The sequence below is a fragment of the Stomoxys calcitrans genome, chromosome 2, assembly GCF_963082655.1.
Source record: "Stomoxys calcitrans chromosome 2, idStoCalc2.1, whole genome shotgun sequence".
Classification (NCBI taxonomy): Eukaryota; Metazoa; Arthropoda; class Insecta; order Diptera; family Muscidae; genus Stomoxys; species Stomoxys calcitrans.
Window position 1 is genome coordinate 174,631,173 of NC_081553.1, and position 104,809 is coordinate 174,735,981.

General features: G+C 39.8%; 3 protein-coding genes across 3 annotated transcripts; all 3 read right to left on the reverse strand.

Moving 5' to 3' along the window:
* Positions 1-11,554: 11,554 nt before the first annotated feature.
* Positions 11,555-13,779, reverse strand: LOC106093696 (gamma-tubulin complex component 4 homolog). Its single transcript, XM_013260816.2, has one exon. It carries the CDS (start codon positions 13,654-13,656, stop codon positions 11,659-11,661), a length of 1,998 nt encoding a protein of 665 aa, XP_013116270.2. The 5' UTR covers positions 13,657-13,779; the 3' UTR covers positions 11,555-11,658.
* An 11,257-nt stretch (positions 13,780-25,036) lies between these two features.
* LOC106093695 (nuclear pore complex protein Nup93-1) lies at positions 25,037-31,860 on the reverse strand. The gene is made up of 10 exons (XM_013260815.2): positions 31,572-31,860; positions 31,322-31,502; positions 29,247-29,426; positions 28,669-29,150; positions 28,465-28,606; positions 28,045-28,405; positions 27,731-27,977; positions 25,801-25,924; positions 25,307-25,738; positions 25,037-25,239 (listed from the first exon to the last, which is right to left on the reverse strand). The coding sequence occupies exons 1-10, from the start codon at positions 31,730-31,732 to the stop codon at positions 25,120-25,122; spliced, it is 2,430 nt and encodes an 809-aa protein (XP_013116269.1). The 5' UTR covers positions 31,733-31,860; the 3' UTR covers positions 25,037-25,119.
* Positions 31,861-50,959: 19,099 nt separating this feature from the next.
* Positions 50,960-73,553, reverse strand: LOC106093697 (polycomb protein Scm). Its single transcript, XM_059362616.1, has 5 exons — positions 72,302-73,553; positions 66,819-67,736; positions 60,254-60,916; positions 59,575-60,162; positions 50,960-52,578 (listed from the first exon to the last, which is right to left on the reverse strand). Exons 1-5 carry the CDS (start codon positions 72,818-72,820, stop codon positions 52,444-52,446), a joined length of 2,823 nt encoding a protein of 940 aa, XP_059218599.1. The 5' UTR covers positions 72,821-73,553; the 3' UTR covers positions 50,960-52,443.
* Between the last annotated feature and the right edge of the window lie 31,256 nt (positions 73,554-104,809).

Consider the following 104,809-nt stretch of genomic DNA (forward strand, 5'->3'; position numbering starts at 1 on the left):
ACCGTTCAGCCATCTCCTTAAGAGATCTGCGACAGTCGAGGACGGATTTTGAATTCCGAAAAACGTTCTCCAGGGATTTAATTGCTGCCTGGCTATCTGAGAAAATATTTATGCCAATCATCGTAATGGAATTACATCTTTGCGATTCCACCACTTCCTAAATTGCAAGGATCTCCGCTTTATACACACTGCAGTGATCGGTTAAAATTTTCGATATGACCAATTCTAGATCGTTAGAGTACACCCCAAAGCCCACCTGGTGGTTTAGTTTGGAACCATCCGTATGTAACTTCTGTCGCCAGGGATCAGAATCAGTTCTATCAGCAATAGTGGTATAGTACTCTTTATCAAAAAGCGACTCAGGCAATGCATAAACCATCGGGCATTGTATCAAGGATAACACAGTGTCCGCAACAGCAACATTACCAAAGAGAAAGCTCCCTCACAGCAGTGGCCGCACCAATTTATCTAACTACAGAGGTATAAGGTGTAGCATTAAATTCAGTGTATTAGATGGAGTCGTCCTCAGTGCAGCTGTGATGCACAAAAAATTTGGATTCAGCTAAGTATTAATTAGTAGGCGGACTTTTGAAAAGTCTTTCATCACCATAAAGCATTATAGGTCTGACAACTGCTGTACATACGCAGTTTACCCAGACCTTTTACAATGGTTCTCTTGCAGGTGTATAGGGCAAGAGCGGCCTTTCTTGCCCTTTCCATAATGTTGGATTTGATGTTCAAATTCATGTCCAGCAAAACTCCCAGGTGTTTTGAGTTATCAGCAAATGGAACATTCTCTCCTCCCAAGGAGGCAGGTGCCACTATGGGTAACTTATATCTGCGGCTGAAAAGCATAACATCCACTTATATAGATTTATGCCTAGACCCCTTTTGGTAGCCCACTTCGCTGTCGGATGTAGAGCTTCTTTAAGTATATCTCCAAGAGTGCTAGGAAACTTTCTCCAGCAATTGCCACATCATCAGCAAACACGTCCACTTTTGCACTTTATTCTTACATAGACAATAATATATTGTTAAAAGCTATATTCCAAAGTAGAGGAGACAGTACACCTCCTCCAGGTGTACTGCTGACGCAACTTTTTAGATCAACAGAACTCAAGCCTGCCGTAATGAATATTTTTGTAAGTATGCTATTAATAAACTTTCTTTCGGTAGCCTAGAAACTCCGACTCCTTCACTCCTTCGGTTTTACATTATTTGAAGCACTTTCAATATCATGAAATTGAAGGGGAGAGAACCCTCTATGTAGCCGACTAGGTCGGGAAGGGCTGTTTCAGTAAGTTTGTCTTTACTATATGAATGTTGCTGCCGCGACAGGCGATATCCAGGGATCTTTGCCCTAAAAAATGTTTCCATCAACCTCTCAAGAGTCTTCAGCATAAAGGATGACAGACTAATAGGACGAAAATATTTCGCCTTCGTGTGGTAGGGTTTTCCCGCTTTCGGAATGAAAATGACCTTCGTGTCCCTCCATACCACAATGTATATATGACATTCTGATACAAGCAGAGTATATCTCCCTAAGCCAGAGAACCAGTCTATCAGACACAGCTTGTAATTCAACCGGTGATACATCATCAGGGCCTAGCGACTTAAAGGAGTCGAGACTTCTTATCGCCCAAAGGATTTTCAGTTCAGACACAATTTCCCTAATAACCCCCGACGAATGCATACCAGTGACAACCTGTTCTGGCGCCACGTTGTCCGTTGGAGAATTTTCCGGGAAATGTGTATCAACGAGTAGTTCTAGTGTTTTCTCACTAGACATTGTCCATACATTCTCTGACTTCTGAATAATCTTCCTTAGAATTCTACCCAGGATTTGTTCTGAGCATTTCTCAGCTCGCGCATATATTTTCTTAGCTCACCCTTATTGAAAATTGCAAATTTTGCCCATGAACATTCCACTAAGGAACAGGGTCTAACTTCTCACATATCAATGAGTGCATTTCGATTCAAGTTTAAGCTCAAAGATAAGGGGCCTCCTTTTTATAGCCGAGTCCGAACGGCGTGCCGCAGTGCGACACCTCTTTGGAGAGAAGTTTTACATGGCATAGTACCTCATAAATGTTGCCAGCATTAGGAGGGGAAAACCACAGCTGAAAATTTTTTCTGATGGTCTCGCCAGGATTCGAACCCAGGCGGACTTGCTAACCTCTGCGCTACGATGGCCTCCTTATAAATGTCCCAAATGTGTGGTGCTCATGTGGCTTTCGCTCTGTTGAAGAGTTTTCTGCAGTCCTTCCTTAGACCAACCTGCTCTGGAGTCCACCATGGCGGTCACTGTTTGCCCCTTGGCTTGGCATTATGACATGCTGACACAAGCGAGTCATTCAGGGCTTTCGTGATCCGCTTGCCCATTATGTCTATATCCTCGCAGTTGTCACTTCCTTTTCTGGTATAGAAGGAATAGAAGTGCAGAATTTGTGACGAAATGAGGCTAATATTACAATGATCAGAGCAGATGTGGTCGTTCAAGCCAGCCAAATTTTTTAACTCATTTTTTTCCAATTTTTATACCCTACACCACTACTGTGGTACAGGGTATTATAACTTAGTGAATTAGTTTGTAACACCTAAAACAAAAAGAGAGATAGACCCATTGATAAGTATACCGATCGACACAGAATCACTTTCTGATTCGATTTAGCTATGACCGTCTGTCTGTCTGTCCGTCCGTCTGTCTGTCCGTCTGTCCATTTTAATTTGTGTACAAACTACAGGTCGTAATTTTCATCCGATCGTCTTTAAATTTGGTATGGGCATGTTTTCGGACTAGAGACGAAGCCTATTGAAACTGGAAAAAATCGGTTCAGATTTGGATATAGCTTCCATATATATGTTCTTCCGATTTGCAGTAGTAATGCAATAAAATAGTCATGTATTAACCGATTCTCTCGAAATTTGACAGGAGAGATTTTCTTATGACTCTCGATATTACTGGTGAATTTCATAGAAATCGGTTCAGATTTGGATATAGCTCCCATATATATGTTCGTCCGATTTCCAGTAATACAGCAGTAAAATGGCCATTTGTTGACCGATTCTCTTGAAATTTGTTGGGAAGGATTTTCTTCTGACTCTCAATATTACTGGTGAATTTGATAAAAAATCGGTTCAGATTTGGACATAGCTCCCATATATATTTTCGTCCGATTTGCAGTAATACAGCAATAAAATGGTAATTTGTCAACCGATTCTCTCGAAATTCGACAGGAAAGATTTTCTTATGACTCTCGATATTACTGGTGAATTTCATAGATATCTGTTCAGATATATATGTATATATATATATATATATATATATATATATATATATATATATATATATATATATATATATATATATATATATATATATATATATATATATATATATATATATACAGGGTGGCTGATGAAAGCCGCTACCAAAAAAAAATGTAATAACTTTTTTTCTATTTAATAATAATAATTTAATAATAAATTTAATTAATTAATTAATTAATTTAATTAATAATAATTTAATAATTAATTTAATAATTTAATTTAACATGAATAAAAGAAAAATGTATTCCATACACCGAAAAAAAAATGTAGCAATATTCATCATTGTAGCAATATTCATCAGCCACCCTGTATATATATATATATATATATATATATATATATATATATATATATATATATATATATATATATATATATATATATATATATATATATATATATATATATATATATATATATATATATATATATATATATATATATATATATACATACATATATATATATATATATATATACATATCGCCCGATTTCAGATATATATATATATATATTTATATATATATATATCCCGAATTTGATAATCTATCTGGATACATCAAATTTGTTTCAGAATTAGATGTAGCCCCCCTTTTGCGTTTTTAGGGTAGGTGTAGGGTATTATAAAGTCGCCACCGCCCGACTTTTGCTTTTCCTTACTGGTAAAATCGCATTTATAGTCCAATAGTACTGTACTAGAGCTAAATTTCATTCTCGTCTCCCCAAGAAGATTAGATTTCTTGATACGTATCATTAACACTTGTTTTCTTAAAGAAAAATATTTTGAATGAATTTCTATATAAAAACATATTTAATGGAACGATTCAGCTGCCGCATAAATGGAACAAATAAATTTGTAAGGCACCTTAATATATCCATACATACTTCTTATGCAGCATGTGCATTGATAAAAAGTCCACATAGAACAGCGGTTTCGTTGCACAGAGTCCACCAAACATCAGAGTATATGATAAATGTTTTTGTGCCAAGAATGCACGTATGCTCTGTTTGAAGCAAAAGCCACGATTCATTTCATGAAAACCAAAGACAAATTTTTTCACATTAAATAGCCTGAACATAAGCTGGAAACAACATTGAAAGCATGTTATCATTCCCAAATTCAAAACCTGCACATCATTTCTAGGAAAAAAGAACTCTCGAAGAAATCACCTGCTGTCTGCTTAAAGATTTCCAATTTGGCACATTTGGAAATGCACATTTGCAAAAGGTAATTAAAACCATTGAGGGAATGGTTTTAATAAGACTTTCATCTTTAAATGGACTGAAATTTGATGTTGGTTTTAGCAGACTGACTGTTACTTAAATACTGAGTGCCAATGGTACTCGAAATGACAAGGCGAGAGCTATCGATCAGAACCCATGAGGTTGGGACGCTGGGCCAGTAACCCGCAACCGGAAAATTGTAAGATTTGCTCTGGCAATCAAAAGAATAGTAAAAACGGACTCCCCTAACGTTGACGACCCACACAAACGAAACAAGTAAAAAGGCGTTAAGTTCGGCCGGGCCGAACCTTTCGTCAAAATCCGGCGACAAAGGCATACCTTAAGTCCCATAGCAGCTATATCGAAATATGTTCCGATTTGGACCAAATACTAAAATAAATACAAAATATTGGCCTTTTTAATAGCTATATCTAAAAATAAACCGATCTGAACCATATACGACACGGATGTCGAAAAGCCTAACACAAGTCACTGTGTCAAATTTCAATGAAATCGGATTATAAATGCGCCTTTTATGGGGCCAAGACTTTAAATTGAGATATCGGTCTACATGGCAGCTATATCCAAATCTGGACCGATTTGGGCCAAGTTGCAGAAAAATTTCGAATAGGCTAACACAACCCACTGTCCCAAATTTCGGCGACATTGGACAATAAATGCGCCTTGTACGGCCCCAAAACCTTAAATCGAGAGATCGGTCTATATGGCAGCTATATCCAAATCTGGACCGATCTGATCCGAATTGAAGAAGAATGTCGGAGGGCCTAACAAAACTCACTGTCCTAAATTTCGGCGACATCGGACAATAAATGCACCTTTTATGGGCCCAAAACCTTAAATCGAGAAATCGGTCTATATGGCAGCTATATCTAAATCTTGATCGATCTGGGCCAAATTGAGGAGGGATATCGAAGAGCTTAACACAACTCACTGTCCCAAATGTCAGCAAAATCGGACAATAAATGCGCCTTTTATTGGCCCAAGAATTTAAATGGAGAGATCGGTCTATATGGCAGCTTTATCCAATTCTGAACCGATCTGGGCCATATTGCTGAAAGATGTCGACGGGCCTAACTTATCTTACTGTCCCAAATTTCGACGACATCAGACAATAAATGCGCCTTTCATGGGCCCAAGACCTTAAATCGAGAGATCGGTCTATATACAACCTATATTCAAATCTGGACCGATCTGAGCTAAATTGAAGAAGGATGTCAAAGGGACTTACACAACCCACTGTCCCAAAATTTCAGCAAAATCGGTCAATAAATGAGCCTTTTATGGGCCCAAAACTTTAAATCGAGAGAACGGTCTACATGGCAGCTATATCTAAATCTTGATCGATCTGGGCCAAATTGAAGAAGAATGTCGACTGGCCTTACACAACTTACTGTGCCAAATTTCAGCAAAATCGGATAATAAATGTGGCTTTTATAAGCCTAATACCCTAAATCGGCGGATCGGTCTATATGGCAGCTATATCCAAATCTGGACCGATCTAAGCTAAATTTAAGAAGGATGTCGACGGGCCTAACTTATCTCACTGTCCCAAATTTCGGCTACATCGGACAGTAAATGCGACATTTATGGGTCCAAAACCTTTAATCGAGAGAACGGTCTATATGGCAGCTATATCCAAATCTGAACCTATCTGGACCAAATTTCAGCAAAATCGGATAATAGATGCGCCTTTTATGGGCCTAAGTCCCTAAATCGACGGATCGGTCTATAAGGCAGCTATATCCAAATCTGAACCGATCTGGGCCAAACTGACGAAGGATGTCGGTGGACCTAACACTCACTGTCTCAAATTTCAGCAAAATCGGATAATAAATGTGGCTTTTATGGGCCTATGACCGTAAATGTAAGGATCGGTTTATATGGGGGCTATATCAAGATATAGTCCGATATGTGCCATCTTCGAAATTAACCTGCTTATGGACAAAAAAAGAATCTGTGCAAAGTTTCAGCTCAATATCTCTATTTTTAAAGACTGTAGCGTGATTTCAACAGACAGACGGACGGAAAAACAGACGGACAAACGGACGGACATGGCTAGACCTTCATAGATTTTTACGCTGATCAAGAATGTATATACTTTATAGGGTCGGAAATGAATATTTCGATGTGTTGCAAACGGAATGACACAATGAATATACCCCCATCCTTCGGTGGTGGGTACAAATTAGTAAGGCAACAGGAGGCGATGGGTTGCCTGGAAGATGATGCCCAAGTGAAAATCATTTGAAAAATTTAGGATTGGAGTAAGAAAGAAAAATTTCGTTGGCATTTTGTTTCAAATTTTTGGATGTTATAGCTAGTGGGGAAAACATTGGCAGAAAGTCGATTCTCATTCAAACAGTTTAAGCGAATTATAAATTGTTCCGGTACTGCATATTTCGCTCCAACAATTTCAAAACCGAGTTTCTGTTAAATCTAGTACTTCTAACAAATACTCTCAAGTCAAGATTAAAGAGACGAGCCATTCACTTGAATTGTCACAAGCCCAATCACTCGAGGGAATACTTTTCTGGCAGTGGAAAAGAAGACATGCAAAAAATTGTTTTTATTATATACGTCAGTATACTACTGCAGTTTAAATTATTTTTTTGTATATCCAACGTGCCGATTGGCCAAACGCAGAATTTTGTGATGTGATGACCGACATTATGTGGAGTTATGCATCAGCATATGTGTCAATTGCTTTACCATTATCATGCATATTTTCTCACTACTTTTTCACAAAATGGTCGACCAGAATGCTCAATGATAGCAGCCATTGATAAACACCACATGTGTTGAATGCAGTAGCAAATTTTGCTGTTATCGCAATTTGTATGGAAAATACAATGAAAACCACATTGGACATTGGCTCACAAAATACACATCAGCATAATAAGAGGAATAATGTGCTACTCGTAACATAGATAAGCAGTTACATTGGTATACATTGTCATGGGACATGTACAATTTTTCACCAAGTTAAAGGGAAATTTAAATTATCATTCAACACATTGATGAGAATGAGAAATAATGTCATCGCTTTTAGAACTATACAGCCCTATGGATATATTTTGGGGAGATTTTGTCCATGCCATTAAGAAAGAGCAATGAGAGATCTTTGATTCAATCGAGTGCCGACTATATGAAAAGAGTCCTCAATCTGTCTTTTAGCACACTCATAGTTACCGATGCTTGAAAAATGGGCAGTGCACTCCCGCTACAGGAGAGGATTCGAGCTAAAGAGAATCAAAAGTACGAGCCAAGGAGAATCAAATCTCACCAGTAGCTAAGACACTAAAGGCAATACTCCTCCCTAGCTTTGACGCTGAGCACAAAAAGGTCTCCGTGGCGCAGTGGTTATCATGTTCACCTATGATTCTGAACGCTTGGGTTCAAATCCCGGTGAAAATATTAGAAAAAAACTTTTAGATGTATTTATAAGGGAGAGTCAATTTTTTAATCGACAAAAGGCTTATCAAAATTGGTAACTACGACGAATTCTAAGAAATTTTGCCTCGGAATTATGGGTCTAAACTCAACAAGTAAAAGCGTGCTATGTTCGGCCGGGCCGAATCTTATATACCCTCCACCATGGAGCGCATTTGTCGAGTTCTTTTCCCGGCATCTCTTCTTAGGCAAAAAAGGATATAAGAAAAGATTTGCTCTGCTATTAGAGCCATATCAAGATATGATCCTGTTTGAACCACAATTAAATTATATGTTGGAGACCTGTGTAAAATGTCAGCCAATTCGAATACGAATTGCGCCCTTTGGGGGCCCAAGAAGTAAAATAGAGAGATAGATTTTTATGGGAGCTGTATCGGGCTATAGACCGATTCAGACCATAATAAACACGTAGGTTGATGGTCATGAGAGGATCCATCGTACAAAATTTCAGGGAAATCGGATAATAATTGCGACCTCTAGAGGCACAAGAAGTCAAGATCCCAGATCTGTTTATATGACAGCTATATCAGGTTATGAACCGATTTGAACCATACTTGGCACAGTTGTTGGATATCATAACAAAATACTACGTGCAAAATTTCATTCCAATCGGATAAGAATTGCCGACTCTAGAGACTCAAGAAGTCAAGACCCAAGATCGGTTTATATGACAGCTATATCAGGTTATGAACCGTATTAAACCATACTCGACGCAATTATTGGATATCATAACAAAACACGTCGTGCAAAATTTCATTCCAATCGGATAAGAATTGCGCTCTCTAGATGCTCAAGAAGTCAAGACCCAAGATCGGTTTATATGGCAGCTACATCAGTTTATGAACCGATTTGAACCATACTTGGCACAGTTGTTGGATATCAAAACAAAACACGTCGTGCGAAATTTCATTCCAATCGGATAAGAATTGCGACCTCTAGAGGCTCAAGAAGTCAAGACCCCAGATCGGTTTATATGACAGCTATACCAGGTTATGGACCGAATTGAACCATACTTGGCACAGTTGTTGGATATGATAACAATACACGTGGTGCAAAATTTCATTCCAATCGGATAAGAATTGCGCTCTCTAGATGCTCAAGAAGTCAAGACCCAAGATCGGTTTATATGGCAGCTACATCAGTTTATGAACCGATTTAAACCATACTTGGCACAGTTGTTGGACATCATAACAAAACACGTCGTGCAAAATTTCATTCCAATCGGATAAGAATTGCGTACTCTAGAGGCTCGAGAACTCAAGACCCAAGATCGGTTTATATGACAGCTATACCAGGTTACAGACCGATTTCAACCATACTTAGCACAGTTGTTAGAAGTGATACTAAAACACTATGTGCAAAATTTCATTCAAATCGGATGAGAATTGCGCTCTCTAGAGGCTCAAGAAGTCAAGACCCAAGATCGGTTTATAAGGCAGCTACATCAGGTTATGGACCGATTTAAACCATACTTGGCACAGTTGTTGGACATCATAACAAAACACGTCGTGCAAAATTTCATTCCAATCGGATAAGAATTGCGTACTCTAGAGGCTCGAGAACTCAAGACCCAAGATCGGTTTATATGACAGCTATACCAGGTTACAGACCGATTTCAACCATACTTAGCACAGTTGTTAGAAGTGATACTAAAACACTATGTGCAAAATTTCAGTCAAATCGGATGAGAATTGCGCCCTCTAGAGGTTTAAGAAGTCAAGACCCAAGATCGGTTTATATGGCGGCTATATCATAATATGGACCGACATGGCCCATTTACAATACCAACCGACCTACACTAATAAGATGTATTTGTGCAAAATTTCAAGCGGCTAGCCTTACTACTTCGGAAGTTAGCGTGCTTTCGACAGACAGACGGACGGACAGACGGACGGACGGACAGACGGACGGACGGACATGGCTAGATCGACATAAAATGTCACGACGATCAAGAATATTAATACGTTATGGGGTCTCAGACGAATGTTTCGAGTAGTTACAAACCGATTGACGAAATTAGTATACTCCCCATCCTATGGTGGAGGATATAAAAACTGTCAGATGTTTATAAGGGCGGTTAAATTTTTAAATCGACAAAAGGCTTATGGAAATCGGAAAGTACGACGAATTTTAAGAAACTTTGCTCGGGAGTTATGGGTCTTAAATCAAATTGACTTTCCGGTTTTCAATGACAAAGCCCGCCCATGGGGTAGTAGCTCTATATGGGAGCTATATCCAAATATATTCAGCACAGCAGATGGATAATAACATATTCCATACCAAAATCAGTTGCAAATTGTGGTCACTATGTCCTCATATGTGTAAATCGGGCGATATATATGTATAGGAGCTATATCTAAATCTGAACAATTTTAACAAAGTTCATAGCGTTTACTTTAGTCTTAAAAGCTGATATGTTGGTGATGATTGAATTTTTGTGATGATTAGATAACAAATGCGACGTCCACCTTGATAACAAAACAAGTAAAAACATGCTAATTCGGCCGGACTGAATCTTGGGTACCCACCAACATGGATTCCGCTAAAATTTGCCTATATTAAAAGTTCGTATTTGAATTGATTTACAACAATCAATTCGGAAATTGGTTGCCGCTTGCATGATCTCCAGTAGCCATATCGGAGAATCGGTATTTAAGGGGCCTATATCATTATATAGACCGATTCCGATTCATACTTGTCACAAACGCTAGAAGTTATAGCAAAAATCTTTGTGTCGTAATTCAGCCAACTTAGGGGAAAATTGAATCCTCTAGGAGATCAATGAGTCATACCAGAAGTCTTTGTTTTCAGCCATATCTGACGGCTTATAGGAGCTTAAGAAGTCAAATCCAGATATCGGTTTGTCTGGGGGCTATATCAATTTATAGACCGATTCGGTCCATCTTCGGTATACACTGCACACAGAAAACAGATTCGTTGCCTCAACCAATTTTATTGCCAACCGAATGCTGATTGTTCCACATACTACGAAGTTTCATAAACAGTTCGGTAGCGACAATCAATGTTAAAATTGAAGTTATTGCCCCATATTTGTTATTGGTACCAAATAGTACTGTATGGAAAAATTAAAAGAGCAGACTTTTGGCATATTTTTTGGCATGGACCACGCCAAAGCGGCTTTACAAAGGTGGTCTCACGCGAACAGCTGTTAACAGCCGGCCAGATATGACGGTATTATGGCAGCTATATTGAAACATGGACCGATATGGCACATTTACAATCCCAACCGACCTACACAATCAAGAAGTATTTGTGCAAAACTTGAAGCGGCTAGCTTTACTCGAAATTTCGAAAGTTACTGTGCGGCAGACGAACGGACAGACAGACGGACGAACAAGCAGACGGACGGACGATCAAGAATATATAGACATTATGGGGTCTTACACGAATATTTCGGGGAGTTACAAACGGAATGACGAAATTAGTATACCCCCATCCTATGGTTGAGGGTATAAAAACTAGTATTCGTCTGAAACGAGGACCGTAATGTTTTAAACAAATCATACAATTCATGAACAATTCTTTTGTTTATTTTTTAAGTATAAAAACGGCGATTTTAAATCAAACGAACAAAGTGATAGAAAAAGAATGGCATTTGAAAAAAGGGTTAAATTAAGAGATTCTGGGTGTGTCCATTTTTTTGTTGCTAAACCAATGATTATAATCCAAGCGCAGTAGTAGTTGAGACAATGGTGCCGTGCTGGGTGCAGACTTAAGGCCTACCAAGAGATTAATTAACTGCTGAACTAGACTGCCAAAACGTTCACCCAATCGATCGGCGATCTGATCAATCGCAGTCGTCTCTGCCCCCCTCTCATTATCAATGGCTGCGCAGAAATCATTGCAAATGTGAAAAACTTCGTTGATAATCAAATAGACGGGATTGTTGGAATTTAAAGTTGCCGATGTCTGCAAAACATTTGTCCTGCTTATGTCCTCGGCATCTGTTTGCAGAAAGCAAAGCGACAATATATTGGCTTGAAATACGCTGTGGGCCCGTTGAATTTGCTCAAAGTCGGCTTCATTCAGAACGGTGTTTAGCAGAATACTGAATTGGCTGTCTAGAACATCGGCTTGTATGTAATACTGAAGATTATCCACGAAGAACATGAGCTCATTGCGCAACAGCATGACCTTGACCGAATGGTCGAATTTCAGCTTGGACTTTCTAGAAGACTTGGTCCATATCATATGCAGATCGTATTGCATTTTTTTAATCAAAATAAGGAAACGAAATAGCACATTATAGCGTTCCAGGACTTTGGGTGAAAAGAGCAAATGCAGGGGCCAGTTAATTTTGTACTGTAGTTGAATGAGTTGCAAGTAGCCAAACTCGAGTGACTCTTCGGAATCCGCATGGGCCTTGGGCATGCTAACCGAAAACTGATCCAGCTCCTCTCCCACGCCTATGCTATGGGCAGCTGACTCAAAGGCTTTAACAAAATCTCTCATTTTATTTGCATTCTCTTTTTCCTTGTCGATAATGTATATCTGACGTATATACTCCAAAAACAATTCACCCCGTCCCAGTAGAAAGAAGTCCTTCAACAGCTTTAGTTGTTTGACCAAATCTGCCTGATTGACGGCTATTTCGGACAAACGGGTTGTCACATAGCACTTGAGCTCATCTATGACACTTTCATAGTGGGACACAATCAACTCTTCATCCTGGTGCAAAGCCTGAATCTTGGCAAAATAAACATGTTCCTTATCATTCCAAAACGTCTGCTTGTGGTCAAGAAAATCATTTTCAGTTGTATTCCAAATATGGCATTTCTTTGTCAGCTTGTCTGTGTCGACTTTGAATATCAAAACGGTCTGGCCAATGAACAGAACCTTCTCGGCCCACACAAAGGACAGGTATGAAGGCAAAAGTTCATAGCAAACTTCATAGCGCCATATATCAGCATAGCAAGCAGCTTCCGAATTCCAAGTCCTACCGGTTGTGGTAGCTTTATCGCTTTCCAAAGTGCTGTTGCCATCACCCTCAGAGCATTGTATAAAAAATTCCCCATAGGAGTCTTGCAGCTTGGCATACAAAATCCAATGGGTCAATTGCTTGAGAAAAATTACATTAACCTTCGCCTGTATCAAGCGCACAGCTTTAATGGCCCGGGCATCTCCGTGCAGAGAATGCTGTTGCAAATATTGAATAATGGCACATCCATGCAGCCTTTGGGAGCAAACTCCTCGAATCAATGAGGACAAGTACAAAGCCAGAGGCTCGTATTCCTGCAGCTTCTGATAGACAAACATCAACGACTGATTGGGTTGTATTAAATATTTGCGTTCCAAGTCGGCAACATCATGCAAATAACCATCCAAAACTTCTGACATTCCATTACAGAATGCCTTAAGATAAAGACCATTCTGCAGCGGCTCATCTGTATCAAAGACACTAGTATTCAAAGTTGCATTCCGATTCCCACTGTAGATTTGGACAAATCTGGCTATGTCTCTCAAAAGATTTATTATCTTTATAATATCCTCCAGGATATTTCTTTCGCATGGATGAAAATATTTGCTTACAGCTTCGGATACAAGAAATTCTTCAATGGGCAATTGGTCACTGTGCAAGTTAATGCATGACAATATAATGTCATGTATCATTTCCGAAGTACTGTATTCGCAGCCGTTCCAAACTATTTACAATACGTTGTATTTGTTTGTAAAATTAGCAAATTTGTCAACGTTTGTTTGCAAGACAAAAACAAATCAAACTAAAAACCGCAACAAAACATATGTTTAGTGCAAATCACGATGCCGACGTACTGAAAACTTAACGGCTTCAATGTATGTAACATTGGCTGTGTAATAGATTATTGTGAATGAGCATTATTGCCATATTTAACAGCTTCTAGCATATGGCGGTCTGTAAAAAATAATAACAGTTATTCAAAAATAAAGGAAAACCCCTGATTATTGAGCATAGATGAGAAATGGATGTGTAATTAAAACCTTGAAACTAAGTTTAAGTCAAAAACTATCGCTTTGCAATACATAAGGGTAAGTAGGTTCCTATGTTTATTATTATCATGTATATTAAAACTTGCAGTGTATATGGCTCATGAAATATTGCAAGTTTTTACAAGTACATACGCTAGTTGTTATGGTTGGCAATTTTTCTGATTGTGACTTTGGTTGATTTTAATTTTTGGCTGGCAACAATGGTGCTGCATGCTTTTCCATGATTAGGTCTTTGTGGCAATCTGCAAGTTGTCACTTACAACCGATCTGTGTCCTCTCATGACGAACACAATGACTGAGGACTCTATAATAGCCAACTACAGAATCACTGCTCTAACCTGGAATGTATAAGATAGTTCCTTGTCTCACAAGCTTGTTTGCTCTACAATTCCCAATTGTCAACGGTTGTCTGCAAGACCAAAAACAAATCAAACCAAAAACCGCAACAAAACATATGTGTAGTGCACATCACGTTGCCGACGTACATAAAACTTAACGGCTTCAATGTAAGTAACATTGGCTGTGTTATAGATTATTGTGAATGATCATTGTTGCCATATTTAAAAGCGTCTAGGATATGGCGGTCTGTACGAAATAAGAACAGTTATTCAAAAATAAAAGAACAAAGCCCTATTATGGAGCATAGCTGAGAAATGGATGTGTAATTAAAACCTTGAAACTGAGTTTAAGCCAAAAACTATCGCTTTGCAATACATAAGGGTAAGTAGGTTTCTATGTTTATTATTGTCATGTATTTTAAAACTTGCAGTGTATATGGCTCATGGAATATTACAAGTTTTTACAAATACATACACTAGTTGTTATGGTGGACAACTTTTCTGATTATGACTCCGGCAGATTTTAATTTTTGGCTGACAGCAATGGCTCTGCATGCTTTTCCATGATTAAGTCTATGTGGCAATCTGCATGTTGTTACTTGCCGATCAGACAGTGTTCTGTCATGACGAACACAATGACTGAGGACTCGATTATAGCCAACTACAGAAACGCTGCTCTAGCCAGGAATGTATAAGATAGTTCCTTGTCTCGCAAGCTTGTCTGCTCTACAATTCCCAATTGTCAACGTTTGTCTATAAGACAAAAACAAATCAAAACAAAAACCGCAACAAGTGATTAAGTGATTAAGTGTGTTTATTTGAGTCTTCTTCTTTTTCGATTACATTTGAAATGACTTATCGATTACGTTTAAAATAACATTTAGAACTATTATTGTCTCGTTCTAATACACGATGAATGAATAATGGCTACGTGCTTGACAGTGAAATGTATACATATGGATACGAATATCAAAATAAAATGGAATATGAAAAAGGCTTGCTCTCGGCCTTTACTGTTACGTACAGAGCAAAGAGAGTCTGTTAAAATAATAATTTACTTTACTTATAACTAGATAACAAATACAACGAAATAACAATTTCTGTTAAAACCGTAACTAACAGAATGAAATGGACTAGCCCTTTAATTAATGGAAATGTAAATATCACAGTTGCGTATGTATATATACATGTGTGTAAATAGCGTATTCATTAGCACGTTTTATATATGGGTTGTAGTGTTAAGACGGTGGTTAAACGAATTGAGCAAGCTCATTGTAAGTATTTAAAATACATTTAGATATAAATATACACGTATAACTAAAATAATTTAATATTCCTAGATATTTTTCTTCTCTTCTCTCATCCACGGTGTGATCCTATTATTGTTTTCTTGAAAAATTCAGGAGTGTCGAGGCGGGCTGAAGCGTTGTCATTGTTTTCATTTATTATTGCAACAGGAGAAAGGTAAGCTGAATCAGCCCATGTTGAATTCTCCTCCAATTCATAAATTTCTCTCATTAGGTCATTCTCATGTTCGGCTAACCCTTGAATAAACTTTTCTTGAAGCTTGAAACCATACGCACATAGTGGTTCAATGCCAGATTTATCATAAATGTAAGTGTTAGCATATCTTTTAGTGCGATTTACATAAAATTTATTTACACATTTCCTCAGGATTTTCCTCTCAAATATTTCCAACTCCTTTGCCACAGTAGGGGAAATTGTGAACCAGATTTGGAAACCATAGGCGAGTACCGGTCTTATAGCCACCTTATACAACAGTAACTTTGTAGACTGAGGTAAGTATTTACTGTTTAGGATATAAGAAAAAGAACCTAAAATTCTCTTCGCCTTTTGTAGAACTTCTCTGGCATGCAAGTTGAACTTCAACATCTTGTCAAATGTCACTCCGAGGTATTTTATTCTGGACTCAACAGGAATCGTGACACTATTAAGGGTAAGGTTAAGTGTTTTACTCTGGGGTACCACATATCTTGGACATTTACCAGAGGCGTTCCTAATGCATATTGCTCGGGATTTGGTTGCGTTTATTTTAATGCCCCAAGTATTATAATACTCATTAATGAGTCCGAGGTGTACCGATGCTTTTCCAAGAGCAATTTCAGGGGATTTGTCATGGGCATAAATAAGACAATCATCCGCGTATAAAATTGCCTGTGAGTCCTGTGATGTGTGTGGGAAGTCATGTAAAAATATATTAAAAAGATATGGTGCCAATACACTTCCTTGTGGGACGCCACTACCAACGGCCCCAAAGGCGGACGTTGTACCCTGTATGTCTACACAAAATCTTCTGTTTGTGAAGTAACTAGCCAATATTTTCACAATGTATGGATCAGTGTCCAACTGGACAAGCTTATAGATGATACCTGGGTGATAAACTGAGTCAAAAGCCTTTTCTATGTCGAGTGATATAGCAACAGTGCAGCATTGGTTACGCAGATTGACGATGATATCGTTGTGGAATTTCAATAGTGCATGCTGGGTGGAATGGGTTTTCCTGAAGCCAAACTGGTATTGTGGTATAGGTTCAATAAGATAACCATTTTCAACTTTTTCCCTTAGGACGTTTTCAAACACTTTCCCAATGTTGGACAGAAGGGAAATCGGACGATAATCGGATGGGGTCTTGCAGTCAGGCTTCTTCTTGATAGGGAGTATCTTTGCAACTTTCCAATCTGAAGGAAAGTATCCGTTATTGATGCAATGATTAAAAATAAATGTGAACAGATTTATAGTTGAGTCGGGAAGTTTTTTCAATAGAAAGTTAGAAACTCCATCTAAGCCACTTGATTTCTTATTATTTGTACGTTGGATAATGTCCCTGATCTTTCCAGGGTTCGTGAAATGGAAATTATCATGATTATGCAACGCATTGAACTCATCACTAAATGTATAAATATGGAGAGGAGTAACATTTATACAATTATCTATTCTCAGCTGCAAATCAGCAACTGGATTATGAGGTAGTCTTTGGCGAAATGTCTCTGAGTAGAATTCTTGGAAGTGGCGTGTGATATCGGAACTATTGGTGAGTATGTTGTCGTTCTGGATGATTTGTTGGCAGAACGGTGATTTAACTTTACCAGTTATTTGATAGATTTGTTTAAAAGCGGATGGACCAGGTTTAATATTCTGCAACCTTTTATTGAAATGATTCGCTTGCTCAATGTTGACTGATTCTTTGATAATAATTTTTATCAGTTGTATCTGCTTAGACAATACAGTATATTCACTACTTATTCGGTTTCCCGTGCGGTGGAATATTTTTTTAAGCTCTTTCTGCCAACGCTGTTTAATTTTATATAATTTCCTTGTTTTATCCGAAAGGGGGAATTTATTTTCTTGAAAAGTACTTTGCTTTGAGTGGGCATTATGAATAGAGTGAAAAGATGTTTTGAAATCATTTATCAAAATATCGATTTCGTCATTCCTAAGGTTGGAGTTGGAGAGTGGCATAATGCGGCAAGATGCAGAGTCCAATTCTTGGATAAAGCTGGGCCAGTTCGTGTCCTTATAAGAAGTATATGTTCTTGGAGACCTCAAAAGGAGTTCTGGTTGATCAACCCGGAGAGAAAATTTAATCGGAAAGTGATCCGAGAAAGAAGGCAATGTTTCGATGTGGAAATTTGGTGCAGTTCTATTAATCAGGTGTGGGCTGACCAAAAAGTGGTCCAGGTATGAGGCGCCATTTGGGTAAGAAGGCACTGAGTCACATAATCGATAAACATCAAGGCTATTATCTTCGAGCCACTTTCGTAACAACTTTCCATTTAAATTTTCGAGTAAATCACCCCATATAGGACTTTTCGAGTTCATATCACCTCCCAATATGAAACCATCAAAATTTCCACAAAGTTGTAGCAGTTTGTTCAGATCAGCCTCAAATCTTTGAGGTGGATAATTGCAGGGCACGTAAATTGAACCAATCAAAATCTTTCTACGGGTGTCATCGTTGGCAAATTCAATCTGTACTAACGCAGTACTTATTCCAACATCATTTAAAAATATACGATTAAATTGTATATTATTCTTAATAGCAACTGCAACACCAACCGAGGAGTTATTATAGACATAATTGTATCCATCTAATTTTGCTTTTCTATTTCCTTTCAGGTGACATTCTTGAATGAAACCAAAATCAATTCTATTACGATGCAGGCAGTTTTTGAGATCTATCTGGCGACTAGCATCCACCAGAGATCTTACGTTGTAAGTCAAAAATTTTATGAACCTATGGTCCATAATTAATTCGAATTTTATTCAACAGGCGCAAAAATTCATTCTTGGCCTCAGTCTTTGGCATTGTTGGATATCCAGATAAAAAAATGTTGATCTCCTGCTCCAGAGTCAACTCTTCAGATTCCAGAAATATGGAAGCTAATTTCAGAAATTGATCAATGACAGGAGGTTTTTGTGGCTGAGCATTGAGCTGCGCAGGACGCGTATGAAATAGATTGGAGAATGTATGGCCTGGTGTCACCATAGATAAGCCTACAGCTCTATTAACGTTATTCTTAGCAAGAGACCTCTCCTCAATTGCCTTAGCTACTCTTTGCCGACGAGCAGCAACATATTTCCTATATGTTGGGCACCCCCGCCAGTTAGCGGGATGGCCCACCTCACCACAGTTGGTGCAATAAGGGTCTGAGGAGTCCTCTCTAGTGCGCTGACATTCCCCGGGCTCGTGCTTCTGATCACACTTGACGCATTTGTACATTGAATTGCAATTCTTTGCAATGTGGCCCCAGCGTTGACACCGCCGGCATTGTATTTCCGAATCTGTTCTCCTCGGCTTTTCCCAGGAGACTATCTGACTCAGCAAGCCTCTGATACCAGAAATATCTGAGAGGTTCTTACCAGGAAATAGAGATACTAAAAACAGGCCAGTATTACTGTTCCTTTGTGTCTTGTACATTGCAACATTTGCCACAGTGTCTGGAATAATTTCATCTAACTCCTCTTTTATATCCTTTATTTCAGTGTCAGCCGTAAGACCTCTTAGAATAAAGGAAGGCTGTTTCAACTCCTTTGGTGTAAATGAATAAGAATGGATGCCCTTTTCTCTCAAAAGGGCCATCATTGAAGAGTGAACGGACGGATCAGAAAAAAATATTTTACTTTTATTCTTATTCATATTTTTTACCTTGAATGAAAACTTAGGTATAGTTTGCCTTAAGGTATCGACAAGCGCCTTAATGTTGACGTTGAAAATAAAAATTGGTGGGCACCATCTTGATGTTGTTTCACCGCTATCGTTGTTGTTGTTTTTAATGCCACTGCCACCCTGGGTGACTTGAGTTGATGAACTAGATGTCGAAGTAAAATCTACTTGAGAAAGGACACTTAAAATGCCGAATGGGTTGTCGTCCGTCTGTTTATGTTTCTTTAATCTTTCTCGAAGTTCATTGGCTTCCAAATCATTTGGACTCACTCCAATTTCTCCATGCTGCCTCTTGTTAGCGCTTGTTTGCGCGCTCATGTTGTTGGTATTTCCAGCTTTCGAATGATTTTGAGATGTTGAAATCTCCACCTCAGCGACACCACAATCCATGTCGTGGGGTATCGAGCCAGGCATCATATATGCAAAAACTGCAATTTAGATGCCTGTTAGTTATGTGTCTTCGTAAAATTTATGATTTATTAAATTTTTTCTGAGATAAACAAAAAATATACGTCTGTCTGATTTCCAAAAACCGCAACAAACATATATTAAGTGAATATTACGATGCCGACGTACATAAAACTTAACGGCTTTAGTGTAAGTAACGTTGGCTGTGTAATAGATTATTGTGAATGAGCATTATTGCCATATATAAAAGCGTCTAGGATATGGCGGTCTGTATAAAATAAGAACAGTTATTTAAAAATAAAAGAACAAAGCCCTATTATGGAGCATAGCTGAAAAATGGATGTGTAATTAAAACCATGAAACTGAGTTTAAGCCAAAAACTATCGCTTTGCAATACATAAGGGTAAGTAGGTTTCTATGTTTATTAGTGTCATGTATTTTAAAACTTGCAGTGTATATGGCTCATGGAATATTACAAGTACATACACTAGTTGTTATGGCGGACAATTTTTCTGCTTTGACTGTGCCTGTTTGGCAGATATTAATTTCGGGTGATAGCAATGGTGCTGCATGCTTTGGCATGGTTAGTTCATGTGGCAGTCTGCAAGTTGGTACTTTCAACCTTCTGTCTATCAGCATATTTTCCGATCAGACAGTATCCTGTCATGACGAACACTATAACTGAGGACTTTATTATAACTAACTGCAGCTACGCTGTTCTAGCCTGGAATGTATAAAATAGTTCCATGTCTCAGCAAGCTTGTCTGCTCTGCAATTGCCTGGGATATTTCTGTGGCCCGGTGAGTTTGAACTGTTCAGGTGAGATTTAATCTGTTCAGTCATCTCGTTAAGATATCTGCGCCGGTCGAGGCGATTCAATTCATGAATACGTTCAACATAGATTTAATGGCTGCATAATATGTCTGCCTTTAAGTTTATGTGAGAATTACAGAAAGTTAATGTTGGGTGTGTCATTTCTTGTACATCCACAATAACATAAGCCAATGGGATTGCACAAAACTGCTGAAATTTGTTAGTGTGCCAATCATTGTACATGATATTGTGTTTCTTAGCACTGAACCTCTCTGGATGGTGGTTTCCGACAGCTCTTTGGGTAACAAAACGATAACAAACAGTAAATGCTGCTTTAATAGGACTGGCGACAATAAAAATAATTGGCGATCCAACGTGTTAGGCCTGAAGTCTAGCATGACAAACCCTATCGAAAGCCTTGGATAGGTGAAGTGTAATGAGAACCGTCCTGAGGCAGTCCCATGGCTGGCGTTTCTATGCCCCAGAGATCGATCCAATAATCTGCATCTGCTGCCGCGTCAGATTGTCAAGTCTGTACCACTTTTTTAATGATAATAACATGCGACTGTAGCACGGAGGTTAGCATGTCCACCCATGACGTTGAGCACTTGCGTTCGAATCCTGGCGAAGAGTATTTCACAAAGAGATGTCAATCTGAGGCACACCTTTCGAACTTGGCCTTTTATCATTGATCTTAAACTGTTCATGGGCAAATTTGCATTTGCCTATGGCAAAATTGAGACCTTTAAAAATGATCAAATGTTTCGGCCTGCATGATTCTCCCTCAAATCCTTTTCTGACATAAGAAGCGGGATCACTCTGCCTATTTTCCAATCATAAGGAACAGTAAGAGCTATTAAAAATTGCAGATCCCATTATATCCAAACTCTTTAGGATCTTTAGTGTAAACATTTCGGCTGGTCCCAGCGCTTTTGACTCCTTAGCGCTGCTTTTGCCATCTGTAACTTCTACCACTTGTAGTCCGCTCATACAAAGAATTAAACTCCTTCTAGTCCCATCAATAACGGTACTCCGACATGGTATAACTATGAGCAGCACACGGGTTGGAACTCTGAGCTCCGACATTTGTGGTGTTCATCGCCATCACGAAGAGAGAGCTACAGTGCACAGGTTGTGGGAGCTGTGGAATGATTCGTATACGGAGTAGCATCAAATTCAGTGATTTTGCGTGGCCGGATGGACCACCTCTTACTTAAATACTGAGTGCCTGTGTACTCGATATGAAAAGGCGAGTTATTCGCGCCTTCAAATAACCAATTTCCATAACGTTCCCGCGGCGATTGGTCCTATGGACCGGAATAAGTATGCTCATTGAGGTCCGATCTGTGTGGTATTCATTGCTGTCACGAGAAACTTAACTGCGAGCTATCGGGCACGTCCACAGGTTGCGAATAGTGGAATGTTCCAAAGGGAGTTGCTGCAACGGCAGTCGCGGACAATCAGCGTTATCGAGCGGAGAGTCCAGTGAGAGGCCGGGCGTCACGGGCTCTTGCACAAATACTGATTGCCTATGATGTTCGATATGGCAAGGCGAGTTATTAGCGTCTTTAAATAACCAATGACAACCTTGTTCGCGCGCCGATCGGTCCTTTGAACGGGAATGAGCTTGCTCACCTACAGGAGCTTGACGAGGATCGAAATGTCGCCAGCAATCGGGCGATAACTCACCGCTTAGAAAATTTTTTGATGTTTTCGCCTGGATTCGAAACCAGGTGTTCACCGTCATAAGCAGACATGTCTGAACAGTCTACGTATAACGTGACATTCCGCTCTTGTACGACAAGGCCGCGCCGCATAGATTCCCGACTTCCTCAGTTGCACCATGCAGGTACAAAGGCATAAAATGGAGACTGGAATTCAGCGCATCCCTGGGTGCACTCCTCCTTCGTTCGTTCTCCAAATTTTTTTCTGGTCAAGACGTCCAAAAATGCCCAAATGCTGGGCCTGCGGAAAAATCCAGTTTCTCCTCCGTTAAAAAGTACCAGTCCGTTGGGCGTTCCCAATCCAGACAGCTTACTCAATACCCCCTGAACGAGGTTAATAATAGTAGAAAGGAAACAGCTACCCACCATGTTGTTGTTGTAGCCACATTTGCATGTGGTGGTGGTGGCGATCCTCCAAAGGACCGATCGCCGCGGGAACATGATGGCCATTAAGGCGCCAATAACTCGCCTTGTCATATCGAGGATCATAGGCACTCCGTATTATGCAAGAGTCGGTGGGTGCCGCCCAGTCACTCACTGAAACTATCCACTCGATGCCGCTGTTTGTCCGCGACTGCCTTTGCAGCTAGTTCGTATGAAGCATTCTACTATCTGCAACCTGTGGACGTGCCCGGTAGCTCGCAGCTAAGCTTCTCGTAACAGCTATGGGCACCACACAGATCAGACCTCAAAATAACAGCCCGTGTGGTATTCACACCTCAAAGTAACAGCCTGTGTGGTATTCACACCTCAAAGTAACAGTCAGTGTGGTGGATATCCTGGCACGGGGTCAATCCGGTATGTACAACCGGCTGTCATGGGATTGGACACATAGGCAAGACAACGACCTTCGCCATCTTTTTCTGGAAAGTCTTTAAAATTAACAAAAGTCACAAAGCGGTTATCTCCTGGTCACAATTGTCGTATTAATTCAAATCATCAGGATTGCATGTGCACCAAAGTCATGTATAGACTGTTATTAAAAGCCCTTCTATGTCCAAGAAGGCGCCCAAAGCGATGTCGGCTATCCAAAAATTCACTATCAATCGACCGACCCTTAGTGAAAGCATGCTTATAGTTTAATACCAGTGAACGGTAGGGAATTCTAATTTATGCGTCAATTAGTCTCTCCAGGAAGACGAAGGATGAGAGACAAATTGACTTGTAGTCCTTGGGCAGCATGTTTATCTACTTCTGCGATAAAAATCACCCTGGAATACTAGTGGTGCTCCAACGAATACCATTGAAGAGTAGGGAATTCTAATTTACGCGTCAATTAGTCTCTCAAGAAAAATGAAGAATGAGAGTCAAATTGACCTGTAGTCCTTGGGCAGGATGCGGTTTGGTTTCTCCACTTCCGCGATAAAAATCACCCTAGAAGACTTGTAGGGTTCAAACGAATTCACGGTTCAAATTATCTTCCCCTCCGTCTTCATCTCCTCAGCCATGGACAGTGCCTTGGCACTTTGTTATGTCAGATCCAATACTTCTAAACATCCAGGTATATGAGTTGCAGAAGTAGCTTGAGGCTTAAAGCTTAACTTAGTCGAAGACCCGTCATCTTTTAGAATGCTACCAAGGATTTTCTGGCGCTTAGAGAGCGCCTTGTGGAAACTTGGGAACTCGCCCACCCCCCAAGACCGATACGTAGGCACTCTAGGCCGATTTGGACTCGCTCAGGTCCCAGTCCCCTCGCAGTTTAGTTATATTCGCCCTGCTTTAGTACTACCTTGTTGTCAGTCTAAGCCTCCTCATGTCTCCGTTTCACTAGACTACGCAAGTTTGTTCCTGCCAGAAGGTTTGCAATCAATTTAAGCTCGTTCTTACCATCAATCTCATGGCAGCCGATTGTACGTACCGGATTGACCCGATAGAGTTCTTCATCGGCAAGGGCTGCCGCCTCAGTGTATAACAGACTGCTACAACAACAACAACCAAATGTGGATCTTTTATAGTCCTAAGCTATGCGCCTACGCTCTCAGCGTTGCAGTTCCAGTTTCTCTTTCTGGGGTTCCCGTAAACTCTGCCGGCACTTAATATACAATTCTTTGAGTAATCGAATAATTTTTATTAAGCACCCCATTGATTTTTAGATCAATTTTCCTAATTTTGGGGCATTTGTCGTCCTCACTTCAGGTATTTGACCAACCGCTGCCGTTAATATAAAAATTTGTATAGGTTTATCTCGAAAGTTTCAGACTAGTCTGCTACCGCTCTTCATTCCTAATATGGGTCACTAACATGGCACACAAGTACATGTCTATACTTCAGGTCGTATCTCTCTCAGGACGATAAGATTGACAACACGTAACAATGGTGCGTCAGAAGCTGGCCAATGAAGCCAACATCGGAATAATGCAAAACCAGCCGGCATGAAATATTGTTGTTGTTGCTGTTTGTTGTGCTCTGAGGCGACAGCCCTTGCCGATGAAGGAATCCATCGGGTCAATTCGGTACGTACAACCGGCTGCCATGGGATTAAAGTCGTCATATATACCGATTTTTCAATTAGAATTCAGGCTTGCTTTTTAAATACTTTAACCAGCATGAACAGCTATGGCTTTGATTCCATACTTTAGGTTGTTTCTTTGTAACACAAATTTATTGGAAAACTTTCTTATAAAACACAATCTTAAAACTAATGCATTAAAATTTCTGTTTGCACCAGTCTTTTGTTTGTATCGCCTGGCATGCGATAGGGAACAGTTGCCGCCATGTTCGTAAGGGCTTTGGCCTTCTGTCGCAAGTGTTGCAATTGCTATAAAAGAAAGAAATAATTAATTAATGTTTATTAAACTGCAACTTTTAAATTTCCAAACACTTACACTATCCCGCCCAGTGTCTAACATCACTGTATCCTTTCCCTTTATGGCCTTATACTGAGAAAATAATATATCCATTGCCGCCAAAAGTATGTCGGGATAAACTTTACAAATTTCGCCACCCAAACGTTTGAAATTACTAATGCATTCTTCCAAATCGTTCATGGACATTGGCACCAGCTTGGTATTGGCCAAAACTTCGAGGGCAATTTGATATTTGCGTTCATGATAATAATCGAAGAAAGCCACCAGTTCTGTTAACAAATTGAAGGTGGCAATAACTTGAGGTTCGCACTCAATGCGACTACCACGTAATCGCTCACTAAAATCACTGGCCAATACGGAAAGACGTTCGCGCAATGAACCCTTTTTAGAGCTTTGATGAACCACTTGCGATAGCATAAGGGATAAATAGCGCAAGGATTGGGATTGCATCTGTAAATGGTGAGAGAGTGTTACAAAAATATTCATAAAATAAATAGAAAACCTTTCATTACATTGGCAATGTCAAACAATTTAATGGCATCCTCAAACATGCCCTTTCGCACCAACTCTTCTGCTACCATGCCAGCTGCAACACGAGTATCAAACTCTACACAATCGAATTGTTGGAATAGACCGCTGGAATGAGATAAAAAATAAATCAATAAAGAAAGGAGGTTAAAGTTAGATTAGGTTAATCCAAAAACCGCCACATAGGCTCAGCTCACGATTTTTCAAATTACTATACAGTTATGGCATTCTAGTTGGTTTAGCCAACCTGTAGCCAACTTTAAGATTTGCCTCGTAGGAAAATTTCCATTCGCCGAGCATCAACATGTATAGCACAAGAACTGCTTTGCATGTCATCACCGCACACATTTGCCGTGGCTTCAATCAGCCCAGGCCATGTGATAGGACGGTCCTCGTGACACTGGACCTATCGAAGGCATTCGACACGGTCAGCCATGACAAATTATTTGAGGACATCACCAACACTTCCCTCCATCCATGACTGAAACACCGGGTCGCAAATTATCTGTGTGATCGCCAGTCATTTGTGGAATTTAGGGATAAGAAGAAGCACCGTAGAGTGAAACAGGGAGTTCCCCAAGGCGGGGTAATATCTCCGACACTGTTTAACCTCTACCTATCCTCCAATCCATCCCCTCCAGACGATATAGAGATCGTATCATATACGGACGATTGTACGATCATGGCATCGGGCCCCCACCCATTGTTGACATCTGCGATAGGTTGAACGTCTACCTCAACGAACTTGCCTCATATTTTGCTGCAAGAAATCTGAAAATATCTGCCACCAAATCTTCAGCCACATTGTTCACTACAAATACGCGTGAGGCGAATGTCGAGCTGACTGTGATGGTCGATGGAGAAATGATTTCGACCATCAAGTGTCCCAAAATACTAGGCATCGCATTTGACTGTTCTTACACATTCCCCCCACATGCCACAGCAATCTGCGATAAAGTCAAAAGTAGAAACAAGGTCCTCAAGTCACTTACTGGCAGCACTTGGGGTGCAGACAAAGAAACCTTGTTGACCACGTACAAAGCAATTGGCAGGTCCGCTGTAAGTTGCGCCAGTGTAGTCTCCTCAGCTCTGAGACACGCAGTGGAATAATATTCATATCTGTCAGAATGCCGCCCTCCGAATTGAGACGGGCTGTCTCCTCAGTTGTCATGTGGACCACCTCCCTCAGGAGTCAAATATTCTACTAGAGCGAAAACATAACTAACCTTTTGGGCTGTTATCGCAGAGACCATCCAAATCATCATCTTGTGGATAGATATCCACCGCCCAGAAGCTTTAAGGTAGATCTATATGATCTCGAGCGTGAGGTTCAGCGCTAGAAAAGAAGCTCTAGATCAAGCGGCATATCATGCGGGTCTAGACAACATTCATGCAGACACGGCAGCAGATTCGGTAAATAACGGGTGAATGTAGTCCTTGGAGAACGACTGCCTCTCATTGCATCTGAAAATTGAAATTCACCTCCCCGGCAAACCAATTCTTGCTAAATTATAGAGCAAGGTTTGATGCGTACGTGCAAGATGTATGTACCGATTGTGACCAGGGAGCACACGACACACGTCACTGCCCTTCCAGACCAATCGACTCAGACCCAGATTCCTGTGGACGCACCCCATCTTAGTCGCAGAGTTCTTGGATCTGGAAACTCAACAGAATCAAGCAGACCAAAGATGGAACATAACAAACTGCTACAACAACATTAAGGTCTGCTTACAACAATGACAATTTTTCTGAAGGTCTCGCCAGTATTCGAACTCAGGCATTCAGCGTCATAGGCGGACATGCTAACCTCTGCGCTACCATAGACGGACAAGCTAACCTCTGCGCTACGATGGCTTCCAGAAACATTGTAGAGCCAGAAATATTGTTTGAAATAGTTTTTTTTTTACTCACCCTGCTGGTACACCTGTGGGCATCATTTTACCAAATATCAAATCATAATCCCTGCATTCTATAGCCAAATCACTGACACAAACCAAAAACAGATTGCGTCCTTCGGGGTCTTTGAGATTACGCAAGAAAAAGAAGTACTGTAAGGCTTCAGCCGGGTCGGTGATTTCAAACTTTTTCACATACAACATAACCAAGCGGGCAATATTCAATCTACGCATGGGTATGGGATCCTCTATATCCACGGATACTAAAAAAAAGCATGGCAAATGTTAGATTGTAAATGTATTTTGTGTTATCTTTCACAACAAACTTACATAGAGGTTCTTGTACATTACGCGGCCCTGCTATAAGGAACATTTCATTGAGAGCCAAAGCAATGTGAACAGAATGCACTCGGTATTTCTCAGTTCTTGAAAGAAATTCAATTGCTGCCTCAAATTGACCTGTCAAAGCTAAAACTTGGAAATACAAATGTTGTTGTTCCCCAGCATTGAAATGCTTCTCGCCATATTTCTCCAATATCATGGTTTGCAGACCGGAATATGTCAAAGCTTCCGAATTTTCGGTGACATCGGTGCGTAATATAGACAATTGAATCCATAGGAAATCATCAGTTGTTTTGGCCACTTCCAAATGTTGTTCATGGGGATCACAGCCGGCAATTATACAATACACCTAAGATATAAACACAAAGTCCTATATCGTTCAATCGTTATAGCCTAATTTTAGCTTACCGCTTTCTTGTAGGGATCTGTAGAGTTCTTGATTTTATTGCAGTAGTGCAATTTAAGTTGCCCCTCTAGTTTTGAATTGATTTTCTGTTCCGGTTTGTTCACTTTATCTTCCAGCACTTGCATGAAATCTTCATGGCCAGCACTAAAGTTTAAAGATGGGGAAAAAATTATTTCATATAAGTTAACAACTGTTTCCATTCTTACCCTCCCATTTGCATACACTTTAAGGCAGACTGCAAATCGCCACATCTCAGACAATAGTAAACCATAGGCCACAAAGGTTTGCCTTCTATGGTGGCATCTTGCAGACCAAAACAATTTCCCTGATTAAAGGTTAAGCCCACAAATGATGAGACCAAATTAAAGATACTGGGAACTCCTCCACGTTGTGCCTCTCTAAGATTGCCACTAATGATGGTGGACATATAGAGTTTATAGCGATTTTCCAAATACTTTTTGGCCTGATCCACAAATTGTGTAATATGTTGGCGACTTTGCATGGGATCACGATTGCGAGAAACTGGCGTAACATCAACCATATATTTCATTATTTCCCAAATCTCATTAACTTTCGGATCATCAAATGACTGCGCCACCTTGGCGAATCTTTGTACAAGGCTGGGACGAAAAGCACCTTTAATAACAATGGCATTGTAATCATACACTTCGCGAGCATATGCCATTTCCTATAAAGAATAAATTATGAGTTTAATGAACATGAGAAACAAAAGTTATTGTGCTAGTAAACCTAGCCAATTTTCGATGATTTCAATTATACTTACAATTCTGTTCAGACACGATCGAGTACCAAATGTTTCATTGATTATAGTTTGCTCCGGCAATTTCTGAATGTCGATCCAGTTTTGAGACGGACCTACCAAAGCGTTCATAAGTTTCATTTTCTCTTGTCGCCAATCAGATTTAATGTGTTCCCATTTTCGTTTTTGGGCATTCAGGAATGACTGAAAAGAAATTTTTAAATTAAAACAAATCAGAAAATGCGAAAATTTAAAACTAATAACGGCCAAATAGGCCTCATATAAACCAATTGCGAGATTTTACTGTTTTGAAGTCCTAATAGATTCATCTATTTATCGAGATTAAATTCTTTTCGATATAACACTGAATGTCTCGTTGATAACATGATAGCAGAATGGTGAATTCGTTTTAGTCCTACAAAGCAACGGGACCTTATCGCATACTGCCTGTTGCAAAGAGCAGGACCATACGACTACTTAAGTGATTTTTTGAAGCTGCGGGTTGGTGGACTACGTGCTGACAGGATGAAGGGGGGTTTGAATAGCATTCATCCCAAAAGCGCAGACACCGACCCAGTCCCTGTCCAAGTACTACACGCCAATAAGTCTCTCATATGTCGTCTTACAGACCCTGGAAAGACTGCTTTACGCGTATATATTAGAAACCTTCTTGTCATCCTTACAGTAAGTTTCGATCGGCTAAAAGTGCTTCCATGGTTGGCTACATGGAAGCCCTTCTTAAACATAATGAGTACATTTTTAAGAGCTATCGGAAAGTTTTTCAACAAAAACACATAAAATTCAGAAAAATGCATGAAATCGTTATTTGAATCAATAGTACGGTCCATATAATTTAATTTTTGAAGATTATTTCATGCAAATGTTGATCGTGACCGCTCCTCAAATCCAATTCCAATTTTGGCATACTCTTTCCAACATTTCGGCTGGTATCGGCACGAATAAATGCTTCAATGTTGTCTTCCAATGCGTCAATTGAAGCGGGCTTGTCTGTATAAACACGAGCTTTAACATTGCCCCACAAAAAATTGGCGTTAAATCGCAGGACCTAGGCGACCAATTGACCGGTTCCGAACGTGAACCAAACTCGCCGCTCTATAAGTCCATTGTTACACATGCTCTGTGGCACCGTCTTGTTGAAACCACATGTCATGCAAATCAAACTCTTGGAAAAAAAAAACTAAGCAAAAAAAGTTGGATATCATCTCATGGTAGCGCTCACCGTTCACAGTTACGTTAAGATTCGTATCATCTTTGAAGAAATACGGCCCTATGATGCCACCAGTCCATAAACCGCACCAAACTGTGACTTTTTTTGGATGCATTGGTAGCTTTCGCAATGCTTCTGGCTGATCTTCACTCCAAAATCGAGAATTTTGCTTATTTACGTACCCCTTGGGGCAAAAATGAGCCTGGTCGTAAAATGAAAGAAGCGCGCGATGAACCACCAAACTGAAGAGCTCAATTAGAAAGATGGGTCGTTATCACCTCTCATGTAGCTTTTGGAATTCACAGGTTATATGAGTGACAAAATCAGGTGTAGAAACAATGTCCAGTCACTTGTCGGTAGCACCTGGAATGCACACAAAGATACCTCCCTGCACGGGAAAGTGGTGTTCATTGCCGGGCGGGTCGGGCTTCACCGGCTCTTGCATAAATGCAAAGGCCTATGATGCTCGATATGACAAGGCGAGTTATTGGCGCCTTTAAATAACCAATGGCAACACTGTTCCGGCGGCGATCGGTCCTTTGCACCGGAACGAGCTTGATCACCTACAGGAGTTTGACGAGTATCGCAACCTTCACATGAAAATGTGGATACAACAACAACACAAAGATTCCTTGTTGTTTACAGATTAGACAACTGACCGGTCATTGGCAAGTGATGCAGCACTACCATCGGCAACCACTGCCCTGTATTGCAAGCCATGGCATCATACTGGAAAATTAATGGTATTGTAATAAAATAGTCCCCCAGTTTGAACTAGTGGACAACATTTTCTACACCATTTTTCTGTGAACCTCATGGCAATCTGCTTGAGTGCTTGGCACTTCCTCAATTCTTTAAACATACAACTTACATTTTTGTGAACTTCTTCAATAACCGACAATATAGCATTTTCTTTTTCATTCTTCAGGAAGCTTTGAATGTCTGTATCGGCTATCGGATCCAATGGCTCAAATGTTTTGCGAGCATTTAATGACTCTAGTTTCTGCGATATTTTTGGCAAATCTATTCCTTTCGAACCGAGTAAAATGTGCCTGTAAAATTCAAAAAGAAAAACATTTGTCAATTGTTGCCAAATACATTTCCCATGCATTGTTACTAACGCTTGTATATCTTGGGCTCCAGTTTGTGTGACTCGTGAGTGCAATTCTTTGGTGGCCTCCAACACTTGAGATATTGTGCGTTCCACACGAGGCAGCTCTTCGGAAGTTTGTGTTTCATTTGTAAGCCGTTGGGCTTGTTGAAGCAGTGAATTAAAATCCATGTTGATGAAAGCTCTCTTCTTACTTATTAAATCCAATAAATTGCTAATTTTATACTATTTTTGCAAACTAATGGACAAGTAAACACACCGGCAGTCCTCTTTTGGCGGCTGTTAAGTGTTGTCATAAGTACAAGTACTCAACACCGATTACAAATGAGATGTCAACTAACCGCTACTTGGACAGTATTGCCATATGTATCACTTAAAGTTGTCTCACCTTCAAGGTAGATTAAAAAGGGTAGTCACGACTGCCAATCTTTTTCACGAATCTAAGTTTTTATATATTTTCACTTTTAAAATGTGCATTGAACTGTTTTACTACTACTTACTAAATGTCCCATGAAGTATCTCGCCATCGCCTTCCACATCGTTTTTCCCCTGTCCACAGAGTGAACAAAACATCTTCTTGCAACGAATAATTGGCAAAGTTGGTGAGGTAGACGTTTAAGCCATTGCAGATGTCAGCAACTTGGGATCCTGAAGCCATAATTGCACAATCGTGCTGATTCTTAGCGAATAGAATCTCTCCACCGATGCATGAGAAGAGTAGTTAGTCAAGCATCTTAAGCTACTTAACGTAAACGTGTCGTTTGGCAGGTCTACGGGTGGATACATGCAAATATAGCGTTGGCAGATCCCCAGTTCAACAAGTCTGGCAGAGTTGATATTACTCGAAGTTGAGTTTTACTTCCAGCTGATGTGCACTGAAGAGATAAGAATAGCACTAGAACAGCATTCACAGCTATCACCACACATATCAGCCGCGGTCTGAATGCGAAACGGCCTCATGAACGTTCTGTCCTCATGGCTCTCTACTTGTCAAAAGCTTGTGGTTGACCAAGAAGGATTTAAAAAGATGGTCTCACGCGAACAGCTGTTAACAGCCGTCCAGGTTTGACGGTATTAAGATGACAGATTTTTGTTTGCATTCTTTTTGTTGTTATCTTCTTTCTCTCATATTCTCTGCTCATGTATGAACACGTATACACACACGCACACAAATTTCTTTGCCTGTGTTGGCAAAACGTCGATCAGCTTTATGGCAAGATGGCGGATTGCGGATTTGTGGTTGTTGTAGAAGTGAGACCACCTTTAATTGTTTCGCCATGATGCATAGTATGTACCTTCCATGTTACATTCCGCCTTCAACGGCGCTATGGTGGAGTCCAGCTAGCTATCGGGTCTCAAGGAGGTTCCAACCCTTCCACCATTAGCCCAGGAGGATGAACCAATAAATAAGAAAAATTGTAGGAAATCTAATAAACACATAACAAAACAAAAAAAAACGCTAACACACCGTACACTGATAACAAGGGAACTTGATGTACCTGCTCCCACACATTGCCCGCCCAACCTTGACCCTTTAGTCCAAAAGAATATAATTTAAAAAGGGCCCCTGTTTCCACACACACTTACCTTATGACAACATACACCCTACTTCCCTCTCTAACGAAACAAAATTAGCACATCATGATTAGATTTTCACATAGACATAAAATTTTTACATTTGGTTTTATTTATAAAAGTCCTTAAATAGCCTAACATTAACACATTACAATAAACCTTTTCCCTTTTTTTTTTTTTTTTTTTTTTTTTTTTTTTTTTTTTTTTTTTTACAAAATAACCACACAAAAAAAAAATATATATATAACCTAGAAGCTTCTAACACCAGCAGATCTTTACTCTATCTTTTGTGAGCCATTTGGCACGAATTCACATTAAATAAAAATCATATAGACACTTGGAGCCTTTTGATTTTCACTCCAAAGCACACCAAAAAAAACTAACAAATTCCTAATTGAGAGAGCTCTCTAAATCGGTATCATAAAAATCATATCACATCAAACTTTCAATTTTGGCCTATATGGTTTCCTTGTAAACCCTGCGCTCACCAACAATTTAACATTTCTGGCATTAAACACTTTTACACGCATAAATACTTAAAACTAGTAACTACAAACATAAGACATTATAAAACACCACCAAACATCACAAACATACACTTAACCCAAAGTCTAAGGTTTTTTTTTTTTTTTTTTTTTCAATTTAAGGCAATTTTTTTCTTTTTAGTGGATTTAAAGAATATACTTTTTTTTGTTTTTTTTTTCTTTTGGTTTATGACAATTATTCTTTTGCTGGCTTTAGTAAATATTTCATTGGTATTCTATCTCATTCCAGCGCTTTTCGCCCGGTGGGTTCTCTGCCTAGGCCGCTGGCGCATGTGTGCAGCAATTGCCCGAACACAATTTTTCCGCCACGGTAAGTTGATTACGTCTAATTTTACCTGAACTTCCACTCAACTGGGTTTTCGTCTATTCAACCTTTAGGATCCGAACTTGGACGTTTTGGTCATATATATAGCCTGCCTTAATGATTGCCAGATGATGGACCGAACCCTGGAGCAGTCGCAACCACGACAGGGGACAGATGATTCCAATTTTCCTCCCTATCAAACTACGCTGGCAATTTACTCCCGACAAGACTTTACGCTGAACCTCACAGATGTGGTTTCTTCCTGAGGGCGCTTTAATTGATAACAAAGGGACATAGATAACATTGCTGAGTTGTACCCAATTAACCTCTTAAATGTATAAGAACACTCACTTTATAAGTTTTCGCCCACAATTTAATAAAAAAAAAAACACACACACAGAGGCACAAAGTTCAGCTTCAATATATGTCATTCCAAACACCACAATTGATTGTAACCGTTTTTCTATGTTCCGGACAGCAAAAAAAAACACAATGCTACCACAGAGCTGCGAGGGCTGGATATGAAACAATGGCCGTCTTTTCTCCTACCGTTCCTTTTTATAGCCTCAGACGACTCTATTTTCCCGCGCATTTTCATAGCTTTCCATTATAGTCATTGTTATTAGGCATCTTCTTATTAGTTCCTAATTCTATTTTCCTAATGACATTCACTAATGCTCAGTGCTGCTCAATAACGTATAAACGCCTTTCATTTAGGCCAGCCCACCAATCTTCGCCTTGACAGGCGCCAATGCGCAAGCAGCCAATGCGCAAGCATTACATTTGAGATTACAACTCATCGTAGTATTTCCTGTCACATCATATCATTCTGACTCAAGCATCAACACATCCATCACCCTCCTTAACACAAGACACGCCACTTTACAGCTCGTGGTCGCAAAACAAAAAAAACTTCGCACCTTTTCTCTCCCCGGGACTAGGAAAGCTTCAAGGGCTGGAGTGCAATCCTCGTGTCGTAGACATACCCAGCACAAAGAGTTCCCACATTCATCTGTGACATACATTGGTCAGAGGATGACGCAAAAAAAAAACAAAAATAGTACAGCAATAATTGCCCCGTAATAGCATTACAAATATAGTGCGGATTGTTTTTGGGTAAGTCTTCAAACCTATGAATTAGTCATATGGTTATATTTTGTTCCCTTTCTCCAATGAATTTTGGATCATCATCAATATTATTCGAGCAAAACAACTCATAGAGAATCGAATAACTTCTACGCTAAAACCATATTCGGATACGTCACGTACTAATTGTACCTTAACTGATTCACTAGTAGTTTAAAAGTCACTATAAACAGCTGTCCCTCTTCTAGACCCCATCTCGTATTACACTTTGTTTACATTAATTTCTTCCTCTTCTCGTTAATAGCACCCGAGTTTGACTTGAGGTACATACATTATCATGACCTTTTTCCCTATTGTCCCTGGTCATAGCGACATAAACGATCTTCCAATCGAGAGGTAAGTACGAGGGCGTTATGAAAGCTATGACGTCGCTGTCTTAATGCATCATACTATTCCAGGTCACCCTATCAATATTGACGAGGCATTTCGGAATCTACTTTGTCCGCCGCAACAAAACTTCGAGCTTTTTCCCGGTAGGGAAGAAAAGAACGATGTGCGGTTCTTGAACGAATCCCAAGGCAGTACGTGGTAGCGTATCATCCTCTAAAATGTCTTCTCCTATGGATATGCAGACGGACAGCCCTTATTAGTATTGCACTTATACCCGGTAAGCGCGCATATATCAATCGTTAAGTGGTCTGCAAAAGCAATAAGTAGCGTGAAATGTAATCTATACAAAAAACTCAGTGCAACATCCATGCCACAAGCGTGTGTCGTTATTGTTTTATTGCCAATTAAACATGATAACAAAAAAAAAACAACATCCTACCTAGAGCGGAGCACTATTCACATTATAGAAAAGAAACCAAACGCAATATATTAACAATACGGTGAATGTTCTGTGGTTAATACAAAAAAAACGATGTGGAGACATTCGGTCAGCAAAAATGGTTATTCCGACCAGACGCAAGGTGTCGTTCAACAATTATTTCTAGTGTCTATGAATCCGGGCAAAATCGTGAGGGATATAGAATCATCATCAATCAACGTATGAACAGAAATAAATCATCGCCGTGAAAATAAGCTTAGGTGTCGTTAGGTTTCCCCTATGTGGTCGGTTCCACTCTTGAACCTCATATTCTTTTTACGTGGGGAACTCCCACACCCTGAGATGCTATCAGCCGGGCTTTAACCTTACTCATATATCCATGCCGACCTTATAATTCACGTCCAGCCGATATTAAATAAAAAAAAATATTCCCGTGGTATGTATGCAGGTACAGTGGTTCGCAGTGTTGTGGAACAGGTAAAAAAAATCTAAACTTTACAAAAAAAATTGGCCAACCCCTTGTGCTGAGAGTTACAATCTTGTAGTCTGTTGTTCCCATCTCGTCACGCGTAAAGATAATGTTTCATTCGAAATCAATCGGTTCATTTCGTGAGAGATTCTAAACCCAACCTCCATACTGCTTGGGCCTCGCCGCCAGAAACCTGCTGGCCTTATCAGGATCATCGGAAATACAAAGGAAATAATGTGAATACGTGTTGGTAAACAAAACGTGATAAAAACAACAAATTAATATCGATTATGCTGAGTCGTAAATACGGGTGACCTGCACCGCCGTATTTAATATCTCATTATAAATAATAGTCTTACTATTCGCATACACTATAACAAGTGGAAATAAATGGTCCAAGATCTATTCTTACATTTGCAAAAAAAAACAATAATTGTTTAGTCGCTCATGCTATTTCGTAAAGAAAGTTCCACCAAGTGTGTAGATTATTTCATATTCCCCAAACGTAAGAAAAATTATTTGTACAAAGGACAACCATACACAGAATAAAAGTTAACTGGTACAAAATCTTGGCATGACACCAATAACGAAGCACAATCACAGAATGTTTCACAGGACATGAACTTATTCTATATTGCACTTTATTTATCCGTATCACAGCTATATTGCACTTGTTCTAAAATTTAATATCCTTTGCGTGATAATGGCCTAAAGGCTTGCCCTGAAACGTCTCTAATTCATACATATTATTACCAACCGGTCTGACAACCCTACACTTCAAAAATTTCTTTGCGAATTTTGCATTTATATTATTTTTAAAATCTGATAATATGAAGTTCCGGCGATATACCTCTTGACCAGGCTGAAACTTAATTACTCGTGACCTAGCATTGTATTTACGCGAACTAGACTCATGTGCTCTATGCATGTTCTCCTTTATCTTCTCCCTCATCATTGACATTTTGTCGCTCTTATTCAATTGTAAAATCTGATGATCGGTTAGGGACTGTAATTTACGAGCTAGTCTGTAGTCAGCTCCGCTGGTATACATGTTGTAGCCGAACAAGGCAAAAAATGGGTTCACCCCTGTAGCGGAGTGAACTGCTGTTCGCAGGGAACATTCAACTTCGGACAGATATAGGTCCCAGTCACGATGATCATTCTCGACATACGTCCGTATAGCTGCCAGTACCGATTGATTAACTCTTTCTGCAGCATTCGACTGCGGTGAGTAAAAGGCCGTCTTCATGTGGTTGATACCATACGTCTCCACCATCTCACAAAAAGTTTTGGAAACAAATTGTTTCCCATTATCGCTGTGAATGGTTTCGGGCACTCCGAATTTGTGGAAGATCTCCTGTGTCAGGAATTCTATGACATTCTTAGCAGTGGCCTCTCTCATGGCACGAAGAAAAATGAATTTTGTGAAATGGTCAAGGACGATGAATATATATGCATTACCCTTTTTCGATCTGGGGTATTTTCCCAGAAAGTCTATGTATAATTTCTGAAACGGCCTCTCCGTCACCACTTCCTCCCCGATCGTAGGCCGCAAATTCTGGTTTGAAGGCTTTGATTCCTTGCAAGTTTGACACCTTTTCACGAACTGCCGTACTTGACTTGCCATCTTTGGCCAGTAATAAAATGTCCTTAAACGGTTCAGCGTCTTCGCAATGCCTCCATGGCCGCTTATCCGCTCATTGTGTGCCTTCTCCATTAAAATATGTGTTATGTCCTCCGGAATCCATAGTTTCCATTGGGAATCCACTAGGCGATCATCAACTAGTCTAGGGCGAATAAATATCTTCTCTCCGTCTATTTTGAGGTCAGGCAGGTTCTCTTGATTCTCCATAATAGTATTTCTCAACTCAGTGTATTCGGCGCTTTCAAACGCATTTGTATGGAAATCAAAGATATCGTCCTCCGCAATTTCTTCCACCTCGATTCTACCCTCCGCTGGCATTCTAGAAAGAGTATCTGCCACAATATTTTCAGAGCCTTTGCGATGTATTATTGAAAAATCATATGCCTGGAGCTGAAGGGACCATCTCGCCAGGCGTCCGCTTAAGTCCTTTAACGACATTAGCCACTTTAAGCTCGCGTGGTCTGTAATCACAGTAAACTTCATCAATTCTACATAAGGGCGGAATCTCTTTATCGCCAATACAGCAGATAAACACTCCTTCTCTGTAACAGAGTAGTTCCTTTGGCAAGCATTCAGCTTCTGGGAGTAGAATGCTATCGGATTCTCCTCTCCACTCTCCGTCTTCTGAAAAAGTACAGCCCCTACTCCATAATCAGAGGCGTCACACTGAATGAAAAATTCTCTGCTAAAATCAGGGTGGCGTAGTACAGGCGCTGTTGTCAGACAATACTTTAGTCTATCAAAGGCTTCTATGGCCCGGGGTGTTAATGAAAACTTTTGGCCTTTCCTGAGGGTATCGGTGAGAGGTGAGGAGATCGAGGCAAAATCCTTAATAAACCTGCGGTACCAGCCCGCTGTCCCCAGAAAACTTCTAACCTCTCTAGGGGATTTTGGCAATTTTATCCCTTGGATTGCCGACACCTTTTCAGGATCGGTCTTCAACATTCCTCCCCCTATGATAAAACCTAGATAACGCAGTTCTTTAAAGCAAAATAATGACTTTCTAATTCCTATTGTAAGGTTGGCTCTATTCAAACAATCGGCTACCTCTCCGAGAATCCTTAAATGTGTCTGGAAGTCATCAGCGATAATCAATAAATCATCTAGGTATATAAACACGTTGGACTTCAATCTCGACGGGATGACCTTGTCCATGAGCCTGCAAAGTCTTTGCGCAGCGTTGCATAAACCGAATGGCATGACTCTGAACTGGTAGAGGGGGCGTCCAGGAACCGTAAAAGCGGTATATGGCTTAGCTTCCTCTTCCAGTTCAATTTGCCAAAAGGCGTATTTTAAATCAACGCTGCTGATATAGTAAGTTTGATCAATCCTACTTAGTATGCCATCTATGTTTTGTAGTGGGTAAGCGTCCTTTATGGTCAGTGCATTTAATTTCCTTGCATCGAGGCAGAACCTGTTCTTACCTGGCTTTCTTACCACTGTTGTCCTGTTACTCCAAGGGCCATTACATTCTTCTATCACGTTAAGTGCTAGCATATTGTCAATTTCCTTGTATACTATCTCTTGAACAGCTGGGGACAGTGGGTAGTGTTTATCTTTAACTGGTACTGCGCCCTCGATAAGTCTTATTTCATGTTTCTCCAGAGGAGTGCAGCCTAAACCCTTTTCCTCAAATGATGGGAACTTCCGCACTACTTCAGCCAATTGCCTTTGCTGGTCCTTCGTGAGGTCATGCATTTCCGATCTATCATTGGTAGAAGTACCATGGATCTCCGCCTGCAACTCCGCATTTATTTCTGCTACGGGGAAGAGTTCCGGGGCTATCTTAAATCTTTCCCAAAAATCCGCCCCTAAATACAATTCCTGATCTAAATCAGGGCATAGAAAGAGTTTTAGCTGACTATTCTTCCTGTTATACTCCATATTCACAACAATGTGTCCTAGTATTCTATGGATTCCACCCGATGCGGTACTCACATTAGAGGCACAAGGTTTGATTTCCATGCCTAATTCTTCCACCACTTCACGGCAATTCTTTCCCAATAAACTGACCGTTGCACCGGAGTCTAAAAGACCCCGTATCTCTTTCCCCTCGACATTAACTACTGCATACGGTCTTGGATCTCTTTTAAATTGACTTCGCATGATGGCCTCGCAAACCGCCTTGTTAACCATTTTGTTCTCTCTTCGACGTTGTCTTAGTATCATTATCCTTTGTCTTTTCTTGCAGTGAATAACTATCTTATCGTTATTATTATCTTCGTTAATCTTCTCATTTAGTTCAGGCTTATCGTCATCAAAAATTCTAGATCGAACAATCTCATAGTTGCGTTGCCTATCCTCTAATGGCAAATAGTGCCGGACCGCAGGGTAGCTTGCCTCCTCACTCCCCTCGTCATTGGCTACTTGTTCGATTGGTTCGCAAGTGCGGGGTTTTCGGAGGAACGATGGTTCCCCGCTGCAACCATGTTCTTCCGCGAGTTTCCCGTGGAACAATTCGCACATTTCGGGGTTATGGTGTTTTGCCTTCCGCACTTGAAACAAAATAGATTCCTCTGTGAGGAACTACAATCCCTGAAACCATGACCAGCAATCTGGCAATTCCAGCATTTCAATTGGGTCGTAATAGCCGATACTTCAGCCAAATCATCGGGCTCCTCAAAATTCTCAAAAACGATCGGTTCATCCTGAATTTCGCTAACCCGAATCGGTCTATTATTTAAGGGGACAGGATGTGGTATGGGGTCCTTTTTGAAGAAGGTCCTTTCAATCTCTAGGCATTCTACCCTTAACTGTTCGAGTGATGACACAGGCATGGAGTAAACTATACTCGACAAGGATTTACGTAGATTCTTCTTAACTAGTGAAATCATTTCATACTCAGATACTGGCCTCTCTAATTTAGACCTCATAAGGTTCACATCATGAAAGAATGAATCTATTGTCTCCCCAGGCAACTGCTTACGTTCCAATAAATCTCTCATCTCCTCAAAGCAAGTCCGTCTCGTCTTGAATCTTTCTATCAACGCATGTTTCAATGACTCCCAATTGGAAACATTGTTGGTTTTCTGTTGGAGCCAAAACCACTCATAGGCCGGCCCAGACACCAAAATGTGAAATTCGTTCAAAATATCGTCCCATTCTAGCCTATAGTGTCGCTGGAAATACTCCAACCGATAAATAAAATCCTCCACAGATAGAGTATTCGGTTTCCCAGAAAAATTCAATCCAAAACGTTCAACCTTTATACCTTGCTGCCCGTTACTAATGGATGGCGTTACAGTATTCCTGCGGATGTTCAAGTTGCCGTCCCCATACGAAGGCGTCGGGCCAGATCCAGTGTGAGCTGGTGGAATGGTTTGGTTCATCTGATTCGACGAGCCACCGCGTCCCTCAATCGACAACCTAGCAACAGCCTCATTCAATTTGTTCACCACTGAATAAACTTTCTCCATTTCCCTTCCTATGCTCTCTTGTACCAGTGAGTTTAGCCCCAAACGAGCTTCATTCACGCTCTCATAAACCATATTCCTTATTACTTGATCCTCCTCTCTTGGAAGATCTCTTTCTAACTGGGCACTATGCTGTGCTGCTCTAGACGTAGCACTAGTACTAGCATTAGGATTGTTGATAGTCCCGGATAAATCCCTCATAGACGCGTCTCTATTCGTGGCTGACTCCATTCTTCCGCCGGAGCCCTTTTTCTTAAATTTCGGTCTGGGTGATTGCCCTGAAATTCTACTAATATCAAACGCTAGTGATCTATTTCTCTTGCTGCGTCTTTTACCTGCAGCGTATTCACTCATCAGTCAGAATATTTAATTATAAGGTTGAGAATTTTCATAGATATTAAAAAAAAACATATATTGGGTTTGGTTAAAAAAATAAAAAAAATTAACTACTACAAATCTAAAAAATTAAAAAAATAAAAAAAAACACATTTGACAAAACAACAATCTGATGTATAATTAGTAAACAAATGAATTACAAATAAATTAATTGTTAGGAGAGGTAAAAAAAATAAAATAAAAAATAAGCAAACGACATACACAAATTATTAGACACGAAATTAGTATAAAATAGTGAATATATAGTAATAATTGTTAACAATGTTTCTAGAGAACCGATATTTACTTGCGAGAGTTTGTAGGGTATTTCTTTCAATTGCCAATGTAAAGTGTGTGGAATATTTCTCATGTATGAACAAAAAAAAATTTTTAATATCACAGTGTCCTAATAAGGTTGTCATAGTGTACTGTCACACAGCTATTACATTTAGGAACAAAACATATTTATGGGTAACATCACGGCATATTTCCCTTATTCACAAAGGAAGAAGATCTCGTGACAGGATATCGTACAACGCAGTCTGTGACACGTTTCGTCCTAGCAGCCATTGCACTCTGTCCCTATGCTAACCCTAAAGCTATTGACGTTAATTAAAAAAAATACACGAAACAGAAACAAACAGAAAAAAACAGGTCATTAAAACAATACATTCTTTGTTACATTTGACGAACAAGAGCTATTGCACTTGACCCTATCAGTCTGGAAACGAGTATCCAAATTTCCTTATAACCTATACTAAATATTGCACAATTGTCACATTTTATCATAAAAATGTGGTTGCAATATTTGCAAGCTTACTAGAAAACGCGATACCACGTTTTAAATCTATTTCACCCTATGGTCTATTGCACGGTGCTTTGCTGTTATTGCACTGATAAAGAAAAATTATTTTGTCGACGCCATCATGGCTTGCCTCGGTACTGTGTTTGGCGCAAACTTCTTTGCGCCCGAAAGTTGGCTTGGTATCATTTCGCCATAGTCTCAGCGATCCGACATTATCATTTGTTTGGGCGCCATATTGTTACATTCCGCCTTCAACGGCGCTATGGTGGAGTCCAGCTAGCTATCGGGTCTCAAGGAGGTTCCAACCCTTCCACCATTAGCCCAGGAGGATGAACCAATAAATAAGAAAAATTGTAGGAAATCTAATAAACACATAACAAAACAAAAAAAAACGCTAACACACCGTACACTGATAACAAGGGAACTTGATGTACCTGCTCCCACACATTGCCCGCCCAACCTTGACCCTTTAGTCCAAAAGAATATAATTTAAAAAGGGCCCCTGTTTCCACACACACTTACCTTATGACAACATACACCCTACTTCCCTCTCTAACGAAACAAAATTAGCACATCATGATTAGATTTTCACATAGACATAAAATTTTTACATTTGGTTTTATTTATAAAAGTCCTTAAATAGCCTAACATTAACACATTACAATAAACCTTTTCCCTTTTTTTTTTTTTTTTTTTTTTTTTTTTTTTTTTTTTTTTACAAAATAACCACACAAAAAAAAAATATATATATAACCTAGAAGCTTCTAACACCAGCAGATCTTTACTCTATCTTTTGTGAGCCATTTGGCACGAATTCACATTAAATAAAAATCATATAGACACTTGGAGCCTTTTGATTTTCACTCCAAAGCACACCAAAAAAAACTAACAAATTCCTAATTGAGAGAGCTCTCTAAATCGGTATCATAAAAATCATATCACATCAAACTTTCAATTTTGGCCTATATGGTTTCCTTGTAAACCCTGCGCTCACCAACAATTTAACATTTCTGGCATTAAACACTTTTACACGCATAAATACTTAAAACTAGTAACTACAAACATAAGACATTATAAAACACCACCAAACATCACAAACATACACTTAACCCAAAGTCTAAGGTTTTTTTTTTTTTTTTTTTTTTCAATTTAAGGCAATTTTTTTCTTTTTAGTGGATTTAAAGAATATACTTTTTTTTGTTTTTTTTTTTTCTTTTGGTTTATGACAATTATTCTTTTGCTGGCTTTAGTAAATATTTCATTGGTATTCTATCTCATTCCAGCGCTTTTCGCCCGGTGGGTTCTCTGCCTAGGCCGCTGGCGCATGTGTGCAGCAATTGCCCGAACACAATTTTTCCGCCACGGTAAGTTGATTACGTCTAATTTTACCTGAACTTCCACTCAACTGGGTTTTCGTCTATTCAACCTTTAGGATCCGAACTTGGACGTTTTGGTCATATATATAGCCTGCCTTAATGATTGCCAGATGATGGACCGAACCCTGGAGCAGTCGCAACCACGACAGGGGACAGATGATTCCAATTTTCCTCCCTATCAAACTACGCTGGCAATTTACTCCCGACAAGACTTTACGCTGAACCTCACAGATGTGGTTTCTTCCTGAGGGCGCTTTAATTGATAACAAAGGGACATAGATAACATTGCTGAGTTGTACCCAATTAACCTCTTAAATGTATAAGAACACTCACTTTATAAGTTTTCGCCCACAATTTAATAAAAAAAAAAAACACACACACAGAGGCACAAAGTTCAGCTTCAATATATGTCATTCCAAACACCACAATTGATTGTAACCGTTTTTCTATGTTCCGGACAGCAAAAAAAAACACAATGCTACCACAGAGCTGCGAGGGCTGGATATGAAACAATGGCCGTCTTTTCTCCTACCGTTCCTTTTTATAGCCTCAGACGACTCTATTTTCCCGCGCATTTTCATAGCTTTCCATTATAGTCATTGTTATTAGGCATCTTCTTATTAGTTCCTAATTCTATTTTCCTAATGACATTCACTAATGCTCAGTGCTGCTCAATAACGTATAAACGCCTTTCATTTAGGCCAGCCCACCAATCTTCGCCTTGACAGGCGCCAATGCGCAAGCAGCCAATGCGCAAGCATTACATTTGAGATTACAACTCATCGTAGTATTTCCTGTCACATCATATCATTCTGACTCAAGCATCAACACATCCATCACCCTCCTTAACACAAGACACGCCACTTTACAGCTCGTGGTCGCAAAACAAAAAAAACTTCGCACCTTTTCTCTCCCCGGGACTAGGAAAGCTTCAAGGGCTGGAGTGCAATCCTCGTGTCGTAGACATACCCAGCACAAAGAGTTCCCACATTCATCTGTGACATACATTGGTCAGAGGATGACGCAAAAAAAAAACAAAAATAGTACAGCAATAATTGCCCCGTAATAGCATTACAAATATAGTGCGGATTGTTTTTGGGTAAGTCTTCAAACCTATGAATTAGTCATATGGTTATATTTTGTTCCCTTTCTCCAATGAATTTTGGATCATCATCAATATTATTCGAGCAAAACAACTCATAGAGAATCGAATAACTTCTACGCTAAAACCATATTCGGATACGTCACGTACTAATTGTACCTTAACTGATTCACTAGTAGTTTAAAAGTCACTATAAACAGCTGTCCCTCTTCTAGACCCCATCTCGTATTACACTTTGTTTACATTAATTTCTTCCTCTTCTCGTTAATAGCACCCGAGTTTGACTTGAGGTACATACATTATCATGACCTTTTTCCCTATTGTCCCTGGTCATAGCGACATAAACGATCTTCCAATCGAGAGGTAAGTACGAGGGCGTTATGAAAGCTATGACGTCGCTGTCTTAATGCATCATACTATTCCAGGTCACCCTATCAATATTGACGAGGCATTTCGGAATCTACTTTGTCCGCCGCAACATCCAATAAAAATGTAACTCTGCAAACAAATCCCATAAAAGCAAAATTTTTTTTAAACATCATTATTGACAATTTGCATTGCAAGAAATTCGTATGCAACACAAAACGCATGGTATGTTCCTCAAATGAACGCATGTGAGCGCATTTGATTGCACGCATAAGTGCTGCGCGTGGTATGTAACTCCAGCTTAAAGCCTAGTACCATGATATAGCTACCAGACAGTGTGCCGTAAACAGCTGAGTACAATTTTTTCTCGCGAAGTGTATTATCCTTCAAAGAGTTTTGGATGTGTGTTTATTATAGTTAAGAACGAAAAATGGCGCGAACTTGTAACATACACAAAATCAGAGTTGCACTAATCACAGATTTTGGTACTCAATATTTTGTTGTTGGGCAAATGCCCCTGCCTGTAAATGAATATATCTTGCCTAGAACTGACTTCTTTCACAACGAAAATGCCTATTAAATTAATCCAGAAATTGTCAGAAAACAAACAAAAGTTAAACCACAACAAAGACAACATCACCGAAGCAGAGTTGATTGAGTCGAGTTGAGCATTTAATTACATTTGCAATTAAAATTGTGCAAAATTTATCCTGATGCAAAGACATGTCGCTACTATTTTGCTCATGGAACTCAGTACTTATACCGAACGTGTTCGCATTATCTTCGTCACCATTTTTTTATAGTACGTTTTGACAGTTGTTCGTGTGAAAAGTCGAAGACAATACTAGGCTTAGGGCATGACATAATTACCAGGTAGTGTATCGTAAAAAGCTGAGTACAATTTTTTATCGCGAAGTGCACTATCTGTCGACGAGTTTTGATTGTGTGTGTGTATTATAGTTAAGAACTATAACACACAAAAACAACGAAAAATGGGGCGAACTAGTGACATACACAAAATCGGAGCTGCACTATTCACTGATTTTGACAGGTAGCGAACTCAATACTTTGTTGTTGGGCAACTGCCACTACCTGTAAATGAAGATATCTTGGCTTAAGGGTTGGTATCATGACATAAGCTGTGTTCGGGAACTCAAAAATTTGTGCAAATTTGCACCAATTTTTATTGGAATTCGTTCGCGTACTTTATTTGCCAGCAGACGAGAGCGCGAGAGAGAGCAAATTTTGACAGTTAGAAGATAGAATTCGAATTTCTACTAGGACTTTTTTTGCCAGCAGAAGTTTGCAACTTTGAACAGATGTTTTGTAAAGGTCAGCTGTTTTATGAAAAAAAGCCGTTACATGAAAATACAAAAGCTAACGGCAAAATGGATTAAAAAGGCAGAGTTCAGTAAAAAATATAAATATTGTTTATTGGTAATTATTAAATTTGTTTCATTTCTATTTACTTTTAGTGAAGATTCATACTCATGGCAGCAGCTTGTGTTCAAGTACAGAAAACTCGACAAATGAGGTTGTAATTTTAACTCAAGTCGGTTGCTCTACATTAGAAGGATGAATGAATGAATGATGATGAAACCAACACCGTTCCTTTAAATTTGTTAAGGAGGGAACATGCTGCCATGGTATTGAATGGGTCTAGCTGGTCAGTTAAACAAGTGACGCACAATGGGATTAGAAAAAATTTGTGCAAATTAGTCTGCCAATTGTGAACGGATACAGATATTTTCAATGATAACAAAGTGTCCGTAGCCGCACATGACCAAATAGAAAGCCTCACATCAGTGGTCGTTGCAATTTATCTAGCCACAATATCCAAAAGCATTAGATGGTTAGTCCAAGGTTTTTTTGTCAGCACAACAAGTGTTCTTTTGTATACGGTGATGGCATGTAAAGCAGTTGTAGTCCTATTCAGCCTTCGAAATGCATGCTGATGCTCGGCGAATGGAAATTGTCCAACGAGAGGAGCGGGAGGAGTAACCTCTCATGCGTCTTGGCTACTGATGAGAGATGGGAGATCGGTATGTACGACTTCCCATTGTTCGTGTCATTTTCAGGTTTCAGTAGTAGGGTCAGACTGCCCATCTTCGGGTACTATGACAGCATTTAGATAGGCTGAAGACAGTTGTAAGGTAATCGACTCTAGGCAGATCCAGATTCGTCAGCATCAGTGTAGAGATTCTGTCTGGATCCAGCGCCTTGCGCGACGTGGCGCCACGAATGACATTCGTAGCTTCGTGCACGGTTGTTGTTGTAGCTGTGTTTTACACTGAAAGAAACTTCATCGGGCCAATGGGGAACGTAGAACCGGCTGCCATGGGATTGCCAGCGGCACGGAGATCGCGGATATACGAATTGCTCCCCTTCTAGCCTTTTCACTCTCGGGTCAATAAGTTGACGTTTATCTAAGGAAAATACCTCAAAAGTATCGCCAGCATTTTTTATTTAAAAAAAATTGTTTTCCAAACAAGCAAATAAAAAACCAACCAAAACAAAAATCAGCTGATTTTCTGCAAATAGCACTGTTATTTTTATACCCTCCACCAAATGATGGATTCGTCATTCTGTTTGTAGCTCCTCGAAATATTCGTCTAAGACCCCATTCTTGATCGTCATGACACTTTAAGTCGGACTAGTCATGTCCGTCCGTCTGTCTGTCGAAAACACGCTAACTTTCGAAGGAGTAAAACTAGCCGCTTGAAATTTTGCACGAATACTTCTTATTAGTGTAGTCCTAGTGGTGTTTAATGCAGGCACCTGCCGCGTTGGCCTCATCCTGCAGGGCTCTTAACCCCGGGTGAATAAAATGCGTCCACCAACGCCCCAACACATAGCATGGTTGTCTGGACGTGTTCTCCCCCTTGGTTAGGGGCGGAGCACTATCTAAAACTCCTTCCGATCTATGGGTCACGGCACCCGGTTGCAATGCAACTCCACATCGAGTTGCGCTCTACCCGCGATTTGGGTCCAAACCACAGCCATCACGTTACTCCCCACTGGGGCCTCACCATAGTCGGGCTGGAATCGAAATTCCAGGGGCCCCCCAACTCCCGTGGTACCAGATTAAGGACTCCGGTCAGACCTCGTAGCCGAAGCTACTACCAGTTGAACCCCAAACGGTTCCGGACTGGTGACCTGATTTTTATTAGTGTAGGTCGATTGGGATTGTAAATGGGCCATATCGGTCCATGTTTTGATATAGTTGCCATATAAACCGATCTGGGATCTTGACTTCTTGAGCCGCTAGAGGGCACAATTCTTATCCGATTTGGCTGATAATTTTGCATGAGGTGTTTTGTTATGACTTTCAACATCTGTGCTGAGTATGGTTGAAATCGGTCCATAACCTGATATAGCTGTCATATAAACCGATGTGGGATCTTGAATTCTTGAGCCTCTAAAAAGCGTAAGAATTATCCGATTTGGCTGAAATTTTGTACAACGGCTTTTGAATCGGTCTCCGATCTCCCTATTTTACTTCTTCAGCCCCTTAAGTGCGCAATTCTTACTAGATTTTGACTGAAATTTTACACAATGACTTCTACTATGGTCTCCAATATTCAATATTCGTTTATCCTTTGTTTGTCTAAAATGAGATAACGTGGAAAGAGCTCGACTAATGCGATCCATGCTGGAGGGTATATAAGATTCGGCCAGGCTGAACTTAGCACGCTTTTACTAGTTTCGATTAGAACGGTGATCTATTGCTGCTGACAAAAGCTAAAAATAAATCTGCTGTTTTTGTTGTAAGTTGAAAGCAACTCCAAATTAAAGTGTTTTCACAACTGTAACATTTTGTAGCCATAAAAATCAGCTTTTGCTCACATTTTTAAGGTTATGTCACACAAAAATAACATATTAGTGTGATAGCAAAAATTATGAATCGTATGTAAATTGGGAATTTTGTCACACATACAGCCCAATTCGGAAAACTTCCTGGGAATAATCTCCCAGGGAATTAATTTCTCCCTCGAATAAAATCCTTCTATTCTGATTGAATGGGGAGAAGAAAATTTTGGGAGAGGGAATTTCGAATTTTCGAAAACAGCTGTTTTATTTTGGCTAAACATTTGACTGTTAATTTTTGGAAAAAAAACATAAAATGGAAAAATAAACAAAAAATTGTTATAAAGGTTACTAAAAAAGTTTACAAACAAGTTTAGTAATGTTCGTTTTAATTTTTGTATTTCAATAGTGCACAATTATGGCATACAGCTTATCACCAGCTTGTCTATGTTGTGAAAACAACTTTCCGTCTTCATTCAACAATCGTTGGCTAAATTAGATGCTTCCAGAGTGGTCTGGTGGACAGATAAATAGATTAATTGTGTCGTGCTGTTGGCTGGTTGCATGCGGGTCACACATCCTGCATGTTGGCGTTTTCCCTTGCGAAAAGGAGTTAGGGTGGCTGAATCGTAGTATAGAGGTTTGCTTCTACTGTTTGTCTGCCTGATACGCCGTTTTATCTAAATGATGGTGGTGCTTGGTACGGCTGCTGGACATAGTGCTGCCAAAAAGCGAATTATGGATTTATTCTTACTCCTGTGGAGTAAATACTGCCTAATGTGGCGCCAAGTATATTTGAATAATTGCCAACCAACATTCCATTAAGGAACAGGCAGAAGATTTTTTTGCACATCATTGAGTGCCGCCCGATTCTCTTTAAGCTCAATGATAAGGGACATCCTTTTAGTATCCGATTCGGAACGGAGTGCTAATAAAATTGAAAAACTTAAGAAAATGTTCTATGGTGAGTACATGACATATTTAAACCGGGAGAACCCAACCAAAATTTTACTTGATTTTGATGAAAAATTGGAAAAATAATTTCCATACATTTTAAATAGTTCGTAAACACTAAGAAGTGGTACCATTTTTTTTTTTATAAAAACAACAAAAATTAAAAATTTTTTAACCTAACTCCCTTTCATTTGTTTTGGGGAATTTTTCCCAAGTTTATCGTCTCATTCTCCCTTTTATATCGATTCAGAATAGCTACTTTTTTCCCTGGGAGATATTTCCCTTTTTCGAAGTTTGTTTAGAATAAGGCAAAAGGGATTAGGGAAAAAACTCACAGTAAATTGTTATTCAGAATAGGGGAAAAGGGAATAGGGAATAAACTCACAGGGAATTGTTATTCACAATAGGGCTGATAATGAAATACCAGTGATGCATAAAAAGTAAATGATGCATGTATTGTGATAGAGACTTAAGTAGTACCGCTGTGCGATACTCCGTTTAGACTCTGATTTGAAGCTTTTGACCTTATAAACGGAATGCTGTGCTAGCTTACCTATTAAATATTGTATATAGTGTATATTTATACAGTAATTTACACCTGAGTTAAAAAAAAACTCAAAACTTCCAATCAAAGATGAAAAAAAGCAAAACTTTTTTTTAGACATGAATTTCGATTTAATAACTCATATCGTTTACAGGATCTTGAGATTAGGGATATTTGTTTTTATATTAGAATTTATATACATGTTTATTTGTTTTTGTTTCTATTATGGAATATGTTTTTTTGTTTTATTTATTTCGCTTCTTTCTTGTGTTCTTTTTTTTCTCTCGTTAACATTAAAACTAAACTAAATTACATTTGTTTTATATTTAGTACGTACTTAAAAATGATACAAACGTACGGAAAAGTGCGTTCCTAGATGAAAACTGAATGCCACTTGTTTGGAACAAATAATTTTAACATAAATTATTAAATAATATAATTTTGTTTTGTTTTTTTTTTTTTTTGAATAGAATACAGATTTGTTTTTTGTTTTTTAATACCAAAAGTATATTTAATGTACACATGTATAAGAGTAGAAGTAGTGGCAACAGTTTTCGGGGCTTGTTTTCGCTAAAATTGAACTTAAATTTAAGTAAAAATTTGAGGAAATTTTGCATTTGTGTGTATTTTTGTTTGTGTGAGAGTTTTGTTTTTCACATAAAATTTTTCTTTTTCACTGCATATGTTTGACATTTGCTGATTAAAAAAAAACCAAAAAAATGCATTAAAATTAATACAAATCAAAATAATACAATCAAATAAATGTAAATGTTTTCATTGAAAAACTAAGAATGGGGTAGATGGTTAGTTTAGGTAGGGGGGTTTCTAGGTACAACTAAAGATTCAGTTCTATTACAAAAAAAAAAAAAATAAAATATAACAACGATTATAAAATAAATGTTATTACACCGCACCGCCTCCTCTCTTTGAATCACTTCGTTTGCTACCTTTTTAAGGATATGATGCTAGTGTTGAGAGTCTGTGTGTATGTGATACACCAATAATAATAATAATAATTAAATAAAACATTTATGAATGCATGTATGAATGATTTTGTTTTAACATATTTAAAACCAAGCCAATTTGTTAAAAAAAAAATAAAATTATACACATTATTCTGTGTAACAAAAATTGTATATATATCTTGTATTGTGTGTAAGGGGGGGATTTTTGTATTATATGCAAATATTGTAAATCTGTTTTATTATTGTTTCGCAAGATTTTTTTTTCGAAAACTATGTGTTGTGCAAAAATCAAAAGCAATTTTATTTTGTGTTAATGTTTGATTTCTATCAAGAGCTTCGGTTTTGATCGGGGTTTTGTGTTATTGTTTCTATATAATTTATTGATTATATATATGCCTGTACTGTGGGGTGACACCTATACTGGTGGCCTTTAATTGTTGTCTTCTTCGTTTGTTTCAAGTTATACTTTAACTTTTGCATCTTCGGTTATTTGTGTTTTTTTTTTGTTTTTTTGCAAGTGTACGAGGAGTTTGATTGTTTGGGAATATTTGTTTTGGTGTTTTTGGTTAAGGTAGTTCTAAATATGTTCGTATGTAGTACGTTGTACGCGTTATATGATTTTATGAGGGTATATGATGGTGGAGGTTTTTGGTCAGGTGACAGTTGTTGTTGTTGTTGTTTTGGAAAAAGGGTCATATGGCTGCAGCATGATGTTATAGTATTTACAGGGACATGTTGCGACGCCCATTTACTTTATTAACTAAATTGCAAATTTTTAAGGCTGGTCCAAGCTTCAGACCCATGTACTTCATCATCATTTCTGAGGTTAACAATAACAAGGCTTTGCCATCAATTTCCTGCAAAGAAAAAGAGAGTAAAACGAATAAAATATTTAAGTTAAACAAGTAAAAGAGTGCTAAGTTCGGCCAGGCCGAATCTTATATACCCTCCCCATGGATCGAATTGGTGGAGTTCTTTGTCCGGTATCTCTCTTTAGGCAAACAAAGGAAAATGGATAAGAATTGCTATGCTTTTAATCTATATCAAATTATGGATCGATTCGGGGCATACTTGATTTTGAGACTTTGGGTAAATTTTGTGCCCTTTAGGCACTCAAGAAGAAGTAAAATCGCGAGATCGTTTTATATGAGAGCCGTATTAGGCTATAGACCGATTCAGACCATAATAAACACGTATGTTGATGGTCATGAGAGCATCCGTCGTCCAATTTTCAAGCAAATCGGATAATAATTGCGACCTCTAGAGGCTCAAGAAGTTAAGATCCCAGATCGGTTTATATGGCATCTATAGCAGGTTATGAACCGAGCTGAACATTATTTGACACAGTTGTTGAAAGTAAGAATAAAATATGTCTTGCAAAATTTCTGCAAAATCGGATAGGAATTGCGCCCTCTAGAAGCTCAAGAAGTCCCTAGATCGGTTTATATGACAGCTATATCAGGTTATGGACCGATTTAAACCATTGTTGTAAAATTTTTATGAAATTTCAGACAAATCGGAGAAGAATTGCGCCCTCTAGAGGATTAAGTAGTATAAACGGGAGATCGGTTTATATGGAAGCTATATCAGGTTATGAACCGATTTAGACCATAATTGGCAAGTTGTTGCGAGGTAAAACAAAACACTTAATGCAACATTTCAGCCAAATTGGTTAATAATTGCGCTATCTCGAGGCTCCAGAAGTCAAGATCCAGGTCGGTTTAAATCGCAGCTTGTCAGGTTACAGACTGATTAAACACATACTTAGCACAGTAGTTGGAAGTCAAAAAACAAAACACCACGCAAAATTTCAGCAAAATCGGATAATAGTTGCGTTCTCTAGAGGCTCCAGAAGTCAAGATCCCCAGATCGGTTTATATGGCAGCTGGTCAGGTTATAGACCGATTTGAAACATACGTTGTACAGTAGTTAAAAGTCATAACAAAACACTTCATGCAAAATTTCAACAAAATCGTATAAGAATTGCGCCCTCTGGAGGATTAAGTAGTATATTCGGGAGATCGGTTTATATGGAAGCTATATCAGGTTATGAACCGATTTAAACTAAATCGGATAATAATTGCGCTCTCTCGAGGCTCCAGACGTCAAGATCCAGGTCGGTTTAAATCGCAGCTTGTCAGATTACAATACTTAGCACAGTAGTTGAAAGTCAAAAAAACAAAACACTTCATGCGAAATTTCAGAGGATTAAGTAGTATATTTGGGAGATCGGTTTATATGGAAGCTTAATCAGGTTATGAACAGATTTTAGCCAAATCGGATAATATGGGTTGCCCAAAAAGTAATTGCGGATTTTTCATATAGTCGGCGTTGACAAATTTTTTCAACGGCTTGTGACTCTGTAATTGCATTCTTTCTTCTGTCAGTTATCAGCTGTTACTTTTAGCTTGCTTTAGAAAAAAGTGCGCGAAATTTTGTTTACATTTGTTTGTTTGGCGTCAATTTTAATATGGAGCCCACAAGGAGCATTTTCGTCATATTTTACTTTATTATTTCCGTAAAGGAAAAAACGCGGAGCAGGTTGCTAAAATGTTACGAGATGTGTATGGTGATAAAGCCTTAAAAGGAAGACAGTGTCAAAATTGGTTTCGCAAATTCCGTTCTGGAGATTTTTCATTTAAAGATGAGCCACGTTCAGGTCGGCCAAATGAAGTTGATGATGATCAAATCAAAGCATTAATCGAATGTGATCGTCATGTAGCTGAGCGTGAGATAGGAGAGAAGTTAAATATACCAAAATCAACCGTTCATTATCACATGAAAAGTCTTGGACTGGTGAAAAAGCTTGATATTTGGGTACCACATGTATTGAAAGAAATTCATTTCACAAACCGAATTAACGCTTGTGATATGCACCTTAAACGCAATGAATTCGATCCGTTTTTAAAACGAATCATAACTGGAGATGAAATATGGATTGTTTACAACAACGTTAGTCGAAAACGATCATGGTCCAAGCATGGTGAACCAGCTCAAACCACTTCAAAGGCTGATATCCACCAAAAGAAGGTTATGCTGTCTGTTTGGTGGGATTGGAAGGGTGTGGTTTTGAGCTGCTTCCAAGGAACCAAACGATTAATTCGGATGTTTACTGTCAACAATTGGACAAATTGAATACAGCCATCAAGGAGAAGCGACCAGAATTGGTCAATCGTAAAGGTGTCATATTCCACCAGGACAACGCTAGACCGCACAAATCTTTGGTCACTCGCCAAAAACTGAGTGAGCTTGACTGGGAACTTTTGATGCATCCACCATATAGCCCTGACCTTGCACCATCAGACTACCATTTATTTCGATCTTTGCAGAACTCCTTAAATGGTAAAACTTTCGGCAATGATGAGGCTATAAAATCGCACTTGGTTCAGTTTTTTGCAGATAAAGGCCAGAAGTTCTATGAGCGTGGAATACTAAATTTGCCAGGAAGATGGCAAAAGGTTATCGAACAAAATGGCAAATTATATATTTGATTAAAGTTCATTCTAAGTTTTATTAAAAATGCATTTACTCTTTTAAAAAATCCGCAATTACTTTTTGGGCAACCAATAATTGCGATCTCTAGAGGCTCGAGGTGTCAAGATCCCCAAACCGGTTTATATGGCAGCTTGTCAGGTTATAGAACGATTTAAGACATACTTAGCACAGTAGCTGGAAGACATAACAAAAGACTTCATGCAAAATTTCAGCAAAATCGAATAAGAATTGCGTCCTCTAGTGGCTCAAGAAGTCAAGATCCAAGATCGGTTCACATGACAGTTATATCAAAACATGGATCGATCTGGCCCATTTATAATCTCAACCGACCTACACTAATAATAAGTATTTGTGCATAATTTCAAGCGCCTAGCTTTACTCCTTCGAAAGTTAGTGTGCTATCGACAGACAGACGGGCGGCTAGATCGACTTAAAATGTCATGACGATCTTGAATATACATATATATGCAGATCGACTCGGGAACGTTATGGCCATTGGAATTTGTTGTGTGACATCGACGCACTCAATTGCCGTGGCTTAGTCAACAGAGCGTACTGAGAAGGCTCACAGAAGTTGGGCACTAAGTAGACGGGCCGTAGGCTAGAAATGGGGCCTGAATCCGAGGATAGTCCACTGGCTCTACAGGAGCGTGATTCGACCAATAATTAGTTACGCCTCGGTAGTTTGATGGACTGCTAAGCAGGAAAAGTGCAACATAAGAACCATACAACAGGTTCAGAGAACATGTTATCTTGGCATAGGCGGAGCGATGAGGACCACGCCCTCTAGGGCACTGGAGACTATTCTAGATATCCGACCCATTGAAATACAGATTAATTGTGAGGCGGCCACTGCGTCTATGAGACTAAAGGCGATGGGAGAATGGATTGAGGATGAGACCAGCTCGCAGCTCATACCATCGCGGTATAATCGAGGCGACGATAGGAAACCTGGAAGGAAGGGAAGAGGTTTCCGATCGGATACCTGAGATGAACCTTGGAGTCGAGTGCGAGGCACTGCTGCCAGCGGTACAACATTGGATTGACGGAACCCTAGTATTGGCATCTGGAAGATCATGTTACACGGATGAATCAAAGCTAGAGGACAGAGCGGGTCTGGGGGTTTACCCAAGGACTGAGATCTGTTTTAGATTGCCTGACCATAATACGGTCCTGCAGGCGGAGATCCGGGCGATCACGGAATGCGTGAAGTGGTGTGGTGCTAACGCGAGGACGTCGAGTGTGAAAACCTTTACCGACTGTAGACTGCCATAAGGGCAAAAACAACCAGGACGGTAAGGTAAGATCACGAACAGTCTTGCAGTGTAAGAAGGAGATTAACCCCTTCTCGGAGGATGGCAAAATCCGCATCATTTGGGTGTTGGGTCATAACGGAGAAAGCGCGGACGATTTGGCGGTGAAGGCCAGAGGACTGCCGTCAATAAACTTGGTTACCCGAAGCCTTTCGGGTCGACGCAGTCCGAGTTAAGGGAGTGGACGACGAATGTGCCTGCAACATTGTGGAACAGGGAAACGGTCGGTAGGACGTCGAAAATCCTATGGCGGGATCCAGATCGTGAGAAGACGAGGCTATTACTGAAAGGAAGTAAGAAGGAAGTAAATATAGCTACGGGACACATAGGACTACCAGCTCACTTATGTAAAATCGGTGCGGCAAGTGATAGCATGTGTAGGGCATGCGGGGAAGATGATGAGACGTTGGAGCATTTTCTTTGTCATTGCCCGCCTTTCACGTCTAACAGATACCGGCACTTAGGTGGAGACACAATAACAGACATAAACCAACTTAGGGGAGTGGTATTGGAAAAAATTAAGCATTTCATAAGTAGCACGGAATTCCAAACTTAAAATTTTCTGTTCGTTTTTCTTTCGAGACGAGCTCAATGATCGGAAATTGCAAATGGAAAAGGAGAGCCAAAGATAGCAACACACATCGTCTTTGGTTAGAAGACTTCAAATGCCGTGCGTTTGTGATCGTGCGTTGGGAATCGACCGATTCCATTGTCCGATTTTGATGAAATTTTATATTTCGGGATTAAAGGACAAAAATAAATATTAATCATCGAAAATCTCTTTATGGTTTTTCAAAATATTCCCCACTAAGATCTGTATACAAACTACGGAGGATATAGACTTAGTGGTTAAGCGGATCACAAAGGCCCTGAATGACTCGCTTGTGTCAGCATGCCCTAGTACCAAGCCAAGGGGCAAACAGCGACCGCCATGGTGGACACCAGAGCTGGTTGGTCTAAGGAAGGACTGCAGAAAACTCTTCAACAGAGCAAAAGCCACAAGAGCACCACACGACTGGGACATTTATAAGGATGAGCTTAGAAAATATAAGGACGAGCTTAGAAGGGCTCAGAACAAATCCTGGGTAGAATTCTGCAGCTCCGTGGAGGATACATCTGAGGCCTCTAGGTTAAGGAAGATTCTGTCCTCGAGTCCTATTACGGTGGGGTATATTCAGAAGTCAGAGAATGTATGGACAAAGTCTAGTGAGGAAACACTAGAACTACTCGTTGATACACATTTCCCGGGAAATTTTCCAACGGACAACGTGGCTCCAGAAGAGGTTGTCATTGATATGCATTCGTCGGAGGCTATTAGGGAAATTGTGTTTGAGCCGAAAATCCGTTTCGACTCCTTTAAGTCACCAGACCCTGATGATGTATCACCGGTTGAATTACAAACTGTGTCTGATAGACTGGTTCCCTGACTTAGGGATATATACTCTGTTTGTATCAGCATGTCACATATACCTGTGGGATGGAGGGACACGAAGGTCATTTTCATTCCGAAAGCAGGAAAACCCTACCACACGAAGGCGAAGATTTTCGTCCTATTAGTCTGTCATCCTTTATGCTGAAGACTCTTGAAAGGTTGATAGAAACATATCTTAGAGCAAAGATCCCTGGAGATCGCCTGTCGTGGCAACAGCATGCATATAGTAAAGGCAAATCCACTGAAACAGCCCTTCGCCACCTAGTCGGCTCCATAGAGGGTTCTCTCGCTGTCAAGGAATATACAATGGTAGCATTTCTTGACATTGAAGGTGCTTTCTTAATGTCAAACCGACGTCAATTATGAAGGAGTTGGAGTTTCTAGGCATCAACTTTACTGTAAGAAAGTTTATTGATAACTTACTTACTAAAAGATTCATTACGGCAGGCTTGGGATCTGTGGATCTAAAAACATGGGTTAGCAGAGGAACTCCTCCTACTTTGGAAAATAGTCATTAACAATATATTATTGTCTCTGGAAGAAAAAGGCGTAAAAGTGGTCGCGTATGCTGATAATGTGGCAATTGCGGTTAGGGAAAAGTTTCCCAGCACTCTAAGAGATATACTTCAGGAAGCTCTACATGCAATAGCGAAGGGGGCTACCGAAAGTGTTCTGGGTATAAATCCGTGCAAGCCAGAAGTAGTTTTTTTCAGCAGGCGATACAAGTTGCCTAAAGTGGAACCTGTCTCCTTGGGTGGAGAGGTATGTTTCATTTATAGAAAGCGCAAAATACCTGGGTGTTTTGCGGGACAGGAAATTGAACTTCAAATCCAACATTTTGGAAAGGGCAAGAAAGGCCACTCTTGCCCTATACACCTGCAAGAGGGCCATTGGCAAAAGTTGGAGATTAAGACCGCGTGTCATGCATTGGTTATATACTGCAGTTGGCGCTTCAAAAATCCACCTACTGCTCAATACTTAACCGGATTCAAAGGATGGCTTGTTTGCGCATCGCATTCGCACTGAGGACGACACCATCTGATGCACTGAATGCTACATCTTATGCCTCTGGACATTGTGGCTACTCTAATTGCAGCGACCAATGCAATGAAGTTACGGGAGCTTTCTCATTGATCATGTGGCGGCTACAGACACTGTGTTATCCTTGATGTTCTAGGCAGTGTGGACTACACCCTACCTGAGCCGCTTTTTGATAAAAATGACTGTGTCACTATTGATAGAACCGATTGGAACTACGATAACCCTGGTAACAGAAGTTACATAGACTTCTATACAGATGGTTCCAAACTAAACGACCAGGTGGGCTTTGGGGTGTACTCTAAAGAGATCCTTGCAATCAAAGAAGTGGTGGAATCGCAACCTGTGGGCGCGCCCGCGCGCCTCATAGATCGGACCTCAACGTTCCAGTCTGGGTGGTGGCCACAGCAATCCCGTACCGTGCGTTCTCGTCAGTAATCAACCCAGACGTTAGCGACATAAGCGGTCTTAATTACAATACTGAATTGTAACTGTTGCCAATTGCCTCAGAAATGCCAAATAGGCGCAGGGGCTTTTCTAATAATGAATTAATGAAAAAATAAAAAAAAACTTACGTGTTTCCTGAAGAGATCACCGTGTACAGCTAATGAACTATCATTACTCTCTATAAATTGTATTACTTCTTCAATTGACCAATCACCCGGTTGGGCACGCAAGGGAGGTAGCGCAGCACCCGCTGTTCCATTCACATTATGTTGGCTATGGTGCACTGGCACTGTGACGGTGCCACCATACGCACACGTGGATGGTATTACAGCCGTGGCTGATGCCACCGTCGACGATGTTGATTGTGAGGCGCAGAATGGCGTGGAAACGGATGTAGGTAACGAAGCACTAGATGATAGTGTGGAAGGAGATTTGTAGGTGGATGAGGCAGCAGCAGCAGAAGCTGCCGCCACCAAATTGGATTGTTCAGGATGTACCTCGGCCACCAATGGCGCTAAGTACTTGAAATTCGAATTACTAAGGGAATGTTGTTTGTGAGTCTCCTCATGATGAGCTATGGTCGATGAAGCCGTTGCCGAAGCCAATGATGGACTGGATGAGGAGGATGCCGCCACCGCCGCCACAGTATTGTTTGTGTTGCCACCACTTAAGTGGTGTATGCGTATTTGTCTTAAAGCTTGTGCAGAGGTTGAATTCTGTAAAACAAAACAGGGACAATGCATTCAGTAATGATTTGTTATGGCACGTGCTTACAAAAACAAACAAAAGTTGTACTTGTACACTCACCTGCATGCCATTTGTACTGGGTGCAGAAACAATTGGAGCTGTTGGTTCAAGTTTTATGTGGACATTATTGGGTAGGACGCTATTGCCATTTGTAGTTGTGGTCTCACTATAATTGTTGCTATTATTATTATTGTTGTTGTTGTTATTATTGCTGTTTCCGTTGCCATTGTTGCTACTACTACTGCTGATGTTCACATTCGTGTGGGGGGATTGATTTTTATTTGTAGAAGATGTTGGTGTAGTTGAATGCTCCTTCATTTTGCTTTCATTAAAGTGTGCTGTTGTAGTTGTTGTCGAAGTGGCCATCGTTGTACTGCTGCTGCTGCTGCTGCTGTTGCTACTAGTGCCACTGTCCACTTGCATGTTTGCAGTGGTCGTCGATGTTGCCACCTCTTGTTTGATGCTGACCTTTTCACTGCTGCTAGGAGTTTTACACCGTTTCTCTGGTATAGCTGGTGATGAGCATTCGGAGCCCCCTCCACCAGTGGCATTCGACGCTTGTGACAAGGGTCTTTTCTTTGCATTTGCACATTTATCACAATCCTCTGTATCAGGCGATAGTGAGATAAGATTTGGACATGCCCTGCATGTTGTACATAGAGTTTCTATAAATTGTGCCAAACTATCGTCATCTCTCATACGATGCGGTGATGGTATTTTAACCTAAAGATGAAATGATTTCATTGAATAAATTTGCAATTACTGAGCGATGAGAGAGTGTAAGTCAATAGAGAGGTTCTTTCTTTCGTTGGTTAAGGCTAGAAAAATAAAATTAAAACACTGCTCTGGACAAAATCTACTTTGATTGCGAAAAAAATATAATGGGCAACCAGAGAAAAAAAATATAATCAAGCAGGCTAGTCGGGGTATTGGCGGTTTACTCTGGAGATACGCTTTTTTATTTGCATGACATTAACTATCTTGGCTGTTATTATAATGGGCAGGTGGGAAGACCGCGTGGTGTACAGGTTAGCATGTCCGCCTGTAGCGCTAAATGCCTAGGATTGAATCTTGGCGACATTTGTGAGGTCTTCAATCTTGTACAATTTTTCTACAAAGAGTTGTCGCTCAGTTGTATGTTATTTAAAGACTAGCTGGAACGGGCCCGCTCCGCTGCGCCTTCTTTTACATTATATGGAACAAAATTTTCCTTGGAATATTTATTTTCGACAATTAAAAAGCTTGTAGGGAAATACTATGCCACGAAAATACTATATCGCTTGACAAACAGTTTGACAAAATAAGTGCCTTTATCTGAATCCTATATGATCTTTATTGGTCTATGAATTTAAGTTTGGATGTAAGGTGCATTCCATTCTTAAAAGGCTTTATTTCAGCCCGAAATTCTGATGATGTCCGATATAGAGGTGTTTTGGTAGTTTGGATGGTCCCCCAGACACTTGGCCCTGAAAAAATATGGTGCTCTTCTCGCAAATACCATTTATTTAAACCCCATATTGCCGTTGGTTATGAGGGGAATTTACAGGATGAGGCTTCCCTCAAACACATGGTCCCAAAATTGGTTATCAAATTCGCTTTCTAATCTCAAATACCTTTCATTTGAGCCACATATTGGCATGATCGAAAAATTTTTATCCTTTGGGGGGTGTTTTGGGGAAGGGGTGATGCCTTAAATCCATGGTCCTACATTTGGATATCAAATTCGTATTCTACTCCCAAATACCTTTATTTAAGCCCCATATTGATCGCAGTAAAAATTGCTGTTTGTGGGGTATTTTGGGAAAGGGGTAGACTCCCCGAAAATTGGTCCCGAAGGTGGGTATCAATTCTTGCTCTACCCTCAATTCCTTTCATTTATGCCCCACATTGACATGGTCAGTAAATATGCCCGATTTAGGGGTGTTTTTGCGAGTGGGATGGTTCCCCAATCACAAAGCCCCGAAAATATATCAGCAACTTGCTCTGTTATTATATATTTGAACCCCATATTGCCGTTGGTCTCAAAATTAGATATTAAATTATTGAAAAAGCCGGCAAATATGTCCGGTTTGGGGTATGGGTCCTAAAAACTATGAATATCGAGATCCACTCTCTTGAAGACCCAAATTGACTTGGTGAACAAATATGTCCAACTTGGGGGTTGTTATGGTGGTGGAACGTCAGAATGTTGATGTCTGATTCATGTTCTACTCAAAAATACCTTTCATTTGAGCTACATTTTTCCATAGTCGGCCAACATGACCGGTTTGGAGGTGTTTTGGGGGATGGGGCGGCCACTCAGTGACTTGGCTTTAAAAACATATATCAGATTCGTGTTCTACTCTAAAATACCTTATTTGAGCCTCATATTGCAATGGTCAGCAAATACTTCCTATTTGGGTAGTATTATGGGGGTGGAGTGGCGCCATAGACACTTTTCCCGAACATTGATATCGGATTCGTGCTTTACTTCCAAAGACCTTTCATTTGAGCCCCATATTGCAATGGTCTTTGGGGGATGTTCTCGGGGCGGCCCTCAAACACTTGGTCCCACATCTGGACATCAGATTCTTATTCTATACTCAAATACCTTTTATTTAAGCCCCATATTGCCATGGTCAGTAAATAAGTCCTGTTTGGGGGGTGTTTTGGGGAAGGAGTGGACCCCCAGATACTTTGTCCCAAATTTGAATATCAAATTCGTATTGTATTTTACTCGCAAATACCTTTCCTTTGAGTCCCATATTCCCATGGTCGGCAAATATGTCCGATTTAGGGGTTGGGGTGGTCCCCTAAACACTTGATTCGACAATTCGATATCTGATACGTTTTCTAATCTTAAATACCTATCATTTGAGTATATATTGGGTTGACCAAAAAGTAATTGCGGATTTTTTAAAAGAAAGTAAATGCATTTTTAATAAAACTTAGAATGAACTTTAATCAAATATACTTTTTTTACACTTTTTTTCTAAAGCAAGCTAAAAGTTACAGCTGATAACTGACATAAGAAAGAATGCAATTACAGAGTCACAAGCTGTGAAAAAATTTTTCAATGAAAAATCCGCAATTACTTTTTGGGCAACCCAATACATTGAGCTATATCCAAATCTGAACCGTTTTTTCCAATTTCAATAAGCTTCGTCTCTAGGCCAAAAAACAATCCTGTACAAAATTTCAAGACAATCGGATGAAAAATGTGACTTGTACTTTGTACACAAACTACCATGGACAGACGACAGACAGACATGGCCAAATCGAATCAGAAAGTGATTCCGAGTCGAACGGTATAATTAGCAATGGGTCTATCTCTTCCTTCTGGGTGTTACAAACAAACGCACTAAGTGATAATACCCTGTACCACAGTAATGGTGTATAATGATTGATTCAATTAAGTTTTAATTGAAAGCATTTTTATTTCCAATAAAATTTTTAATTGAAAAAAGTTTCGTGATATTTTTTTCTGTTAGGTGAGAGCTTCGTCCAGTCGGCCTCTTTAGGTTTCTAAAGTAGTCCAAAATGCCAATAGGACAAGAGGCTTGGAAGGAATCTAAATACGGCAACGTGTGTTTACCCTTAATTCTGTGTCTACTCCTCGAATTACCTGGGTAGTGGCATCGGGTCAATCCGGTACGTACAACCGGTTGCCATGGGATTGCAAAAAAAAAGGGTCGCGGCGTTTAGTGCGATGTAAGGTTGAAACAAGTAAAAACGTGCTAAGATACCTGGACGAATCTTGGGTATAAACCACCATGGATTCCGCAAAAAATTTACCTTTACTAACTCAGTTCGTATTTAAATTATTTTGCAACAATCAAGTCGGGAGTTGATTGCGGCTTCTATGGGCTCAAGGGGCCAATATCATTATGTAGACCGCTTCAGAACATACATAGGTTAGGTTGGGACAAAGGCTGAAAGTCATAACAACAGTCTTTGGGCCAAATTTCAGGCCTATGAGGAGAAAATTGAGGCTTCAAATCCGGCGGTCGATTTATATGGGGGCTGTACCATAGACAGATTGGGATCATACTTGGCACATATGTTGGAAATCAGAACAGAAGTCCTTGGGCTTAATTCAGCCTAATCGGACTAAAAATGTGGTCTCTAGGAGCTCAAGAAGTAAAAAACTGGATGTTGTTGTCAATCCGGTACATACAACCGGCTGCCATGGGATTGGTTTATATGAGGGCTATGTCCAAATCTGAACCGATATGACCAATTTGTAATCCCCAACGACCTATATCGATAAGAAGTATCGGTGCCAAATTTCAATCAGATATCTTTATTTGTTCAAAATCTTTCGTGATTTCGACAGATGTACGAACATGGCTAGATCGACTCAGAATGTAGGATCTCACATCAATATTTCGAGATGTTAAAAACGGAATGACTAGGTACCCCCCCCTACCCTATGGTAGTGGGTATAAAAATACGAAGATGGTGCTTCAAAATACGATTATGAGATTGTCATAGGTGACGCATCGTGGATCTATGCGTATAAGCCCAAATAAAAGAACAATTGACCGTGTGGGCCTTTAGAAGTCGAGCCAAATCCAAAGAAAGTTATTCATGGATGAAGCACTTGGAAACAAATGGTCGCATGTTTCCGTTGAGCAACGAAGGACGGTAAATTCTTAGTGATACATCACAATTTGATTGCGCGAAGTCGTCCGAGAAATTCCAAAATCGAACAAGAAAAAATTAATCATTGTTCAACATGCGAGCTCTGACACATTGGCAAAAACTATCCCCTTTTTGACCGGCCAAAACGTTGAATTGGAGGGTCTTACGTTGTAAAGCACCTTAGACGGTTTCCTGCTTGGCGCTAACAGTGATCCTAGCTCGTAGACAGCCTCCTTCTCCCCACATGGGACCCAGCTGAACCTGAAGCCTTACCAATGGTTCAAAGAAACTCTTTGCAAGACTTAATCATGGCACTACGCCGGAGCGTTCAGCGTCGCCTAATTGTCCACGTATATTGTGCAGTCGAATCGGCCTGTCGCTTCTGCCTTGACATCGTCTCTGGTGGCTTCAGAAACTCAAGGGTAAGGCGAGGTACCCCAAATAAGATATCCCTTTTCGGTAATATTACTTTTGACCCATCAACAAGGAAGGAATTCGTGGCGCCGCTATAGCCTGCCGACACGCCACACCGTCAGCTTCCAGCAGAAAAGAATAGTTGAGCAATCCCATATCTCCGACTTCGTCAATGTAAGGGCAATCTTCGTTGCCGCACATCTAACATAAAGACACCAGGTCTTGATCTAGAGATCAACACTGCCGCGGTACCCTGTACCTTCACAACGACACACAACAAAAGCAACTATAGTTCATAAGCAATTAATTGAAGCGAAATGTGTATTGCCACAACGACATGTCGCTGTTTGCCCATAAAACTCAGTATCACAGTTATTCGGGCGGAAAGTCGAACTCAGTACTGGGCTTAAGGGGGAAGAATACCAAAGGCTACCTTCCCTGGAGCGTTCAGCACTGAAATTGGCACGATCAACCAAGTTCTTTGGAGAACCATGGATTATTAAAACGTTTGGGGTTCATGGATACCAGCTGGGATTGAAGCATTGGTTACACTAAGGGGTTTTACGGCAGAAATCTCCAAACCCTATAAGCGACCATGAGGCTGTGTTGGGTCTACAGCAAATGCAATTTTCCCAATAACTTTTATCAATGAGTGATGTACGATTAAGCGCCTGACATTTTTCAGTTGAATATTTTTATAAGACTATCATTTGTTAAGCGATGACTGAAGAAATATTCAAAGATCTTGCCTTGTAAATATACGCCGGGATCAACCATTATATGATATCCTCAAAGAGTCGTGGACTAACGTAAGAAGGTGCTAAGTATCGAAAGCCCTCCCCGCATAGGGCCCGATCTCCTCTTTTGAGAATAAGAGGAGAAGACAGAATAAGTCAAACAACTTTTACGTCAATGCTTTAACGTGGCAGGACCAATGCCTTCGCTAGCCCAGAAACTTCTTTTCTCTAAGTCCACTAATCCTTTTGTAAAGATCTGAGAGGATTCCAGGAAATCCTAATTTAAAACAAACCCTCAATACATGTTTTGGTAATAAAAAGCGATGTGAGAACAGCCTTTTTGTATACGTCATCTAGGTGCGGGTACAATGTCAACTTGAAATAATTTTGCGGCATGAAATGGAGAATGGTTTGGGATTTTACAATTTTTTTGTGAACAGCACGGAATTCCTTACATAAATTTTTTCCGGGGTTACTTTTCGTTTCGGTGTTAAGAGCGCACAACAATAGTGCTATAGGGCGGATTATATACAGCACACTCTTCTTCAAACTAACCTAGCCTTTACAGAAGCCTTAAAACTCTATATGCCAAAGGGTCTGAAACCTATAGCTATTCCCTTAACTTTGTAACCGTTTTGTTTCCAAGAACTATTCCCGGAATTCAGAGCTTGTGTGGACCCATTTGACAACTTTTAGTTCTTAAAGTAAAATTCACCACAATTATCGCCAATAAATGTTAACATTTTCAGAAGATATCCAATAACAATTGTCCATTATGGCTTGCTTTTCAATATATATGGAGGAAATCTGATTAGATTTTTAAAATGTCCTTTACAATATCCTTAACTTACCGTAAAATTTTTTCCTGCTGCTGTAACAATGTGAACATCACCTTCCAAGGCAAATAACAGCTTGGATAATTGTTGGGTGTCTGCACTGGCTGCCAATACCTCTTGCAGACATAATTTGGCCAGTGTTTGATGTGTGGGTCCAGTAACCATCGATGGTAGCTTGGAGCTACTAATGAACGGACCACCTTTACAATTGGTATGAAAATGTGCCGTCACTGGTGTTGCCGGAACCATGGCATCCGTTTCTTGGATAAAAGTATAACGCTGGCGTGGACTACGATGTTTACTCGAACTGGAATCCATGCGTGATTTATGACCCGGCGGTTGCATTGGATGACAACTACGGGCGCACCAACCAACTGGGAATATGTCCCGAGATTTGTAGCTGCACCAATAGTCGAACGCTCCACGCCACCCATCGAATGTCACATGGATTTGGTCGTCTTTAATCGCATCAACTGTTGCACAGCAAATCAGTTGTGGATTCTTTTTGTCGACCGCCTCGAGCTTTTGGCCCACACGGAAGAGATTTTCGGGTGGATCAGCCGGTTCGGGCTGGAAAATCTCTTCCGGTGCTACCATGGCATTATTTAATATTTTACAGAGGTAACCGGGCCAGCTGGAGGCATTCATGCGAAAACCAAGTGGTGGTTGCAACATGCCAAAGTTCTTTTCACAATGACCAATGGCATGAATCTCATTCGAGTCGACCAAACGCCAGAAATCATTTTGACTGTCACTGCCATCTAGGCGCAGCCGCAAACGTGATCCCAGTACCCCAACAACTGTGGCAATACACGTTGAGGTAACATTACGCGGATCAAGGGCCTCCAATTTCATACCAATTTTAAAATCATTCACTGGCGGATTAATAGCTTGTTTAAAACATTCGGGAGGAGCAGCTTCAGAGCCGGTTTCCTACAAGACAAAAAATACATTATTGATTAGAATGAGTATTGATATAAATTAACAAAAAGCGATTTTATATATGTACCCTAATATATTAATTTAGGATTTTATTTTCATTTTGGCGATAAGCTAAGTCCTTTTACCTAACAGCTGAACTTAAGATTTGTTCCCGATTCAATGTATAAACTCAATGATGGTGAACGGCGTACCTCAGTGCAACACCTCTTTAGGTAGAAATTTGTACATGGTTCAATGCATGGCATAGTACCTCACAAATGTCGCCAGCATTAGGAGGGGAAAACCACTGCTGAAAATTATGTTGGCGGCGCCGCAGAGGAACTTTCAGACGAGCGTTGTGGTCATAAATTCAGGAAACTGAAGTGAAATCAATGAGGTGATCAACGAACAGAAGCGGAATATAGGATTAGAGCACTGAAGCTGAAGCACTAATTTCAACGAAGCTTAGCCTACTGTTAAGAACTCTTGAACTTTGGTTATAGAATGATAACAAACTACTTACCATTAACGACGTAGTAATGAGTGATCTGAAAAGATGTGCGAGTTTATTAAACCGTCAATTTATTGAGCTCCGCGATAGTGATGGGCGCAAAAGGGAGAACCATGTGAAGCAGCTGCTGTCTGAGCCGGTGAAAACAATTACAATTCAACCTTGTGGATAGATATCCACCGCCCAGAAGCCTTAAGGTAGATCTACACGATCTAGAGCGTGAGGTTCAGCGCTACAAGAGAGAACCTCTAGATCAAGCGGCATATCAAGCGGGTCTAAACATCATTCATGCAGACACGGTAGCAGATGCGGTAAATGGCTGCCGGGTGAATGTAGTCCTTGGAGAACGACCGCCACCCATTGCACCCGAAGAAATCGACCTCCCCCGGCAAACCAGAGTAGTTCTGGCTCAATTACGTTCCGGCAGATGCAGCCGCCTCAATTCCCACAGAGCTAGGATTGATGCCGACGTGCAAGATGTATGTCCCGATTGTAACCAGGGACCGCACGATACACGTCATCTGTTTAACTGCCCGGCCAGACCCACTCGACTCAGACCCAGAACCCTGTGGACGCACCCCATCTTAGTCGCAGAATTCCTGGGTCTTGACACTCAACAGAATCAAGCAGACGCAAGATTGAACACAATAAACTGCTACAACAACAACAACAACAATTCAATCTTATAGAGCATTAGTCACTTTTGGCGACGCTGCAGTGGTTGATCTGGTCACACATGTCAGGTTATTAAACTGTCAATTTATAAGCATGATTAAAGTGGATGAGTGAGAAGAAACCACTCATACCCCTTAACGAAGTTACAGGTCATCTGAAAGATACAGATCGTCCGGGGCTGCTGCCAAATTTCTAGTGATGCTGAGGAATTGGATATTTCAGCATCGATTCTTTAAGCTATCGCTGAGCACAGTTATAGTTCCAGATGCGTAGAAAAAGTCCTGTTGGCACTAGCCCTTCCAAGCATTAATGATGTGTTTTTAAAATTGCACAACATGGAGGTCTTAACCAGTTCATGCCGTGCCATAGGTCAGGCGAACGCCTTCTGCACGGCCATTAATGCCACACTTTTTGAGAAACGTCAAAATATCTCCGTGGAACTAGGGATACGAAGGAATCCCATGGTAACGCACTACAACAACAACAATAACAGGGATAAGAAGCCCCGTAGAGTAAACAGGCATAAGTTCGGCCGGGCCAAACTTTGGATACCCACCATCTCCGGTATATATGTTTACCATCTTTCGCCATAATGCTGTAAAAAATTCATCATTTATGAACCCATAGCATGAAATTTGGATCGGTTTGGAACAAACGCGGCACGGCCGTCGGCTAGTCTAATGAATACAATTCAAATTTGTAAAACAGAATATTGGTCTTTATGGAGGCTACCGTGGCGCAAAGGTTAGCATGTCATCCAATGACGCAGAACGCCTGGGTTCAAATCACGGCATGAACAGAAAAATTTTCAGCGGTGGTTATCCCCTTACTAATGCTGGCTACATTTATGAGGTATCTTGCCATGTTAAAGATTCTCTACCAAGTAGTGTAGCTCTGCGGCGCGCCGATCGCACTCGGCATAAAAAAGGAGGCTCCTTATAATTGAGCTAAAATTTTAATCGGTTTGCACTCATTGATATGAGAGAAGTATCTACATTTCCTTAATGGAATGTTCATGGGAAATTTAACATTTAGTATGGCGGCTATAGGGCGCCCCGGTAGCCGAGTTGGTAGCGTGTTTAGATTACTAGTGCAAGGGTCGTGGGTTCGATTCCCGCCAGAAGCCTTGGTCTGTCGCTACTGTGGTATCACAATGGACTTAAAATTGTCAAAGTGAGTCGTGGACGCACCCCATCAGGGTTCCTGAGTCTTGACACTCAACAGAATCAAGCGGACGACAGATAGAACACAATAAACTGCTGCAACTACAACAACAACAAACCCTAACCTAACCCTAACTTAATCTATGGCGGTTATATTGAAATATAGACCGATCTAAACCCTATGGTACAAATGTTGAAAATCCTAGCATAGGTCACTAAGCCAATTTGCGAGATCCATAATAAATCGCTTTTTATGGGTCTAACACCTTAAATCGGGAGATCGTCCCTATATGGCAGCTACATCCAAATTTTGACCGATGGCGGACATATTGAACGCGGAAGTCTAAGGGCCTAATATAGCTAACTGTGCCAAATTTGGTTGTTGTTGGCGTTGTAGCCATATTGCATGTGAAGGTAGCGATCCTCGTTAAGCTACTGTAGGTGAGATAGCTCGTTCTTGTCCAAATGACCGATCGCCGCGGGAACAGGGTAGCCATTGGTTATTTAAAGGCGCCAATAACACACCTTGTTATTCCAAGCATCATAGGGACTCTGTGTTTTTGCAAGACCCGGTGCCGACCGACCTCCCACTGAGACTCGATCGATACCTATGATTGACAGCGACTGCCTTTGCAGCTACTCTGTTTGGAGCATTCCACTATACGCAACGGAATGCTCCCAGCTAAGATTCTCGCGACACCAATGAACACCATACAGATCGGACATCAACGTTCCAACCAGTGAACAGCTATATCCAAATATAGAACGATCTGAATTATATAAAGCACTAATGTCGAGGCTCCTAACCTAACCCATTGTATTAAATTTCAGCGAAATCGGATAATAAATGCTCCTTTTATAGACCCAAGACCTTAAATCGGAAGATCGGTCCATGTGGCAGCTTTATACAAATATGAAAATATCAGGGACATATTGAACCCAGATATTGATGTGCTTTTCACATCTAACTGTGCCAAATTCCAGCGAAATAGAATAATGTTGTTGTTGTTGTAGTAGCAGTGTGTGGTACACTGAGGCGGCAGCCCTTGCCGATGAAGGAGTTCATCGGGTCAATCCGGTACATACAACCGGCTGCCATGGGATTGCAAATAGAATAATAGATGCGCCTTGTATGGGCCCAAGACCTACATAGGGAGCTTTAATGGGGCTAAGACCTTATATCGGCAGATCGGTATATATGGGGGCTATATCAAGGTATAGCGTGATTTCAACAGACCGATAGACAAACATGGTTAGATCGTCTTAGATTTTTACGACGAACAAGAAAATACATACTTTATAGGATCTGAAATGGATATTTCTATGACAAAATGAATGTACCCCCATCCTTCGGTGGTGAGTATAAAAAGGAATTTTGTGTACTACATTGACGGCGGAAGGCTACTGTTTGTGAAAGATGATGGCGTAGCGATTGCGCCCAACTCCAATTTTCTACAAACTCAGAAAAAGAAATAAGGTCGGTAATTCGCTTGCCGGTAGCATAATCGGCGAGAGTCTTAGTGGTAGACCAGGTAAACCCGGCTCTTGCCTAAATTCTAAGTGTCGATGATAGTCAATATAGTAACGCGAGTTATCCGCCTTTAAATAATCAATTGCCATCAAGTTCACGCGGCGATCGGTCACATGAATAGGAACGACTTTGCTCACCTAGAGAATATTGACGACGATCGCTATTTACACATGCGAATATGTGGGTTGCCGTGGATGGGGTCACAGACGTGAGATTGTATCTTCATGATTCAGAGTGAAAGATTAAGCGCTACAAATGTGAGAGGGTTGCAGGGGTGAACAGGCCTTCTGGCCAAGTATTTCGGGGAGCAGGATGCCACTTGTGGCGGCAATGAGGAAGCAAGACCTCCAAATCCTAATGCAGCCTATTCAATTTGTAGTATTGCTTGATTTAGGTATTTAACAGAACATAGTAGGGATGATGACACAATGCACAACAAAATCTCAAAATATTTAACCACGACGACCCCTATCTTACATCCTTTTTATAGCTAACCGATTTTACGTAGTGATTCTATAGAAAAATTCCCATACCGCAAATCCTAATAGAAAAACCACTCTTTCTCAGTTAAAAAAATAATAATAATTAATGATCTTCGTCCTTTAAAACGCAAAAACTTTTCTAGACCTCATATTATTCCAAGAGAGTTGCGTCCTATAAAATTCAGTTTAACATAACAAATAACAATTATACTTACTTCCAAATAAGCATCCCAATCGAAAACATGAAAACTTTCATATTGAAATGGTCCAGTGGGTGTACAGGATCCACCCCCACCCATTGCTTTGCCACCCGTTGTATCGCCTCCACGTGTGCCATTGTTGAGTGACCTTGTCGAACCGTTCTTTTTCTGATGTTTATTCATACACATCAGTGAACAGAATTCCTTATTGGGTGCCCCTTCACGTATAACATTGTCACATTGGGCACAAGCACCTTTGCTGTAGGCTTTACGAAATTCCGCAATACAAGTTTCCGAGCAAAATTCCTTCTTTCCATTTTGCGTGGGCAAAACATATTGCAGCGGTTGTTTACTTTCGCCACACCATGTACAGGTAGCCCTTTTAGCCGGTCGGCCGCGCGAACGTTGATTCAGGGATTGCCCAGTTGAAGTGGGAGTGGTGGCTACCGCTGATGAAGAGACGCCATTACTACCATTGCCATTGGTGGCAGCGCCATTACTGCTGTTAGTGGAGTCTTGTCCACCACCGGACATAATTGAAAACGTTAAACGATCTTATATTGCAAGTTTTTAGGACAAAAATTGGCAATATTACTCTTGGGGCTGCGGCTTTGAGGTGTAGCTGTGTTTGGGGCTATTGCCGCTGCTTTTCTTGTTGGTGTTGTTGTGAAAATTTTTGCTTTACAAAAGTGTTTGTGATTTGCAGCAGCATCAGCCTTCTTCGGCTGCCAACAAATTTTGTTGGAATGTCTTCGCGCTTTCCGAAGATTTACGTCGCCCGTTCACACGAAATATTCCTCTGGATTCGTTTCCGGCTTTATTCTGCGGTGCTATAACTTCTTTTTTGAAAATCTATGCTTCCTTCGGCTTTGCTGTCGTTGTGATATTTATACAAAATGCAAATTAGTTAATTTTTCTTTGGGTTTACGCGTTATGTTTTGTTGTGGTGCGTTTTTTTAACGCTGTCCGTCCCTGTCACACTCATACATTTGCACAGAATTTGTGCGCTTTTCTGTGTGTGTGCCGATTTTTCTCTTCTTTTTTCAACGCAGTACTCTTTTTTTCGTTTTTAATTAGCAGTCACGTATGTTCGATATTTCATTTATATAAAATATACCGACACATTATATAGTATTCCATTATATTCTTTTAGAAAAACACTTTCTTCGTATATTTATGGGCATTTATTTCTATTTTCTGTTAAACTTCACGTAAATTTCTTAACAAATTCCCTGCACTGATATGGAAAGCAACACAAATATTACGCCATTTTTTATTTGCCACCAGTGATGTCAGCTTTTGGCGACTTGAAAAACGCTAATTGCAGGACATCATGCAATCAAAAATTGTTATAATGCTTTCTTCAATTGCGATTTATCGTTCAAACAAATTGCAGGAATCACTTGTCTACATTTGCTCTGTTTTATTTACAAGTCTAGCGGATGCGCTAGCGTACGGATAAATAAAACGCCCATCCAGCTAAATACAACCGTATTCACAAAAATTTACTAATGTAGCGGACAATAGTTATTAAAAAATTATTGAACAATAATTATTGCAAGTAAAACTTCTCTTTGTTTTATGAACAGTTTTTTTATTTAATTTGAAAATATTATTGTTTTGCGAGTGAATGCAGAAATTACTGTAAGAGAGGTTTTTATTTGGTTAAAGTAGGTCAGAGCCCGCCATTTCTAATGCAAATAAGTCAATTAAATTTTAAATAAATGTTTCTCGGAGTTCATAAATGCGATTTCATAAAAATCCTAAGTAATTTGCCACCTCAGAACGGCTAAATTTTTCTTATGTATTACACGATGTGTACAACTTTCAGATTTATTTTTTCGATCAGAGCGGTGCTCTATTCCTTCTGACCAAAACATAAAGAAATCAGCTGTTTTTGTTGTCTGTTGAATGAAAGCAACCCCAAATTAAATTGTTTTCACAACTTTAACAAATTTTTGCGCATAGAATAATCACATTTCCTCACATTTGTAGGTTATGTCATACAAAAATAACATACCAGTGTGATCAAAAATTAAGAATCGTATGTAAATTGGCTATTTTTGACACACTTGAGGCCAAAACAGAATGAGCGCTTTGTGTTTTGTTTTTGAGCGTCGCGTTGAAAAATGCAACTCTGCAAACAAATACCAGAGTTGCTACACCCAGAGAAAAGTTGATACCAAATGTGCTCATTTTAATACCATACAGCATTGACAGAAAATCAAGACCGTTCGGTACAAAAGCAATACCGGGTGGTATGGGTAAACCAGTGTGATCAAAAGTTAAGAATCGTATGTAAATTGGCTATTTTTGTCACACTTAAGGCCAAAACAGAATGAGCGCTTTGTGCGTAGTTTTTGAGCTTCGCGATGAAAAATGCAACTCTGCAAGCAAATGCCAGAGTTGCTACACCCAGAGAAAAGTTGATACCAAATGTGCTTATTTTAATACCATACGGCATTGACAAGAAATAAAGAACGTTTGGTACAAAAACAATACAGGGTGGTATGGGTAAACCATAAAATGATTAGTACCGTTTGGTACTAGCCTTATTACAGAACTGGTATTGGTTTTAATACCAATCTGTTATATGTTTTTGCACCAAACCGTTATTGGCTTTAGTACCAAAACGTTGTTGATTAATCCACACCCTAATGAAAAAAATATTGACAAAAATTTTAATCTAATTTTAATTCGATTATTTATGTTAATAATAACAAAATAATGTTACACAGTGACCAACCTCAATTACTTGTATTCAGCAATTTATTCCATATTCATCGATTCCCAGAAGTGGTTTTCATATGAATACACCAACACAGCATCCTTTTGCACACAATGGATTGTCATGTTTTTGTGTAGAATGTCCTTAGAATTAGTACAATTTCGATTTTCACCGCTTTCGAGTGTTTGAACAGGGTTTTACGCACTCAAATTGTATTAAAACATTTTATTTATTTCTTTAACACATATTTTATAATGGCGACAATATTTTAAGTAACAAGCTCAACAACACTTCTGGCGCTATGACAAAAACAGCCTCCTTTGTATGGTATTGAATTGATACCAAATGGTATTAAAATTTTTTGCCAATAGCGCGATCAAAAAAATACCAGGCGGTATTGGCAAAGTACTGTACTCCGGACAGAGTAGTAGAATAAACAAGTAAGAGCGTGCTAAGTTCGGCCGGGCCGAATCTTATATACGCTCCTCCATGCATCGCGTTTATCGAGTTCTTTGCGCCGTATCTCCTTTTAGGCAAACAAAGAGCTATATCAAATTAAAGTGCGATTCGGACCATAAACGAATAGAATGGTGAACATTGTAGAAGTCATTGTGTAATATTTCGGTGCATTCGGATGAGAATTTCGCCTCGTAGGGGCGTAAGAAGCAAAATCGGGAGATCGGGTTATATGGGAGCTGTATTAAGCTTTAGATGGATTCAGACCATATTGAAGGACATGGGAGAAGCCATTATACAAAATTTCTGCCAAATCAAATTAAAATTTCGCCCTCTAGAAGAATGAGAACTGCGCCCTCTAGCGGCTCCAGAAGTCAAGATCCAAGATCAGTTTATATGCCAGCTAAACCAGGTTATGAACCGATTTGTAGCATACTCAGCACAGTTTTTGGAAGTGATACCAAAACACTTCATGCAAAATTTCAGCTAAATCGGATGAGAATTGCGCCCTCTAGAGGCTCAAAAAGTCAAGACCAAAGATCGGTTTATATAGCAGCTATATCAAACCCTGGGCCGATTTGGCCCATTTACAATCCCAACCGACCTACACTAATTCCTTCAAAAGTTAGCGTGCTTTCGACAGACGGACGGACGGACATGGCTAGATCGACTTAAAATGTCATGACAATCAAGAATATATTGTATATACATTATGGGGTCTTAGACGAATATTTCGAGAAGTTACAAACAAAATGACGAAATTAGTATACGGTGGAGGGTATAAAAAGTTGTTGTATTAAATTTTGAAGTTTTTAAATTCGAGCTCAAGGTCTTTTTGAAAAAGCAGTCCATTGAAATATTGACAAATGAATTACTCTCATCCAAAATTGTTATTCAAAACAACAAAAATGTTTCCCAAAACAGCAGTTTTTGTCTGCTGAAAATGGGAAATTATACATTACTGCTGTTTCAGCAAACATAAGTCTGATGTATTAGCAAAGCTTTTGGTCAGCTTAATCAGCAAACAAAATCTGCTGTTTTCGTCCATTGTGATGTCTGTTCTAGCCAGAGGGACAGCAAAGCGGTAGACCTCTTTAAGTCTAGATTAAGCCACATATTTTTGGAATGCTCCCTCTTTGTGACCATCTATAATTCGTTTTCCTTGGGGCCTGGATCTGAAAATTAAGCTGACATGTCGCTACCGGCATACCCACAGATTCTAGTTTCCCTGAAATATGTAAGGTAGTTCCTAGTCTCGCAAGCTCGCCCGCTTTACAATTCCCTGGGATATCTCTTTTGCCCGACGCCCAGAACAGGTGAATTACAGCCATCTCGTTGAGAGATCTGCGACAGCCGAGGGATTTAATGGCTGCCTGACTGTCTGAGAAGATATTTATGCCAATCGTCGTTTTGAAATTATATCTTAGCCATTAGGCCACTTCCTTAATTGCCAGGATCACCGCCTGATACACAATGCAGTGGTCCAGTAACCTTTTCGATATGACCAGTTGTAAACCTTTAAAGTACACCCCAAAGCCCACATAGTCGTTTAGTTTGGAACTTTCCGTGTCTATGTAACTTCTATTACCATGGATATCGAAGTTTCAATCCGTTCTTTCAGGAATGGTGGTAGAGTACTTTTTATCAAAAAGCGGCTCATGTAGGGTGTAATCCACACTGCCTGGAACATTGGACATTGTATCAAGGATAACACAGTGTTCGTAGCCGGCACATGACCAAAGAGAAAGCTCCCTTACGGCAATGGTCGCAGCAATTTGTCTAGCCACAATGTCCAGAGGCATTAGATATAGCATTTAATTCAGTGCATCAGATGGGGTCGTCCTCAGTGCGGCTGTGATGTACAAACAAGCCATCCTCTGGATCCGGTTGAGTATGGAACAGTAGGTGGACTTTTGAAGCGTAAGAATTGCCTTTCTTGCCATTTCCAAAATGTTGGATTTGAAGTTCAATTTCCTGTCTAGCAAAACACCCAAGTATTTTGCGCTTTCTGTAAATGGAACATTCTCTCCACCCAAGGAGACAGGTGCCACTGTAGTCAAATTGTATCTCCTGCTGAAAAGAACTACTTCTGTCTTTCACGGCTTAACACCTAGACCGCTTTCGGTAGCCCCTTTCGCTGTTGTACGTAGAGCTTTCTAAAGTGTATCTCTTAGAGTGCTGGGAAACTTCCCCCTAACTGCAATTGCCACGTCATCAGCATACGCAACCACTTTTACACCTTTTTCTTCCAGAGACAATAATACATTGTTAATGGTTATATTCTAAAGTAAAAGAGACAGTACACCTCCTTGAGGTGTTCCTCTGCTGACCCATCTTTTTAGATCCACAGATCCCAAGGCTGCCGTAATGCATCCTTTAGTAAGTAAGTTATTAATAAACTTTCTTACGGTAGAGTTGATGCCTAGAAATTCCAACTCCTTCATGATTGACGTCGGATTTACATTATTTGAAGCACCTTCAATGTCAAGAAATGCTACCATCGTATATTACTTGACAGCGAGAGAAGCCTCTATCTAGCCGACTAGGTCGTGAAGGGCTGTTTCAGTGGATTTTCTTTTACTATATGCATGCTGCTGCCGCGACAGGTGATCTTCAGGGATCCTTGCCCTAAGATATGTTTCCATCAACCTCTTAAGAGTCTTCAGCATAAAGGAGACTGACTTATAGGACGAAAATCGTTCGCCTTCGTGTGGTAGGGTTTTCCTGCTTTCGGAATGAAAATGACATTCGTGTCCCTGTGGTAGGGTTTTTCTGCTTTCGGAATGAAAATGACCTTCGTGTCCATCCATCCCACAGGTGTATATGACATTGTAATACAAGCAGAGTATATCTCACTAAGCCAGGGAACCAGTCTGTCAGACACAGCTTTTAATTCAACCGGTGATACATCATTAGGGCCTGGCGACATAAAGAGTTGAATCTTTTTGTCGCCCAAAGGATTGTCGCCTCAAACACAATTTCCCTAATAACCTCCGACAAATGCATACCAGTGACAACCTCTTCTGGCGCCATGTTGTCCGTTGGAGAATTTTCCGGGGATATGTGTATCAACGAGTAGTTCTAGTGTTTCTTCACAAGACATTGTCCATATATTCTTTGACTTCTGAATATACCCCACCGTAATAGGTCTCGAGGATAGAATCTTCCTTAGCCTAGAGGCGTCAGATGTATGCTCCACTGAGTTGCAGAATACTACCCAGGATTTGTTCTGAACCTTTCTCAACTCACCCTTATATTTTCTTAGCTCAGCCTTATAGATGTCCCAATCGTGTGGTTCTCTTGTGGCGTTTGCTCTGTTGAAGATTTTTCTGCAGTCCCTCCTTAGACCAACTAGCTCTGGGGTCCACCTTCGGGGGGCTTCACACTAGGACATGCTGACACAAGCGAGTCATTCAGAATCTTCGTGATTCGCTTGATCACTGAATCGATTAACAAATGACCAAATTATTACAACACTAGTCCAAATCGGGCGAACATATATATGGAAGCTACATCTAAATCTGAACCGATTTCTATGAAATTCACCAATAATGTTGAGACTTATAAGACAGTCCCTCTTGCAAATTTTCGTGAGAATCGGTTTTCAAATGACGATATAAATACGATTTTAGTACCGGACAACTATATATATGGGAGCTATATCGAATCTGAACCGATTTTTCCAATTTCAATAGGCTTTGTCTCCAGGGCAAAAAAAATTTTGTGCCAAATTTGAAGACTTTGTACACAAATTAACATGGACAGACAGACAGACAGTCGGACAGACTGACGGGCATAGCTAAATCGTATCAGAAAGTGATTCTAAGTTGATCGGTATACATATCAATGGCTCTATCTCTCTTTCTTTTGGTTGTTACAAACAAATCTTCTTACATATAAAAATCAATTTGTGTTTGTTTGAAGGTTTGTTTGTTTGTATGTTTGTGTGTTTCTTATAGACTCAGAAACGGCTGAACCGATTTTCTTGAAATTTTTACAGATGGTGCATAATGATCCCGTGGTGAAAATAGGGTACTAAATTTTTTGATATTTGAAGGGGGGCGGACCCTCCCCTTACCCTAATTTTCAAAAACGCCAGATCTCGGAGATGGGTGGTGCGATTTAATCGAAATTTTGTGTGCTCTCATATGGTAACCTAAAAATAAAAATTTGGTATCCAAATTTCGGATGGGGTACCTAGGGGGGGCTGGACCACCCTAAAACCTACCAAACATACATTTAGACCAATCACGACAATATGGGACTCAAATTAAAGGTATTTACGATAAGAAAACGTATCTGATATCCAATTGTCGGACCAAGTGCTAGGGGGATCACCCCAAGCCCCAAAACACCCCTGAATCGGATATATTTACCGACCATGGCAATATGGGACTCAAGTGAAAGGTGTTTGCGAGTAGAATACGAATCTGATATCCACATGTGGGACCACGTTTCCCTTCCCCAAAGCACCACCAAAACTGGACTTATTTACTGACCATGGCAATATGGGGCTTAAATAAAAGGTATTTGAGTGTAGAATAGGAATCTGATATCCAAATATGTGACCAAGTGTTTGGGGACCGCCTCTCACCAAAAACATCCCCCAAAGGGGACAAATTTACGACCATAGCAACATGGGGCTCAAATGAAAGGTCTTTGGGAGTAAAGCACGAATTTGATATCAATATTCGGGAAAAGTGTCTATGGGGCCACCCCCACAACACCACCCATATAGTAAGTATTTTCTGACTATTGCAATATGAGGCTCAAATAAGAGGATTTTTAAAGTGGAACACGAATCCGATATATATTTTCAAGGCCAACTCACTGAGTGGCCGCCTATCCCCCAAAACACCCTCCAAGCCGGTTATGTTTGCCGACTATGGAAATATGGGGCTCAAATTAAAGGTATGTGGGAGTAGACCACGTATCTGATATCAGCATGAAGGGCCAACTGTCTAGCGGACGTTCCACCACCATAACAATCCCCAAATAGGACGTATTTGCTCATCAAGACAATTTGGGTCTTAAAGAGTGGATCTAAATAACTTTTGGAGTGGATCTGCTGACTTTTGCAATAAGGAGTTTAAATGAGATTAGAAAACGATTTTGATACCCAATTTTAAGGGCAATGGCAATATGGGGTAAAAATAAATGATATATATAGATATATGAGAATAGAGCACGTTGCTGATATATTTTCCGGGCTTAGTCTTTTGGGGACCACCCCAATCCCCAAAACATTCCTAAATCTGGCATATTTACCGACTATGTCAATGTGGAGCTTAAATGAAAGGTATTGGGGGGGTAGAGCAAGAATTGATACCCATTTTCGGGACCAATTTTCTGGGGGTCTACCCCTTTCCCAAAATACCTCACAAACAGCTATTTTTTACTGACCTTCGCAATATGGGGCTCAAATAAAGGTATTTGGTAGTAGAATACGAATTTTATATCCAAATGTAGGACCATGTATTTAGGGCATCACCCCTTCCCCAAAGGGTTAAAATTTTTCGACTATGCCAATATGTGGCTCAAATGGGAGGTATTTGAGATTAGAAAACGAATTTGATAACCTATTTTGGGGCCATGTGTTTGGGGGACGCCTCATCCTGTAAACTCTTCTTAAGACAGTGGCAATATGGGGTTTTAATAAATGGTATTTTAGAGAAGAGCACGATGCGGATATTTTTTCAGGGCCAAGTATCCGGGGGACCACCTCTCCCCCGAAAACACCACTAAATCAGACATCATGAGAATATCGGTCTGAAATGAAGTATATTAGGAATGGAGTACACCTTACATCCAAACTTAAATTCGTAGACCAATAAATATCATATGGGATTCAGACAAAGGCACTTATATTGTTAAACTGTTAGTCAAGTTAGCATGGTATTTCACTATAAGATCTTTAAATGTCGAAAATAAATATTCCAAGGAAACTTTTGTTCCATATAAAGTAAAAGAAGACGCAGCGGAGCAGGCCCGGGTCAGCTAGTACAGTTATAATACCCTGTACCACAGTTGTGGTATAGGGTATCAATAAATTAGTAACCACCCAATTATTCCACCATTAAATTGACAAACGAACATTCGTTGAAGTTTATAGAAGCAATCCTCGTTATAATCCATTGACAGACCATAAGTAAGTGCCTTCACTTTCCTGTCGAAACTTTATGGTATTTACGTCAATTTCAGTGCAATCATTTCATTCTAATAGGCATACATATTTCCATATTCCTTTCCCTTTTACTATGTGCCATCGAATGTTTACTGCACAGGAATAAGCAAAATCATAAATCGTAGTGAATAGTTTCTCTCTAACGACTCTAAGTGGCTAACATTGTCCCATAATAGAATACACAAACCACAATGTTGATACTTGAAGTTATGTATAACAGTTGGAAAACTAGCTCCATGCCCAATCGACTAAGGCAAGGATACTGTGCATCAACGCCCCGATGGTTTGTTAGTTGCTCAACATTGTTAATCGAATAAAAGGGAACTACTGGCAAATACCTTGATAAAGTATGCTTAAACAATTTCAACAAATAAACATAAATTGCTCAAACTCTTGAATGTGGTGTTCTAAACTTTATGAATGTTCAAACTTGCTGAGAAGATTTCAATTATAAATTCAGACATAAGGATGTATTGCCTTTTTATACTTTCCACCATAGAATAGGACGTTTACTTGTTGTGCCATTATGTTTGTATACAAATTTGAATTTATTCCTCCAAATATAATATGTGATGTATCTTATATATTTGTTCCGTATAGACTCAAAAACGGCTGAACCGATTTTCTAAAAATTTTCAAAGATTGTGTAGATTGGTCTGGAATGAAACGTAGGCTATATAATTTTTTGATATGGGGAGGGGGACGGACCCTCCTCCTTACCCCTAAAGTACTACCAAAAAATAATAGTGGACTGATCCGGACAATATCCGATTCAAATGAAAGGTATTCAAGAGTAGAGTACGATTTTCATGATAAAAGTTGAGTTCATGTACATGGGACCCAGCCCCAAAACCTCTTAAAATAGGTTTATTTGACGATCATGACAATATGGGACTCAAATGAAAGGTATTCAGGAGTAGGTTACGAGTATGGTCAGGAAGTAGGAATAGGCTTTATAATTTACTAGCTGACCGGGCCCGCTCCGCTGAGCCTTCTTTTACTTTATATAGAACAAAAGTTTCCTTGGAATATTTATTTTCGACAATTAAAGATCTTTTAGTGAAATACCATGCTACGAAAATAGTATATCGCTAGACTAATAGTTTAACAATATAAGTGCCTTTATCTGAATCCCACATGATCTTTATTAGTCTACGAATTTAAGTTTGGATGTAAGGTGTACTCCATTCTTAAAATACTTAATTTCTGCCCGATATTCTCTCCCCCAGATACTTGGCCCTGAAAAAATAACAGCATCGCTATCTTCTCTCAAATACCATTTATTAAAACCCCATATTGCCATTGCCGTAAGAGGAGTTTACAGGATGAGGCGTCCCCCAAACACATGGCCCCAAAATAGGTTATCAAATTCGTTTTCTAATCTCAAATACCTTTTCAGTTGAGCCACATATTGGCATGGTTGAACATTTTTTTCCCTTTGGGGGTGTTTTGGGAAAGGGGTGATGCTCTAAATACATGGTCCTACATTTGGATATCAAATTCGTATTCTACTCCCAAATACCTTTATTTGAGTCCCATATTGCGATGGTCTCTAAAAAATTCCTTTTAGTAGGGTATTTTGGGTATCAATTCATGCGAAAATGGGTAAAAATTCTTGCTCTACCCCCCAATACCTTTCATTTAAGCTCCACATTGACATGGTGGGTAAATATGCCCGATTTAGGGGTGTTTTGGCGATTGGGGTGGTTCCCCAAACACTAAGCCCGGAAAATATATCAGCAACGTGCTCTATTCTCATATATCTATAAATCATTTATTTGAACCCCATATTGCCATTGGCCTCAAAATTGGATATCAAATTCGTTTTCTAATCTCATTTGAACTCCTTATTCCAAAAGTCAGCAAATATGTCCGGTTTGTCTTGGTGAGCAATTACGTCCTATTTGGGGGTTGTTATGGTGGTGGGACGTCCGCTAGACAGTTGGCCCCTAATGTTGATATAAGATACGTGGTCTACTCCCACATACCTTTAATTTGAGGCCTATATTTCCATAGTCGACAAACATGACTGGCTTGGGGGTGTTTTCTGGGATTGGCGGCCACTCAGTGAGTTGGCCTTGAAAATATATATCGGATTCGTGTTCCACTTTAAAAACCCTCTTATTTGAGCCTCATATTGCAATAGTCAGCAAATACTTACTATTTGGGTGGTGTTGTGGGGGTGGGGTGGCCCCATAGACACTTTTCCCGAATATTGATATCAAATTCGTGCTTTACTCACAAAGACCTTTCATTTGAGCCCCATATTGCTATGGTCGTAAATTTGTCCCCTTTGGGGGAAGTTTTTGGGGAGAGGCGGCCTCGCAAACACTTGGTCCCATATTTGGATATCAGATTCGTATTCTACATTCAAATACCTTTTATTTAAGCCCCATATTTCCATGGTCAGTAAATAAGTCCTGTTTGGGGGGTGTTTTGGGAAAGGGGTGGACCGCCAGAAACGTGGTCCCACATTTGGTTATCAGATTCGTATTCTACTCGCAAATACCTTTCATTTGAGTCTCATATTGCTATGGTCAGTAAATATATCCGATTTTGGGGTGTTTTGGAGCTTGGGGTGGTCCCCCTAGCACTTGGTCACCACGTCATTATGCACCATTTGTGAAAATTTCAAGAAAATCGGTTCAGCCGTTTCTGAGTCTATAAGGAACACAAACATACAAACAAACAAACAAACCTACAAACAAACACAAATTGATTTTTATACATAAGATTGATTGATAACGGAAAGGGTCGGACCCTGCATCGTTACCCCTAAAAACACCACCCAAAATCAAAAGAGGATCGATCGGGACAATATAGGTATCAAATGAAAGGCATTGGAGAGTGGAATACGAATATGGGTCGAATATTTGGGTCTTAATACCCATCGGGCCGCCCAACCCCAAAACATCCCCAAACAGTCATATTGGACGTTCATTTAAATATGGGGCTTAAATGAAAGGTATTTGAGAGTAGATTTCGAATCTGGCATACAAAATCAGATCGAAGTATTGGTGGTCACACCAGCCCTCAAAAACGCCATTAGACCCATTATGACTATATGATACATGGCTGAACCGATTTTCTTAAAATTTTCATAGATTGTGTACGTTTTTCTGGAAGGAAACATAGGCTATATAATTTTTAGATATCGGGTGGAGGTGGACCCTCCCCCTTACCCCAAAAAACACCACCCATATCCGAAAGGGGTCCGATGGGCACAATAAGGGTATCAAATGAAAGGTTTTGGAGACCAGAAAACGAAGGTGGTATTAAAATTTGGGTCCAAGTAACGGGCGCCGGTGGCCGCTCCAGCCCCAAAACACCCATAAAACGGTTCGTACTTACCGGTCATGGCAATATGGGGCTAAAATTTAAGGGATTTGGAAGTGCATCACGAATTTGATATCCATATTTGAGTCGAAATGTCTGGGGTGTCATCCCTCCCCTAATGAGAATATTACCCTAAGGAAGGACATTACTACCAAGAACCGAGAAGGTACAAATTCTCACACATCAATAAGTGCTTTTCGATTCAAGTCTAAACTCAATGGCAAGAGACCTTTTTTTACAGCCGAGTCCGAATGGCGTCATGCAGTGCGACAACTTTTTGGGGAAAATTTTTAAAATGACCGTGCATGGCATTGTACCTCGCAAATGTCGCCAACATTAAGAAGAGATAAACACCGTTTTGCATAGTAGCTATATCGAAATATGGATATTGAGTGGTCTAATAAGTACAAGTCATTGTTCAATTTTGTAGAACAAAATATTAGTCTTTTTGGTAGCCATATCCAAATATAGACGCTATCTGAACCATATACGACACGGATGTCGAAAAGCCTAACATAAGTCACTGTCCCACATTTCGGTGAAATCGGGTTATAAATGCGCCTTTTATATCCCCAAAACCTTAAATCGAGAGATTGGTCTATATGGCAGCTATAACCAAATCTGGACCGATCTGAGCCAAATTGAAGAAGAATGTCGAAGGGCCTAACACAACACACTGTCCCAAATTTCGGCGAAATCGGACAATAAATGAGCCTTTTATATCCCCGGTATTTCGATGTATTGCAAACGGAATGACAAAATGAATACGCTCCTAGGTGTATAAGATTCTATCGGCCGAACTTAACGGTGATTTTTGTTCCAAAATTCATCCCTGACTCTATAATAAAGGGTAAGTTTGAACATTGCCTCATTTGGGAAAAATGTACCCAAGCTCAAAATATAAATCGATATACCGATTTTACTTCTTCAGGACACCTGAGGCATGTTTGTAATTTGATTTCGAAGAAATTTGTGAGGTTGGGTTATATTGTGAATGGTAATTTTTATGAGTTAAGTTTTTCGGGGTGTTATCACTAGTTGTTTATTTTGTCCAAATGTCATCTGTGAAAGTGAAAAGTGTTCAGTATACTCTGCCATTTCATCATGAAAAAACTCACAAATGAGCAACGACTGCAATTCGTTAATTTATTATCGAAATACGTGCTTTGGGACAACAGCTCGATTGAAATCCACTGTCGAAAAATTGTGCTCAGCGAGCAGGCTCTTTGTTATACCCACCACCGAAGGATGGGGTATATTCATTTTGTCATTCCGTTTGCAATACAGCGAAATATCCATTTCCGAACCTATAAAGTATATATATTCTGGATCAGCGTAAAAATCTAAGACGATCCAGCCACGTCCGTCCGTCTGTTTGTTGAAATCACGCTACAGTCTTTAACAAGTAAAAGCGTGCTAAGTTCGGCCAGGCCGAATCTTATATACCCTCCACCATGGATCGCATTTGTCGAGTTCTTTTCCCGGCATCTCTTCTTAGGCAAAAAAGGATATAAGAAAAGAGTTGCTCTGCTATTAAAACGATATCAAGATATGGTCCGGTTCGGACCACAATTAAATTATATGTTGGAGACCTGTGTAAAATTTCAGCCAATTCGTATAAGAATTGCGCCCATTGGGGCTCACGAAATAAAATAGAGAGAACGATTTATATGGGATCTGTATCGGGCTATAGACCGATTCAGACCATAATAAACACGCTTGTTGATGGTCATGAGAGGATCCGTCGTACAAAATTTCAGGCATATCGGATAATAATTGCGACTTCTAGGGGTCAGGAAGTCAAGATCCCAGATCGGTTTATATGGCAGCTATATCAGGTTATGAACCGATTTAAACCTTATTTGGCACAGTTGTTGAAAGTAAAAATAAAATACGTCATGCAAAATTTCAGCCAAATCGGATAGGAATTGCGCCCTCTAGAAGCTCAAGAAGTCAAATCCCCAGTAGGTCAGTGTAGGTCGGTTGGTATTGTAAATGGGCCATATCGGTCCATAACCTGATATAGCTGTCATATCAACCGATCTTGGGTCTTGACTTCTTGAGCCTCTAGATGGCGCAATTCTTATACGATTTGGATGAATTTTTGCACGACGTGTTTTGTTTTGATATCCAACAACTGTGCCAAGTATGGTTCAAATCGGTTCATAACCTGATATAGCTGCCATATGCCTGATATATATGCCACTGATCTTGGGTCTTGACTTCTTGAGCCTCTAGAGGGCGCAATTTTTATCCGATTTGAATGAATTTTTGCACGAAGTATTTTGTTATGATATCCAACAACTGTGCCAAGTATGGTTCAAATCGGTCCATAACCTGATATAGCTGCCATATAAACCGATCTGGGATCTTGACTTCTTGAGCCTCTAGAGGTCGCAATTATTATCCGATTTGAAATTGTACGACGGTCGAATCGGTCTATAGTCTGATACAGCTCCCATATAAATCGATCTCTCCATTTTACTTCTTAAGCCCCCAAAGGGCGCAATTCTTATTCGAATTGGCTGACATTTTACACAAGTCTCCAACATATAGTTTAATTGTGGTCCAAACCGGACCATATCTTGATATCGTTCTAACACCAGAGCAAATCTTTTATTATATCCTTTTTGGCCTAAGATGAGATGCCGGGAAAAGAACTCGACAAATGCGATCCCTGGTGGAGGGTATGTAAGATTCGGCCCGGCAGAATATATATTTGGATATAGCTGCCATATAGACCGATCTCTCGTTTTAAGATTTAAGGCCCATAAAAGGCGCATTTATTGTCCGATGTTGCCGAAATTTGAAACAGTGAGTTAAGTTAAGCTCCTTGACATACTTCTGGAATTTGGACCCGATCTGTTCAGACTTGAAAATAGCTGCCATATAGACCGAACCGCCGATTTAGGGTCTTAGAGCCATACAAGCCACATTTATTATCCGATTTTGCTGAAATTTGGGACAGTGAGTTGTGTTAGGCCCTTCGATATCTTTCTTCAATTTGGCCCAGATCGGTTCAGATTTGGATATAGCTGCCATATAGACCGATCTCTCGATTTATGGTAATAGGCCCATAAAATGCGCATTTATTGTCCGAATTTGCCAAAATATTCCCACATTTTGGCAGTGAGTTGTGTTAGGCTCTTCGATATTTTTCTGAAACTTGGCCCAAATCGGTCCATATCTGGATATAGCTGCCATATAGACCGATATCTCGATTTAAAGTCTTGGCCCCATAACAGGAGTATTTATAATCCGATTTCACTGAAATTTGGCACAGTTGACTTATGTTAGGCTTTTCGACATCCGTGTAGTAAATGGTTCAGATCGGTTTAATTTTTTTTTTTAGATATAGCTACTTAAAAGACCAATATTTTGTTAAACACATTTGAACAATGACTTGTACTTATAAGTATTTGGTTCAAATCGGAACATATTTCGATATAGCTGCTATGGGGCATAAGGTATGCATTTTCACCGGATTTTGACCAAAGGTGGTTTACATATATACCCGAAGTAGTTGGTATCCAAAGTTCGACCCGGGTGAACTTAACGCCTTTTTACATGTTTTTTTTTATAATTTTTATACCCACCACCGTAGGATAGGGGGTATATTCATTTAGTCATTCCGTTTGCAACACATCGAAATTTAAATTTCCGTCCCTACAAAGTATATATATTTCGGATTGTCGTAAAATTCTAAGATGATTTAATGATGTCCGTGTGTCTGTCCGTCCGTCTTTTGTAATCACTCTACAGCCTTCAAAAAATTGAGATTTTGAGTTGAAATTTGGCACAGACACGTATTTTTGATGCACGCTGGTTAAGTTCTTGAACGGGCCAAATCGGACCATATGTGGATATAGCTGCTATATAGACCGCTGAAATTTTTCGGGGTTTTCATATATACCCGAGGTGGTGGGTATCTAAAGTTCGGCCCGGCCGAACTTAATACCTTTTTACTTGTTCTTCTTCACCATTGTACCGGGTTTTGGAGGCTCTTCATTAAGTTATTCTAAAAAGGTAATTTCAAAGACCAATTCATCGATTCCAATAAAAATTTTGAATAAATGATGCAAATTTGAGTGTTTTATTCGATTTTCACAACAAACTATGCTTAAAATTAGCTACATGTGTGCCAAGTATTGTCCGATTTTGGGCATTGGGTCTATTTGTACCAATCTCCCTTATTTACTCCTTGAAGACAGAGTTTCTTAGGATTTCAATTGGTGAGTAACCATACAGCTCTTTATCGCCCCTTTTGATATCAAAAAAACCCCTTGTTTGCTCGTCCGAACTTAATGTGACTAATTGTGTGATTGTTTTTCATATATTTATGGTTACGATCTAATATAAGTACTTCACTTTCTTGTGTATACTTGGCAAAAGCTTGAGAATATCCCAAGGCTGATAAATAAGTAGAAAAGAATTAAAATCCATATTTATCATACACCCACAGCTCCATGATGTTCATTTGCGAACTTAAAGAACAGATAATAGGTACTCAAAACAAAAAATTTAAATTCTAATGCTATGTATTAAATAGCTTATTACGGTTTATGATTTGAATCTCTGAACTAAGGTAACTGGCCATCAATTACTGCTGTTAACAATGAAACACTCAATGAGTAGCAAAGGTGGGACGTATTCTATAAAAAAGAAGAAAAGACAGCTGTAATATACCGAATGTTATAAAAACTTGAACATTAGACCATGGACATGGAAATAGTGAAGGACAGGGCTATTGTAAGTATAATGTTTAACAAATACAAGTAAAAGCCAATAAGTTCGGCCAGGTCGAACTTAACCCACTATCTCAGGTATATATATTAGCCGCATTTCGAGAAAATCCTGGGAAATTGCACCATTAATAAACCCGCAGCAGCTACGTCGAAATATGATCCGATCTAGATTAAACCCAGCACGGATCTCCAGTTCTAACGCAGCTAGCTGTTCCAGATTTCAGGGAAATAAATATGCCATTTATGGTTGAAATATCTTAAATCGGGAGATAGATGTACACATAGTCCATAAAGTCTGCGTTCACCTGACAGACTTTTATGATTGGTTAAAGAACACAAAATAAAATCATAAATCAAATCAACTCTTTCACATATATTTTTTCTTCATATTCCTAACATTAAAAAACAAAAACAAAATTCAAAGTTTGGTTAAGCACTTTAACTCTAGAGCGATTTAAATATGATAACAATTAAATATAAGCACCACAAAATCTGCGTTCAGTAATTAAAAATAAACAAAAGAGTTATTTAAACACCAAATAAAAACATATTAACACATTCCTAATATTTGGTAGGATAGCCACGTTGTTTTAAGACTGCACTTAGTCTATTTGGCATGGAGTTTACCAACTTCTCTGTTTCCTCAGATGTTATTTTCGCCCATTCTGCCTGCATGACACTTCGTAACATCTCCTTGCTGGTTATAACGTACTGACGATTTTTTTTCTCCAATAGATCCCAAAGATGCTCAATGGGGTTGAGATCTGGTGATTGAGGTGGTGTTTTAAGCTGCTTTGGAGTGTTATATAGAAGCCAAAGCCTAACAACCTCCGATGTATGCTTTGGATCGTTATTTTGTTGGAATCAAAATGTCGTTGATAACCCTAGTTAAGCAGCACTTGGTTTCAATTTTTTTTTTCAAAATATTAAGATAACCCCATTTATCCATTTTGAACTCAATAAATTCTAATTGACCCACTCCACTAGCAGCCATACATCCCCACACCATAACTCCATCACCACCGTGATTCACTGTTCCAACTAAATTTTGTTTTTCCAGCTCAGTTCCGGACTTGCGCCACACTATTTGCCGACCTTTAATGCCAAAATTACAGAATTGGCTCTCGTCGGAGAAAATAATATGTTTGCAGAATTCAGGAGGCTTATTGATGAAAGTATTAGCGAATGCAATCCGCTGTTGTCTGTTTATGACTGAAATATACGGCTTTCTTCGAGCAACTCTTCCATGAAATCCAGCTCTATGTAATATTTTTCTGACAGTTTCGGCACAAATGCTTTTTTTAAACATTGTTTTAATATTTTCAACAATTTTGGTTGATGTTATACGAGGGTTGTTGCTTGCCGTATTAATCACTTTGCGCTCTTCTCTAACGGATAATTTTTTTGCACGCCCAGGCCGAGGCTTTGATGTTATAAAGGCGGTTTCTTTGTAATTATTAATTACGCACTGGACAAATGTTCCACCAATATTTCTAAAGCTTTGTCCTTCTTTCCACAATTTAATAATTATTTTACCCACCACCGAAGGATGGGGGTATATTCATTTTGTCATTCCGTTTGCAACACATCGAAATATCCATTTCCGACCCTATAAAGTATATATATTCTTGATCAGCGTAAAAATCTAAAACGATCTAATCATGTCCGTCCGTCTCTCTGTTGAAATCACGCTACAGTCTTTAAAAAAAGAGATATTGAGCTGAAATTTTGCACAGATTCTTTTTTTTTTGTCCATAAGCAAGTTAAGTTCGAAGATGGGCTATATCGGACTATATCTTGATATAGCCCCCATATAGACTCATCCTCCGATTTAGGGTCTTAGGCCCATAAAAGCCACTTTTATTATCCGATTTTGCTGAAATTTGGGACAGTGAGTTACGTTAGGCCCTTCGACATCCTTCGTTAATTTGGACAAGATCGGTTCAGATTTGGATATAGCTGCTATATAGACCGATCCTCCAATTTAGGGTCTTAGGCCCACAAAAGCCACATTTATTATCCGATTTTGATGAAATTCGGGACAGTGAATTGTGTTAGGCCCGTCGATATCCTTCGTCAATTTGGCCCAGATCGGTTCAGATTTCGATATTGCTGCCATATACACCGATCCTCCGATTTAGGGTCTTAGGCCTATAAAAGCCAAATTTATTATCCGATTTTGCTGAAGTTTGGGACAGTGAGTTGTCTTAGGCCCTTCGACATCTTTCTTTAATTTGGCCCAAATATGTTCAGATTTGGACATAGCTGCCATATAGACCGATTTCTTGATTTAAGGTTCTGGGCCCATATAATGCTCATTTATTGTCCGATGTCGCCGAAATGTAGGACAGTGAATTAAGTTAAGCCCCTTGACATACTTCTGCAATATCGCACAGATCGGTCCAGATTTGGATACAGCTGCCATATAGACCGATATCTAGGTTTTAGGTTTTGTGCCCATAAAAGACGCATTTATTGTCCGATGTCGCTGAAATTTGAGACAGTGCTTTGTGTTAGGCTCTTCGACACTTTTGTGCAACTTGTCCCAAATCGGTTCAGATTTGGATATAGCTGCAATGTAGACCTATATCTCGATTTAAAGTCTTAGCCCCATAAAAGGCGCATTTATAATCCGATTTCACTGAAATTTGATACAGTGACTTATGTTAGGCTTTTCAACATCCGTGTCGTATATGGTTCAGATCGGTTTATTTTTAAATATAGCTACTGTACTTATTAGTATTTGGTCCAAATCGGAACATATTTTGATATAACTGATATGGGACATAAAGTATGAAATTTTCACCGAATTTTGATGAAAGGTGGTTTACATATATACCCGAGGTGGTGGGTATCCAAAGTTCGGCCCGGCCGAACTTAACGCATTTTTACTTGTTTTTCTTTTAGATATGCATATATCCTTTCCTTTAGTTTCCATGTTTCCAAATTTATTAATTAAAACAAGTAAAAGCGTGCTAAGTTCGGCCGGGCCGAATCTTATATACCCTCCACCATGGATTGCATTTGTCGAGTTCTTTTCCCGGCATCTCTTCTTAGGCAAAAAAGGATATAAGAAAAAAATTGCTCTGCTATTAAAACGATATCAAGATATGGTCCGGTTCGGACCACAATTAAATTATATGTTGGAGACCTGTGTAAAATTTCAGCCAATTCGTATAAGAATTGCGCCCATTGGGGCTCACGAAGTAAAATAGAGAGAACGATTTATATGGGATCTGTATCGGGCTATAGACCGATTCAGACCATAATAAACACGTTTGTTGATGGTCATGAGAGGATCCGTCGTACAAAATTTCAGGCATATCGGATAATAATTGCGACCTCTATGGGTCAAGAAGTCAAGATCCCAGATCGGTTAATATGGCAGCTATATCAGGTTATGAACCGATTTGAACCTTATTTGACACAGTTGTTGGATATCATAACGAAATACTTCGTGCAAAAATTCATTCAAATCGGATATGAATTGTGCCCTCTAGAGGCTCAAGAAGTCAAGACCCAAGATCGGTTTATATGGCAGCTATATCAGGTTATGGACCGATTTAAACCATACTTGGCACAGTTGTTGCATATCATAACGAAATACTTCGTGCAAAAATTCATTCCATTCGGATAAGAATTGCGCCCTCTAGAGGCTCAAGAAGTCAAGACCCAAGATCGGTTTATATGGCAGCTATATCAGGTTATGGACCGATTTGAACTATACTTGGCGCAGTTGTTGGATATTATAACAAAACACGTCGTGCAAAATTTCATTCCAATCGGATAAGAATTGCGCACTCTAGAGGCTCAAGAAGTCAAGACCCAAGATCGGTTTATATGGCAGCTATATCAAAACATGGACCGATATGGCCCATTTACAATACCAATCGACCTACACTAATAAGAAGTATTTGTGCAAAATTTCAAGCGGCTAGCTTTACTCCTTTGGAAGTTAGCGTGCTTTCGACAGACAGACGGACGGACGGACGGACGGTCATGGCTAGATCGACATAAAATGTCACGACGATCAAGAATATATATACTTTATGGGGTCTCAGATGAATATTTCGAGTAGTTACAAACAGAATGACGAAATTAGTATACCCCCCATCTTATGGTGGAGGGTATAAAAAAACACGCATAACTATCACTTGTTATGATAATGAACTGAAACTGATCAAAAATAAGAACAAGCATCATAAAAAGTAACGGTACTTTGGAAGTAAACAAAGTGAACTCAGACTTTTTGGTTGTCATAATTTCTTCTTATGAGACAAAAGTACCGTTAAAAAAAGCAAACGCAATTTTGTATTTTGTGTTAGTTTTCTAATTTAAGAAATATAAAGAAACAACATATACAACAAAACTTAACTTTATTTTTATATGTTATTTTTATACCCTCCACCATAAGATGGGGGGTATACTAATTTCGTCATTCTGTTTGTAACTACTCGAAATATTCGTCTGAGACCCCATAAAGTATATATATTCTTGATCGTCGTGAAATTTTATGTCGATCTAGCCATGTCCGTCCGTCTGTCCGTCCGTCCGTCCGTCCGTCCGTCCGTCCGTCCGTCCGTCCGTCCGTCTGTCTGTCGAAAGCACGCTAACTTCCGAAGGAGTAAAGCTAGCCGCTTGAAATTTTGCACAAATACTTCTTATTAGTGTAGGTCGGTTGGTATTGTAAATGGGCCATATCGGTCCATGTTTTGATATAGCTGCCATATAAACCGATCTTGGGTCTTGACTTCTTGAGCCTCTAGAGTGCGCAATTCTTATCCGATTGGGATGAAATTTTGCACGACGTGTTTTGTTATAACATCCAACAACTGTGATAAGTATGGTTCAAATCGGTCCATAACCTGATATAGCTGCCATATAAACCGATCTTGGGTCTTGACTTCTTGAGCCTCTAGAGTGCGCAATTCTTATCCGATTGGAATGAAATTTTGCACGACGTGTTTTGTTATGATATCCAACAACTGTGCCAAGTATGGTTCAAATCGGTCCATAACCTGATATAGCTGCCATATAAACCGATCTTGGGTCTTGACTTCTTGAGCCTCTAGAGTGCGCAATTCTTATCCGATTGGGATGAAATTTTGCACGACGTGTTTTGTTATAACATCCAACAACTGTGATAAGTATGGTTCAAATCGGTCCATAACCTGATATAGCTGCCATATAAACCGATCTTGGGTCTTGACTTCTTGAGCCTCTAGAGGGCGCAAATCTTATCCGATCAGAATGAATTTTTGCACGACGTGTTTTGTTACGATATCCAACAACTGTGCCAAGTATGGTTCAAATCGGTCCATAACCTGATATAGCTGTCATATAAACCGATCTTGGGTCTTGACTTCTTGAGCCTCTAGAGGGCGCAATTCTTATCCAATTTGAATGAATTTTGGCACGTAGTATTTTGTTATGATATCCAACAACTGTGCCAAATATGGTTCAAATCGGTTCATAACCTGATATAGCTGCCATATAAACCGATCTGGGATCTTGACTTCTTGAGCCTCTAGAGGTCGCAATTATTATCCGATTTGCCTGAAATTTTGTACGACGGATTCTCTCATGACCATTAACATACGTGTTTATTATGGTCTGAATCGGTTTATAGCCTGATATAGCTCCCATATAAATCGATCTCTCTATTTTACTTCTTGAGCCCACAAAGGGCGCAATTCTTATTCGAATTAGCTGACATTTTACACAGGTCTCCAACATATAATTTAATTGTGGTCCAAACCGGACCATATCTTGATATCGCTCTAATAGCAGAGCAAATCTTTTCTTACATCCTTTTTTTGCCTAAGAAGAGATGCCGGGAAAAGAACTCGACATATGCGATCCATGGTGGAGGGTATATAAGATTCGGCCCTGCCGAACTTAGCACGCTTTTACTTGTTTAATCATTAAAAATGAAATTGTCACATGAACGAAGACTTTATGGACTATGTGTATATGACACATATATTCAAACATAATCCGATCTGAACGATTATTCGCACGGACGACAAAGGTTCTTATACAACTTATTTTGCTAAATTTCAGCGAAATCGGGTAATAAATGCGTCTTCTATTTGCCTTAGACCTTATATTGGGAAATCAGTCTATATCAGGGCTATATCAATATATTTTTCATACTGGACCATATTCGATATGGAAGTTCACGGTTCAAAAATAATTTCCATGTCGACTTTCAGCGAAATTGGGTAATAAATGATGCTTCTATGGGCCCAAGACCTTTAATTGAGAAATCGGTATGTATGGCAAAAATGCAAATTTGCCCATGAACATTCCATTTAGAAACAAGGACTATGTGTATAAACTGTTATAAACTTCTCACATATCAATGAGTGCTGTCCGATTCAAGTTTAATATGAATGAAAAGGGGCCTCCTTTTTATAGCCGAGACCGAACGGCGTGCCGCATGGCGACACCTCTTTGGGGAGAAGTTTTTGTATGGTAAAGAACCTTATAAATGTCGCCAGGATTGGGAGGGGAGCCAGGATTCAAACCCACGCGTTCAGTGTCATAGGTGGACACAATAACCTCTGCGCTACGATAGCTTCCATGGTATGTGTGGTAGCTATATCCAAATATGGTCTGATCTGAACCATGCTCGGTGCAAGTAGGTTAGGTTAGGTTGGGTTGGATATTAATCCACCCCATGGCACTATGGACATACACCTTAGTCAGTAATCGGCTTGTTGTGCGCTTTAAAAACTAACAAGTAGAAGCGTGCTAAGTTCGGCCGGGCCAAATCTTATATATCCTCCACCATGGATAGCACTTGTCGAGTTCTTTGCGCGGTAACTCTTTTTAGGCAAACGAAGAATAATGAATAAGAACTGTTATGCTATTGGAGCTATATCGAGTTGTAATCCGATTCGGACCATAAATTATTCAAAAAATTTCAAAGTCAAATCGGACGAGAATTGAGTCCTTCAGAGGCGCAAGAAGTCGAGACCCAAGATCGGTTTATATGGCAGCTACATCCAAACAAGGACCGATTTGGCCCATTTACAATCCCAAGCGACCTACACTAAAAAAAGTATTTGTGCAAAATTTCAAGCGTCTAGCTTTAGAAGTAAGCGTGCTTTCGACAGACAGACGGACGGATGGACATGGCTAGATAGACATAAAATCTCATGACGATGAAGAATATATCTACTTTATGAGGTTTTCGATGCATATTTCGAGTTGTAACAAACAGAACGACGAAAGTAGTATACCCCCATCCTATGGTGGAGGTTATAAAAATTAACCTTGAAACGAAAAAATTATGTTAGGAATTCCGTGCTGCTTATAAAATCTTTAATTGTTTTCCATACCACTCCCCTAAGTTGCTTCTTGTATGGTATTGTGTCCCCACCTAACAACAGGTGTTTTTAAGTCGCGAAAGCCGTGCTATGACATAGGAAATGCTCCAACGTTTCATCATCTTCCCCACATGCCCTACAAATTCTATCTATCGCACCGATTTGGCATAAGTGAGCTCGTAGTCCTATGTGTCGCGTTATGATACCAATAGATATACTGACCTCCTTCTTGCTTCCTTTCAGTAATAGCCTCGTCTTTTCACGATCTGGATCCCCCCATAGGATTTTCGCCGTCCTACCGTCCATGCGCATTCGTCGCCCACACAAAAAGCTTTGGGTTAACCAAGTTTATTGACGGCAGTCGTCTGGCCTTCACCGCTAATTCGTCTGCCCTTTCATTTCCCCTTACTCCGTTATGGCCCGTCACCCAAACGATGCGGATTTTGCTATCCTCAGAGAAGGCGTTCATCTCCTGTTCGATACCGTCCTGGTTGTTATTGCCCTTATGGCAATTGTACTGTCGGTAAAGATGTTCACACTCGACGTCCTCGCGTTAGCACCACACCACTTCACGCATTCCGTGATAGCTCGGATCTCCGCCTACAGTTCCGTGATAGCCCAGATCTCCGCCGCAGTACAGTCAGTCAAGCAGCCATTGGACATAGTACCAAGGATAATACAGTGTTCGTAGCCGCCACATGACAAAGATAAACCTCCCTTAGCCTCACGGCAGAGGTCGCAGCAATTTGTTTAGCCACAGCGAGACCTTGGCAGCGAGACCTAGTCGGCTACGTTTCAGGGCTGTTTCAGTGGATTTGCCTTCACTATATGCATGCTGTTGCCAAGATAGGCGATTTCCGGGGATCTTTGTCCTAAGATATGTTTCCATCAACCTCTCTACAGTCTTCACCATAAAGGATGACAGACTAATAGGACGAAAATCTTTCGTCTTCGTATGGTAAGGTTTCCGGCATTTGGAATGAAAATGACCCAATACACCCGCCAGAGCGTATACTGCAGGTGCAGATACGGAAGTCATGGTCTTTTAAACTTTTGTGGGGGTATTGAACACAAGGGGATCTGTTTCAATTTTTTTTCATTTTTATACGCTCCACCATAGGATGGGGGTATACCAATTTCGTCATTCCGTTTGTAACGCCTTGAAGTATGAGTCTATTACCCCATAAAGTATATATATTCTTGGCCGTCATGACATTTAAGTTGATCGAGCCATGTCCGTCCGTCTGTGCGACTGTTCGTCCGTCCGTCTGTCAGTCGAAAGCACGCTAGCTTTCGAAGGCGTAGAGCTAGGAGCTTGAAAAAATACTTTATTGTAGGCCGATTGGGATTGTAAATGGGCCGAATCGGTTCATGTTTTGATATAGCTGTCATATAAACCAATCTTGGGTCTTGATTTCGTGAGCCTTTTAAGGGCGCAATTCTAATCCGATATAATTGTAATTTTGCACATACTGTTAAGGAATGACTTCCAACAACTGTGCTAAGTATGGTCTAAATCGGTTCCTAACTTGATATAGCCGCCATATAAGCCGATCTCCCGATTAGACTTTTTGAGCCTCTAGAGGGTGCAATTCTTATCCGATTAGGCTGAAACTTTGCACGTGGTGGTATCACTTCCAATAACTGTGCTAAGTATGGTTTAAATCCGTTCATAACCTGATATAGCTGCCATGTAAGCCTATCTCCCGATTATAGTTCTTGAGCTTCTAGAGGACGCAATTTCTTTCCAATTAGGTTGAAATTTTGCATAGGTCGTTTTGGAATATCTTCCAACAACTGTGGAAAGTATGGTCTAAATCAGTCTATAACCTGATTTAGAAGCCATATAAACCGTTCTCCAGATTAGGCTTTTTGAGCTTCTAGAGGGCGCAATTCTTACCCGATTTGGATGAAACTTTGCTCGTGGTGGTATCACTTCCAACAACTGGTATCACTTCAAATCCGTTCATAACCTGATATAGCTGCCATGTAAGCCTATCTCCCGATTATACTTCTTGAGCTTCTAGAGGGGGCAATTCTTATCCAATTTCATGGCAGGATTCAAACCCAGACGTTCAGCTTTATAGGCGGTCATGCTAACCTGCCACTGACTGTAAAGCTACCTTTTATACCGCATTCATGGCATCGGGAGCTCTTTGGTACCCAAGTACGGCTGCTCACTCCATCCATGGAGTGAGCAATGGTTTACCATTGCACTGCTATACTTTCGGGACAGGAAGTGCTTTCTTCAAGCAATTGGGATTAGCAGTGTGGAGTATGTAGTTCAAACTTCGTGCGAGGAGTTTGAAATACACGCTGAGCCAAAATTCATCTAAATCGGATAATTAATGCAGCTTTAATGAGCCTAAGACCTCAAATAGTGATATCGGACTATATAAAACAAGTAAAAGCGTGCTAAGTTCGGCCGGGCCGAATCTTATATACCCTCCACCATGGATCGCATTTATCGAGTTGTTTTCCCGGCATCTCTTCTTAGGCTGAAAAGGATATAAGAAAAGAGTTGCTCTGCTATTAAAACGATATCAAGATATGGTCAGGTTCGGACCATAATTAAATTATATGTTGGAGACCTGTGTAAAATTTCAGCCAATTCGTATAAGAATTGCGCCCATTGGGGCTCACGAAGTAAAATAGAGAGAAGGATTTATATGGGATCTGTATCGGGCTATAGACCGATTCAGAACATAATAAACACGTTTGTTGATGGTCATGAGAGGATCCGTCGCACAAAATTTCAGGCATATCGGATAATAATTGCGACCTCTAGGGGTCAAGAAGTCAAGATCGGTTTATATGGCAGCTATATCAGGTTATGAACCGATTTGAACCTTATTTGACACAGTTGTTGAAAGTAAAAATAAAATACGTCATGCAAAATTTCAGCCAAATCGGATAGGAATTGCGCCCTCTAGAAGCTCAAGAAGTCAAATCCCCAGATCTGTTTATATGAAAGCTATATCAGGTTATGGACAGATTTCAACCATACTTGACACAGTTGTTGGATATCATGACGAAATACTTCGTGCAAAAACTCATTCAAATCGGATAAGAATTGTGCCCTCTAGAGGCTCAAGAAGTCAAGACCCAAGATCGGTTTATATGGCAGCTATATCAGGTTATCGACCGATTTGAACCATACTTGGCACAGTTGTTGAGTATCATAACAAAACACGTCGTGCGAAATTCCATTCCAATCGGATAAGAATTGCGCCCTCTAGAGGCTCAAGAATTCAAGACACAAGATCGGTTTATATGGCAGCTATATCAGGTTATGGACCGATTTGAACCATACTTGGCACAGTTGTTGGATACAATAACAAAACACGTAGTGCAAAATTTCATTTCAATCGGATAAGAATTGCGCACTCTAGAGGCTCAAGAAGTCAAAACCCGAGATCGGTTTATATGGCAGCTATATCAGGTTATGAACCGATTTGAACCATACTTGGCACAGTTGTTGGATATCATAGCAAAACATGTCGTGCAAAATTTCATTACAATCGGATAAGAATTGCGCACTCTAGAGGCTCAAGAAGTCAAGACCCAAGATCGGTTTATATGGCAGCTATATCAGGTTATGTACCGATTTCAACCATACTTGGCACAGTTGTTGGATATTGTGACGAAATACTTCGTGCAAAAACTCATTCAAATCGGATAAGAATTGTGCCCTCTAGAGGCTCAAGAAGTCAAGACCCAAGATCGGTTTATATGGCAGCTATATCAGGTTATGAACCGATTTGAACCATACTTGGCACAGTTGTTGGATATCATAACAAAACACGTCGTGCAAAATTTCGTTCTGATCGGATAAGAATTGCGCACGCTAGAGGCTCAAGAAGTCAAGACCCAAGATCGGTTTATATGACAGCTATATCAGGTTATGGACCGATTTGAACTATACTTGGCACAGTAGTTGTATATCATAGCAAAACACGTCGTGCAAAATTTCATTCCAATCGGATAAGAATTGCGCACTCTAGAGGCTCAAGAAGTCAAGACCCAAGATCGGTTTATATGGCAGCTATATCAAAACATGGACCGATATGGCCCATTTACAATACCAACCGACCTACACTAATAAGAAGTATTTGTGCAAAATTTCAAGCGGTTAGCTTTACTCCTTCGGAAGTTAGCGTGCTTTCGACAGACAGACGGACGGACGGACGGACGGACGGACGGACAGACGGACGGACATGGCTAGATCGACATAAAATGTCGCGACGTTCAAGAATATATATACTTTATGGGGTCTCAGACGAATATTTCGAGTAGTTACAAACAGAATGACGAAATTAGTATACCCCCCATCTTATGGTGGAGGGTATAAAAATCAATACCTAAATAGACCATACTCTACACGGAGTATGAGTATCAGCAGCCACCATCGAAAACGGCTTTGTAGTTGGAGAAAATATGACAATTGTCGATAGGCCTTCTTTGGGTCGTTTACAGGATTTGACGCATTGTGAATGATGGATTTATCAGGTCTCAAGCCACATTGATAGGTCAAAACCAATTCAATGACTTTGATTTTGATCTTTCACACAGTACGCTTGAAAATATTTTGTATGCAATGAGAAGAAATCTTTTTTTATGCAGTCGGCACATAATGTCTTGTCTCTATTCTTATGTACGAGTTTCCACTCACCGGTTATGAGTTATATCCAGATCGCGCAGATGGGCTGCTACACACGCCTCATTAGCGTGTCCCAATCGATTTTAAAAAGTTTAGCTTATAATTCATCGGTTTGATATTTAGTTCTTTCCTAGAATTTTCAGACTTCATTCCGACTCCTTCGCCCACACTAATGTTTTTCCGTTTCTATTTTTTTTTGCTGCAGATTAGTCGATTGACATATTCTTCCGATACCTCTATATCGCCTGGCGCGTTGCTAATGACTATAGACCGTATTGACTGCATGCCTCATGTTGTTGTTGTAGCTGTGTGTTGTACATTGAGGCGGCAACTCTAGCCGACGAAGGACTCTGTCGATAGGGTACGTGCAATCGGCTGACATGGCTGCATGCCTTATTCTTGGTTTTAGTGGTATCTCGGCAATCCTGGTTGTTCCATGTGGTGTGAGAGGCTTTTGATATCCAAGTGCTGATTTCGACGCATTTAACATGTAGTGGGCGATGGTTTGAAATTGCGCTGCTATGGCATCAGGACTAGGAGTGCTCTCATCAAGCTATTGGGTCAATCGAGTTTGACTTTTATGCGGATTGTGGCAGACCTCCAATCAATCAGATATCTAATCTATGTCTCGCCTACCCAGAAGTCCACACCTCAGAATTCGGACATTCCAGACTACTGCAAATTCAAACCAAGATTTGTCTCAGTATTCGGAAATTCCAGACTACTGTAAATCCAACTGAAGATTATCTCTAGGGTAATTATAAGAGTTTTTAAATTAATTTACTTCATTTGATAAAATTATACTTTTGCTATTCAAAAGAAGTAATCAAGATGAAATAATCAAACTTTATATGACACTTCTTTAGTTGTGGGTGTAAATTAGTTGGCTACAAATACTCAAAATATCCCTATGACGTTTTAACACCCACTGGAATCGCAGCTATTCATCCGCCATATGCAAGGCATATGGACAATTTTCGTTTTTTTTTCAGTTCATCTGAAGGGATGTCACTCCTTTTCCCTCACATTGACAAATTAAAAAAGTAATTCATAAAAGATTAATCCAGGTACATCATTCACCTGTCACATGCTTCTCTATCCAATTTGACCTCAATATGATCATGTGTGTGTGTGTGTGCGATGACGTATTTATTGTAGCCACCTTTGCTTTCTAAACGTGAGGGACTTCTCACTACACATTTCATATTAAAAAAAAAATAATTTTTTTCAACTTCCGCATGAATGAGCAATTTGGTTAAACGTTCAAAAATCTTAGTCTGTGTTCCAACATAGCGGAGTCTAGTGACGATGGAAGGTGCCACAATTTAGATGAGAATGTGTTTGTGACCGAAAAGGGTGTCATTTAACCGACAAGTGTTTTGTTGTGGATTGGATTTTAATTAAAAATATTTTAATAGGATTCGTTGCATTTTGTAATTGCTTGACCATATTAAAAATAACTCTGTATGGGTGAAGTATTAATACATGGCTGTGTGTATGTGTGTCTCTCACATTAATGACTATGCAAATATTGAGATATGGATGTCACTTTCGCAATTTTTGTATGTTTACTCACATATTTTATTAATTTTGTTTGCAGGTGTCTGATAGACGGACACAGCTCATATCCTTGGAGATACACTGCGAGAAATTCCTAAGCAATTGCAAATTTGTGTTTATACTCACCACCATGGGATAGGTGTATATTGATTTAGTCATTCTATTTGCAACACATCGAAAAATCCATTTCTGACCTTACAAAGTACATATATTTCGGATAGTCGTGTAATTCTAAGACGATTTGACGATGTCTGTGTCTGTTGTTATCACTCTACAACTTCCAAAAATTGAGATATTGAGCTGATATTTGTCACAGATACGTCTTTTTGCTGCTCGCAGTTACATTTTTGAATGGGGCAAATCGGACCACATTTGGATATAGCTGCCATATGGACCGATCTCCCGATTTAGGGTCTGAAACCCATAAAAGCTGAATTTAATTGAATCACTGGGTTGTTTTAAGCCTCCCAACATCCGACCCAAATATGGTTCAGATCGGACCATATTTTGATAGAGCTGCCATGTAGACCAATCTCCCGATAAAGGGTCTGAAGCCCATAGAAGCTTTATTTATCACCCGATTTCGTTGAAATTTGAAACAGTTGTTTAAAGTCCACCGAGATCAGACATTAACTAAATAAGGTTCAAATATGGTTTGGATCAAACTATATTTAGATAAAGCTGCCATATAGACCGATTTGCCGGTTTAGGGCCTGAAATCCATAAAAGCTTCATTTATTATCCGATTACGCTAGAATTTGAAACAGTGAGCTGTTGCAAGCCTCCTAACATCCGACACAAATATGGTTCAGATCTTTATTATTTACCCGATTTCGCAGAAATTGGAATTATTGAGTTTTTCTAATCTTCTGACCCAAATATGGTTAGGATCGTACGATATTTAGATATAGTAAGAGCGTGCTAAGTTCGGCCAGGCCGAATCTTATATACCCTCCACCATTGATCGCAATTGTCGAGATCTATGCGCGGTATCTCTTTTTAGACAAATATAATATTGAATAAGAACTGTTATGCTATTGGAGCTATATCAAGTTATAGTCCGATTCGGACCATAAATGAATGCTGAACATTGTAGGATCCATTGTGTAATATTTCAGTTCATTCGGATAAGAATTGCGCCTTGTGGGGGCTCAAGAAGCAAAATCGGGAGATAAGTTTATATGGGAGCTGTATCAAGCTATTAATCGATTCAGACTATATTAGACACGTATGTTGAAGGTCATGAGAGAAGCTGTTGTACAAAATTTCAGCCAAATCGGATGAAAATTGCGCCCTCTAGAGGTTCAAGAAGTCAAGATCCCAGATCGGTTTATATGGCAGCTATATAAGGTTCTATACCGATTTACGCCATACTTAGCACAGTTATTGGAAGTCATAACAAAACAACTCATGCAAAATTTCAGCCAAATGGGATGAGAATTGCGCGCTCTACTGGCTCAAGAAGTCAAGATTCAAGATCGGTTTATATGACAGCTATACCAGATTATTAACCGATTTGA

What these genes read in the sequence shown, in the direction of transcription:
- LOC106093697 (XM_059362616.1), bottom strand. Translation starts at nt 72,820, where the DNA reads ATGTCCGGTGGTGGACAAGACTCCACTAACAGCAGTAATGGCGCTGCC. An exon ending in ATTGGGATGCTTATTTGGAA is followed by an intron (nt 67,737 to 72,301) that starts GTAAGTATAATT and finishes TTTGTCTTGTAG; the next exon opens with GAAACCGGCTCTGAAGCTGC. An exon ending in CAGCAGGAAAAAATTTTACG is followed by an intron (nt 60,917 to 66,818) that starts GTAAGTTAAGGA and finishes TTTCATCTTTAG; the next exon opens with GTTAAAATACCATCACCGCA.
- LOC106093695 (XM_013260815.2), bottom strand. Translation starts at nt 31,732, where the DNA reads ATGGATTTTAATTCACTGCTTCAACAAGCCCAACGGCTTACAAATGAA. An exon ending in GGAGCCCAAGATATACAAGC is followed by an intron (nt 31,503 to 31,571) that starts GTTAGTAACAAT and finishes TGAATTTTACAG; the next exon opens with GCACATTTTACTCGGTTCGA. An exon ending in AATTGTTTGACATTGCCAAT is followed by an intron (nt 25,739 to 25,800) that starts GTAATGAAAGGT and finishes CACCATTTACAG; the next exon opens with ATGCAATCCCAATCCTTGCG.
- LOC106093696 (XM_013260816.2), bottom strand. Translation starts at nt 13,656, where the DNA reads ATGATACATGACATTATATTGTCATGCATTAACTTGCACAGTGACCAA.